The following is a 144179-nucleotide window of genomic DNA, read 5'->3' as shown; positions in this document are numbered from 1 at the left end:
TTTAATTTATTTCTACTCTAATCTTTATTATTTCCTTCTTTCTACTGTTCTTGGGTTTTGTTTGTTCTTTTTTTTCTAACTCCTTTAGGTGTAAGGTTAGGTTATTTATTTGACATTTTTCTTGCTTCTTGGGGTAGGCTTGTATTGTCATAAACTTCCCTCTTAGAGCAGCTTTTGCTGCATCCTTATGATTTTGAAACATTGTGTTTTCATTTTCATTTTTCTCCATGTATTTTTTGATTTTCACTTTGATTTCTTGGCTGACCCATCTATTGTTTAGTAGCATGTTACTTAACCTCCATATATTTGTGTTATTTCCAGATTTTTTCTTGTGGTTGATTTCTAGTTTCATAGTATTGTAGTTAGACATGATAGATGCTATGAATTCAATCTTTTTGAATATGTTGAAACTTTTTTTTTGTGGCCTAACATGTGATGTATCCTGGAGAATATTACATGTGCACTCGAAAGAATGTGTATTCTGCTGTTTTAGGATGGAATGTTCTGAAATACATATTTATTGGATCCAGTGTGTCATTATTAGGTCCAATGTGTCATTCAAAACCACTGTTTCCTTATTGATTTTCTGTTTTGATGATCTATCCACTGATGTAAGTGGGGTGTTAAAGTCCCCTGCTATTATTGTATTACTATCAGTTACTTTCTTTATGTTTGTTATTAGTTGCTTTAAGTATTTTGGTGCTTTCATGTTGGGTGCATAAATATTTATAATTGTTATATATTCTTGTTAGGTTGTTCCCTTTATGATTATAATAGTGTCTTTATTTGTCTCTTTTTATCAGTGTTTGTTTTAAATTTTTTTTTAACGTTTTATTTATTTTTGAGACAGAGAGAGACAGAGCATGAACGGGGGAGGGGCAGAGAGAGAGGGAGACACAGAATCGGAAACAGGCTCCAGGCTCTGAGCCATCAGCCCAGAGCCCGACGCGGGGCTCAAACTCACGGACCGCGAGATCGTGACCTGGCTGAAGTCGGACGCTTAACCGACTGCGCCACCCAGGCACCCCAATCAGTGTTTGTTTTAAATTCTATTTTGTCCAAGGGGTGCCTGGGTCTCTCAGTCGGTTGAGTGTCTGACTCTTGATTTTGACCTAGGTCACGATCCCAGGATTGTGGGATTGAGTCCTGTGTTGGGCTCTGTGCTGAGTGTGGAGCCTGTGTAAGATTCTCTCTTTGCCCCTCTCCCCAACTCACTCTCTCTATTTCTTTGAAATTAAAAAAAAAAATCCTATCTAAATAGAACAAAGTCTATTTTGTCTGATATAAGTATTGTTACCCCATCTTTCTTTTTATTTCCATTTGCATAAATGCCTTTCCATCCCTTCACCTTCAATCTGCATGTGTCTTTAGGTTTGAAATGAGTCTCTTGTAGGCAAAAAATAGATAGGTTTTGTTTTTTATTCATTCCATCCCCCTATGTCTTTTGATTTGAGTGCTTAGTCCATTTACATCCAAAGTAATTACTGACAGGTCTGTACTTATTGCCATTTTGTCATTTGTTTTATGGTTGTTTTTGTAGTTCCTCTATATTCCTATCTTCTCTTGCTCTCTTTTCTCACAGTTTGTTGGCTTTCTTTAATAATATACGTGGATTCCTTTCTCTCTCTGTCTCTCTCTCTCTCTCTCTCTTTTTACATGTCTGTTTTTTTTATTTGTGGTTACCATTAGATTTATATATATCATCTTATGCATATATATCATAACAGTGTATCTTAAGTTGATGGTTACTTAAGTGTGAACCCATTCTGAAAGCACTAAATTTTTACTCCTCCCCCCCCCATGTTTAAGTATATGGTGTCATATTTTATATCTTTCAATTTGTGAATCCCTTGACTGATTTTTATAGATATACTTAATTTTATTGCTTTTGTGCTTCTTACTTTTCTTACTCTTGCTTTTAGTCTTTCCTTTCTGCTCAAAGAATCCCCTTTAACATTTCTTGTAGATCTGATTTAGTGATGATGAATTCCTTTAACTTTAGTTTGTCTGGGAAACTCTTTATCTCTTTTCTATTCTGAGTGTCAGAGTATTCTTGCTGGATAGAGTATTCTTGGTTGCAGGGATTTTTTCTTTCAGCAGTTTGTATATACCATTCCCCTCCCTCTGGCCTGCAAAGTTTCTGCTGAAAAATAAGCTGATGACCTTAAGGGGTTTCCCTTGTATGTAACTTTTATTCTCTCTTAATGCTTTAAAAATTCTCTTTATCACTACTTTTTGTCATTTCAGTTACTATGTGTCTTGGTGTGGACCTCCTTGGATTGATTTTGTTGGGAACTCTCTGTGCTTCCTGGATCTGGATATCTGTTTTCTTCCCCAGATTCAGGAAGCTTTCAGCTACTATTTCTTCAAATAAATTTTCAGCTTCCCTTTCTTTCTCTTCTCCTTCTAGGATCCTTATATGCAAATATTATCACTCTCTTTTTTTAATGTTTATTTATTTATTTTGAGAGAAAGAGAGTGCAGAGTGGAGGAGGGGGCAGAGAAGAGAGAGAGAGAGAGAGAGAGAGAGAGAGAGAGAGAGAGAGAGAGAATCCCAAGCAGGCTTTGCACTGTGAGTGAAGAGCCTGATGTGGGACTCAAACTCACAAACTGTGAGATCATGACTTGAACCAACATCAAGAGTTGGACTCTGAACCAACTAAGCTACCCAGATGCCTCACAAATGTTATTACTCTAGATGGTGTCACTGAGTTTTCTTTGTCTATTTTCATTTTTTATTATTCTTTTTTCTCTCTCTTAGTCAACCTGATTACTTTCCATTAATGTATCCTCCAGGTTGCTGATCCATTCTTCTGCTTCCTCTAGTCTACTATTTATTCCCACTAGTGTACTTTTTTTTTTTTTTTATGGGTAGGGGGAGGAGCGGCAGAGAGAGAGAGAAAGAGAATCCCAAGTAGGCTCCATGCTTAGTGAGGAGCCTGATGTGGGGCTTGATCCCACAAGCCTGGGATCATGGCAAAAACTGAAATCAAGAGTTGGAAGTTCAACCAACTGAGCCACCCAGGTGCACCCTCCCTCTAGTGTATTTTTAATTTCAGTTATTGAGTTCTTCATCTTTGATTGTTTCTTTTTTTATGTTTTCCATCTCTTTGTTCAGAATCTCACTGAGGTCCTCCACTCTTTTCTGAAGTTCCATGACTAAGTTTATGACCATTGGTATCTTACATATCTTCCTTTCCTTTAGCTCTTTTTCTGTGATTTTGCCCTGTTCTTTCATTTGGGACATGTTTCTCCACCTCCTCATTTTGTTTAACTTTCTGTGTCTGTTTCTCTGTTTTAGGAAAGTCAGCTGTGCCTTCTGCTCTTGAATGTAGTTGCCTATGAAGAAGAGGTCTTACAGTGCTCTGCATGTCCCCTGTTAACCAGAACCTGGTGCTTAAGGAGAGTCTTCTATGTGTGTAGTGTGCATCCTATTATTGTGACTGAGCTGCATTTGCCTTCAGTCCAGTCACCTGCAATGGCTCTCTTTGCCTATTGTGGGCAGGGTTTGGTCCCTGTGTTGTTAGTGTGCCAGTCTGGGGCCACCTTGTGCTTGAGTTGGGTCAGATAAGGCTTTTGCCAGAACTGTGGCAGCACTGAACCATAGGGTGCTCTCTCTGTTTTGTCTCCTGAGAAGCTATTATTGGTTGCTGAGGTCTGTGGTCAGACCAGTTGTCTGTCCCCAGCCCGCTGCTGGGACCACAGTCAAACTGGTATGTGTGGTTCTCTTCCTCTCTCCCTGGGTAGGAGGAGTCAATTTGGGGTGATGCTGATCCCTGTTGGGGCTGCTTGCTGACAGCTGTGGTGCAAACTTTGGATGGACTCCTACCAAGGGTGTATTGGAGGGAACAAGTCCACAAGAGAATGCAGAGGCGAGACTGCAGTGTTAGCAAAGTTTGCATGTCTGCTATGGGAGGAGGTTGGCTGGAGGGAGCCAGTCCTCTTCCAGGGGGTGGGGCACACTGTTAGGAAGCTAGGTGGAAAGTGTTGGCACTGTGATCTGTTGATTCTCACAGGTGTCCGTGTATCTAAGCTGGATGTGAGGAGGGAAATGATGCCTGCCAAGTCTTGTGTTCTTGGAGAAGTCTCCCAAAGATCCCTGCCCCTTCCCCACAGGCCTCTAGATTAGGAAATAAATCTCCCTCCCATACACCCGAGGAATCTTTCAAACTGCTGCTTCTGTGCTGTATCTCAGCAGAGCTGTTTGTTGTCCTGTCTCTTTAAGGGTGGGGACTTGGTTTCCTGTTGCCCTCTGGCTGTCCCAGAGCTGAGCCCACTGATTTTTAAATTTCCAAGTGTTAAGCCCCACTGATTGTAAGAATTCATGAAGTTAGGCCTCTCTGGTTTTCAAAGCCAAATGTTATGGCAATTTGTCTTCCCAGTGTGGGTGCCCCCTGCTTGGGATGGGTTCTACTCTCCCCTCTCCATGACCAGTGGATCCCTCCCTCCTGTGGACAGTCCTGTGGGTCTGTTTGGCTCCTGACCATGTCTTCCCCCTTCCTACCCTCTTCAGTGTGACCTTTTCTCTCCATTTAGCTGTGGAGACTGTGTTCTTCCAGTCTGTGAGTCATTTTATGGGTTATTTACATTGATGTGGGTGTTATCTAGGTGAATCCATGGGATGAGGTGAGCCTCGGATCCTCCTACTCTGCCATCTTCCCTGGAAGTTGACCATTGCCACTTTAGATGGGAAAGGTGCACTTGGTTTTCTTGGGGTCTTACCTGTCTTCAGGGCTTTTTTCAAGATGATGCCCTGAGGAGTTTTTAAATGTTGGGGTGATCTGGAAAGTATGTCAAAAACATAGGGAAAAAAAGGCTGTCTATTAGTGAGACTAGTAGATAATTGCTTGAACTCTTTTTAGCAATCCCTGGGCACAATCCACTTCCTGATTCTGTCTGTTGACCTCACCCTGAGCACTAACTGCACATCAGCTTAGCTTGTGGTTTCTACCTTTGCTTTCTTTTTCTTTCTTTCTTTCTTTCCTTCCTTCCTTCCTTCCTTCCTTCCTTCCTTCCTTCCTTAAGTTTATTTGTTCATTTTGGGAGAGATAGAGGCAGCACAGGTAGGGAAGAGGCAGAGAGAGAGGGAAAGAGAGAATCCCAAGCAGGCTCCACATTGTCAGCACAGAACCCAATGTGGGGCTTGAACTCACAAACCATGAGATCATGACCTGCACCCAAATCAAGAGCCAGGTGCTCAACTGACTGAGCCACCCAGGCACCCCCACCATTGCTTTCTTGACTTGTTGCTTTCCAGGTTTCTAAATCTTATAAGGAAAATCTAGTTACGCAGGTTTTTATCCCAATTAAAATAATTCTACAGTAGGAAGACAAGTGACAAGAATTTGTATTATAATCCAATTGCCAAACTCTTTATAGAAGTTGGTCAATTTTAAAAACAAACTAGAAGGTGCTTAGGTAGCACAGTCAGTTAAGTGTCTGATTCCTGATTTTGGCTCAGCTCATGATCTCATGGTTCATGAGTTTGAGCCCCCCATTGGGCTCTGCACTGACAGTGCTGAGCCTGCTTAGGATTCTCTCTCTCTCCCTCTCTCTGCTCCTCCCCTGCTCATGCTTTCTCTCTCTCTCAAAATAAATAAAGTTAAAAAAAAAAAACAGGCTAGAGGGGCATCTGGGTGGCTCAGTTGGTTGAGCTTCCGACTTGGCTCAGGTCATGATCTTGAGGTTTGTGGGTTTGAGCCTCATACTGGGCTCACTGCTGTCAGCACAGAGCCTGTTTTGGATCCTCTGTCCCCTTCTCTCTGCCCCTCCCCTGCTTGCTCTCACTCTTAAAAATAAATAAACATTAAAAAATTTTAAAAATAAAAGAAAAATAAATTTATTTTTTATTTTAAATAAAATAAAAACAGACTAGAGTGGGCGTCCTCTCAACCAGAGATTTATAGCAGCTAATGGCAAGGGTCCTGGCCAAGGGAAAAAGGTAGGAGTTTTAGGGACTTCTGGGGGCCTGGGGTTTGCCTCTGAGCATGATTAGGAGGTGTTGCTCTACAGGAGAGAAAGAAATGGATAGGAAAGAAAAAGCTTTTCCAAAGGAAGAAAGATTAAGGAGAAAAGTTAATGTTTGCCCATCCTATGAAAACAAAAAATGGTATAGGCCAGAGATATGAGGCCTTCTATATTCAGTCACTCCTTCATTGTCTCCTGCATTTATTCATCTATTCAGTGAATGTTTGGTGCATTGTGCAGGCAGTGAACTAAGTCCCAGATGATAGAAGGATGAATGAGTCTTGGTTCTTGACTTTGGATAGGTCAAATTACATGACCAAATGTTATGGTGTTTGTGAAAGTGTCTTGTAAACAGCACAACACTATAATGTGTTGGTTATCCTAGCAGTGCTTAATACAGTGACTGGTATGGAGCAGGTGCTCAAAATGGCTGTTGACTGAAGGAATAAGGTGAGGGGCTGAAACAACAAGCTGTGATATGTGAGAACCGGAGACTGTTGTGGTTGGAACCTAAAACGGGAATTGCGTGATTCAATAAAACACGAAACAGGTCTTCTTGATTATTCCGGAGACTGGGAACTCTATGTTCTTTTTTTTTTTTAATGTTTATTTATTTTTGAAGGAGAGAGAGACAGAGCATGAGCAGGGGAGGGGCAGATAGAGAGGGAGACACAGAATCCGAAGCAGGCTCCAGGCTTCGAGCTGTCAGCACACAGCCCAATGTGGGGCTCGAACTCACAAGCTGTGAGATCATGACCTGAGCTGAAGTTGGACACTTAACCAACTGAGCCACCCAGGCGCCCCGGGAACTCAATGTTCTAATCCCTCCTCTTCTCATAACTATGTGACCTTGGGTGACTTAATCTTTCTGGGGTTGAGTCAAGGAGTACAATCAAATTTCGGACTACCACCTTTGATGTGCTTTATTTGTGAATTGAGCTCCATCCTTAAGTTTGTTGAAGAAAGTAGCTGGAGTTAGAATAATATGTTACTGATTCTCAGTTGTAAATCCCTTCAAATCCCATGGAAGAAAACAGATAAAACTGTTGAACAAACATTTCCTTTTCTGTGTAGGAATGTGGTCATCTCAAACGGGAGCCACTGGTTAAATTATAACCTTACGCTGGTGCTTACGTTAGCTTCTGTCTTTCACCTGTTGACCTTCAGGAAGCTGCAATGAGGATTTAGTATCTAATTTGGAAATTAATTAGCTGGGCAAGTTTTGAGAGATTTATAATTTGTGCCAAATTAATTCCCTCAATTTTTTATATCATTAAATGACCATTAGCACATATAAATATAATAAATAGAAAGCTTTCAAAGGCTGTTTGACCATCAAAGCCTGTATCATTCTTCATTTGTGCCAGGTTAGAGAAGAATGCCCAGAGTGAAATGTGGCCAGAAACCACAGTGCAGAGAAATTTAACAGTTCTCCGAGTTCCAGAATGAGTCAGAGAGGAGCCAAAATTTAATCTTACAATCTCGTAAGTGCTTTATGACTACAATTATTACTTGAAGCTATCAGGTGGCATAGACACGCACTAACTATTATTGTGGAAATTGAGTAGTACTTCTAAGTTTTCCAACAGAGATCATTTTGACAGTAGGTTTATCATAAGTGGTAAGGATCTATTTTCTATTAAAACATTACGATGTATTTCATTATATGATTAATAAATGTTCACTACTGAAAAGTTAGAAAGTGTGGATAAACAAAACAGGGGGGAAAACCTCAAATTCCTATCCTGAAGGGAAAAACACACACATACTTTTTAAAAAAAAATGTTTATTTATTTTTAAGAGAGAGGGAGGGAGAGGGAGAGCTCAAGGGGGGAGGGGCAAAGAGAAGGGGAGACAGAGAATCCCAACCAAGCTACCTGCTGTCAGCGCAGAGCATGATGTGGGGCTCAAACCCATGAACTGTGAGATCATGACCTGAGCGGAAACCAAGAGGCAGACGCTCAACCTACTGAGCCAGCCAGGCGCCCTCACACATACTTCTTGAAATAAAAAAAATGGGATTATACTATTTGTAACTGGAAAAATACTCAGAACCTAAGATCAAAAGTCTACACTCATATTTCTGTACTAGGAGAAGCAGCACCTGGAAAGGAGTGAAGGTGGAGGCTGACTTAAAAAAAATAAATTGTAGATACAAAGGAAAATGAAAACTTTGGGGAAAAAACACTAATCTTGAGGCATGTTTAATATATTGCTTCATATTATATTTGTATGGTATTACTTGAGGTCAGAGAACTTGAGTTCCTGATTTCCTGTGCTTTGTCCTAATAAGTGTTTTTTGAATTGTTTGCTGAGTAGTAATGTTCAAGTGTTCCACTTACTCTATTAGGTTATAGTAGTCATTATTATAATCAAGAACCAAGTTTGTTGGGAGTCAGCCTGGCACAGTGCTTTGCAGTACTCAGCGTGCTCAATGAATATTTGTGGGTTTTTTTTTAATGTTTTTTATTTATTTCTGAGACAGAGACAGAGCATGAGTGGGGGAGGGGCAGAGAGAGAGGGAGACACAGAATTCGAAGCAGGCTCCAGGCTCTGAGCTGTCAGCACAGAGTCCGATGCGGGGCTCAAACTCACGAACTGCGAGATCATGACCTGAGCCGAAGTCGGATGCTCAACTGACTCAGCCGCCCAGGAGCCCCTCAATGAATATTTGTTAAAGTGAATGTATGTGTTTAAATAATAGTTTCAATCGCTGTTTGAGAGGACAAGTCTAGGATGCTGAACACACATGGAATTCATAGGTTTCACCTTTTTCTTTTTTAAAACATTTTTTAATGTTTATTTATTTTTGAGAGACAGAGCGCGAGAAGGGGAAGGGCAGAGAGAAAGGGAGACACAGAATCCGAAGCAGGCTCCAGGCTTTCAGCTGTCAGCACAGAGCCCAACATGGGGCTCGAACCCATGAACTGGGAGATCATGACCTGAGCTGAAGTTGGACGCTTAACAACTGAGCCACCCAGGTGTCCCTCACAGGTCTTATCTTAACAAACTTCAGAATATTGATTTCTTAAGAGACTTAATTGACACACACAATGTACAGATTGACACTATGGCAGAGACTAAGTGCCACGCTTCATAAAGTGTGCTAGAGTTTGTGTAGAATCCCAGACCATTTGGTTACTAAGAGAAAAATTTGCTTTATGGCGACAATGAATGAACTGATAACTTTTAGGAAAGATTTATGTCCTTTTACACAATGAAGAAAAAAAAATAGGCCAAGAATACTAATTTGACAATTCCCCAGAAGAGAATGATAGTTTATTTCATAGGCAAGGGGAATTCCAGAGAAAAGGGAGTGACTTTTCATAGAGTCATTGAGCTAGCTAATGGTAGAGGTAGGACTAGAACCTGGGACCCCTGAATCCTGATTCATTGCATTTTCCACTACCATGCTCCCTAATAGCATATGTCCTACAAATACTGGATCAGTGACCTTAATTTGGAATACTTTCATATAATATTTTTTTTTAATTTTTTTTTCAACGTTTTTTATTTATTTTTGGGACAGAGAGAGACAGAGCATGAATGGGGGAGGGGCAGAGAGAGAGGGAGACACAGAATCGGAAACAGGCTCCAGGCTCGAGCCATCAGCCCAGAGCCTGACGCGGGGCTCGAACTCACGGACCGCGAGATCGTGACCTGGCTGAAGTCGGACGCTTAACCGACTGCGCCACCCAGGCGCCCCCTCATATAATATTTTTAACTAAGAAATGCAAATGCTTACCACCCTTATGGTAGACGGAATAATGGCCTTCCACGGAGTCCACATCCTGATCTTAAGAACCTTGGGGATATGTTACCTTACATGGTAGAAAGGCTTTTTTGCAAATGTGATTAAGTATTTTGAGATGGGAGATTAGATTATCCTAAATTATCTGGAAGATCCAAAGTAATCACAAGAGTCCTTACAAGAGGAGTCAGGAATGTCAGTGTTAGAAAAGGAGATATGATCACAGAAGCCAAGGATTGGAGTGATGTCACCATGAGCCAAGGAATGCAGGCATCTTCTATAAGTTGGAAGAGGAAAGGGACAGATTTTTTCCTGGAGGCTCCAGAAGGAGCCAGCCCTGATATCTTGATTTTAGGTAAGTAAGATTCATTTCAGATTTCTGATCTCCAAAGCTGTGAGAGAATCAATTTGTTTAAATCACTAGTATTTTAAGCCACCAAATTTGTGATAATTTGTTGTAGCAGTAATAGAAAATGAATACAGTCTTCATTTCACAATAGTTGTATTATTATTATTATTTTTTCAATATATGAAGTTTATTGTCAAATTGGTTTCCATACAACACCCAGTGCTCATCCCAAAAGGTACCCTCCTCAATACCCATCACCCACCCTCCCCTCCCTCCCACTCCCCATCAACCCTCAGTTTGTTCTCAGTTTTTAAGAGTCTCTTATGCTTTTTTTTTTTATCATATTCTTGAGGAGCTGGAGGGTGGATAGGTAGCAGTGGAAGAAATCCTTTTGGCTCTGTGGGGTGGTTAAGTATTTTCCACTTCAGGGTTTCAAAAGGTAGTGTTTTGTATTATATTTATCTATTTTTGTCCTTCCCTTTATCATATTTTTTCTACTGCTATCTAAGCAAACTTATTAGGTCACTTACTGAGTCAGGGAGAGTCAAAATTGAAGCTTCTATTTGTGTCTTTTATCACAGACCTCTTACAAATATCTCATTCTTTCACCCCATCCCAATTCTTTCTTTTTCTTTTTCTCACAATCCCCTTTTCCTCATGCACTTTCTTTTCTGTCCCCCTATTCCATTTAATTGAAGTTAAATTGCTTACTCATTCCCCTTCTTCCTCTCGGTTTCTCTGGAGCCTTCTGTCACCGTCATATTCTTTTTTTTTTTTTTAAGCCCAATGTGTGTCTCAAACTCATGACCCTGAGATCAAGAGTTGCATGCTCTATTGACTGAGCCAGCCAGGCACCCCTCACTGTATTATATGCTTGAGTTTCTACCTGATTTTGCTCAAAATAGTCTAGACACTCCCTACTTTACCTGTGCTTTCCAGAATTTCTCACCCATAGGCTGAAAACCAATCAGAGGAGTCAGAGATTCTCAGAGTTTAAGGAGGTTTCAAAGATCATCAATTCCAACTACCCACTTATGTTTGAATTCATACCTTCTCCCTGATGTGCATGACAAATAACTTCCTTTCTTCCATCAGTTTTTTTTTTTTAATATCTGTGTGGCAGGCATATGCTCAACCTTTGCTTGAACACCCCCAGGATGGAGAGCTCACTCCTCTATGAGGCAGTCCATTCTGTCTTTGGGATGGACTGACAGGGAAGCTCTGGCACGGAAGAAGTTTCTCCTTCTGTTGAGCCAGAATCTTTTCTCCTCTAACTCTGACCCATGGGTTTAATTCTATTCCTCAAGTCATGGAACAATATTAATTTTTTTATATGACAGTCCTTCAATATTTAAAGATAATCTTCACATTTACACTGGGTTTTCCTCTTGTCAGACTAAACTTCTCTGTTTCTTCGAATTCCTTGCCAAATGATGTCTTTTAGCTTTGTGGTTATGTTCTGGTTTTTTCTTTTCCCTCTTTGTCTGTGTTTGATTTGAAAAGGAATGCCCAGGACTGACTGAAAGAATCAGAGAGGAACGGTACTATCACCATGCTCATTAGATCAGTGCTGCCCAGCAGAAGTTTCTGTTATGATGGAAAAAAATGTTCTATTTCTGTGCTGTCCAATATGGTAGTCACTAGCCACATGTAGTTATTGGGCATCTGAACTGTGATTAATGAGCATGAGGAACTGAATTTTAAATTTTATTTAGCTTTAATTATTTAAAGTTTAAATGGCTCTTAAAATAGAGGAAATTTGTCTCTATACATAAGACAGGAGAAGTAATAGGAAGTTCTGAGGGAGGGCTGTGATGAGAATCACAAGGGCTGGAGTCTTGTCACTATCATGACTTTGATGTATGTGTGTTCATGGAATAGTCAAAACACAGTCATTTTCCTTTTTCCTAGCATCAGTTTTTCACTTGTAAGGTGAGAGCATTGGATTGGATCAGTGTTTTTCAAACCTCAAATCTGAATTCATTAGTAGGTTTTAAAATCAATTTAGAATTTTCACTGGCAGATTGTGAAAATTAATAAAGGGAAACCTTATTTAAAATGGAATCAGGAGGGGTGCCTGGGTGGCTCAGTTGGTTGAGCGTCTGACTGCGGCTCTGGTCATGATCTCGCAGTTTGTGAGTTCGAGCCCAATGTCGGGCTCTGTGCTGACAGCTTGGAGCCTGGAACCTGCTTCAGATTCTGTGTCTCCCTCTCTCTCTGCTCCCCCTCCATTCATACTGTCTCCTTCTCTCTCTCTCTCTCTCTCAAAAACAAATAAACATTAAAAAAGTTTTTAAATAATAAAAATAAATAAATAAAATGGAGTCAGGAGACCAGCAGGAGAAGTTCTCCCACCCTACCACTCCTCCTCAGCTCCTTGCAGACCCAAGAAGAAGAAACCTATGCTTAACTACCCCAGCAGGTGGGAAGCAGTTTTTCCCTTGCCCAACCAATGAGAGATTGCCTCACCTCAGCCAGTGAAAAGCCACCACACTTCAAAATCCCAGTTTACTCCAATGGACTCTTTGTTTATAATAGCCCCTCCCAACTCCCCCCTTTCCTCTATAAAAGTGTCTCTCTTCTTTGTTCCCTGGACTTGCCAATGGTTTTGCCATAGCTTGTATGTCCCAAATTGCAAATTCTCTCCTATCCCTGAGTAAGGCCATTTGCTGGTAAAATAACTGGATGTTTTGTTTTTAAGATTAGCAAAGCTTTTTAAAAGATGAAATAAAAGAGATCAGAATGTGCTGTTGTACTTTGTAAAGTAAATATTGTTTTGTTAAACTTTTGTTCCAATTTGTGTGTGTGTGTGTGTGTGTGTGTGTGTGTGTGTGTGTACTGGGTTATTACATTAAACGTGTTTCTAACTGGATCACAGTAAAAAATGTTTTAAAAACATAGGAATTCATGACTGCTGAGGTTCCTTTAGCCTGGTATTTTTGGTTTCTCTGTGTCTGCAAAAAGTATTCCTTGGGGCTTTACCTTCATGGTGAGGTCGGAGAATACGTTCCACACCCTCAACCCAAGCAAGCAAGTCTCTGTACTGAGACTGTGACAGACACAGGCAACTCAGAAGGTGAGAAGAGGCTGAGGTATAACTGGGAGCCATATTGTTAAACAATGCTGATTCCATGACATCTTGAGGGTTTTAATATACATGGACAGGATTTCTTGCACATTGTAGCCCCTTTGGTTTCACTATAATGCTTAGAAGAGATTCTTTATTGGGGTGCGTGGATGGTTCAGTTGGTTAAGCTTCCGACTCTTGTTTTTGGCTCAGGTCACGATCTCACAGTTCATGAGTTTGAGCCCCACTTCTGTCAGAGCAGAGCCTGCTTGGGATTCTCTGTCTCCCTCTCTCTCTCTGCCCCTTCTCTGCTTGCTCTCTCTCTCTCTCTCTAAATAAATAAATAAAACATTAAAAAAAAGATATTCTTGCTTTAAGCAGGAAGTTGTACAAAATAATAGGATCCCCTCTCTAGAGGTAATATTGTATGATTCCATGAATACAAAATTTCAATAAATACTCATAACTAAGGACACTCTTCTAATATCAATAATGACATCAGTCCCTCTGCAATGAGGCATAGGTCACAGAGCTTATTATCCCACTCCATCTCAACAGTCCTGGGGTCTTAGGTTGGCAGCTTTTGAGAGGGCAAGCCTGGGCTTGAGTTCAAATCTCTTTCCTCCAAAACTGTCTAGAATTCTACTGTACCACATGCAGAGGGATTATTGTTATCAAATTTACGTGATCAAATATGTTTTTTCTTCTCATGTCAGTAAATGTAATTCTACTGAGTACAATTCAACAAACATTAGCAGGCCTGTGCTAACGGTGGGATGCTGCACTCAAGAGATTTTTGTTGAGCACCCATACTTTGGGGACACTTGGTATAGATGAACTAGGCATGGGGAGAACAGGCCACCACTAGGGCACACTCCTAAATTTAGGAAAGAAGGAAAGAAGAAAAGAAAGAAGGAAAGAAAGAAAGAAAGAGAAAGAAAGAAAAAAGTAAAAGGAAGGAAGGAAGGAAGGAAGGAAGGAAGGAAGGAAAAGGGGGGGAAGAATGGGTTTCCCCAATCATCTTTTATGATACTAAAATATACCTATGATAAGCTGTAGCATGACTGAGGTAATGCTGTCATACTGGAAGAATGGAGTATGTTGGGTGAGTGAATTGGGTTAGATGCTGAGGAATTGTATTTGGGTCTCCAGCACTGACCTGCAGGTAAGCTCTTGAAAGCAAATGACCAGAACAAGGTCATTCAGATGGTGAAGTGACAGAAGCTCATTTTCTAATTCCAAGTGTTCTTGCTATGATAGCCTGTGTGTTCTGTAGTGGAGTTAGGGGGCATAAGGGTAGCATAGGCTTGAACATTTTCTCTGAAGATTATTCAACCTTCTTAACCTGGCATAGGATCTCCTAACAGCCTTTGGGTAGTAATAGGTTTTGTCATGCAGATTTTTCCCTCTGGGAAAACAAGACGCTGTGCAAAACCATTAGAATATCCAAGTTGGGGGCACCTGGGTGGCGCAGTCGGTTAAGCGTCCGACTTCAGCCAGGTCACGATCTCGCGGTCCGTGAGTTTGAGCCCCGCGTCAGGCTCTGGGCTGATGGCTCAGAGCCTGGAGCCTGTTTCTGATTCTGTGTCTCCCTCTCTCTGCCCCTCCCCCGTTCATGCTCTGTCTCTCTCTGTCCCAAAAATAAATAAACGTTGAAAAAAAAAAAAAAAGAATATCGAAGTTGGCCTGAAAGTATTGAAATTACATTTAAAAACTATATCCTAGGTTCTTAACTAGTTTTACTGTGGATTTAGTTAGACTGACTCACTCTCTAAAAGACAAATGACCCCAGTGAGGGGAAATAATTGAATTCTGGAACACAGAGTTGAAGACCAGACTCTGGACCTACATTGCACCCCCAAGGTGCAGGTGTTCAGACTCTAGCCTGAGCAGTGTCCAGTGAACCCCAGGCCAGTCTCTGTCCTGTCCTGTAGAACACCATAGCACAGAGTTTGAGAAGGCTGTTGGAACAGTTAACAGTATAAACATTGATGCAAAATATTTTGCTTTATAAAATATATATAAAAACCAAAACTATCTGGAGACAAATCATGGTGTTAAAAGTTGTTACATTAGGGACACTTGGGTGGCTCAGTCGGTTGAGCAACCTACTCTTGGTTTTGGCTCAGGTTATCATCTCATGGTTTGTGGGATCGAGCCCCTCGTGGGGCTCCACACTTACAGCATGGAGCCTGCTTGGGATTCTCTCTGTCTCCCTCCCTCTCTCTCTCTGCCCCTCCCCCACTCATACTCACTAACTCTCAATAAACAAACAAACAAACAAACAAACAGGAGTGTCTGGGTGGCTCAGTCGGTTAAGCATTCCACTTCAGCTCAGGTCATGATCTCACAATTTGTGGGTTTGAGCCCCGCATTGGGTTCTGTGCTGACAGCTCAGAGCCTGGAGCCTGCTTTGGATTCTGTGACTCCCTTTCTCTCTGCCCCTCCCCAGCTTGCACTCTGTCTCTCTCTTTCAAAAATAAATAAACATTAAAAACATGTTTTTAAATCTTTAATAAATAAACAAAAAAGATGTATTAGAAAAAAAGGAAATGTTAGTTATTTTCAATTAGAAATGTAAAATGGGTAAATGAAAACCACAGTTAAAACTTACCACTTTAAGCAAATGGTTCTCTATCAGAAATAAAAAAAAGAAACTTATCCACTTAAGTTGCAGAATTAGGATCACAAGGGCTGGAGTCTTGTCACTATCATGGCTTTGATGTATGTGTGTTCATGGAATAGTCAAAACACAGTCATTTTCCTTTTTCCTAGCATCAGTTTTTCACTTGTAAGATGAGGGGCCATAGGACGGCAGGCATAGAGCTGTTTATACCTGTTCTTGAAATAAGGAGCAGGTCTTAAGCCTGGAGAGTAGAAATTGGGCAGAGATAGGGTAGAGGATGAATTGGTGGAGGCAGAGATTTTTGGCAACAAGACTAATTAGAAGGTCACTGTGATGGTCCACGTGAAATGAGAAAGAATCATTAGGGAACTAGCAGCTAGATGGAAGGCAGGGGGCCAGTCAGAAGACCTTCTGGAGTTGGAATTGGCTGGATTATATTTGAGGGAACTAGGTGTTCTTCCAGCTGGAGTAAGAATTCAATTTACATGAGATTTATTAATAGGGGGGAAAAAAGCTAAGTTTTATTATGTGCACATGGAGGCCCAGTAATGAAAATGAGACCCAAAGAAATGACCGGGTCAGGTAGTTTTTGTTTTTTGTTTTTGTTTTTTTTTCCCGAGGAATTTACAGGATAAAGAAAACAGGTGTTTGGGATCTTTAATTAGTAAAGAATTCTAAGTGGAATTTGGGCTGAGGCAGTGGATTAGTAACAAGGTTTGCTTCTCTGGCTTGTGAACTTTAAAGTCCCTGTCTCTGGTGACATGGATTTTTTTTGTTGTTTTTTACTTCTTAGTATAGGGAGGGGATTTTTCTTTTTTTAAGTTTTTTTATTAAAAATTTTTTTAATGCTTATTTATTTTTGTGAGAGAGACAGAGCATGAGTGGGGGAGGGACAAAGAGAATAGGAAATGCAGAATCCGAAGAAGGCTCCAGGCTCTGACCTGTCAGCACAGAGCTCGACGCAGGGCTCGTACCCATGAACTGAGAGATCATGACCTGAGCGGAAGACGGACGCTTAACCGACTGAGCCACCCAGGTGCCCCAGGGAGAGTATTTTTCATATGGGAGATTTATTTCCTGCTTTCAGAGAGAGAGAGAGAGAGAGAGAGAGAGAGAGAGAGAGAGAGAGAGAGAAAGGTATAGGAGGGTCTGAGTGTTCTTACTCCGGCTATTTCCCAAATAGTTCCAATTCAAAATAATCAATATGTCAGAGGGGTACATTTGGGGGCAGCCTGCCCTGGGCCCCTACCTAGGGAAAAGGGATATAAAGGAGGAGCCCCAGCTTATTAGCCTGGTTTGGAGAAGATTAGGGGGATTCTAGGGGAAGAGCAGATTGAAGGGATTTTTAAAAGAGGTGAGGAAGTGGAAGTCAGAGAGTTAATCCATTGTCACTTATAAAGTGCAGTTTTAAGCATCAAAATCCTCATTTATCACTTGTGCAAGTCAATATTGAAGAATCTCTATGCATATGTTTTTAATCAAAACATTCACAATAAAATGTCTAGGTTGTGTGTGTGTGTGTGTGTGTGTGTGTGTGTGTGTTTAAATTTGATTTTATTGTAGCAGTTCACTAATACTCCATCTTCTCCCAAATAATCACCATGATAGTACTATTCCTATTTTGTGATTTGGAGAATAGACACTTAGAAAGATTAGGCATTAGAATTTGTCCGTAGCCACAAAAGCAGTAGAAAGCTACTGTTGGCCACTAGATTTAAAACAGTAATTAAAATGGTATCAAAGCAGGTATTATGTACTGGATTACATAGAACATAGCTGGAAATCCATGACTGCATAACTTAGTAATTTAGTATTTAGTATATTCAGTTCAACTCAGATGTTTAAAGAGTATTTATGCTGAACCGGACTAGATGGAGAACATTTCTTGGAGAGTGGAAAGTGTTAATGTTTAGCTAAAAAATGAGACTCTCCTAAATAGGAAAGAATGGCATCTCAGGATACAATGAGGAGTCAAGTAAGGATACTTTAATAAGTAGTTAGTTTATAAATAATAAGTTTGGGTCACCTGGGTGGCTCAGCCAGTTGAGCGTCCGACTTCGGCTCAGGTCATGATCTCGCGGTCTGTGAGTTTGAGCCCCGCGTCGGGCTCTGTGCTGACAACTCAGAGCCTGGAGCCCACTTCGGATTCTGTGTCTCCCTCTCTCTCTGCCCCTCCCCTGCTCATGCTCTGTCTCTCTCTCTGTCTCTGTCAGAAATAAATAAAAATTAAAAAAGTTTTTATAAATAATAGGTTTAATACAAACTACAGGTGAAAAGGCCTTACTGTGAAGTTACTGCTGGCATTTAGAGTTAAAGAACAATCATATTGTTCTTTATATGTTGTTCAAATATATTTTATCGGTTATATATATATATATATATATATATTTTACTGAGAGAGAGAGTGTGAGCAGGGGAGTGAAGCAGGGGGAGAGAGAAAGAATCTTAAGCAGGCTCCACACTCAGCACAGAGCCTGACACGGGGCTCTATGCCATGACTCTGGGATCAAGACATGAGCCAAAATCAACAGTCAGATGTTCAACCAACTGAGCCACCAGGTACCCTGTGTTTTATGTTTTATAAATCCTTCTATCTCATGATCACAAAGTGCTTAATAAATAGGAACCCATTAAGGAATATACCATTATTATGAGGTAGTTATATATAAACAGTTTCCAGTTTCATATTTTCAGATGGAGAAGGTGAGGCAAGAAGTCAACGTATACAATGTAAGTTAGTGGCAGGTTTGGATGTAGAAATAGAACATAGTTTCTCTTCACACCCAAAACTTTGCTTCAGTAGGTGGCTTATTGGCATTTATAAGTTAAAAGCTTTCTTGTAAAAAACATTCAAATAAGAAAATCTGATTTAAGTTTCCCCCTTTGATATAGCAAAACAAAGTGCTAAACACAAACTTGCCTGATTTAATACGATTTCAGCCCAGAATCCAATTTGGGGTCTAGAATATCTTTTCCAAAGAGCATGGAAACCTAAAATAACTCTTGATTTTTAATGTTTAAGGCACCTTATTATTTTTAAAGTGTTTTATTTTTTCATTTCACATCATGACATCTTTTCTTTCACCAACTTAGAAATTTGAGAAAGGCAAAGGAAAGCCGTGAAGGTGAAGGCAAAGCCAACTTGTGGCTTAACTAGAATGGAACTTCTGTTTTTATTGGTAAACTTCAGTATATGCCCTTCACTCAGACCATAGTCTAGAAGAATACTTTGCCCTGAGTAAATGAACCAATTGTTCCAAACAGATCTAGTTAGTAATGGGAGAGAGAGATTTTGTATCAGATTATTATTAAAAAAATTTTTTTCTTAATGTTTATTTTTGAAAGGGAGAGAGACAGAGTGTGAGCAGGGAAGGGGCAGAGAGAGAGGGAGACACAATCTGAAGCAGGCTTCAGACTCTGAGCTGTCAGCACAGAACCTGATGTGGGGCTCGAACTCACGAACCATATCCTGACCTGCGCTGAAGTTGGACACTTACCCAACTGAGTCACCCAGGCACCCCATATCAGATTATTATTATTTTTTTATATTAAAAACATTTTAATATTTTTATTTATTTTTGAGACAGAGATAGAGCATAAGCAGAGAAGGGGCAGAGAGAGAGGGAGACACAGAATCGGAAGCAGGCTCCAGGCTCTGAGCCGTCAGCCCAGAGCCCGACGTGTGGCTTGAACTCACAGACTGCAAGATCATGCCCTGAGCCGAAGTCGGATGCTCAACTGACTGAGCCACCCAGGCGCCCCTTGATTATTTTTTTAATTGAAGTATAATTGACATACTATATCCTATTGGTTCCAGGTGTGCATCATAATGATTCAATATTATTATACATTATGAATGACCTACACCATAAGTCTTGTTACCATCTGTCACCATGCAGTTATTATAACATTACTATCTTCCCTATGCTATACATTACATCATCATGACTTCTTTGTATTATAATTGGAAGTTTGTACCTCTTAATTCCCTTCACCTATTTCTGCCATTCTCCAACCCCCAACTGCTCCCCACCCTGATAATAACAATTTGTTTCTCCCATCTATGAGTGTGTTTCTGTTTTGTTTTGTTTGTTCACTTATTTTTAGGTTTCACATATACGCAAAATAATATAGTATTTTTATTTCTCTGTATGGCTTATTTCACCTAGCATAATACCCTCTAGGTCCATTTATGTTGTTGCAAATGGTAAGATTCATTTTTTTCATGGCTGAGTAATATTCCATTACATCGATATATTACAACTTTTTTACCCATTCAGCTATTGATGGACATTTAGGTTGCTTCCATATCTTGGTTTTGTAAGTAATGCTTCATCACATAGGGATGCATATATCTTTTTGAATCGATGTTTTTGTTTTCTTTGGATAAATATTTAGAAGTGGAGTTGCTAGATTGTATGGTAGTTCTATTTTTAATTTTTTGAGGAATCTCCATACTGTTTTCCATAGTGGCTGTACAAATTTACGTTCTAACCAACAGTGTATGACTGTTCCCTTTTCTCCACATCGTTGCCAACACTTACTGTCTTTTTGATAATAGGCAGTCTGATAGATGTGAGGTGATATCTCATTGTGGTTTTGATTTGCATTTCCTTGATTAGTGATTAGTGATGTTGACCATCTTTTCATGTGTCTGTTGGCCACCTGTGTATCTTCACTGGAAAAATGTATATTCAAGTCCTCTGCCCATTTTTAAATTGGGTTATGTGTTTTTTTGGTATTAACTTGTACAAATTCTTTATATATTTTGGATATTAACTCCTTAGTGGATGTATGATTTACAAATGTCTTGTCCCACTCAGCAGGTTCCCTTTTCATTTTGTTGATGGTTTACTTCATTGTGCAAAAGGTTTTCAGTTTGATGTAACAATTTTATCTTTCTTTTTCTTTTTCATTTGAGAGAGAGAGAGAGAAAGAGTGTGGGAGAGGGGTAGAAGGAGAGAGAGAGAGAGAGAGAGAGAGAGAGAGAGAGAGAGAGAGAGAGAGAGAATCTTAAGCAGGCTCTATGCTCAGTGCAGAGCCCCACATGGGTTTTGATCCTGTGACTCTGGGATCATGACCTGAGCTGAAATCAAGAGTTGGATGCTCAACTGACTGAGCCACACAGTTGCCCCAGTTTGAGGTAATTCTATTTGTTTATTTTAGCTTTCGTTGCCCTGCCTGAGGAGATGGGTCCAAAATATATTGCTAAACTAATGTCAAAGAACTTATTGCCTACATTTTCTTCTAGGACTTTTATGATTTCAGGTCCTATACTTAGATCTTTAATCCACACTGAACTTATTTTTGTATGTGGTGTAAGATAGGGTCCAGTTTTTTTCTTTTGTATGTAACTGTTCAGTTTTCCTAACACCATTTATTGAAGAGACTGTTTTTTCCCTATTGTATATTCTTGCCTCATTTGTCATAGATTAATTGAACTTTATGTGACTTTTCTGGGCTTTCTATTCTATTCTATTAATCTATGTGTCTGTTTTTGTGCCAGTATCCTACTGTTTTGATTACTATAGCTTTGTAGTATAGTTTGAAATGAGAGAGCTTTGTGCTTCTTTCTCATGATTGCTTTGGCTATTCAGCATGTTTTTGGTTCCATACAAATCTTAGGAGTATTTGTTCTAGTTCTATGAAAAATGCCATTGGTATTTTGATGGAGATTGCATTGAATCTGTAGATTGTTTGGGGTAGTATGTACATTTTAACAATATTCTTTCATTCTACGAGCATGGAATATCTTCCCATTTATTTGTGTTGTAGACTTTGTATTGGATTTTGTAAGGGGTGCATTTTGTGAGTTAAGGAAACAGTGAGTGGTGGAAAATAAATTTCTCTTTAAGGAATAGACAACATAATAGTTGAGGACAAGGATGTCTAAGCTCCTAAATTCAAATATTTTCATATTTTAATTTCCTAACCTGATATATTTGTGATTAAATAAAGGTTGTGTTTATAAAAATGTAAACATCCATTTAAATCGCTCGATTCCGAGTCCCTAGACAGAAACAATGATGTCATCAATAGTAATAATAATGGTAGTAACTGCTAACATTTCCTAAGAACTTGCTATGCACCAGTCACCATGCTAAGTGGTCTGTGGGCATTAACTTTTTAATCCCTTAAATCAGAGCTATTCCTAAATCAATCTGCATGAAAAATGTCAAACTTTAATCTGAAAATAAAGTACACTATATAATGCTTAGAAATAATGTTATAAATATGGTATGTGTAACAATTATATATAAAGTAAAACTTAAACTGTATCATATTTAATACATTGCTATGTACTCATGTATGTATTTTTACAAGAATGGGTTCATGATACATAAACTTTTAAAAAACTTTAGGGGTGCCTGGCTGGCTCAGCTGGTATAGCATATGACTCTTTTTTTTTTCTTAATGTTTATTTATTTTTGAGACAGAGAGAGACAGAGCATGAATGGGGGAGGGTCAGAGAGAGAGGGAGACACAGAATCTGAAGCAGACTCCAGGCTCTGAGCTGTCAGCACAGAGCCCGACATGGGGCTCGAACTCACAGACCGTGAGATCATGACCTGAGCCGAAGTCGGACGCTTAACCAACTGAGCCACCCAGGCGCCCCTTTCTTTCTTTTTCTTTCTTTCTTTCTTTCTTTCTTTCTTTCTTTCTTTCTTTCTTTCTTTCTTTCTTTTTTTCTAGCATATGACTCTTGATCTCAGGGTCATGAATTCAAGCTCCACACTGAGCCTAGAGCTTAAAGATTTTTTTTAAAATACATTTTATATTTAGAAGTGTTTTAGATTTATAGAAAAATTGCAAAGGTAGTACAGAGTTCCCATCCCTTTTCACCCTCTTCACCCATTTTCTCCTGTTATTAACATCGTAATTCACATTCCACACTCATTACAAATAATAAGCCAATATTAATAATTAACTGAAGTCTGTATTTTATTCAGATTTCCTTATTTATTTATTTATTTATTTTTAAAAATTTTTTTTTTCAACGTTTATTTATTTTTGGGACAGAGAGAGACAGAGCATGAACGGGGGAGGGGCAGAGAGAGAGAGGGAGACACAGAATCGGAAACAGGCTCCAGGCTCTGAGCCATCAGCCCAGAGCCTGACGCGGGGCTCGAACTCCCGGACCGCGAGATTGTGACCTGGCTGAAGTCGGACGCTTAACCGACTGCGCCACCCAGGTGCCCCTATTCATTTTTGGGACAGAGAGAGACAGAGCATGAACGGGGGAGGGGCAGAGAGAGAGGGAGACACAGAATCGGAAACAGGCTCCAGGCTCTGAGCTGTTAGCCCAGAGCCTGACGCGGGGCTCGAACTCCCGGACCGCGAGATCGTGACCTGGCTGAAGTCGGACGCTTAACCGACTGCGCCACCCAGGCGCCCCAATTTATTTATTTATTTAGAGGGAGAGAGAACAAGGGCGCCTGAGTGGTGTAGGGGCAGAGGGAGAGGGAGAGAGAGAATCCCAAGCAGACTCTATGTGCAGCATGGAGCCAGATGTGGGGTGCAATCTCATGAATTGTGAGATCGTGACCTGAGGTGAAATCAAGAGTCGGACACTCAACCAACTGAGCCATCCTTCCCCTAGATTTCCTTAGTTTTTTCCTAATGTCCTTTTGCTGTTCCAGGATCCCATCTAGGATGCCACATTACATTTAGTTATTCAGCTGCCTTCAGTTCCTCTTGGATGTGACAGTTTCGCAGACTTTCCTTGTTTTTCATGACCTTAACAGTATTGACAAGTACTTGTCAGTTGTTTTATAGAATGTCCCTCAGTTGGGATTTGTTTAGTATTTAAAAAATTTTTTTTAAAGTTTATTTATTTATTTACTTTGAGAGAGACAGAGAGAGTGAGTGGGGGAGGGGCAGAGAGAGAAGGTGGGGCAGAGGATCTGAAGTAGGTTTTGCGCTGACAGCAGAGACCCAGGGTCTCAAATCAGGAATCATGACCTGAGCCACAGTTAGACTCTTCACTGACTGAGCCATCTAGGCACCGCTGTCTGTTTTTTTTTTTTTTTTTTTTTAATGATTAGACTGGGATTATGGGTCTTGAGAGGAAGACTTAATATACTTAATCATTTGCTTATATCGATATTGACTCATGGATATTTACTTTATATTTTGCGTTCTAATCCATGCCTTTTTAAAAATGTACTTTCATGGCTAAGTAAAATGTGGATAGCTTTCGAAGTCAACAGAGGTGAACAACATTTAGAGGTTATGCAGTATGTATTTAATCAACCCGCCACTTTTTCCTTATTTCCAACAATGCTGGAATAATATCGTTGTGCGTTCATTTTTGTGCACTCGTGTGACTATTTTTAGTGTATTATTCTAACCCCATCTCTAAGACACATTCATTATACCTGAGCTATGTTCCCTTTCTTCAACTATACACTGCGTTCTGTAGCTTAGGCAGTTTTCTCTACCGAGAATGCTCTTCTGCTATCTTTGCCCACTCAATTTCCCTATTTGATTCAGGGCTCAGCTCCAAGGCATCTTGCTGTAGAAGCTCTTCTGTAGTGTTTTGAAGAGAATTTTATGGTTCCATCCCACTTCTCTTTGTTGTGTATGTATTATAATACTCACCATCTGAGCCTCCTGTTTTATCCCAGGACTTTTTCCTGGGTAGTTTATTAATGGGCAGAAGAAGAAGTGAGATCAATCACACTCATCTGTGTACTCCATTGCCGTGATGAGCCCATAAAATAACTAGTATATTTTGACTTTGAAGCGAAGAACCTGAGTAACTGACAAATTTAACTGTGCTCAATTTCATGGCTATTCTTCCTTTCTTTCACATATATTGTTGTTGCTACATGCTTCAGGGAGTTGAATATAGGTGCTAGTTTTTGTTTAAAGTGCAAATAACTGTGCTGTAGTTTAAATGTAATGTTTTCCAGCTGTCTGTCAAAAATGTTACTGGAAGGCTTTGGTATTACAGTGTCTTACAAAATGGGCATTTTAATGTGCCAAGTATTTATAGGAAATTGTATATGAAAGGAGAAATGAGACGATTACATAAGGCCCCTTATACTTCTGACTTTCTTTTAAGTAAGCAGGGGGCGTTATGTACCCTAAATATTATGGTTAGTAATAAGAGGTGCATGTCAAAAAGCAAAACAAAAACAAAGCAAAGAGACAATGTTAGTTTGGTTGTGACGCTGTCAGCTGAGGCTAAAGATCTCATACTGCTTTGTGATGACACACCCAGACTGTACTTAGGCAGATTCGCGCCCCTTCCTTTAATACTAGGAGACGAGGTAACCCACACATCCGTGACCCCCCAACTAGGTTGGAGGAGGCCTTGCCGCAGGCGCGCGCGCACAGACTGCCACCCGCGGACACCTGGCTCCGGGCTCAGCCAGGCGGGGGGCCCCGCCTCCGATCTACCGAAGCCCAATCATCTGGAGAGTCTGGGGTACGTCCCGCGCCGGCCACGCCCCCAGCCTGCGGGGCGGGGGGCGTCTTTAAGAGCCGGCCGGCGGGCCCCGACGCAGTAGGGGGTGCGGGGCTGTGGGCAGGAGGCCTGAGTGCGGTGCTCTGGGGTGCCGGCTCGCCTCCGCCTTCCTCCTCGCGGCAGCCTCCGTGCCCTGCGCCGCCGTCCCACCGGGGGCTCCACCGCCCTCTCCTCGGCCTCACCAGCCCGCCGGCCGGGCGCTCGGCGGCTCCTCCGTGAGCCCGCCGGGAACTCGCACCCCTCGAGCTCCCCTGGCTCCCGAGGGGGCCGCCTCGGGCCATGGTGCCCTTCCCCGAGGAGCCCGCCGCCGCGCGGGGGACGAGCGAGGCGCAGCCGCCGGGCCCCGCGCCCACCGGGGCAGCTCCGCTGCCGGGCCCGGGACCCTCGGACGGCCCCGAGGCGGTCGTCGAGAAGGTGGAGGTAGAGCTGGCGGGACCGGCGGGCGCTGAGCCCCCTCAGCCTCCCGAGGGCGGCTGGGGCTGGCTGGTGATGCTGGCGGCCATGTGGTGCAACGGGTCGGTGTTCGGCATCCAGAACGCCTGCGGGGTGCTCTTCGTGTCCATGCTGAAGACCTTTGGGTCCACGGACGATGACAAGATGGTCTTCAAGACAGGTGAGGCGCGGAGCCGGCCGGGGCCAGCCCCGGGTAGGGGGAGAACGGGCATGGGGCCCCTGAGCGCATCCCGCGTGCGGAGTGTGCCCGCGCCGGCTTGTGCGCCTCGGTGGGTCCCTGTGTGTGGGAGAGCGTGAGAGAGGTGGGTCTGTCCCATCGCAAATGCAGCCTATCGCTCCAGGGGCCTCGGTGTGCCTGGCTTTGTAGTGAATACAGATTTGGGCACAGTGTGTTTGGAAACAAGCCGCAGAACTTATTTCCCAATAAGCAAGAGTAGGGTTTAAGAGTCTACGTATACTTTCCTCTTAATTGTCGAGAACAAACAGAACCTTCCAAACCCAACGACACCGCACTGTGATTTTTGCAGTCTCTTATGCGACCGTGACCGTTGGGTTTTCTCGTTCATGTGCCTCCGGGGCTGCAGAGGGGCGTGTGTGCTGAGGGGAGGCACGGTTGGCGAGATTAAAGAGATTTATTCCAAGGTCAAGGGGAGTTCCCCAAGGGAGCTCTGCCAAGAGCCCTGGTTTCGTGGTTTGTTTGTTTGTTTGCTTGTTTTGGGGGGGGGTGCACTGTGTGCTAAATATAGAAAGCATAGGAGGCAGCCAGATCAGGGACTGGGAGGAGGAGGAAGGTGAAGGGTTGCCCTTTCCTGCTGTGTTGTCATATTTAACCATATACTAGACTAGATGAAAAAGTGCAGACTCAACATTTTTTTTCCCCTGTAGAGACTTATAATGTGATCTCTTGACAGGCAAAAAACAAGTCCAAGACCTTTTGTATATAACTCTTTTACATACATTATTGTACTTCAACCTGCAAGGCAGGTGTTAGCAGCCTTATTTAGGAGAGAAAACTGAAGCTTGGTAAAATAGTGTCTTCGTGAGTAGCAGAATGGAGATAGAACACACATCTTATGACTTAAAGGGCTAAGGGATTTCCATGACTAAATAAGGCTCCTCCCTGCCATTTGAGGAACTTTATATGATTAATAGTCTTTTTTTAAACCTTAATTTTCTATTTTTAGAGTGACTGTTCCTTAGGACTTTAGTGTGCATACAAAGAACATGCAAGAGACTGTTCTAACAAATTCTAAGGCAGAGGTAATGTTGGGAGTTTTAAAATCTTTTATAAATACTATTATACTGTATGTATCATTCTGCAGTGTGCTTTTCTTCTACTCTGCAGTGTTTGCAATTTATCCACATAATATCTCAACTTGAACTGGTAGCTTAAATTCTTTATATTTAACTCCAGGTTTTCCATTGTATGAATATATTATAATTTACTAATGCATTCTCCCTTTAATAAATATTTAGATTACTTCCAAACTTAATATAAACAATGCTGCAATGAATATTCTTGTACACTGTCTCTTTGCATATGTGATAATGTACCATATTTAATCTGGAATTTCTGTTCCTTAAACAGTAGCTCTTGAACTACTGTGTTACGCAGGTCACAGGGCTAGTAATAGGCTAATGTAATATCCTATACTTATTTTTATGGAAGGCAACTGTTGAAAGTCTCGCAGGATTGATATGCATGTGCAATATTGAACAAAAAAATTTTTTTTATATGAGCATGGATATCTGGTAGGGAGAAGCTCAAGGAGGCAGATGGAACTGGTAGAGTCAACATTTTAAGACTGGTTCCTTTAGCATTTAGCATATTCTTGACTAGGATTACAGATTTTTAATGCAGTCAAGATAGCAAGACAACAGTCTTTTGTTTACCAGTGTTTCTGCCAACTCAGGTGAGTAGGTCCTTTCTATCTGTGGATTTTTTTCTCCTTCATTTTATGAGAGTGAGAGTGTGTGAGTGAGCAACTATGGGGGAAAAACCATAGGAGGGCCAGAGTTTTACTGTGTCGCAGCCTTGACCTATCTTCCATCCCCAAAGTTCCTGTTGGCTACAATGTTCCAACACAGGCCACCTGAGGGGGGACGGAGGGGACAGGAACCTGCTCTCTTGAGCTTTTTGAAGCTATTTTCAGTTTTGATGAATATCCTTCTCCATTTACTCAGTTGAATCCTTGACGATTTTCAGTCATGTTTGTGTATATGTGGGTGTATATTGTATAAATAGTTATACAAATATGCCAGCTAAATACTGAAAATCTTTTTACTTCTGCACATGACTCCCATGTATGGTTGTGCCCTTGCACAAAGGTGCCCAACTCAGGGTAAGTGGTGCCTGAAAACCAGCCTGTGCTCTGGGTGCCCGCCTATATACTTGTAATGGCCCTGTATGACATAGCAGCTATATTGAATCTTTACTTGGATAGTATGTGATACAGAGCTGATAACTGATAAAATTTAAGGTCTAAGGAAGAACAAAGATTTAACCTCATCTGTGAAAAAATGGTAACAAGATACTCTTTAAGCCAGTTAATACTGAGACCTACCCACCCCCTGCGCCAGCCCAACACACACACACACACACACACACACACACACACACCCCACACACACACACACACACACACACGCGCGCGCGCGCGCAGGTGTTTCATAGTCCATCCTTCACAGCAGGTATTAAAGTATTTGAGAATATCGGGGCGCCTGGGTGGCGCAGTCGGTTAAGCGTCCGACTTCAGCCAGGTCACGATCTCGCAGTCCGTGAGTTCGAGCCCCGCGTCAGGCTCTGGGCTGATGGCTCAGAGCCTGGAGCCTGTTTCCGATTCTGTGTCTCCCTCTCTCTCTGCCCCTCCCCCGTTCATGCTCTGTCTCTCTCTCTGTCCCAAAAATAAATAAACGTTAAAAAAAAAAATAAAGTATTTGAGAATACCTGAAGTTTGACTGTTCAGGCTTCTTTATTTTGATATTCTAATGCTGAGTCATCTGTGATCAAACAGATGCAAGCTTCAAGTACAATACAAAAAATACCTGAATTGTTTAAGGCTTTTATTTTTCAAACTTTTGGTCCATTTTTTATTACTGTTATTCATGATTGATAATCTCAGCATTAGAGACCATTTAATTCTGTCTCCATGTTTTCATTGGTTTCTTCATAGTGATGAGCCCTAGGGCACATAGGGAGGTAGTGATGGAATGCAAATTGAGGTTTCTAAATGATAGTTCACTTTTCTTGAGAACTACCTATGTGCCAGGCCCAGTGCCTGCATTCCTATTTAAACATTATAACAAGTCCAGGATATTGGCTTAATTAAATATCTTTCTTTTCAGATGTGGAAACTCAGGCTTACAGAGTTTAAGTAAGCAGTGGAGCCAGGATTCAGCCTCAGGCTTATGTCTCTAGAAATGGGGTTTTTAATGATTGATCATATTGCATTGAGTAGATAACTTGCTAATTCAGTGTTCTTAAAATTTTTTTAAACATTTATTTATTTATTAAAAAATTTTTTTAAACATTTACTCATTTTTGAGAGTGAGAGAGACAGAGCATGAGGGGGGGGGCAGAGAGAGGGGGGACACAGAATCTGAAGCAGGCTCCAGGCTTTGAGCCATCAGCACAGGGCCCGATGTGGGCTTGAACTCACAGAGTGCGAGATCGTGACCTGAGTCGAAGTTGGATGCTTAACTTACTGAGCCACCCAGGCACCCCAACGTTTATTTATTTTTGAGAGAGAGAGAGAGAGAGAGAATGCAAGCAAGGGAGGGGCAGAGAGAGAGAGAGAGAGAGAGGGAGACACAAGATCTGAATGAAGCAGGCTCTGAGTTGTCAGCACAGAGCCCGATTCAGGGCTCGAACTTGTGAACCATGAGATTATGATCTGAGCAGAAGTCAGACGCTTAACTGACTGAGCCACCCAGGCGCCCCTGCTAATTCAGTATTCTTTATGTTGTATATCAATTCAAGCATTAATTGACTGAGCACTACTCCAGGCATTCTAGGGTTGTAAAAGAAGTCTGAAAGGTCATGATCTCACAGTTTGTGAGTTGGAGCCCCAAGTCGGGCTCCTTGCTGACAGCACAGGGCCTGCTTGGGATTCTGTCTGTCTCTACCCCTCTCCTGTGTGTGCACTGGAGCAATTTCTCACTCTCTGTCTCTTTCAAAATAAAGAAAAGGCTTAAAAAGTCTGAAAGATTAGGGTGCCTGTTTCTTGATCTTACTTTGCTATCAATAAACGATTGCCAATTGTTAATGTCTCATTGAAATAGATTTTTGTAGAGGGACTTCTATGGAGAAACAAGATAATTTCATATGGCATTTAAGCAAAAATCTGGTGTTTCCTTTGAAGAACCATGTTCCTTTAGATTGATCCACGGTAGGATGATGTTTCCAGACAGAACTGAAAAGGAGCCTTTCTCAGGCTTACTTCTTTTCAGGCTATCTTAACTCTTCCTATGCAAAACAAAAACAAAACAAAAAAAACCCAACAACAACAACAACAACAAAAAAAAAACAACCCAAAAACCTCTTCCTATGCAACTGATGATCCACCCAAAATTTCTCAGGAAAGGCCCTGAAGAAATTCACTCACACAAAGATATAGGTTAGTTTATACGTCTTCATGTTACTCCTTATTCATTCTACAACTGCTTACCAAGTTGCTGACACTCTGTGCTGGGCACTAGAGATGGTAATTGAGAGAAACAAGGTCAGCTGTTCCCAAGGATTTTTTGATCTTCTATGGGATACAAATGAGTAAACAGAATACTTCCCTGAGGCATTTGCAATATATCCGTGCTCAATCTTATTTTAAAAAGCTGAAATTCTAAGGAAATTCCAGTGAATGGTGAGGGCTGAGAAAGGCATTTGATGGCCTCTTTCTCTATGGTAATAAATCTTACTTTATTAATTTGAGACTTTGGAAAGGGCAAGCAAGCTGAACTGCAAGTTAGGCAGTAGAACTAATGGAAAGTGTTGAGTGTATCCCAGCCCCGCTGTGTTATCCTGGCTGCTGATGACATGGTAATCAGAGGTCTGCCTCACACCTCCTGCTGTATCACAGGAAACAAGCTGGGCTCGAGTGGTCTCTTTTCAGTTGAACTTTTACCGGTTCACATGTGCACAGGTAAATCTGATGCTTTTGGGAACACGAAAATAATTACTACCACTAACTGCAACATTATTTTCCCTTAGAAATCACTACTTGGCTGGATATTGGAAAACCCATTTTTGGTTCCTTCATGGAATTGATAAAGAGTCAAGGGTACTTTTCATACGCAGTGCTGTGGACACTCTGGGATCTTACGAGGGTATTAATCTAGTTTATTTCCCTGCTTTCTTCCTGGAGAAAGAAATATTTTAATGGCATATTCACTTTTTAAATATATTTATTTAAAACAAGTATGTTTTCAGAATCAGTATTCAGAGTAGTTAATGATATTCTTTTGGAGATAGGATATCTTTGTGGTCCAGAGGCTTGGTTAAGTAAATTCCGAAGGCTTCTTTGGGAATTCCAGAGGCTTCTTTCAGTAATTCCCAAAATGTGTTCTTTAATAACCTTCTTCAAAGTGGAGGTCTGTGGTTAAACAAGTTTGGGAAACACGGCGCATTATCCTCCTTTCTTGGATATTTAAAGTAGAAATCAAGGTATTAAAAATTCAGTAGTTTTAAAGAGAAGTAGATTATTAAAAAGGTTCCAAAAGGGAGGCTCTTTGTCTACAATCTTTAATGCAACTCTGCCTTCTCTGTGTGGAGGTAGATCGCTTTTTAGACAGTTAAAAATCACAAAGCAGGATTTTCAATAGCACTTAAGGAGCAATACATCTTGTTAGATCTTTCAGTATAATCCTACTAGCACCTCTCAAACTTCAAGTCAGTTCATGTTCCTGAAGGTTTAAAAAAAAAAAAAGTTTTCCAGGCACCCGGGTGGCTCAGTCGGTTAAGCGACTGACTTCAACTCAGGTCATGATATCTCAGGGTTTGTGAGTTTGAGCCACCCCCGTCCCCGCCACGCTCACCGCCCCCCCCCCCCAACTTGTGCGCACACTCTCTCTTTCTCTTTCAAAATAAGCAAACTTAAAAAAAAATTAACTGCTCAAAGAACAAAATCAATAAAAAATAAATGGATACCAGAATTATGTCAGGAGGGGTTTTGAGATATCTTTTTGAATAAATTATACTCTGTGCTCCTGATGTGATTTGCTATATCTTTTGGATGGGTTCTTATTGAATCTGTGTTGCAGTTCCTTGAGGCTTCATCCTAGGCCATGTACTTCACTTTTCCTACCTTCCTGTGTGTCTCATACACCCAATGGCTCCAGGCACTGTCTTGGGGTTGTTATTTCCAAATTTCTTTTCTGTGTTCATGACCCGTATTCATTATATTGGGACAGTTCCATGTGGATACACAGGTATATCATACTCAACTAAAATGAACTCATTTTTTAGCCACCCCATAATATATATATATATCTCCACCAAAAAGAATAGCCCACTTGCAAATAGACATATCCTTCCTTCTTAATTCTCCGTGCATGACACCTCTGGTTGCTTGAGTCAGAAACCTGGAATTCATCTTAATTTCTTATTTCTGCCTTTTCCTTTCCTATTTTGTTAAATCAGACACAGTCCTTTTGCATTGACCTCCTTAATGCCTCATAAATCAATCCCCTTCTTTTCCTTTAGTACTGTCTTAATTCATGCCTTCATTAATTTTGGCCTCAATTATTGTCATAATGCTTTAACTGGTCCACCTGTCCTCAGTTATACACTTGAGTGACTTCTCTAAAACTTAGGGCCATAGCATCTTTCTGTTTAAAAGCCTGCAGTGAAACTCATTACTTCTAGGAAAATGTTGAGCTCCATACACCAAAGGACTCCAAGTTCTGGCCCTTGCCTGACCCGTTAGCCTTGTCTCTCACCTCTCTTCCTTCTTGTTCTTTGTGTTTTGGCCAAGCTGAAAGCCTTGTGCTTTTCCAAATTATCCTCCTATCTTTTGCCTCTATGCCTCTATGTGTGCCTCTCCTCTCTTCAATGTAGTTGTTAGTCCTTGTAAGATTCTGATGAAATGGTTAGCCATTTTATTCCTTTTGTCACAACCATGGGAGAAAACAATGATTTTATGCGAGTGTTGTTACATTTTTGATGCAATTGGAATGTTTTGGGAGTAACATGAATTCAAATGAGTTAGGAATTAAATTTAAAGTGGAAGACAGAGCGGGTGCCTGGCTGGCTCAGTCAGTAGAGTATGGGAAGGGAAGGGGAGGGGGAGCAGGAGGGGGAGGAGGATCTCTGGGTGGTGAGTTTGAGCCCCATGTTGAGGATAGAGATTATTCTTAAAAAAGACTTAAAGTGGAAGACAGAGAACGTAATTGCAGTCTATTCTAATCTAGCATTCTGTGAATGGTATTTTAAAGAGAATCCATATTTGAGTGATAATTTGCACAGTCCTTTATCATAAATAAAGAGCTTTCATACACATTAACATTATTTTTTTAGAGTAGCCTTGTAGCGTGCTGTTACCTCCATTCACAGATAAGAAAGTTTTAACTTGCACAGTTTTGGGTTGGGGCACATGATATCAGTGTTTATATTTTTCAAGTTGAATTTAAGAGCATCTTTTCAGCTGTGTAAAAATTTGTGCTTATGTTAAAGTTGTCCTGAAATGTAGAACCTTGCCTGTTTTCTTCCTTGAAACGATTTTCTGCTTATTTCCCTATATATTCTCTAGAACTTTAATAGTGTCTTGTACCCAAGATATCAGAAATCCTGGGAAGTTACTTTTGGAATAGAATTCTATTTAGAGTTATTACAATCCAATTAGAGATCTGATCTCATATTCAGATTAAACAAACAAACCTTGACAAAAACAAACTAAACCCCAAACACTACTTGAAAAGTTGGCTCACCATGGCTCTGAGCATTAGCCTAGCCTGGTGCCACCCATGAACCATGGTGTTTTTATTGGCAGTGATTCAGAATGAGCAACTCCAGCGTTCCTGGGAGCTGTACAAACCCACCACAACATAGCCAGTTCCTCTGAGACTGTAGTGATGGAGGAAAGCAGTGTTTTCAGATGTACATGTACATGTACCAAATGCTAAAGTAATGCTAAGGTATCTTCATTAACAGCAGAAATAATTCCCTACCTTGAATATAGGAACCAGAGCTAAAAGAACTAAGACAATGACATGCCTTATTTCCAAGTTGCAAGTATTTTTTCATTTCAATAATTTTTAATTATGGGGATACATTTGAAATACAGATGTGAAATAATGTATATGGACCAAAGCAGTGTTTCTGCTTAAGTTAATTCCGGAAAGATATATGAGTCTGAGAAGGCAGCACAGATCCACACCCCCCCCCCCCACCACGAGGAGCATATCAGAAGTTCCAGAGAAGCACATTTAATTTACAAAAGGATAGTCAAGATTATAATTCTGTATGCGAAAAACAAAAGAATCTAATTATTTCCATAATACAACCAAAAGTGACAAAATCTTAGCTGGTGGATAAATACAGAAGCATGGCTTTATCTTTTGAATATTATGGCTACTCATTCAAAAGGTAAACTACCCTTAGAGGTGTGCATCAAGGATTATGAGACTTCTGTGTTTATCAAGAGGGAACAAAGTTGGCCAGAAACACTGCTCCCCCATATGGAAGAGAATCACTGACTAGAGTTTATGCATTGGTATGCTGTTCAGCTATTACTTTTTTTTTCCTTTGCTAAAGTAAATTGCATCAGCAGTGTTCTGTGTGTATTCAGAAAGTCAAAATTTATTCTTGTGACAAACTTAGACTGGATTCAAAACCAATTCTCTGATATGCTTTATAAAAGCAGTAAACCACTATTCATTAAATGGAGGTATTTCTTGACTCTTCTGGGTAGATCGGTATTAATGCCAAGTCGAGTGGGTTAGTCTGGTGGCCTTTTAATAGTAAAAACCTTTTCATCTTGCTTAATTATCCTTTTTATTAGTTTTGACTTCATGTTCCATTTTTTCAAATGGCAGCATCTCAAAGGATTCACATTTGTCAATAGTTGTTTAAACGACATTCCACAAAGTTAATTGATGTTTTAGTGCAGTCGGGGGCAAAAAGTTGCCACTGTTGCTCTATACTAATGCAACACTCAAACTTTGGCAGCAATATCCTTAACTTCATACTTCTCCCTCAGTGCCAGGATTTTGGATTTCTTACTTTCTATTAGTTTATCTGTGGCCTCTAAGTTTTCCATGTTGAATAAGTATTACTTTTATAATAATAAAAATATTAATATTAAAAATAATTCACCATTAGCATTAGAAATACTAACTTTCATGACTATAGTAGTAAACTTGCCCTAAGAATAAGATGTTCTATAGGAATAAATGATAGATGTATGAAGGTTTCTTTTTTAATTTTTGATTTTTAAAAATGTTTTTATTTAGTTTTGAGAGAGAGAGAGCATGAGCAGGGGAGGGACAGAGAGAGAGAGGGAGACACAGAATCTGAAGCAGGCTCCAGGATCTGAGCTGTCAGCACAGAGCCTGACGTGGGGCTCAAACCCATGAACCACGAAATCATGGCCTTCACCAAAGCTGGACGCTCAACGACTGAGCTACCCAGGTGTCCCTGTTTTTTTGTTTTTTTTTTTTAAGCTTATTTATTCATTTTGAGAGTGAGCGAGAGAGTAAGCAGGGGAGGGGCAGAGAGAGAGGGAGTAGAGGGAATCCTAAGCAGGCTCTGTACTGCCAGTGAGGAGCCCCACAAGAGGCTTGAACTCACAAACTGTGAGATCATGACCTGAGCCGAAACCAAGAGCCTGCTGCTTAACCAGCCGAGCCACCCAGGCGCCCCTATATGTGTGGAGTTTTAGTTTTAGGTGTTATGTTTTGTCTCCTACTCAAGAGAAAAATGTTAATTATAGAATAGTCTGGAAATGGAAAGCCAGTGAATACTAAACTTTAACTCTTCAAATTTATAATGGATGCATATATACCAGTGTTCTTACATGTGTATAGATGTCATTAGTATGGAGCCACAATCCCTACAGGGGAGTTTGAGGCAGGGCCCCATAGTCAGATACCTTGATAGTTCTGCAGCAAAATCTATGAGTAATTCAGAGCAAATGGGACAAATAAAGGCCATAGTTTCATGTCAGTTCAGTTTTTTTTTTTTAAGTTTTCCTTTAGTGTTTATTTATTTTTGAGACAGAGAGAGACAGAGCATGAACGGCGGAGGGGCAGAGAGAGAGGGAGACAACAGAATCCAAAGCAGGATCCAGGCTCTGAGCTGTCAGCACAGAACCTGATGTGGGGCTTGAACTCACGAACTGAGAGATCATGACCTAGATGAATCGGACGCTTAACCAACTGAGCCACCCAGGCGCCCCCAGATTATATTTTGCTTCCAAGTGAAGTGTTGATATCATCTTATAAAAAACTTTGGGTTTGGGATTTCAGAATTGCTAATACGGAATTGTAGATTTACATGTAAATATTTACTTTTGTTGGGGCACCTGGGTGGCTCAGTCGGTTGGGTGATCGACTTCTGCTTTGGTCATGACCTCACGGTTCGTGAGTTCAAGTCCCCTGTCCAGCTCTGTGCTGACAGCTCAGAGCCTGGAACCTGCTTTGGATTCTGTGTCTGCCTCTCTCTCTGCCTGTCTCTCTTGCTCATGCTCTGTCTCTCTCTCTCTCAAAATTAAATAAACACTAAAAAATATTTACTTCTGTTTTTGGCTTCTCAGTAAACATTCTTTTTAAGGTACATTTTTCTGTATCACATAGTGTACCTACTTAAGGTTTTCAGTAAGCATGTTCTTCTGCTGTACTGGTCTATCCTAGATTACTAACCAGCCCCTTTGGCTGGATGTTTGAATTGTAGGCAGTGTTATGCAGTGTAAGTATCATATCTATATACATCTTGGAACAAATTGTTTTTTCTCCTGTGGATTGCTTCCTTAGGGTATATGTAAAAGTAAGATTCCTGGTTCAAAGGGTATGAACAACTTTATAACACTTGTTACACATTGCCAGGTTGTTCTTTAGAGAACTTGAGCCAGTTTACTGTGTACTAGCAATATATTGGTTACCTGAAAATCCTACCAGTGTTTTATTTTTATTAATATTTGCTAATTTGATAAGTGCCAATGCTATTTTTAAAAAGCAGCTTTAGATTATATTTCATTGCTTTTAGGGCTATGTGTTTTCCCAGTTTTTGAGCTCTTTAGAAGCAGCAACATGGTTTGGCAGCTATATGTAATATCTGGAAATACAAGGGGGCATATAGCAATAAATATCTTAGAGTAAAACTTTGTTACCACGGGTGGGAATGCTAGGAAGGCCTGAGATTATTCTCGTTTTTATTCTCACCTGACACACCTTGGTAGGTGGGGCACACCCTTGTTCCCATTCATCTTTTCTCAGCACAGGTGTTGATCAGGACCTTCTTTGGGATTAGAAGTGGGGATGGAAACTAACCATCTGGAGACTCAGCCAGAAGTACTTCCTGACTCTTCCAGGTGACACCTAATCCTTCAGAGGATCAAGTCTCCATGAGCAGCCCTGTCTCCTTCTCTGTGCTATCGTCTTGCCTCACCTTCTCCAGACCCAGCCAGTTTGGTTAAAAATAGCTTTAGTTAATTAATTTGGGTGTATGTGTGTTACAGTTGTTGTCGTCATTGTTTTGCTTTTAGTTTTAAAAAGATCTAGAAATCCTTTATTGAATACAAACCATGTACTAGGGGTCATGCAAGAAACAAACAAATTTGACTTCTTGAAGCAAAATGCCATGTACATAAATAACTCTAATGCAATATGCTACACTTATTTGAGTGCAGTATACATAAGATCTAGGATTTTAAAGGAAGGCAAAATATTTTCTAACTGAGCTGATCAGGGAAGGCTTCATGGCGATAGCTTTTGAGTTAGGCTTTAAAGTATTGGTAGAGTTTTCCTCAGCAGATCTAGCAGAAAAAGGTATTTCAGGTGGAGTGCAAGGCCTAGGCAAGGGCTAGGAGGCAGCCTAATAAGGGATTTTTTTTGTGCTTTACTCTATATTTTATCTTGTTTTATCTATCCAATAATCATATGATATAACTGCTATTATGATTGTCCTGCTTTAGATGGGCAGCTAAGGCTAGTGAGCAGTGGGGCTGCATTTGAACTTAAGTCTCTTGCATTAGGACCCAGGCTCTTTATACCTGAGTACACACTGGACTTATTAAGTGAATGCACAGTGTTTGGTTTGCCTAGGGCCAGGGTATATATGTAAGGAAAGTCGCAGAAGATAAGGCTGGAAAAGAATGAGGGAGCTGGGGAACAGGATGTTTGAATGCCAGGTTAAGAAGTTTGGATGGGGCGCCTGGGTGGCTCAGTCGGTTAAGCGGCCGACTTTGGCTTGGGTCATGATCTCGCGGTCCGTGAGTTCGAGCCCCGCGTCAGGCTCTGTGCTGACAGCTCAGAGCCTGGAGCCTGTTTCAGATTCTGTGTCTCCCTCTCTCTGACCCTCCCCCGTTCATGCTCTGTCTCTCTCTGTCTCAAAAATAAATAAACGTTAAAAAAAAAAATTAAAGAAAAAAAAGAAGTTTGGATAATAGGCAATGGGGAGATATTGAAGGTGTCTGAAGTGTGCCTTAAAAAGATGTGACTGGGTTGCAGAGGGAAATAGTTAGGAGGAACGCCAATTACAAAATTGTTGGCTGAGAGCTGGGTGAGATTTGAGGCCACAGTTGTTGAAATGGGAAGGAAGGGACCGATGTGAAACATTTTAAAGGATAGACTGAGGGAACTTTAGCAAATGATGGGTGTAGACTGTGACATGGAAGCAGAGATGATGCCTATATCTGGAGTCTATGTCTTAATACTTTACATATATATATATATATATATATATATATAAAATATGAATATGCATATATTTTGACAATATAATTTATTGTCAAATTGGTTTCCATAAAACACCTAGTGCTCATCACAAGTGCCCTCCTCAATGCCCATCACACACTTTCCCCTCTCTCCCACCCCCCATCATCAACTTTCAGTTTGTTCTCAGTATTTAAGAGTATCTGATGGTTTGCCTCCCTCCCTCTCTGTAACTTTTTTCCCCCCTTCCCCTCCCCTGTGGTCTTCTGTTAAGTTTCTCAGGATCCACATATGAGTGAAAATATACAGTATCTTTTTCTGCCTAACTTATTTCACTTAGCATAATACCTTTCAATTCCATCCACGTTGCTGCAAATGGCCAGATTTCATTCTTTCTCATTGCCAAGTAGTACTCCATTGTATATATAAACCACATCTTTATCCATTTGTCAGTTGATGGACATTTAGGCTCTTTCCATAATTTGGCTATTGTTGAAAGTGCTGTTATAAACATTGGGGCACATGAACCCCTAGGCATCAGCACTCCTATATCCCTTGGGTAAATTCCTAGCAGTGCTGTTGCTGGGTAGTTCTATTTTTAATTTATTTTTTTATTTTTTTATTTTTTTAAATTTTTTTTTTTCAACGTTTATTTATTTTTGGGACAGAGAGAGACAGAGCATGAACGGGGGAGGGGCAGAGAGAGAGGGAGACACAGAATCGGAAACAGGCTCCAGGCTCTGAGCCATCAGCCCAGAGCCTGACGCGGGGCTCGAACTCACGCACCGCGAGATCGTGACCTGGCTGAAGTCGGACGCCCAACCGACTGCGCCACCCAGGTGCCCCTATTTTTAATTTTTTGAGGAACCTCCACACTGTTTTCCAGAGCGGCTGCACCAGTTTGCATTCCCACCAACAGTGCAAGAGGGTTCCCGTTTCTCCACATCCTCTCCAGCATCTATAGTCTCCTGATTTGTTCATTTTAGCCACTCTGACCGGCATGAGGTGGTATCTCAGTGTGGTTTTGATTTGTATTTCCCTATGAGGAGTGATGTTGAGCATCTTTTCATGTGTCTGTTGGCCACCTGGATGTCTTCTTTAGAGAAGTGTCTGTTCATGTCTTCTGCCCAATTCTTCACTGGATTGTTTGTTTTTTGGGTGTGGAGTTTGGTGAGTTCTTTATAGATTTTGGATACTATCTGATATGTCATTTGCAAATATCTTTTCCCATTCTGTTGGTTGCCTTTTAGTTTTGTTGATTGTTTCCTTTGCAGTGCAGAAGCTTTTTATCTTGATGAGATCCCAGTAGTTCATTTTTGCTTTTAATTCCCTTGCCCTTGGGGATGTGTCAAGTAAGAAACTGCTGCGACTGAGGTCAGAGAGGTTTTTTCCTGCTTTCTCCTCCAGGGTTTTGATGGTTTCCTGTCTCATATTTGGGTCCTTCATCCATTTTGAGTCTATTTTTGTGAATGGTGTAAGAAAGTGGTCTAGTTTCATTCTTTTGCAGGTTACTGTCCAGTTCTCCCAGCACCATTTGTTAACGAGTATGTCTTAGTACTTTTTAAACTGGGAGCCCCACATTTTCATTCTGTACCAGTGCTACATATTACGTAGACAGTTCTGGATGGTGCCATTGTCAGGACTTGAGGAGGAGTTGACAGGGAAAGATTGACTCAGATGTTAGACATTTGAATGTTAAATGCCAGCAGGACATCAGGGGATGGATATCAGATAACTGGAAATGTAAACCTGGAGCCTCAGAATGAAGCTGAAGCTAGAGGTGGAGCTTTGGAAAGACCATGCGTCTCTAAGAGGAACATGATGTTGATAATAGAAACCCAGAAATTCTGTCTCAAGCAGACCTGGGGGCTTCTCCGAGGTAGTTTAGTTAGTGTCCCTTGAAATCGTCTTATTTAAAATTAACAAAACTTCGTTCCTTAAAGTCTTTCTAGCATTTAGATTTCTCTAATTCAGATCTGCAACTTCCCAAAGGTCAGAATTGTTTTTTTACTATCATTGTCTTAAGTATTTCCAAAACGTAGTCCTGAGAATTATTTTTTCCCTGTAGTTTAGCATAATCTCTAAGGCTATTGACATTTACTCTTTCTTTCAAGCATGATGTAATTAAGCCAGTCTGTAAGCCTTATTTTCAAGATGTTTAGTTTTAATTCATTTATGTATTTCAAATTGAAATGTAAAGTATTGACAGTGGTGGAAAACCCGTTCTACAGGCAAATGTTATCTTGTAGATCAGTTTTCAGGGTGTAGTAACTGAGTCAGCTACTTCATTTACAATTCATAATGAAAATAGCTAACTCTTTAGTGTAGGCTGACTTTTTAAAAAATTATCTAGGAAAACTAGGAAATCAGAATAAATGAATTTAAGTTCTCTGACTAGCACTAGGGTGGAATATTGCACATTTGTTTAAGAAACATGATTGACTTTTCCAAGTTCGTCACACTAGATATCTGAGGTCTGGCAGTGGGAGGAGGAGGTGTCCTCATGTGCTTGCTGACTGGGAATGGAGTTGGTTGTAATTCAGATAATAACTGGACGTCTGGCTATGCTCAGGTATATTTTGCCTTAGTTTCCTGTCACATAGTGTAACAGTGAGACTCAAGCAAGATAGTAGAATGTCAAAGTGCTTTTGGATGCGTAAAACAGCACAGATATGTCAAACAATGTTGTTACTGAGCAGCTTGGCATAGTGCCTATATGCGGGGGGTGTGTGTTGACTCACATGCTGTGCGGTAATCTTTTAGAACTCAGGTCCTGAATTGCTCTCTTGTGATCGAAGCCCGGTTGAAGGTGTTGGAAGTGCAGTGACCCTGGAGGAAGAACCTGTAAAAGCAGGGGGTGGATGAAAGGGAATTGATAGTTGTGTAAAAAGAGGGTATCTGCCCTTTTTTTTTTTTTTTTTTGTAAGATACTCTTACCTTTGCAGTAACTGTTTTATCTTTTCATATCATTTGGCTTCATTTACAAGTTGTGTATTAAAGCACATGTCAGGATTTAAGGCAGTATTTTTTGACCATGCTTGTCTCCTGTTGTGCTTGCTGGGATGAATTGAAGTCCTGGCTTGCTGACAAGTAAATTTGATATCTAACAGTTATGGAGAGAGGAGGAAAAGGGAAGTCCAACTGAAGCATTTTTTCCTCCGAGTTTGATAAACAGAAGCCATGTAATCTTTTAAATCCCATGCCAACATTACAGGCAGAAAAAGACTTGCTAATAGCAAAGGTCAGGAATCACAAAAGAGCACTGTAAGTTTTTGGTATTGACTTCAAAACACACTGTTTTCTATAATTTAATGTTCATTTGTTATATGTATGCTGTTACAGTTTTGTGTGTATGTGGTAGTTGTTTTTTTAACTTTGATTAGGAAACAAATCATGAGCCACTTAAATCAAAAGGCAGACTATTACTCTTTTTGGGAAAAAATCTAGTAAAAGTAATGCTTAATCCAATTAATCTGTCTTCTTCCTCTGATTCATTGTGATGACTTCAGGTGTCTGGGAGCAACTGAGAATGGGTTATGGAAAAATGTCAAGGCAATGTAATCCTCATTATTTATGGTCACTTAAGAGGATAAATTAATCACTGGTCACTAATCTTTGGATAATTACTCTATTTAACTGGAAATATCCTTAGTTTTTTGGAAAGCAAGTCAGTGAGTTAGTAGAACTGTCAAAATCAATCAGCTTTTCTAAGTCTAATAATAAGTGAATAGAAACTAGTTGCCTGCAACCCTTTCTCCCCTGTATTGTAGCGTGATCCTTCTATAACTCCGGACATTGTATATGGACCAACAGGGAGAATATATTAATATACTACCTTGTGGTTTTCAGGTGGGCCTTCAAAGCCTGTTAGTTCAGGGTTAACAAAGTTGCCATAACAGGTAAAGGCTTGTGACCTGTGTATATGGTTTTGGTTTTTAGAATTAGGCAAGTTAATTATGTTATAAAATTGGCTTGACTATAGGTTGTTAAGAAGTAAGTCTTTTGGGGGCGCCTGGGTGGTGCAGTCGGTTAAGCGTCCGACTTCAGCCAGGTCACGATCTCGCGGTCCGTGAGTTCGAGCCCCGCGTCAGGCTCTGGGCTGATGGCTCAGAGCCTGGAGCCTGTTTCTGATTCTGTGTCTCCCTCTCTCTCTGCCCCTCCCCCGTTCATGCTCTGTCTCTCTCTGTCCCCCCCCCCCCCCAAAAAAAAGAAGTAAGTCTTTTGGGGACAGCAATTCCATTTACTTGTGCATTAAATAAATATTTTGAAGGAGTCAACATTGTTTAGGTACTGTACTTATTAGATGCTAGGGATGCGGATAGGAATAAAGAAAGGTATACATTTCAATTCCAAAAGAATAAAAAAGGCGGAAGTCCTAGCCTTGTGTTTTCAGCATGGGTACAGTGTCTCAAATGCAGACTAGTATTCACTTTTGCAGTTTGAGGTCCTCATTCATGAGGTTCCCAGTGAATCTTTATATTTAAGAGTAAATGAGATTGTTATGTAGGTGGAATCAGAGATATATTGCTTATTTATCACAATCAAAGTAATGCCATTTTGATAATAAAATTCACTTGTGTATGTTACAAATTATTGCTTTTCTAAGGTTTCTGGAAACAAAGCAGAATTATGCTAAGTATTGTTTCCAATCAATAGAGAAAGATTTGTGTCATTATGAGAAACCTAATACTGTATATGGGACTGACTTTAGAACTAAATATAAATTTGGACTTTAGAAAACAGTTGAAGGTTTAGAAATCTTAACTAGGACACATTTTAGAAAGCTCAATTTAATTTTTAAAATCCAACTCTATTGAGAGATAATTTCATATAAAATTCACCAATTTTAAGTCTACAATTTGATGAATTCTGACAAATGCACAGTCTTAAACCACCATCACAATCATGATAGAGCCTTTCCATCACCCCAAGATGTTCTTGTGTCTCTTCGCAGTTAATCTTCGCCTAGACCCTGGCCCCTGGCAACCACTGATCAGCATTGTCCCTATAGTTTGGCTTGCTTTAAAACTTTGTATAAATGGAATCATACAGTATTTTTCTCTTGTTTCTAGCTTTCACTCAGCTTGATCATTTTGAAGATTCACCCATGTTTCATATATTAGTAGTTCATTCCTTTTTATTGCTGAATAGTATTCCATTATTGCCTATACTACAATTTTTTATCCATTTACATGTTGATGGACATTTGAGTTGTTTCTAGTTTTTGCCTGTTACGAATTGTGCTGCTTTGAACATTTGTGTGTAGTTACCTATGTTTTCATGTCTCCTGTGCACCTTATTTTAATGTGAATTTTATTCTGTATGCTTATCTATATTTTTAAATTTCATAAGAAGATGATACTATGCATTTTTTTGTTAAGTAGGTTTCATGCCCAGTGTGGAGCCCAGTACAGGGCTTGAACTCACGACCCTGAGATCAAGACCTAAGGTGAGATTAAGAGTCGGATGCTTCACCGACTGAGCCACCCAGGTGCCCCTGTATTTTTTTTTTTTTTAATTAAAAGAAATTGTGACTGAATGAGGAGGTGAAATAGTAAGTGGAGGACTCTGGAAAGATAGATTTTTCACTTGGGTGATTGAATGAATGGTACTCCCGATCAAGAGAGTCAAATATGGCTGAGTCAAATATTTCCTATTTTTAAAAAAGACTGAAGAGGGTCCATTGGAATGAGTCTGTGAGAAGTCACCTCATTGGTGTGGGTGGAGGTAAGTGGGGCCTGATTAGTTTGTGGAGCAGTGAATGGGGAGTAGAGATGGGGGTGTAGGCTGAGAAGTGAAGAAGTGACAAGAGGAGAAATATGGTGGTAGCTAGAGGAGGATCAGCATCAAGGGAGAGTAATCATTAATTTTCTAAAAGATGGGAGTAGCTTGAGGAGAGGGAGCCTGTAGCGAGGAAGAAGGTGAAGTCAGCAAGTGGCTAATTAATAGATAAGGTTCATGAGCAAGTCAGATAAGGAATCCAGAGCACTGCTGGTGGCAGGGGCGGGGTGAGGGGAGTTTGCCAGGGGTGCCATCTATTCAGGATCTGGAGAGAAGAAAGAACAGGAGCAAGGGGAGGTGGGATTGCTGAGGATCAGGAAGCGGAGGGGGCCTTTGTTTTGTCTGGGAAGGTATTTGTTAAGTGTACGTATTGGGGTGGAGTAGTAGATATGAAGAGAGTGGCAGAGGTTTGGGGGCTGAGTAGTGAGCAGGAGAAGGGTTGATAACAGCTCTGAGAACTCCACCAAAATTGGAAAACGTGAATTTGTGGTGAAATCAGTTTCCAAGATTGTGGCTCCCCACCCCCCCCCCCCCCCACCGCCTCCAACTTACCGTCCTCTGCAGCCTGATAAGTGAACAGGGAAGGAGAACTGAACAATTGCTATAAGGTTGGAAGAGAATTGAAGCAAAATGATTTTACATTTTTTGTCTCTTTTCAGCTCTATGCTGTGTGGCTTCCTCTTCTCTTCACCTTTTATACACCTCATCTTTTTGGTAAAGTTGATTAAACATTTGACAACCAAATGCAGTTTTTTACGTTTTTTTAAATTGTGATAAAATCTGTATAATATAAAATTTACCATTTTAACCACTATTAAGTGTACACTTGAGTGGCAGTAAGTACATTTACAATGTTGTGCACCCATCACTACCCTACAATTTTAATTTGAGGCATGACTCTGTCATCTCTTTTCTCCCTTTCTGTTACTCCTGACCTATAAATTCAACATAGTCCTTTACTGGGTACACGATTGGTATTTTTGAAATTGAGATATTAACAACAGTAGGTACTGAGCTTAATTTTGGCAGGTGCTGTGCAAGGCCCAAATTGTGGCATTAACTTTCTTGATATTTAGTTGTAATTATTTGTTAATGTCTATCTGCCTTACTAGGCTTGTAAGGTCTGTGAGTGCAGAGGCTATCTATGTCTGTCTTGTTCACAATGATATCTGTACTGTCTGGCATAGTGCTTGACACACAGTAGGCGTTCAGTGAAGTTTTTTTTGTTTTCACTTTTTCAATGTTTGTTTATTTTTGAGAGACAGAGCATGAGTGGGGGAGGGGCAGAGAGAAAGGAAGACACAGAATCTGAAGCGGGCTCCAGACTCTGAGCTGTCAGCACAGAGCCTGACGTGGGGCTCAAACCCACGAACTGAGAGATCATGACCTGAGCCAAAGTGGGATGCTTAACCGACTGAGCCACCCAGGCGCCCCATCAGTGAAGTTTTTAAACCCTTGGAAGTCCTTTGCTGAAAGAATTTACTTTAGTTTAATAAGTTCTTTCTACATGCTTCCTATAAAGTAAGTAAAACTTGTATTCACATTAATACAGATTATAGGGCATGCCACATTCCAATGTCTAGTTAATTAGTAGAAATCAAAAAGGGTTTATATTTGCAATTTCACCTTGGAAGTATTAGAGTAGATTGTGCATTAAACAAATGGTTGTACAGAATTGGCAGCAATAATCCCAAAGCTTGAAGGCTGTAGGTTAATTAGGATAACTTGACAGAAAGTGAGTTAATCAAATTTGAGAGTTGAAAGAATGTTCCAATAATTTATGTTCACACACACTTCAAATATATCAGCAGGTTACAGGAACTTTAGTGGCAGAATACTCCAAAACGGCAAAATACCAGTGTGGATTTTATGGCTTATAGTAATGTTTTGGAGAAAGAAAAACCAATAAAATTGTTTGGGGCTATTTGGTACTATTACTTGGTATTAAATAAAATACACTAGGGTTTAAAATAATTCCCTTTGTTAAAGATAAAAATATATAGTTAATGTATTAATAAATTAGGAATTGTATTTTTTTACAGTTCCATTTATTAATAGATTCAGTAAAACTTTAAGAAATATGCGCAAATATAGACATTTCTGTGTTAACTGGTATTAAAGTCTTTTTTTCCAACTGGCTTATGTTTAAGTGTATATAAAGGGGCAAAATACACATATAAGAATTAATTAGCAATATAATGACATCCCTATAAGAATAATCACAGTATGTCCTCTGATTCCAAAAGGTAAGGGCTCTCTGTGTGTGTAGAAAAACCCACTGAGGCCCTTTTAAAAAAACAAAATCTGCCTTCAGCAAGATATTTTTTGGATCATAATGAAGGAGAATAGAAAAGCTATTAGGAGCTATAGTTCTAGAATTTTTTTACCCTTTTTAAACTCTCAGTGAGCTAAACTGGAGTTTGGTTTTAGAGACAATAATGGAAATTTTCTTATATATCATCTGCAAAATCTAGTCCTGAGTGATTACTATGGCTTTTATTGTGGTATGTGTGCATGCAGATAGACAAGAGACCTAGGTCTTTGAAATGGATTTCCTCCACTGAAGTAATAGAAAGGGCAGGAGTGAGGGAGGGGTGGGCGGGGAAGGAGGAGCCGAATCAGAGGAAACAAAGACTGAGGCTCCAGGTTTGGTTGTGTAAATGTCTTCGTCACTGAGGCCTGCCCCATCCTATTCTGGTGTTCTGCCCGCTTTGTGGGAGTGAGAGAAGTCTGCTGTGTGAAGGCGGGATCTGGGGTCTTAGTGCCTGCTAGGCTGACATAAGCAGGTTGCATCTCCAGCTGGGCTCTGGGGTAGCAACGGCACAAATTTCCAGGAAACAAACTTTCCTGTCATCATTTTTATTTCTGAATCATCATGTTTAGTTATTCAGATGTCTAGTATTGCCAGTTACTTAGGAATGAAGCAGGCAGCTTCTTCTGTTGCTCGCCTTTCCTTCCTTTTTTCTTATTTCTATCTTGTCTGCTACTCCTTTAATTTAGTTAAGCACAGGCATTTAAACATAGCGCTTCCCATTTCCACTAGCAAGCATAGGACTTCCTCCTTACCCGATTGACTCCTACTCCTGTGGTGTGCAATGGTGACCTAAGACATTTAAAGATGTTGCATACATGTAGTAACATTGGGAAATCTCCAGAAGATAGTATTGAGTGAAAATATGAAGTTGTAGAGTGTTTAATGTGATACTGTTTACATTTCATTTGAAAACATGTAAAACAATACATTTCCTAGAATCTAAAACGCTATTGATGCTAAGATGCACCATTATTTTACATACACTGAATTTATTGTAAGATGCATCCCAGTCTATAGATGTAAAAAAAATTTTTTTTTACATTTATTTATTTTTTGAGAGAACATAGAGTGTGGGCCGGCGGGGGGGGAGTGCAAAGAGAGAAAGAGACACAGAATCCGAAGCAGACTCCAGGCTCCAAGCCGTCAGCACAGAGCCCGATGCGGGGCTCAAACTCACAAACCACGATATCATGACCTGAGCCAAAGTCGGATGCTTAACTGACTGAGCCACCCAGGTGCCCCCAGTTTATAGATGGTTTCTTTTAAAAAAAATTTTTTTTAATGTTTATTCATTTCTGAATGACAGAAAGAGACAGAGCGCAAGCAGGAGTGGGGCAGAGAGAGAGGGGAGACACAGAATCTGAAGCAGGCTCCAGGCTCCAGGCTGTCAGCACAGAGCCCGACGAGGGGCTCAAACTAATGAACCACAAGATCATGACCTGAGCCGAAATCGGACGCTTAACTGACTGAGCCACCCAGGTGCCCCTTTATAGATGTTTTAATATGAAAAAAAAGCATCTTAGAATTGAAGAAGTAAGATAGATACACCTTATTGAAATGTATTTATATAATAAAAATATAAAAACATGCATAGAAATGATATATATAGCCAATTCAGGATCTCTAGTTTATCTCTATGAAGGGAGGGAGGAATGTAGAGGACAGGGCCACATAAGGGGCTTCAATGCTATAATTTCTTAAAAAATTTTTTAAAAATATTTATTTATTTTTGAGAGAGAGAGACACACACACAAAAGACAGAGCGCGAGTGGGGGAGGGGCAGAAAGAGAGGGAGACACAGAATCTGAAGCAGGCTCCAGGCTCTGAGCTGTCAGCACAGAGCCCAACGTGGGGCTCAGACTCACAAACCATGAGTATCATGACCTGAGCTGAAGTTGGATGCAACCAACTGAGCCACCCAGGTGTCCCAATAATTTATTTTTAAAAATCCAAATCGAATATTGCAAAAAGTTAAGATTAGACAAAGCTGGTTGGTGAATTTCTGTAATTTTCTGTATGCTATAGATATTTCATAATGAAAAATATGTACTTAAAAGCTACAAAAAAGCAAGTTGCAAAATTCTACATATAGTGGATCCTATTTTACCTTCTAGCAGTATTTGATTTTGTGTTTTTTCAGACTTTTTCCTACGTCTGTCACACCATAGCAGGTTTTGTTGTTGTTGCTGCTGTTGTGGTAAGGCTGGGCCTTTCTGCATTTTCATTTTTGTGTATGAATTAAAAGACATACCGTGTATTGCCTTAATAATGATAAAAAGGGCAAAATCTTAAAGATGTCACAGAATGAATAGGCTTGGCTGGCATTATTTCTTGGTTTTAATAAGGAGCAAGAAAATGTTTACATTTTTCATTTCTTTGAAACCATTTTTCTGGTTGCTCCCTTGTTCTTTCTTTGCGGTAAGGTGTCTGTCGAGGTCAGGTCCTAAGAATGAGAATTGTACAAGTTGAACAAAAGTTAGTACTCTCAGGGCATTTGGCTGAGTCAGTCTGTGGAGTGTGCCACTCTTGATCTTGGGGTTGTGAGTTCCAGCCCCACGTTGGATGTAGAGCTTACTTAACAAAAAAATACTATCACGCCTAGAAATCTGATAAAGAGACTTCTAAAACAGGGCCTTGAAGCTCATGAACTCTTTATAATCCTTTTACTGAAACCTAAGAAGTATTTCGGTTTTGCCCTGCTGCCACCAGCTGAAAGGGCTGCAGTAGGGTGTTTGTTTATTTCCCCCAGTGGTGAGGAGAGTAGGGCCGAAAGGGGCATTGTGTTATCACACTACCCTTCGGGGTCCTTAACCTTCTACCTCCGTGAAGGACTGTTTTTCATATCCCATAATATTATTTTACTATCACACTTGGGTATTTAGTAGTCCTTACTGTTTGATTAAAATAAAATTTGGCAAAATCTATAAAAAAGTGCCAGATACCCAGAATCTCATTCCCTAAAATCTTGCCTAATGACTCACAAGATAGAAAAAACTACATGCAGAAGCTTTCCACTATACCATGAGTGTAAAAAAGTGAAACTTCAGAGTCCATTTAAATGTCCCCAATTCTAGAAATGGTAAATAAATGATGACAATCTTGTTTGATGGATTATATTGCAACCGTAAATGATAATGAGTGCTATGTAGCAACATAGAAAATGTTCGATGGTGAAAAGAGCAGATGTACCATGATGTGACTCTAGAAACGTATGTGAATGTGAACAAAGATGAAGGGAATATGGAAAAAGCAACAACGACAAAATAGTTGTATTAAAATGGTAGAATTTTGAGTGGATTTCTTCTCTCACCATTTGTAAAAATATTTGTACTTCTTTTTTGTGTGTGTGTGGGTCAGATCCTTTAAAGAAAAATTTAAATTTCTCTTTAAGAAAACGGCAGATGGTAGGTTTGAGGATACTAGGAAACTAAAAGTAGCAGCCCTTTTGAAGATAAAACTAAAACATTTTAAACCAGGTTTGCCTTCGCAAATATTGATTATTTAATTTTGTCTTTTCGAAGTAAGTTGGCCTAGTACAATTGTGTGGAAATCAGAATATTGCAGAAGATTGGCAAAAAGAAGTGGGAGGATCAAAGCCAATGTGACTGGCTTATTCTTTTGCACTACCAAATAAATTTTTGGACTGTGTCTGCTTTAGTCAATGTTTGGTTATTTGCTTTGAAGCTATTTGTTTGCAATAATGTCGTTAGCATCCTCACAAGAGCCATAGTCTGACCCTGAGATGGTAGAATTTTTTTTTTTTTAACGTTTATTTATTTTTGAGACAGAGAGAGACAGAGCATGAACGGGGGAGGGGCAGAGAGAGAGGGAGACACAGAATCGGAAGCAGGCTCCAGGCTCTGAGCCATCAGCCCAGAGCCCGACGCGGGGCTCGAACTCACGGACCGCGAGATCGTGACCTGAGCTAAAGTCGGACGCTTAACCGACTGAGCCACCCAGGCACCCCTGAGATGGTAGAATCTTAACTAATTTTATCATTTATATAGAAACTGAATCTTTTGAGGACACGATGGATCATTTCTTTTCTTTGTACTTCTTGTTTTTGATTTTTACATAACCACAGATTTAGAGTTACCAAAAAAAGTCCCATGATTAATGCATGGTTAAACCATCTTGCCATCATAGGTTGATTGGGGCTGTGGGACTGATGAGAGGATAGAATAGTACTAATAGACTGAAACAGTTTTAGACCTTTAGTGCCTTTTTAAGCAATTAATCCAGCATCCTCATTTACAGTTAAGTGAGTACCAGGGAATTGTCAATGAACCTATAGGTCTTAGGACTTCATATCTATCTAGTACCCTTTCTATTATCCAAGGAGGGAAAGGGAGAGCAGAGCCAAATTATTGACATTTTAGGGGCTACTTTTTCAGGAAGGAAAGAACATTGGACCTGATGTCATTATCATTTTAGTTATAGTTTTTACAAAAACACCCCAAAACAAAAATGGGTAAAAGACATGACTAGACAATTCATCAAAGAAGGAGTATAATAAAAATGAAAAAACACGCAGCCATAATTAAAAAGTGCAAATGATAAATGCATATTGCTACCTCAAGGTAAAACATTTACATACAAAAGTTATTATTAAGATCATTGGCAGGGTGCCTGGATGGCTCAGCGGGTTAAGCATCTGACTCTTGATTTCAGCTTGGGTCATGTCTCACAGTCTTGAGATTGAGCCCTGCATCACATGGACTCTGCATTGAGCATGGAGCTGGCTTGGGATTCTCTCTCTCTCTCCCTCTCCCTCTGCCCCTGCCCCACTTGCACTCTTGTGCTTTCTCTCTCTCAAATGAGAAAAAAAGACCATTGGCCTTACAGGGCTTTTTGTTGACAGTCTACTCTAATTTGAGGAAATAAATGGAAGAAAATGCAGTGCAAGTGGTAAAAGATGAAGACAACCTGGTCAATGAATTTCATGAAAAGTTGTGGTAGCTTTAAATTTCTTTTTACTCATTCATTCGATCCTATCTGGCATCTGTAGATGAATTACTCAGGTGGTGTTTGCAGACCATGAACCACTAGGAAGAAAGCTGTGAAGGGCTCAAAACAGTTGAGACTAGGTATCCGTACCTAATTTTCCTTTCCTTCCGTGCCCTATACAAATAGAGAAGCTGGCGCATATCTGACTAAATGGATGTCCTCATTCCTCTTCAGAAAATTACTGCAGAGCCCCAGGAAGACAAAGCCAAGGAAAGAGAATCATCAAAATAGGAAAGGGACCAAAGTCTAGTTATTGGAGGATGTCATACTGAAGACAGGGGTTGGACTGTGTTGTAACTGTGAAGCTGAGTGTGGTTTTCTGAAGCCAAGTAAGGGGGCTGAGTGGGTTATCTGTCCTTGGCAACCATGTGCCACATCTCTGAACAGACCTTATCATCTGGGCTAAACCAGCCCAGGAGTTCTGATAAGAGGATTGAACTTAATATTTTAATATTACTGACACAAAAATAGCTCCCCTCAAATCCCATTTGGAAGTGAGCAGGGTAAAAGTAACATTCAATGTTGCTTTTTAACTAAATTATATATTTTAGAGGTGGGTCCAATCAGACCATATAGAAATGCCTCATCCTTTTTCATTCTGTAGCAAGAGTGGGCAAATGATCTCTGTAAAGGACCGTATGATACATGTTTTAGTGTAGGCCAAACAGTCTCTTTCACAGCTACTCAGCTGTGCTCCTGTTGTCGCACAAAAGCAGCTATACACAGCATGTAAATGAATGGGTATGACTGTGTTTCGGTAAAGCATTGTTGGATACTGACGTTTGAGTTTTATATAATAATTTGTTATGACATAGTCTTCTTTTCACTTTTTTCAACCATTTGAATATGTGAAAACCATTTTTAGCTTTGGGGCTGTGTAAAAACAGGCAGTTGGCCAAATCTGGCCCGCAGGCAGTAGTTTGTTTACCGCTGCTCTGTAGCAGCCCTGCCAGTGGAAATAGAACACAAGCCATATATGTAAATCAAGATCTTCTAGTAGCCATATTTTAAAAGGTAGAAACAGGGAAAATTAATATTATATTTTAACATAGCTCAATGCTATTATTTTAATATGTAATCAATGTTAAAATTAGTGAGATATTTAGCATTCTTTTTTTCCATAATAAGCCTTTGAAATCCTTTGTGTTCTTTACATTTATAGCACGTTCCAATTTGGATGCTTGATACTGATTTTGTATTTAGGTTTCTTAAAATGTACAGTTGGGAGAAACAGATTCGCATACATAATTTGTTCCAAACATACTTAAAAGTTTTCCAGTAACTGAATTGAATATTAGGTTTAAGGGCTCAGTGGCTCCTTCTGTATGCTTCTCTGCAACGTTCCATTGTATGGATGTCCCATAATTAACTGATTCCCACTGATGGACCATAGGTGGTTTTCAGTCTTTTGCTTTTACAAACAATGTTATAATTAATATTTTTATACATACAAAGTATTAACCTATGTTAGTACATTTGTAGATACATTCCTAAAAGTGAAAGCTCTGGGTCAAAGTATGTGTGCAGTTTTTCACTTTTAAAAACTTTTTATTTAGCAATAAAGTTACAAGAATAAGAATAGTATCAAAATCCCTGTAAACCCTTTATCACCTCCTAATATTTTATTCCATTTGCTTTATCATTTGTGTATACCTGTACACTTTCTCTTTCTGGTGTTGTGTTTGTGTATATGTACACACATACATCCACATATATTTGAGAAAAAATTTTTTTTCTGAACCATTTAAGAATTAGCTGAAAAAATAAGTCGAATATCTTATGGCCTTTTCCTTCTAAATGCGTAAGTGTATATTTCCTCAAAATAAGGATACTCTCTTATATAACTACAATAAGTTATCAACTGCAGTAAGTTGAACATAGATACAATACATTTCTTCAGAATATATAACCCATATTCCAATTTTGTCATTTGACCCAATAATGTCCTTTTTGGTCTGTACTTCTAATTTTATTTTATTTTTTAATATTTTTTTTTTCAACGTTTATTTATTTTTGGGACAGAGAGAGACAGAGCATGAACGGGGGAGGGGCAGAGAGAGAGGGAGACACAGAATCGGAAACAGGCTCCAGGCTCCGAGCCATCAGCCCAGAGCCTGACGCGGGGCTCGAACTCCCGGACCGCGAGATCGTGACCTGGCTGAAGTCGGCCACTTAACCGACTGCGCCACCCAGGCGCCCCTGTACTTCTAATTTTAATAACAATTACCAGATTGTCTCCATATTGCCACTTTTTTCCCTAAAGTAGTACATGAGAATGTGCCATGTACCCTCAACTTCACCAACACAATTATTTTAATGCATTTTGACTGTCTGTTAGGGAAAGAATGGTACTACGTCACAACTTGCATTTCTCTTATATAATGAGTAAAGTTGAGGATCTTCTCTTGTGTAAAAAGTGTGACTTATTTGTATTTCTTTTTTGTGAACTGTTACATCCTTTGTTTATTTTTCTACTGGGATGTTGGCTTTCTTTTATAGATTAGTAGGAATTCCTGATTTGTTCAGAACCTCAGCCATTTGTCGGTGATATGAGTTGCAAGTACTCTTGCCAGTTTGTCATTTGTTTTTTGTTTTTGTTTATGGTATTCGTTATTGTTCCTGATTGTTTGTATTTGGGGTATTTTGAAAGCATGATGTACTGGTGGGATGAACTGTGACTATTTTGTATTATATTTAGATTTCATAATCAAATACACAAGTGTGTTTAGGGTATTGGGAAAGCAGTATAAGAAAGGAAGAGGCAGGTTTTCACCTCAGGATAAGGGGTGAGTAAACCAAATAAAATGGGACACATTTATTTCATACTGAAATAATTGTTACTAACCTCACTGTGCCATGGCTGTTAACTCTGGCTCTCACAAAAAACAAAAAACAAAAAAACAAAAAAAAACCAGAACACAAAAGTCAGTAATGGTGAATATATTTAATGTTGTCTGGAGCTTCATCATATCCAGGCCCTACCTAGGACTTGGAATTTTGGAAACGAACATTGCAGAGGAACACTATAACCCTACTGGTTTCGAAGCTGTGGTATTGGAAGGATTTCTATTCTTTACTTTTATCATTTTGGACGTTTCTTTCAAATATTTTATGTATCCAAATACATAATTTCTATGATAAAGGAATTTCTTTTAAAGCTGGTCAGGTGCAATCTTTAGATATGGAGTTGGTTTAAACAAACATTAAGTAGTAGTAATGGGGACATCCAACACAGATAATAATTTAGGATATTTAGAAATAGGAAAAATGTGGTCATAACTGTAAGGCCTGAATCTATTTTCATAAAACCTGATATGTCTTCACCTTGCAGAATCACATTGGTATTCAGACTGACATGCTGACATTGTTCTTCCAGCATCCCTAGTTTGGGTTCCGTGAAGCATTTTTTCCATTTCTCTTTTTTCCTGTGTGTAATACTTTCTCAGATTCTTGGATAAATAATCAAGACATTTTTTTCTGGATCTACTTATAAATCACAGGCATATGCCCAGTGTGAAAAGTGCTCATCCAATACTGTTTAAAAATAAACATAAACACACAAAAATGGGCCCCTAAATCAGAGGTTGAAGTTGATAAATGCCAGTTTTCCTATATGACATTGTTTTAGAGACTTACCTTAGTTTATAGACTAATATAGGGCCAGATAAACCTGGAAGCCTTTGCTTTTTCTAAATATCTTTTTCTATAGTTTGTACACAATATAAATTTCACGCTTTAAATAGAAGTAAAATGCCAGTTGGAATCTGTTATTGTATGCATATCTCCAGTCTAGAATTATTTATAAAGAAAAAGACAATGATTTTGGATTTGTATTTTATATTAGATTTATTAGACATAAAATAACCCTTTCTAATTGCTGTAGACATTTTTATTTTTTATTAAAAAAACTTTTTAAATGTTTATTTATTTTTGAGAGAGAGAGAGAGACAGAGGGCAAACGGGGGAGGGGCCGAGAGAGGGGGAGACACAGAATCTGAAGCAGGCTCCAGGCTTCAAGCTGTCAGCACAACCCAATGTGGGGCTTGAACCCACAAACTGTGAGATCACGACCTGAGCCAAAGTTAGACGCTTAACCGACTGAGCCACCCAGGTGCCCCAAATTGCTGTAAACATTTTAAAACACTTTGTTACTTTAGTTGTCTTGTTGTGAACTGGTGACTAGTTTATGGACTGGCACCCATCCATGGGCCACTTAAGCATCAGTTTCAGTGACTTATGCTGTGTACTAATAGGTAGTATAGATTATTTGACAGCCTTTGACAAAGAGGATGAACATCATGTTATAGTGCTGATTTTTAGTATTTGAACAAGAGATTAGGTTTGTCTCAGTCACTGCAGAGTGGTTAATGTGATTTTTTTAAAGAATTTATTTGATAGATGTCTGACAGGTGTCAGAGTTATTTTTACTCTTTAGAACTTCTGGTGTAAACTGAACTACTCTGAAATAAAGCTTGTTTTGTGGGGAATAATTTTTAAAATGTGGTGTGTGGATATGAGGGAGGTAGGAATTTTATTTCTCTGATGAAAAAATATAAAGTGTTCTGTGAAATATTTCTGTTCATCTGTTTTTTTAACTCATACATTCAAAGTATATTTGGAATGTTTATTGCCAAGCGATTTTGGAATATACAATGCAGTCAGCTTCTTACATGGTTTAAATGAGTCATGGGTCAAAAAATGACATGTAAAGGGCGCCTTGGGTGGCTCAGTCAGTTAAGCGTCCGACTTCACCTCAGGTCATGATCTCACAGTTTGTGAGTTCGAGCCCCGCGTCGAGCTCTGTGCGGACAGCTCAGAGACTGCAGCCTGCTTCTGATTCTGTGTCTCCCTCACTCTCTGCCCCTCTCCTGCTCGGGTGCTGTCTCTCTCTCTCTCTCTCTCTCTCTCTCTACCTCTACCTCTACCTCTACCTCTACCTCTACCTCTATCTCTCTGTCTCAAAAATGAATAAAAACATTAAAAAAATTTTTTTAATAAAAACAAAAAAAATAACATATAATATGGCACACATGCTTCCCACCCCCTGTTGGAGGATTTGAGGCAGCATGGTTACCCCATAGATCTGGATTAGTTTAGTTCTTTGACACCAGCATTATCAAGATTTCGTCGTATTTGGAAGAACATAGTTTTTAGAGAAATTCCATGTTATTCTATTTCCATTTAAAGCATAATTTCAAGAAGCTTTCCATTTGTAGAAAGCTACAGACTAACCTCCTTTACCTTTGATTTTCATGTTATAGTAGAGAACCAGGCAAGCAAGCCTCAGCTTCCTGGGCATGTAGCGTATGCAGTTGTACAGGGCTTTGTGCTCAGAAGGATCCCATGTTTGGTTTAACGCTTTGCTGTCAGCATCTTGTTGTATTTGATCTTGTTTGGTACATGAAGTCCAATGGGACAATGGAGCCTGTGCTGGGGGTTTGGGACCTTGGCTCTACAGTTTTGCCTTTCTACCTCCCCAGACCCTGTTATGCTTCCCCTTCCCAGCCACTGCCCCATGTCTGCCTCCACTCTTCATCTGGGGTGGTAAGTGGGTCGTGTTAGGGAGGAGGAGGCTGATGTTCTGCTGTTACTCTCCGGCTTCTGTTTGGCCTGGGTGCAGGCTTAGGGATGGTTGGGGTTGGTTACCTATATCTCATAGTGTTGTGGGGAGTGGTGGTGGCCAGCCCTGCCCCTGGCTGGCAGCACACTGGCGCGTTTAGCGGGTCAGTGTTTAGCTTACCCCCGGTCTAGGTATCGAGTATGTCCGGGTGCAGAGGTTTAAAAACCCGTGGGCATCACTTGCCATGGATTCTGGTGGCTGGCCAATAGGGGAGATGCCTGGCTCTCCTTCCCCTCAGTCTAGTGGGTGGTCAGAAGAGAAAACCCAACAGCCATCAGGCCTAAGCATATACTTGCAGTCCCCCTCCCCCCTTAAAGGTCTGTACTTTTCCCTTGAATATTTTTATGCTAGAAGGAGTGCTCCTTTGGGTAGCCTGAGGCACCCTTTCTTCCTCCTTCCAACCTTCTTGAGTCTGGCTTGAATTTGTCTCTTCTGCCTGGCTTGAGGTACCCTCTGGGAACAAGCCATGAAATATGAATTTTGGAATTTCAGTGATTCTGCATATGAGCTAAATGCTCTTGTATTTATATTTAAGACTAGCACTGCACGGTATAAAAATGATGAAATTCATGCTAATAATGGCACATTTTTTTTTCTTTACTGTGACTGCACAGCATCAGTGGCCTCTCTTAAAATGTTTCAGATAGAAAGATAAGCTCTCTTCAAGTTGGATTATACAAACATACATGAAATCTGATGTGTGATAAACTGGACCCGTGAGGCTTTTTGGTCAGAAGAGTAATCCTACTCAATTTACTGTATTTTTACTATATATGGTATGTTCTGACAGAACACATCTTTCATTAAGCATGTGGTTTTTATGTGAGCATGTAATGCCAAGGATCATTTCTGCTCTGAACTGAGTTTCTTTCCTGTCCCTGTGTCTGTCAGCTTCCTAGCCCGTGGGTTTTTTGACTATGGCTTGGCCTTATTTTTGCCTGTGAGTCCCCTGGCCTTGAAGATATGGCCCTTCATTCATTCCTTCCCCTCACTGACAGCCTCCTGTGCCTTGCTCTTTTGTGTCCTGAACTTGGACCTGACTCTGCCCTTTGGCTTTAGTCTAGTTTGCTTCTCAGCATGCCCTAGAAACTCGCTTTGGCTGCATAGACAAGGAGATGCTTTGGGATTTTATTTTATTTATTTTTTATTTTATTTATTTATTTATTTTAACGTTTATTTATTTTTGAGACAGGGAGAGACAGAGCATGAACTGGGGAAGGTCAGAGAGAGGGAGACACAGAATCCGAAACAGGCTCCAGGCTCTGAGCTGTCAGCACAGAGCCCGACGCAGGGCTCGAACTCATGGACCGTGAGATCATGACCTGGGCCGAAGTCGGACGTTTAACCGACTGAGCCACCCAGGTGCCCCGAGATTTTAAACATGGAACCCAATATGCTATCACAAAGGAGTTCAGATTCTGGCAGCACTGGGTCACTGATTTTCCAGGCAAGAGAAGCTTTAATTCTTGAACTGCCTACCATCGAGAACTTCTTCCTCCACAGGGGGCTGGCTAGGGAGGAAGTCCGGCATTTTTCTCACTGTTTTCTTTAAAGTGTCCAGGGCACAATTGAGATCAGTCATTTAGGCGCAGCTTTTCCATGCAGACTTAGCACCTGGTTTAGGCAAGGGCTCTTGTTACCCAGCTTTTATCAAGGTTCTTAGCACACTCAGTACGGCTCCTGCTTCCTGCTTCCCCGGAGAGAACTGGTGGGTTCTGTTTCAGGCTGTTCTGTGTGGCTGGAGTTCACCCTCAGTTGCCGGCTGTCACCCATCTCCTGGGAGAGGGGCACTGAGTGTGATCACTAGATACTGCTGTTGGTATTTTATTTACTGCCAGTTCATCATTACTGACAGTCATTCCATTTGGAAGATAAACGTTGCCTCACCTGTTCATGGCATAATATTTTTACACTTGCTTTTCACTCACATGTTGCATATTAACTTTCCTTCTGAGAAGATCAGCGTGATCTTGGAGACTGGTGTGATCTGGATCTTATTACTCCTCGTGTATGTTTTTATCATCAGGTGCTTCTTTGGACTCTAGCCCATACCTCTTACTTGTCATCATCCTGTCAGGCTGATTCTGCCTGGTTCCTTAGTAACTTTGCTTTTGGGGTTTTATCTCTTCATCCTACCTACTCTTACCTTCCCTGTCAAATACAATTCTCTCATGAGCAACTGTGCCTGATAATCCTGGTGTAAAGGCCACAGCCCAGGATGTTTTAATGCTTGCAAGGAAGTCTCTTCAGATTACTACAGCGTAAAAGAATCCTTTCCATTTCAGCCTCTCATAGCTTACTGGATCAATTATTTATTTACTTGTGTAATTCATGTCCATGCTCAGGTATGTGTTAGTGTAGCTCCGAGACTGTGACTCCCTCTGGAGAAGGATCGTGCCTGATATTAGCCTCCTCCTCAGTGTCTAATTTAGTGCCTAAAATAGGGAGACCTGCTGGCTGAGATGCACAGCTCCCTCAGTTAAATAGTGTTCCCTGTCTGAGCCCTAGAGCCAGGGAGTAATCGTTGTCTGATTCTGTTGTGTTCCAGTAGACTAATAACTGGTAAAAGATCCAGAATATTCTGATATAGGTCTAAGGGGCAAATACAAGTCTGAATTGGAGCCCCTCATCAGAGATAGTTTCCCAGAGGGCCTGGATTTGAGTCTTTGTCCTTCATACTAACTTTCGTGACCCTCACTCAGCTCAAGGGGCCTTTTCTTACCTAAATGCCCTCCTGAAGTAGCACTGATATTCCTCAGTCAAAGGGCAGTAGGGTTTACGTAATGTTACCATTAGGGAGACGCTGTCTTAAATCCCACCTTCTCCCCGTTTTTTCCCTTTCAAATCTCCAGGAAGTCCCAGAACTGGGGGGTCAGGACTGGATCAGAAGAAGCAGGAAAGTAGGCCACTCAGAGGTGGGAAGAGGCCACAGGCTCCAGTATCTACTCCAGGGTGTGTTCAGAGGCTACATTAAGAGCAAACCAAACACTCTGAGGTCCTAAGAGGAAATTGCCCTGAATCCAAGATAATTTCATTCTAAGACATAAGATGGAGGGGTTCTTTTCTTTTTCTTTTTTTATGTTTATTTTTTAGAGAGAGGGAGAGAGAGAGACAGAGCGTGAGGGGGGGAGGGGCAGAGAGAGAGAGGGAGACGCAGAATCTAAAGCAGGCTCCGGGCTCTGAGCTGTCAGCACAGAGCCCGACGGGGGGCTCGAACTCACCAACCTGAGATCATGACCTGAGCTGAAGTCAGATGCTTAACCGACTGAGCCACCTAGGGGCCCCAAGATGAAGGGGTTCTTGATTAGCAGTGGGCTTTTTAGTTGCCACAAAGTAAGTAAACTCTGGGTGATGAGATTGGCTATAGAATACAAACGACCCTATGCTTTCAACTCTTCTTAAGTTAGGGCCTTTTATCTGCTCATTCTGAACCTAATTATTTGGGTTTGGTTGATGGCTAAGAAGTGGACTTTTATTTTGTACTTACAGTTTGAAAAATATATTTTTTAAGTTTATTTATTTATTTTGAGACAGAGACAGAGAGAGTGAGCATGGGTAGGGGAGGGACAGAGAGAGGGAGAGAGAGAATCCCAGGCAGGCTCTGCACTGTCAGCACAGAGGCTGGCGCGGGACTCGATCTCACAGACCATGAGATCATGACCTGAGCCAAAATCAAGAGGCAGATGCTTAACTGATGGAGCCACCTAGCTGCCCCTGAAAAGATATTTTTAAGTGTTTTGTTTTCTCCAACAGAGTGCTTTTCCTTCACTGAATCCCTAAAATTTAATTCTGGCTTAGGTTATTGAGTGGGAATGCAAGAGTATAATAATTTTTAGTGTGATCTTTAGTATGATGTAAAAATAAATCTCTGGAAACATGAAGTAGAAAATGTTCTTTATAGACTCTCTGTGGGAAAAACAAATGTTTATAAACTCTGCTTATCAACTGTTTGTTTTTCCTACCTCTGTAATTTTATCCAGTAATGACTGTCAGAGTTCAAATTCAGTTCATTGCACAGTATATGGAAATTTTCCTCACTGTTAATTAGTAAGACTTTGAATCCTAAGTCCTGATGGCTAAATGGCACAATTCATTAAAGGTAGTCATCCTTTAACCTTAGTACTGTTATACTGGAAGGATAAATACAATTAGAAAAATATTTTATGAAAGTATCTTAAGTTTTGTTAGTAAATCTAATTTTACCCTTGGTTTCATTTGTGTTTCTAAATTCCTCAAGTAGATCGTGAAATCTGCAGACTTATTTTAGTTCAAAGATCTTTTTGCTTCTATAATTAACCACACTAAAGATCACATTATTGGCATTAAAAACAGTGCTATTAAATTAGAGATAATTTATTAGATCATCTTCAGGGCTAATGGGAGCAGTTTGGGGCAAATCTTTCTAGAAATGGTAGTATGTTTTGATAAATATATATGGGCATGGAGTGGTTATCACTTACCTCCCAAGAAATTTCTGGGAAACTGGGACACATTTACAGTAAGATGTTACGATTAAGACTTACTGAAAAACCATCTGACTTGAGTTCTCCAAAAACTACTCTTTCCGTATCTCATCAAACTGTCCTTGAAATCCCTTTGCCTCTGTTAAGTTTTTCTAGACAGTCTGAATAAGAGAATGTAATTTCTTGAATATTTCTGTGGTCAAATTAATATTTCCTACAACTCTCTCTAACCTGAATATCAGTACAACTTTATATGTATACTGCATATATTTGCTATTAGAATTGCAGTCAATTGCCGTATAACAAATGTCAATCTGTTTACTGCTTTACACTTTCTAATATATTTTTACAAAAATAACATCCTTTATCCTAACACGACCAACATGTAGGATGGTGGTATTATTATTATCCTCATGGTTACAGATGAGGAAACAGAGGCTCAGATTAACTGGATCAAACAGGAGGTGTCTGAAACCTGGATCTCTGGACTCCAAACTCCGTGTTCCTTCTACTGTTCTATACTGGATACCGTTGTACACTGATTTACATTATAAATTCTTAGTGAAGACAGTCACGGAAATTAGTAACTTAAATCAATAGTGGCTTTGTTCAGACACAGGCACATGCATATTTTATGGTAGGTGTTTATATGTATGTAATATTTGTCATAAATGTCAGAATTATAATTAATAGTGCCTTATTTTTAGATTTATAGTTGAGAACCACTTACTATTTTAGTGGGAATTATGTGAAATCCTTAGAATAAAAGGTATTAAGATTTTGGAGACTGTTCAAAGCAGTGTTCCAAATTGGGTGTTATCTCTTTTTTTTTTTTTTTTTTTTTTCGTGTGATGAATGAGGAGCTGGTGTGTTGGTGTTTGGTTATAAACATAAGTATTTTCTTGGTATTTGTATGTCCTCTTTCTGATGCCAGTCTTTTGGTTAGCTTCTTCCCGTATTTCATATTTATGCAGTTGCAGCTGAAGGATAAGTAGACAGAACATGAATCGACTTATATTAAAATATATCTAGGGGCACCTGGTGGCTCCGTCTGTTAAGCGTCTGACTCTTAATTTTGGCTCAGGTCATGATCTCAAGGTGTCTCCCTCTCTGTCTGCCCCTCCCCCGCTTGTGTGTACTTTCTCTCTCTCTCTCTCTCTCTCTCTCTCTCTCTCTCTCTCTCAATAAATAAATAAATAAATAAACCTTTAAAAAAAGGTTAAAAAATATATCTAGAAGTGTCAGATTCACGCTACTACTGCCAGCTGCACCAGAGATGAAGTGTGAGATTAAAGAATTTTATTGCTTACTCATTTTTTTTTGACCTAGTTAGATTCATGTTAGGCAGTCTGTGATTATTTTAAGATGCTGTAATACATTGCATAGCACTTTATATACTTTTTAACCTGTTTTTATATATTTACTCCTCACAATAAATTTGAGTCAAGTGAGATGACATGGTTATTATCATATTACAAATGAAGAAATAGGACTTAAAGATAGTATAGCACCATGGTTAGGAGTATATATTTTTTATATATTCTTTTATGAATCAGACCAGAACCCTGGCTCTGCCAGTTACTACCTGCATGACCTTGTAGCACGTGACTCTTTCTAAGCCTTGGTTTTCTAATGTGTAAAATGGAGGACCTTGTGAGCTTGCTGGAGGGTTTAAAAGAGATAATGGGTAGACACTATTTAGAATCAATAAATATTAGGTAGCATTATCATCTTCAGAGGTTATTATTTATTTAACTCAACAAAAATTGAGAGTCCCTTTTCTGTGCCAATCGCTGGGCTAGGCATCAGGTACATTATGGTGAACTAGACAAATATAGTCCTTACTCCAGTAGAATTTATGTTTAGTAGTAGAAACGGTAAATGAGTCCATGAGAACTTCATGATGTGACACAAACTTTGAGGAAAGTAAAATGGACAATGCTTGAGAGGGCATTCTTAGTTGGACGGTCTTGTTGGAGAAAGTGGCATTTGATCTGAGACCCAAGTGGCCATAGCTGTGTGCAGATCCAGGGAAATAGCTTTCTAGGAGGAGAAAAACAGTGCAAACAGAGGCAGGGTAAGGGCATTACAGAACAGAGAGACATTGTCCAGCGTGGAGAGGTGGAGGGCTGGATTGTATAGGGTTTGTATGCCAGGGAAAAGAGCTTGGGTTTCTTCCAAGTGTTGGGTTTTTGAGCAGGGGAGGGATATGTTCAATTTTGAGCAAGCAGTAGGGAGGTGCCAAGAAATAGAGGTATAGATGAAACACTGCTATTGTCCTTTAGAGTCTTCTGTGTCATAAAACTAGCACGTGGCAGATTAGCAGTTAGAGCAGCACACACCCAGTATTCCTGCTGGTGTACTCCTAATCTGATAATGGATGCTATTTATTATCATGTGTTCTCACAGCAGTCACCTCTCAGGTGACATTATGGTTTGTGTTATCTGTCGGTGAATCTGTTTCTCTAAGTCTGAAGGGCATGGGGGGGTTGCGACAAAGTGGGGGGAAACGATAAAAAGACTATTTCTGAACAGTGGATATGAAATAGAGATTAGGAAGTAGGGGAGTGAAGGAAAAAGCATGGAGGTGAGGGATGCTGTTTAACCTGTGGCTTCCTGAGGTAGCATGTGTGAGTCTGTACGGGCTGGGCCGTGTCTCTCCCAGGTTCATCGTGAATCCAGGCAGTGCAGCCCAGATGCTGCTGCTTTGATTCTCTAGCCTGAGATTGTTAGTAGTTTTCCTCATCTCCACTGAGGCCAAAAGGGGCAGTGATACCCTTGTGTTTTCTTCTTACAACAAGGTACTCTTCCCTTGGGAGTTTATTTCTTTGAGTCATTCCATCAGTTTAGCTATGATAATCGATCACTTAACATAATGGTCATATGTAATTATTATATTGGCTAACATTTAGCCACTATACTTACTAAAAGTTAGTTATAGGCTCTTTGACCTACATTATTCTGCTAATCCTGAAACCCTCTGAGGTAGGTGCTACTAACCTTCCATTGTTACTGATGAGGAAAATGAAGCACAGAGAGGTTAATTATCTACGTGTGGTCCCAGAGCAGGTCATTGAAGCCCAGGGTTCAAACCTATGCTTAATTTTAGAGTAGACATGATACTCTTAGTTGCTTCTGCACACTGTTACATATTTAATAGTTACTTATTGATTATTAATGGTCTGAAAAGGGGGGGGTGATGTTCTTCTACTGGAAAATGTAGTCTACTTAATGAAGACAATACCAGTTGGTTTTAAGAAATATGGAAGTTAGTTCCATAGCACCATACTATAAGCCTTTCTATTCTGAAGAATTTCACCTGTATACCACCCACATGAAATGACATGCATTTAGGAAGGCTGTTTATTGAGGAGAGAACTGGTACCTCTGTTTCTTCAAAAGAGGATGTATTGTCCCTTAAAGAAGGGGCTTACCAGTGACAGATTGTGATTATTACCTCTTTAGTGGCTTTTAATTACACAAACAATATAATAAAAAATAATTTGTAAATGAAGAAAAATCTTTACCTCAACAGATTAACTGTTTTTATCTTTTCACATGCACTTCTAGTTCTTGTTTATTTGTATATAATTTGTACACAGTTCTACAATACTTTTCATTTAATTTTATATTATAATGTGTTGTTAAGTTAGGCCCTAAGTCTCTCCAGTAAAAAGGAAAAGATTGGAACCGGAAAGGCTGCAAGTCATTAATGATTGATTGGGGTCATGCCTACCAAGCCAGCAACGTCAGTTTTGGAGCTGGCCTTGGAAGGAGCAACTGTGTGTTGGACCTTGGAAAGTCTTCATCTTTCCATGTAGTCTGTCAGGCTTCCAAGAAAGCCAGTCGGGGGGGATGGAAAAATACAGTGATTTGGAGCCCATGTGAAACTTACAAGCTGATTGAGTTCCGTGTTGGGAAAGAGGAAAAACAGTCCCTACCTGATACAGTACTTTAAATGACAGCCAAACCTTAGTGGATAGGGAATGCGTCATGGTTTGTCAAAATTATCAATATTTTGCTCTTTGCAGGGGCTTTAATAGTTACTTATTGGTCACAAATCTAGTTTCATCAGAGTGGAAGAACAGAGTTCTTGATAAATGCTATTTTAGTGATAAAGCTGTTATTCTGTAAATTCAGTTTAATTCAAAGTGGTTTTCAACTTTCAAATTTGTGTTAACTGTAGACCAGCTACATGCATTCAGAAGCCTCCATGTTCAAGCTCCAGATGTCCTGAAGGATGAAATCCCATATTCAGGATCTTTCCTGAAAGTTCCCCTATCCAAATTGGCCTTTTTCTCTTGTGCCTCCTGGATGTGACAAGAGGTAACTTGAGTGAAAGGCAATGGGACAAAGTAGAAATCCTGTTAAACCTGTTTGGACAAGGCCTGAGACAATTGGTAGAGATACTTGTTTCCACTTTTCTCCTTTATAAAACAAGTAAAATTCGAAGTATCATCATGATTTTTGGGCTTTGGCACATTTCGTTTGATCTGATTGAAGTCACCTCACACAGCAAATCCCTGGGAAAAAAATTTATACAAACGAGAATTCCAAAGTCAGGTTTTATGTTAAATTCATGCCCTTACAACGTAAGGATGCCTGTATTTGAGTTTTGAACTGGAATATTTAATTATGGGACACATCATTATATCAGAATATATAGTTTGCTTTGAGACACTTCTTTGTATATTCTCTAAGACATCTCTCCCTTTCTGTCATAACAAGAATTTGAGGGAAGTATGGGCACTGGAGCACTATATAGGTTGTCGGGGGGTGGGGGGGGCGCGGTGAGGAATGCGTTCTAAATAAATGCCACTACAGTGGAGTCAGCACAGTTTAATTTCTGGGGGAGCGGGTCTTTCTGTTAAATTCACATAAAGGCTTTCTTCTCTACTACAGAAACTTATTTATGCGACAGTCTTCAGTGAACCTGTTCACTGGCATATGGCCATTTCCTTTGTGTTTACATTTAAACGGTGTCTAGAAAAAAAGCATCTTTTCATGAGCTGTTCTTTTTTTTGTTGTCTCTACCTGTTTTTGAGTGCTCTAGTTGAATGACCACTATTGTACTCTCAGCACCGGACATCCTGTTGTGTGGTTGTGTGTAGAGCTGCATTTTGGCTTGGTAAACATTACATCTGCCCTCAGGGAGGCTGCAGCCTTCACGGGCAGAAAGGCCTCTCACGTTTTGCTGTTGCTGTTTGCCAGGTACCTCTGTGTCTGTGAGTGCACACACTACCCGCTCCCTCCCTGGGCCCCAGACTTGGGTTCCATTTGGCCATCATCCATGCTCCCACCTGCCCATCTCTGCTCTGATGGAATTCATTAAGATAATAAAATAGCTTTTTCCTATACGAATAACCTGGGGTTTTTTTAATAGGCAGAAATGTGTAGTAGTTAAGAGCACGATCCAAACTGTATTTGAATCCTGTCTGGGTTACTTACTAGCTATGTAATCTCAAATAAGTTACTTGGTTTCCTTAGGTAAAAAGGGTATACTAATAATGCTCTGCTCATGGGGTTGTTATGAGGATTAAATGAGTTAATATTTATTTTAAAAAAAAAATTTTTTTTTTCAACGTTTATTTATTTTTGGGACAGAGAGAGACAGAGCATGAACGGGCGAGGGGCAGAGAGAGAGGGAGACACAGAATCGGAAACAGGCTCCAGGCTCTGAGCCATCAGCCCAGAGCCTGACGCGGGGCTTGAACTCCCGGACCGCGAGATCGTGACCTGGCTGAAGTCGGACGCTTAACCGACTGCGCCACCCAGGCGCCCCTAAATGAGTTAATATTTATAAAACAAGACTGTGTCTAGCATATGGTAAACATTATATGAACATAAAGTAAAAGAAATACTTTTTTTTTTTAATGTTTATTCTTGAGAGAGAGGGAGACAGAGCAAGCGGGGGAGTGTCAGAGAGAAGGAGACACAGAATTCGAAGCAGGCTCCAGGTTCTGAGCTGCCAGCACAGAGCCTGACAAAGGGCTCAAACTCATGAACTGTGAGATCATGACCTGAGCTAAAGTCAGACGCTTAACTGACTGAGCCATCCAGGTGCCCCAATACTTTTTTTTTTTTTAAGTTTATTTGAGAGAGAGCACATGAGTGTGCAAGGGTTTGGGGAGAGGCGGAGAGAGAGAATCCCAAGCAGCTCAGAGCTGGACTCGGGGCCTGATCTCATGAACTGTGCGATCATGACACGAGCTGAAGTCAAGAGTTGGGAGCCTAACTGACTGAACCACCCAGGCACCCCTATACTTTGTTTTCTAATTATAAAACTTGGAGAATTTTTTTATTACTTAGTAAGAGTGGGAATAATAAATAAATGGGATAGTCAGGATGGCAGGAGTGTATATCAGGCAGGGAAGTGTAGATCTGGTCTTTGAACTCCTAGACCGGTTGTCTTATTATCATGATGGTGTTCTTGTTTCTCTCATTTCTAGATCTTTCTTCCACCTTTGATGAATTAATAAATTTGGTATATTTGATGAATGAGTTTTCAGCAAAATGGCCTTGAGCCCATGCCTTACTAACTAGTTATATGACCTTTGGAGACTTACTTAATCTTTGTAAGCCTTAACTTTCCTATCAGTGAAATGGAGTCAGTACTCCCTGTCTGGCAGAGTTACTGCAAGGATTAAATAACATGAGTATGTAAAGCCCTTGGCCCTATGCCTGGCCTACCAGAGTACCATTTGGATGTTCTTTTCTCTTGATTCCTTCCCAGTTCTTCTGACCATATTGGAGGTGATGCATATCGAAAGTCCCTAGTTGCCTGAGGGAGCAAGGGTCCTGGAGAGTTCTATGGCTTGACTCAGATCCTCCAAAAGCTGAATTCATATAAGAACAAAGTGAGCGAACTGACTCCACTTCACCCATACTTTATACCAAGTTGGTTGGAAGATTCATAGCATCTATCAGAGTCACATATAGTGACCTTCTGGGATGCTTTTTCCTGTTCGTTTTTCTCTTCCTTTCACTGTGAAATATAACCTATATATAGAATGGTGTAAAACATACCTATAAACGATAATTATGAACACCCTTATAAAGAAACAGAACATTACCAGCCCAGCCTGCTTCTAAAGTGCAAATGGAATCCTATATACCTTATGTCTAAAAACTGTTAAAATATTCTCTGTATCTTGAAAAATAAACCTTCCTAGTAAAAGATTTAAGAGATATTTTAAGTTATGGTTTTTTAAAGTTTATTTTTGAGAGAGAGAAAGTGCGCACGTGAGCGGGGGAGACGCGGGGGTGGTGGGCAGGGGCTCTGAGGCGGGCTCTGCACTGAACTCAAAAACCGTGAGATCATGACCTGAGCCGAAATTGGTTGCTTAACCAGCAGAACCACCCAGGTGCTCCTGTAAAGTTATGGTTTTAATTGAATGTTAGCAAAATACCAAAGATGGCTGAATTCCATTATTATTTCATATATTTTGTATACTTTGCTAGGCCTGTAATGTTTGGTTCAGTAATAAAACTAATACAGTAAAATATATTCACAAATTACTATAATTCTATAAAATAACTTACCTTTTATTTCAGCAAAATTGCATGCTAATATAATCAAGATATTTTGGTGTATTGGCAACAAGATGTAGTCACAGTGATGATTTAAGGATTAAAAAATAAGGTGATTGTATTTGAACCACAATATTTGAATACTTTTCAACAAAGGTGTAAATTAAAGCAAATGTAAAAGTAAGAAACAAAACATATTGTATTATTCCATTTATGGAAAAGTCTAGAAAATGCAAACTAACCTATAGTGACAGAAAATGAATCAGCAGTTGTTTGGGAAGGGTCAGGACTGAGGAATTACACTGGGGAATGAGGAAACTTTTGAAGGAATAGAAATATTCATTGTCTTAATTGTAGCAGTCGTGGGTACAGCTGCCAAAGCTTCCCATTGAGCACTTTATGTGCAGTATATTGCATAACAATTCATCTGTAAAATTATAAAAAAATGAAAATTTTGTTTTGAAAATGTTATTTGTCTTCTCCTGCATAGTAAAAACTATTGAGATAAAAAAGCAAGCCAAAATAGTCTTTTTGACTAAAGATGTTGGGACAACTAGATAACTACATGAGGAAGAATGAAGTTGCATCTTTATCTCACATCCTATACAAAAATTAATTAAAAATGGATCAAAGACCTAAATGTAAGAGCTAAAATTGTAAAACTGTCAGAAAAAAGCATAGGCATACATCTTCATGACCTCAGATTAGGTAGTGGTTTTTTAGATATGACATCAGAAACACAAGCAACAAAAAGAAAAAATAGATACATTGAGTTTCATCAGAATTAAAAACTTCTGTTTTGAAGGACACCATCAAGACAGTAAAAGAAAGAACCCACAGAATGGGAGGAAGTGTTCTGCAAATCATATGTTAAAGGACTAGTGTCCAGAATATATCAAGAACTCTTACAAGTCAACGATGAAAAGGCAAGGAACACAATTTAATTTTTTTTTTAATGTTTACTATTTTTGAGCGCGCGTGAGAGAGCAAGCAGGGAAGGGGCAGAGAGAGAGGGAGACACAGAATCGGAAGCAGGCTCCAGGCTCTGAGCTGTCAGCACAGAGCCCGATGCGGGGCTCGAACTCACAGACCACGAGATCATCACCTGAGCCTTAGTTGGCCGCCCAACTGACTGAGCCACCCAGGCACCCTTGAGGAACACAATTTAAAAATGGGCAATGGGGGCACCTGGATAGTTCAGCTGGTTAAATGTCTGACTCTTGATTTTGGCTCAGGTCATGATCTCACGGTTCGTGGGACTGAGCCCTGCATTGGGCTCTGTGCTGACAGTGTGGAGCCTGCTTGGGATTCTCTCTCTCTCTGTCTGTCTTTCTGCCCCTCCCCTGCTCATGTGCGCTCTCTCTCTCTCTTTCTGTCTCTGTCTCTCTTTGTCAAAATCAATAAATAAACATTAAAAAAAATAATAAAAGTGAGCAACAGATTTGAATGGGCATTTCTCCAGAGAAGATCTATAGATGGCCAATGAGCATATGAAAAGACACTCAACATCACTAATAATTAGGGACATGCAAATAGAAATCACAGTGAAATACTATTTCATTCCCATTAGGCTAACTATCATAAAAAAAGATGAATAATAACAAATGTTGGGAAGGATGTGGAAAAATTAGAACCTTCATTTATTACTGGTAAGAATGTAAAATGGTGCAGCCACCTAGGAAAACAGTCTGGCAGTTCCTTAAAAAGTTACTATATGACACAGCCATTCTACCCAGGAGAATTGAAAAGCTATGTGAATGCAGAACTTTGTGTAGAAACATTCAGCATAGCTTTATTCATAATAAGCAAAAAGTGGAAACGACCCAAATGTCCATCAGTGAATGAATGGGTAAACAAAATGTGGTTTATCCATAAGTGGAATATTACTTAAACGCAAAAAGGAACAAAGTACTCATGCATGCTACAAGGATGAGCTTTGAAAACATTATACTAAATGAAAGAAGCTGGACACAAAATGGAAGTGTATTTTGTACTTCCATTATACAAAATATCCAGAATAGGCAATTCCATGAAGATGGGCTGAGTAGAGGAAAGAATAGAAGTGACTGCTAATGGCTACAGAGTTTCTTTTTAGGGTGAGGAAAATGTTCTGTAATAAGATAATGATGACTGCACAACTTTTTGAACATACTAAACACCACTGAGTTGTATATTTTAAAAGGTCAAGTTTTATGGTATGTGAATTATATCTCATTAAAATAGTTACATGAGAAAAATCAAGACAAAATACAGAATATAAATCAAGTTTTAATTTTCTTTTCATGTTTGTTTATTTTTGAGAGAGAGCATGAGTGGGAGAGGTGGCAGAGAGAGAGGAAACAGAGGATCCAAAATGGGCTCTGTGCTGACAGCAGAGAGCCTGACATGGGGCTTGAACTCATGAGCTGTGAGATCACGACCTGAGCTGAAGTCAGACACGCAACCAACTGTGAGCCACCTTGGCACCCCACGAGTTTTAATTTTAAATACAAAGTATTTATAGTTGAATTTGATTTATTTTTGAAATTTAATAAAGCCTTACTAAATAGTTTTGTAAAATCAAAATTGTTCTAACATTTAGTGTCTATTAATTCCCAATATAAATAATCAGGGTCATGTTTCACTCATATTAGATCCACTAACATATGTATGTATTTAGGAATAATAGGAATTGTTTAATGCTGCAAAATGTTTTTCTCCACGTGTAATAGCTGTGAATTTAGTGCTAATTAGTGAGTACTACCAGAACCATGAATTGGAATAGGAAGAAAAGCAAGAAAATGAACAGCTAGCTCTACTTGGAAGTGAAACTTTATTATGCAAGAATTCATTGCATTCATGTCCTCTTAGAAGATTTGATAAGTTAATTTGTTTTTCTCTTATCTAAGTGCTTTTGCAGTGGCACAGCTTCAACTTCATGGCATTTAGATGAGGTCCCCTTTGTTATGTGGGCATAGGACAACAGATATAGAGATGTGCTTCTCTGAGGCCCGGACAAGAGCACATGTTTAGAGTTACAAGTCTCACTGTGTCAGGATTGAGCATCTGTATTCTTTAATGAGATTTGTATGCACACAGGAGTGTGTGATCTGCAGGGGTCTAGGGCAGGGGTCCCTCTTGTGGGGCTCTAAGGGACTGCTTCTGATCTTATCATACCCCTCTTTAGGCCTTACTTGATCATGAGTCTGCTTTTTCACTGTTAATACTTTCAGCAGATGCTTATTATTTAAATTTGATTTTAAGATTAAACAGAATGGCAGAGATAATTTAGACTTGGCTAGGACTAATCTTTCCTTTTATGTTATGGCAAGATCAAGATTTCTAAACATAGTAGAACAGAGCAAAGGCTGAATGGTTTTGGTATCCTTCTAAGCTATTTTTTTTCTCAATCATTTATCAATTCAACGTGTCTTTATAAATCCTTTATGTAAAAGACGATCTAAGTCCTAAATCCAGTCAGGGAGGAATGTGAGAGTCTTGGCTTGCAACCCAGCGTCTATATGCAGTTTGTGGTTTATCTTGGCGGTTTAAATTCTCTCTTAATTTCCTGCTCTTCAGTAGTAAATAACTCCCTGGCAGGATTACTTGTGGCTAGGAAGGCTCTTATCAGAGCATCTTTGTTTAGTTGGTACTTAGGGCAGGGCAAGGAGGCATTTGATTCACCAAGACAGAAATCTATCTATTAGGTACAAACTTACTCGTGTGGGTTGATGCTTTCTTAGAATATCAAGGCTTGTTTGTACATGACAGTTGTAGGAGGTGCTTCCCTGTGTTTTCAAAAGGTTTGTTATAGCTGTTTTTGGATTCTTAGTGTGTACTGTGGGGTGGCTAAGAACATGGCATCCAGACTGTCTGGGTTCCCTTCCTCCACTCTCTGTCTTTGTGGCCTTGGGCAAGTTTTTTAACCATTCTTTGCCTCAGTTTCCTCCATTATACAGGGATAGTATGACCTCAGTCAGTGTTGTTGTAAGGATAAAGCATGTACAAGTTCTTGGCACAGAGTAAGCACTTAATAAATGTTACTTAGTGCCAAACTCCATAGGAAATGTATACAAAGTTCTGGGCCACTGAAGTGGTGATGATGTGACATTAACTGGAAATTTTATCTTGGAGTTTGTCCCAGACTTACCTAAACTACTTGTACTCAGATAAACCCCTTTGAAAGGAGTAAACAGGTCTTTCTTCCCTCTTGCAGGGAATGGAGATACTGTAGCTGTCTAGAATGACCTTTGTTACTCAGCTCTGTGCGGTATAATATTCCTTTTTACCTTTAAAACAACACATGCTGCTATTAAGTATTAAATAGCAAAATAAAGCTTTATGATTTCAAATTCTCCCAAATCTCACAAGGGACTTTTTTTTCTTTTTTTAAATAATTGTCTCTACTATTACCTTCCTTTGAAGAATTGACGTTTCTGGGCAAGGCAGCCTATTCATAGTCAGGACTCTTCTCTGGTTTGCTTTGTGGCAATCATTTTCACCCTCCATTTCCCTTTCACATGACAAATATTCTTGTTGTTAAAGGAAGGATGGTTGACTTTATGCTTTCCAGGATTAGATGTTTTAGCAAGTTAGTGACTGAACTGGGTTTTTAGCTCAGATAAAACTAGTTACAAGCATAAGACAATTTCTTGTTACCCCTTCAACCTCCAATCAGGACAAGCTGTGTTTTGACTGGGCTTAGAGAATCTACCTTTATCTTTGTTATCTGACCCACAGATTTCATCTCTCCTTTGGAATTTGTCTTAGAGTTCTCAAATCGTGAGCCAGGCCACACCGCCATTATGACCCTCCTATTCCCAGTGGTATCTTCTCAGCTTAGGTTGTTTGCGGGGTAGTTTTGTGAAGTTATTCCATCATAATGGGGTCATACGATTTTTTTTTTTTAATTTTTTTCAACGTTTATTTATTTTTGGGACAGAGAGAGACAGAGCATGAACGGGGGAGGGGCAGAGAGAGAGGGAGACACAGAATCGGAAACAGGCTCCAGGCTCTGAGCCATCAGCCCAGAGCCTGACGCGGGGCTCGAACTCACGGACCGCGAGATCGTGACCTGGCTGAAGTCGGATGCTTAACCGACTGCGCCACCCAGGCGCCCCATGGGGTCATACGATTTTTAAAAGCAGGCTAGATATATGCCCTGATTAATTCTAACAAAGTTTGGTATCAGTTTTCTAAAATTAATTTTTATGATCAGGCATATATGTATATAGTATAAAAGACTTCTGTGAGTCTTATAATAGAAGGTAGCATTCCCCTGTCCCACTCCCCCTTATCCTGAGTACCCTGTTCCAAAGGCATTGCTTTAAAAAAATTTTTTTAAATGTTTATTTTTGAGAGAGAGAGAGAGAGAGAGAGACAGAGTGTGAGCTGGGGAGGGGCAGAGAGAGAGAGGGAGACACAGGATCTGAAGCAGGCTCCAGGCTCTGAGCTGTCAGCACAGAGCCCGACGCGGGGCTCGGACCCACAAACTGTGAGATCATGACCTGAGCAGAAGTTGGACACTTAACCGACTGAGCCACCCAGGCGCCCCCAAAGGCATTGCTTTTAACTTGCTTAGCAGTGTCTTATGGTTATCTTCATATTTCTAAACAAAATGCCTACATGGCTATGTTTTGAATTTTCTTTTTTTTTTTTTTTTTTTAACATTTTTTTTTTATTTTTTTTATTTTTTATTTTTATTTTTGGGACAGAGAGAGACAGAGCATGAACGGGGGAGGGGCAGAGAGAGAGGGAGACACAGAATCGGAAACAGGCTCCAGGCTCTGAGCCATCAGCCCAGAGCCTGACGCGGGGCTCGAACTCACGGACTGCGAGATCGTGACCTGGCTGAAGTCGGACGCTTAACCGACTGCGCCACCCAGGCGCCCCTGTTTTGAATTTTCAAACTTACCTGCAGACTTCTTTCTGTGGAGGCTGAAGATACGACTCTTTTATACTACCCCTTTTTCTTATCCTCTTAATATTATGAATTTTGGTTAAATCATTTCAGAGGCAATATAGCACAGTGACTAAGAGTGAGGGCTTTGGGCTCAAATTCTAGCCTTTCCACCTACTAGATTTATGTGATTTTTAACAAGTTTTTAAATCTCGGTGTCTCAGCTTTCTCAGGAATAACTTACCTCATGGGTTTGCTGTGGATATTAAATGACTTAATATATGTGAAGCATGTAGAGTGTCTGGCACATGGTGAATTTGAAGTAAATTCTAGTTGTCATCTTCATCAGTATTATTATGATCTATGGCCACCTAATATCTCCCCCTGCATTTAAAGAATAGGGCTGGCATTGTAGTTACAGGTCAGCTGTAAATCTTTCCTACAGGATTTGCCCTGTAAGCTCCGATCATGGATGATCAGAGAATTTGGACCTCTTGAGGACAGGCCAGGACTGAGGACTGAACCCCAGAAGGGGCTGACTGAGCATGCTCAGTTCCTCCCACTAAAGGCACCAAGCAAACAGTCCTCTTCCTCAGGAGAAGTTGCCGAGGAGGTGGAGACAGGCCTTGAGTTGTCTCCACTGGGAAGTCCCTGAATGGAAACAAGAGGCCAGGGAATGCGGAAGGTTTCCTGTGGCAAGTCTCTACTGGAGCTTTATTAGGACAGATGTTTTGTCCTGTGGGTGCGTATTTGTGATCTCTACAACATAACTGCTTACTCACTATGTTGCTTTTGGAAATTTGTAACTTCCAAACATGCAAGTGTGAAGTATGCTCCCAGGAAAATATATAAATGTGTGTGAATTTTTTTTATTCCTTTTTTTTTTTTTTAAAGAGAGAGAATGTGAGTGGGGGAGAGGGGCAGAGGAAGAGAGAAAGAGAGAGAGAGAGAGAGAGAGAGAGAGAGAGAGAGAAGAGAGAGAATCTCAAGCAGGCTCCATGCTTAGTGTGGAGCTCAGTTCAGATCCCACGACCTTGGGATCATGACCTGAGCTGAAATCAAGAGTCAGACGCTCAGCTGAGCCACCCAGGTACCCCTTTTTTATTTTTTAACCAGTTCTATCGCTTCTCGGCCTTTTGGCTAAGATCAAGTGTATTTTTTAACCAGTTCTGTCCATCAGGTGACCCGTAGTAGTATCTAAAACCAACAACAGTAGGTAGTTGAGGTAGTTTGAGGCTTATTTGTAATTTCCCTAACAATAATTTGTTCAAAATAGAAATTGAGAAAGTGCCCCATGATACGGAAACTCCTGAAAGAATTTAGTATAAAGCAATTATTGCTTTAACGTAAGGCGATTATTTCAGTTATTTCCAAGGAACAATTTTGGAAGAAGAAACTTGCATATTGAGTTAGTTGCTGGCATTTTCAAACAAACTGCTCTTCTCCGTTCCCTGCTCCCCAAACCCGTTCATTTTCCTTATTCTTAGACTCTGCCTCTGTTTCCCCTTCATTTTGTCGCCTAGCCAGATCTCTTAAGAGTAGACCTTACTGCTACTCCCTTCATTTCTTTATAACTAATGAATCATAAGTTCTGTTGATTCTACCACTCACATCTCTGACCTGTCCCTGTGGCTACCTTGCCACTTCTGAGTTCAGACCATTGTCATTTGCTACGTGTAGCAGTGTTCAGCTGCCTCCCTCCCAATCTCCCCCATCAATAGTCCACTCTGTTCACAGAGTGGAGTTTCTAAAATATCATCTGATCATGTAATTCCCAGGTTAAAACCTAACAATGACTCCTTAACATCTAATGGATGGAGTCTGCATTTCTTAGAAGGGCAGACAAGGCCGTACACTGATTCTGGCTGTACCTTTAGACAACCACTTATAGATACTAATTTTGTATATGCCGTTCCTTCTGCATGGAGTGTTCCTGCCTCTTTTCCCCAATCCTTGTCTGGTTAAGACCTGTTCATCCTGTAAGACACTTTGGGTGTTACCCTGAGGAAAGAGTGCCTGACAGCTCCTTCCCTTCTGGTGTGGGTACCTCTCTTACGTGGTCCCATAATAAATGGTTCATACCTTGATCAGTTATCACACTGCACACTGCTCAATCCTTGTCTGTCTGTCTCTCCTGATTATGAGCTTCTGGAGATTGGGACTTGAGGTCTTCAGGGCCTAGTATAAAGCTGTATATCCTCTTCCCATTCATATTTGTCCATTTAATTTCCTGGACTCTACATGTAAAGTACTATATATTTTTTCTCTATTAAACTTGATTTTGTTGCTTTTGGTCTTCTCTTTATATTGATTTCAAGTCCTCGTTTTGCCAACCAGTATATCAACTATTCTCCCTAGCTTTTTGTCCCCCCAGTGGAAGAGCAGCTCTGAGGACAGGGGTTTGTTTTGATCATTGCTCTATCTCCTCAGCACCTAAAACAGCAGCAATATATATATGTTATAGGCATTCAATAAATATTGAATGAATGAATGTGTCACTTACAAATCTGATTAATGGAACTTATGTTTCCTTTCAGGTCTTGGCCCTTACCTCGATTATGTTCTTTTTAACGTTTTTATTAGAGATAACTCAAAAAAAATTCTTTCACTATTATGTAGGACTTAGTTTTGTGAATCTTACAGCAGAACAGACTTTTTCAAGAAAAGTGTTAATGAATCAGGACTGTTTCATCGTGGGAGAAGTAAAGTAGTATAGAAATTGTTGATACTAGGCTGTAAGTAGTTTCAGCTATACTTGTAAGAACTCTTTTCTGACTTCTCAGCATTCTGCTGCAGTAAGGGAGGAACATCTTAACTCTGGACAAAGGAGGTAGATTTGGATCCAGCCCTCTTTGAGATAACTAACATTGCATATCTAGCAATAACTTCCTTCTCAACGATTGAATGTTCCCATTCACTTATTTGATAACTATTTGATTGCCTACTATAATATGGAGAATGGAAGGGGAAAGCATATGCAAGGCATGGTGGTGGCTTTTTTTTAATGTTTATTTTCATTTTTGAGAGAGAGACAGAGGGCAAGCGGGGCAGGGGCAGAAAGAGAGGGAGACACAGAATCCGAAGCAAGCTCCAGGCTCTGCGCTGTCAGCACAGAGCCTGATGTGGGGCTCAAACCCATGAACCATGAGATCATGACCTGAGCTGAAGTTGGATGCTTAACTGACTAAGCCACCCAGCACCTCTGGTGGTGGCATTTAAGGAATTGAGACTTGGAGAGACGTGTATGTGTGTGTGTGTGTGTGTGTGTGTGTGTGTGTGTGTGTGTGTAGACAATGCACAGACAAGGTAAATAATCTTGGGTCAGTGACAGTGAGTGGCACCAACTAGAAGCTGCTGCAGAAGAGCAGAGGAGGGAAAGAACACCAAAGGCCAATTGAAAGAGCTAGGTTCTGACCTATTCCTCCACAGAAGCATGCTAAGTAGCTTTTTTGGGTCCTTATCATCCTGTTGAAGGTTTCTAACTTGTTCTGCCACCTTAAAAATGTTCCCTGGCTTAGGTGCACTGACAAGAGTTTATAAAAGCAGTGTGGTTGTTTATAAGGGGTGAAAGAATGGACAGAGCAGAGCTTTAAACCAGGCAGTATGGGGTATAAATCTAGAGGCTTCCACTTAAAGAGCTGAGCACCCTTAGGCAAATCACTTAATCTCTGTGCTTTGGGCTATTTCAGACACTGTAATACAGGGATATTGTCCAAATCGTGGGGTTGCCTCAAAGATTGAATAAAGTGGTGTATATAAAGTGCCCCACATATTGTCTGCCACATGGTAGTGCTCACTGAATGTTAGTTTTCCTTTCTCCTTACAAAGATAAGATGCTTGTCGAGTAATTTTTTAGTGTTCCTACTGACAGTTATTAGGTATGATTATGATTTAATAGCTATGATCTATATGGTTCTTGCAGCTAAAAAAAGAGAAAAGTTCGCCATGGTGGAGAAGAGGAACACAGAAGTGGGTATAGAAAGAATGGATGTTTGAAGGGGATCTAATTAGAAAATTATTTTTCTTGATGGCCTAGAATTTAAAATTACATCATAGAGTCTTATAAGAAAATGATATTCAGGGAAAGAATAGTTGTTTGTTTTCTTTTGGAGAATATTTTTCAATATCTTCTATAAGAATGTTGTAAAAAATTCTCTTTAACTAAGTTGCCCACTATAGTAATCCTGTCATTACTGTAGAGTTTAAACAACCATAGTAACAATAGGATTAAATGTGTATTAACTTATGTTACCTCATTCCACAAAGGATTTGAGGTGGTTTTCAGAAGCATGGAATACTACACAAATAAAATGGTAAGATAGGAGCAGAAAATAAGAAATTAGAACATTGAAGAAATATGGTATGTGGTTAATAGTATGGGAAAATAGTACCTAATTAATACATAAACCATTAAGGGTCTGTATTGTTATAATACAATAACATAAATGACTCTAAGCTTCCTGGAAACCAAAGTGAAAAGGGAGGCATGATGGAGGTGGTTAAAGAGGAAATTTACTTATTACTCTAGGAAGTAAAGTGTAAAGTAAAGTGTTTCCTAACCCTTAGCTTCTTGTAGGGAGCACTGAGGAATGAATGAATGAACGAATGAATGTTAGCATTACCCTTATGGTAGATGTAATAATAGATTTCATTAGACAGTTTCTGTAAGTGTCTCTTGATGACAGTTGAGTTTATGACATCAAGAGACAACTCTGAAAGCAGTTCTATCAGGGGCCAGTGTGATCTGACCAAATTTACAGGTTCCAAGTCTAGCCTAATCCAAGGGTAATGTGGAGACTATAATACACAATTTCCCCATCTTTAGATATCATTGCTTTCAACAGGGTGTTTGATAAGGGCTGCCCAGGAGTTTAGGACTTGTATTGTGGGTATTTTATTGTAGAATTACACTGGATTTATCTCCCTTAGAGATCAAACTAGCAGACTGTCAGGTTGGCATCCTCTCATGGAAATTGAGAGGCCTAAGCAGACTCACATTTAGTGTATGAGTAGCACACTGCATTATGGATGTGGGCTGGGGGATTTTATCTTCTACTTTGAACAATGGCAAGATTAGAAAATGTTCATTACTCTTAGTGTGAGTTTCAATAAATTGGGGTGAGGACCTTTGTATTAGAGACTGGTACTGTGAATCTATGTTTAGGAGTAAAAAAAAAAAAAAATCACACAAACTCAGAACTACCTATATGCTACTTTGGATTTCTGAGAGCTATAAATTAAAGATGAACCCTGAAGACCCCAGCAATTGGTATGGGTATGATGTATTGTGAATTTTTAAACCTTGGACTTTGTTAATTTTCATATTTTTGGAATAGTATGTGATACATGATTCCAGAAATCTCTGTAGCTGTTACTTCACTTTAGTGCTTCCCAAGTGAGGTGAATGGTTACAGGTGAGCATAAGTGTTGATCACCTCCTGAGTCCCAAGTTTCTGAGCCATTGTCTGCAGCCGTGAGCAACCTTGTCCATTTTACTTTAGTGAGCTGTACAAGTGTTAATATTTTCTATGTATGCCAGGACCTGGAGATACCGGGAAGTGAAGCTTTAGTTCACTTTACATTTGCATGAACTTAGTGTTGCTTTAAAGTTCTTTGTTTACATGGGTGCCTGGGTGGTTTGGTCAGTTAAGCATCTAACTTCAGCTCAGGTCATGATCTTGTGGTTCATAGGTTCAAGCCCCATGTTGGGCTCTGTGCAGATAGCTCAGAGGCTGGAGCCTGCTTCAGATTCTGTGTCTCCTCTCTTTCTCTCTCTGCCCCTCCCCTGCTCACGCTCTGTCTTTCTCCCAAAAATAAGATAACAAATGCATGGTTTATATAACTACCATATAAGTTACTACTATAACTACTATATATATGTTACTGTATAACTACTACTCAGTACTCAGATTCTAAGATTTTCTTTCTAAAACACGGAATATTAGAGAATGTAGAGAAAGGGGAAGAACTCTTTTGCACTGCTGGTAGGAATGTAAACTGGTGCAGCCACACTAGAAAGCAGCATGAGGTTCCTCAAAAAATTAAAAATAGAACCACCCTATGATCCAGCAATTGCATTACTAGATATTTATCCAAAGGATACAGGAATGCTGATTCGAAGGGGCACATGCACCCCAATGTTTATAGCAACACTATCAACAATAGCCGAAATGTGGAAAGAGCTCAAATGTCCATCAACTAATGAATGGGTAAAGAAGATGTGGCATATATATATATAATGGAATGTTACTCAGCCATGAAAAAGAATGAAATCTTGCCATTTGCAACACTGTGGATGCAACTAGAGTATATTATGTTAAGCAAAATAAGTTAGAGAAAGACATATCATATGACTTCACTCATATGTGGAATTTAAGATACAAAACAGATGATCATAAGGGAATGGAAGCAAAAATAATATAAAAACAGGGAGAAAAACTGTAAGAGACTCTGAAATACAGAGAACAAAATGAGGATTGCTGGTGGGGTGTTGGGTGGGTGAGGGGCGTTAAGGAGTGCACTTGTTGGGATGAGCATGGGGTGTTATATGTAATTGATGAATCACTAAATTATATTCCTGAAATTATTATTACACTATATGTTAGCTAACTTGAATTTGAATTAAAAATAAATAAATAAATAAATAAATGAAATGCAAAACATTAGACTCAGTTGTAGTCACCTGTGTCCCCTTCTTCATCCATGCCTTCCTAGAGGTAATAACTATGCCTTACTGGCTTTTGTTATTCCCATCATGTTTTATTTTATTTTATTATTTTTTATATATAATTTATTGTATGATTGGTTTCCATACAACACCCAGTGTTCATCCCAACAGGTGCCCTCCTCAATGCCCATCACCCTCTTTCCTCTTTCCACCACCCCCATCAACCCTCAGTTTGTTCTCAGTATTTAAGAGTCTCCAATGGTTTGCCTCCCTCCCTCTCTGTAACTTTTTCCCCCCTTCGCCTCCCCCATCGTCTCCTGTTAAGTTTCTCAGGATCCACATATGAGTCCCATCATGTTTTATACTATTACTACATATGTGTGAATCCATATTCCATTGGATGTTAATACCAACATTTCTTTTCAAATGCTGATGGATATTTAGGTTGTTGCTTTTTTTTTTTTTTAACCACTATTACAAACAATGCGTCAGTAAACATTCTTATTCATGTGTTCTTTTGCATAAAATTTCTCTGGAGTACATAACTGGGAGTGGAATTGCAAGAATACGGAGTATGCATATCCTTGGCTTTCCTAGATGTTGCCAAATGGCTACTCACAATGGTTATTTCTATTTATGCTGGTATGCGTAGGAATTCCCATTTTCCCATTGTCTCACTAAAACTCAGACTTCTTATTTGTTGCCAAATTATGGTCATTTATTATTCTTTTAATTTGCATTTTTCTACTAATGAGCATCTGAGCCAAATGTCACTTGGCCATTGGGTTTTCTTTTCTGTGTATTTCCTCTGAACTCTTTTGTCCATTTTTCGGTTGGGTTGTCTTCTTTGTCCTGCTGATTTATAGCCTATCTTTACAAATGCAAGATGATAATAATTTACTGTTTATATGCCCTGCAGTGATCTCCCATTCTGTGGCTTGTCTCTTTTTGCTTTGGTTCTAGTGTCTTTTTTTGCCTAGGATTGTAAATTTTATCCATATTTTTCTTCATGGTTTGTGCTTATGTCTGGAAATAATTTTCTATCATGAGTTCAAGATATTCTTTTTTTAAGATGTGTAATTTTTTTTTTATATTTTAGGTTTGTATTCTGGGGATAAAAAGTTTTCTCTATTGAATTTTTTTTATCTCAGTGACAATTTTTAATATCCAGGATTTCTAATTAATACTCTTTTTTAAACACACTTGCCCTTGTTTTATTTTTGCTTGTTTCATAGTTTTTTTTTTTAAATGAAAATATTCTTTCATTTTATTTCTTTGAAAGTTCTAAATATATTCATTTTGGAGTGGTAGTTACACTGGTCTACAGAATTAATTTTATCTGGAGTGACTATATTTGCTAATTGGTGATTTGTTAGCTGTCTTTGTTAGCATTGGACTGACTTCAATTTTTTGGAATTTGAGTTTACAGAATCATTCTTAGTGGGAGGTATATTGTTTTGTTTTCTCCTTCTTCACCTTCCCTCCCTAACGGGTCTTCTGTTAGGCTCCCTGAATTCCCAGTTTCAGAATAAGGTCTTTTAAGCTTCTTGTTCCACAGTAGCACTAAAAATCTCACAGTCCAGCCAGAGAGCCAGTGAGGACCTTATTTCAGGCCTAGTCATGAGGCTGAGTCTGTATTCTCCTTCCCCTAGAAGTTTGTAGAGTTCTAAATCTTTAATCTGGATAGAAATCACTAAAATACCTTAATAACTAGAATTTAAATAAAAACTTAAAAAGGAAACATTACTAAAATCCCATCTAGCTCACTCTTGCCTTCTCCAGTCTCCTTTTGCAGGTGTATGGGGGGAGTTCCAGCTCTGGGCTCAGTCAGTGAGCTTGGCTTTTTTCTGTTTCACAGGGAGTACTTTTAGTCCTCTTAACAATGCCTAGTATCTGCTTACAGACCTGGACTCCATTAGACAGGCCCAACTTAGTCCGTTCCTTTTTGCAGGTAGTCTGTAGCCCATGACCAGGTTTTTTTAGTATCTTTTGAAAAATCTATATGTATATTCTAATTCTACCATTATTTTGTGTTTGGAACAGAGGATGATACATGGAACTTGAATTCACTGTGCACCTTGATTGGGATTTGGATTTTGTCTTAATTTACCTAGATTGTGAGCTTCTCCAGGAAGGGATAACTTTTTAAATTATGTTTTTTTTTTCTTTTTCTTTTCTTTTCTTTTCTTTTCTTTTCTTTTTCTTTTTCTTTTTCTTTTTCTTTTTCTTTTTCCTTTTCTTTTTCTTTTTTCTTTTCTTTTCTTTTTTTTTTTTTAGAGAGAGAGAGTGTGCGAATGCCCAAGCTGGGGAGGGACAGAGGAGGAGAGAGAGAATCCTAAGCAGGCTTCAAGCCCAGTGCAGAGCCCCACGTGGAGCCCAGTCTCACAACTGTGAGATCATGACCTAAGTTGAAATCATGATGACATCCGACTGACTGAGCCACCCAGGCACCCCAGGAAGGGCAAATTTTTTATCAACAACATCAAACATGGCACCTAGCTGTGGGTGCCCAGTGTCTGTTTTTTAATGAAGGACTCTTGGACATGTCTTCTTATTCCTGTTTCCACCCTGGATATTTAGTTCGAATCCCACCAATGTTGCATAACCTTGGCAAGTTACCTAGGACCTCTAATCTCTTCTTCCCCATCTTTAAAATGAAGATAATTCCTCACAAGATTGCCTGAGGAGCTAATGACAATTCTGTGCAGGTCCTTTCCAAGGATTAGGAGACATTCCAGAAATGTTCTCTTTTCCGTCTGTCCCCACCCCACCCTCACCAGTGAGTAACATTTTTCCTGGCAGAGCAGACAATTCTTTGCAGTCATTGTTGGATATAGTGTTCTGTAATGTCATTAGGTTAAGATGGTTTATAGTGTCATCCAAATTTTTATATTTTAATGCTTTTTTTGGTCTTTTCATTTCTATTAATTACTAAGACAGATGTGCTAAATATACAGCTATGATTGTGGATTTGTCTAGTTTTGTTAGTTTTGTGTATTTGTTTTTTATGACCTCTATTTTTTTTGTTGTTGTTGAAATCTTCCATATAAGTTCATTTCTTAATCAGTGTTATTGAGGTGTAATTGACATGTAATAAGCTGCATGTTTAAAGTATGTAATTTGATGAGGTTTGTCAGATGTATATGCCAAGGAAGCCACTACTACAGTCAAACTAATGAACATAACCATCACCCTCAAAGGTTTCTTTGTCCCTTGGTAATCCCTCTTTCCAGCTCCTTCCCACCTTCTAGGTAAATACTGATGTGCCTCCTGTCACTATAGATTAATTTGTATTTTTTTTTTAATTTTAAAGTGAGAGTGTGTGACTGGGGTGGCGGCGGGGGGAGAGAAAAAGAGAAAGAGAATATCTTAAGCAGCCTCCACATCAGAACAGAGTCCAATGTGGGGCTCGATCCCTTGACACTGGAATCATGACCTGAGCCAAAATCAAGAGTCTGATGTTCAACTGACTGAGCCACCCAGGTGCCCCTAATTTGTATTTTTCATAAATGGAATCATGCTTTATGCGCTCTGTTGATCTTCTTTCACTGAGTATAATTATTTTGCTATTCATCCATGATATATTTATCAGGAGTTCACTCCTGTATATATGACTGGGTTGTATTCCATTATATAAATACACCTTAATTTGTTTATATAGTCACTTATTTCTGGACACTTGGATTCTTTTTAGTTTTTGACTATTAGAAATAAAGCAGCTATAAGTGGCTGTTTACAAGTTTTTGTATGGACATATACTTGTTTCTCTTAGGTAAATACCTAGGAGTGGAATGGCTAGGTCATATGGTAGGGGTATGTTTAACTTAAAAAAAAAAAAAATTCCTAAAGTGTTTTCCAAAGTGGTTGAACAATTTTATATTCCCTGTAGCAGCGTGTGATGGTTCCAATTGCTCTATGACCTCATTAGCACTTATATGATTAGTCCTTTTCCTTTTAGCCTTTCTAATAGATGTGTGGTTTTTTAATTATTATTTTAATTTACATTTCCCTTATGACTAATGATGTTGAGCATCTTTTCATATGCATATTTTCCATTTGCGTATCTTTTTTTGTGAAGTGATTTTTCAAATATTTTGACTGGTTTCTAATTGGGTTGCATGGTTTTCGTGGAGTTTTAAGAATTCTTTATATAATCTGGGTACAGGTTTTTTATTAGATACATCATTTGCAAATCTTTCTGCCTAGTGTGTGACTTTCTTTTTATCCTCTTAACAGTGTCTTTTATTTTTTGTTGTTGTTGTTGCTTTTTAAGTGGGCTCCATACTGGACTTGAACTCATCCCCCTGAGAACAAGACCTGAGCTGAGATCAAGAGTCGGATGCTTATGGGTGGATTTGAAATGTTTGGGTGGGTTAAGTGGGCATTTTAACAACATGGCTTCTCCTTTGGCGTGTTTAATTGTGATGTTTAATGGACATTCTTGAAGATGACACTTTTAAAATGAAATTCCCTCCTAATGATGACTACTTCCCTGCCACTCTATGGGACAATCAGCAGAATCTGTAGGTTCTTATTTAGAATGGACATTCTCTTGTAATTTTGTTCCTGTTTATTTTAAAATTTTCCTTTTGTTTCACTAGAAAGGAAAGATGATGCTTAGTTTCAAATGTTAAAAGTGTACAAGTTGCTTTGTTACAATAAAACTAAATGTGTAAAAAAAAAAACAAAAAACAAAAAACTTGGATGCTTAACTCCCTGAGACACCCAGGTGCCCCTTAACAGTGTCTTTCAAGGAGAAATTCTTAGTTTTGTGAGGTTTACTTTATAGATTGCTTTTAGTATTGTATTTGAGAAATCTTTGCCTAATTTAAGGTTGCAAAGATTTCTCCAGTGTTCTCTTCCAGAAGTTTTAAAAGTTTTCAGTTTCACATTTAAGTTTTAGGATCCTTTTTGAGGTAATTTTTAAAGATGGTGTAAGTAGGGATCAAATTTTAATGTTTCCTGTATCTGTGAACCTCTGTTATGAAATGTGTATAAAGTTATCATTGTTATATCTTCCTGATGCCATTGATACTTTTATCATTATAAAATATCCCTCTGTGTTTCTAGTAATACTTTTTGTCTTCAGCCTGTTTTGTCTAAACTGAGTAGAGCCACTCCATTCTTCTTAGGGTTATTTATGTGGCATATCTTTTTCCATCTTTTTATTTTCAACTTGTGTATTTGTATTTAAAGTGCATCTTTTTAAACAGGATATAATTGGTTCTTGATTTTTTTAATCTAGTCAGAAAATCTTTCTCATTTGATTAGAGTCTTTAGTCTACTTTTATTTAATGTAATTACTGATATGGTCATATTCAGGTCTGACATTTTGCTATTTGTTTTCTATTTGTCTCATCCATTTTTTGTTCTTCTGTTCCTCTCTTCTGCCTTCCTTTGCACTAGTCAAAGAATTTTAGTAATCAATTCTAGTTTCTCTGTTGACTTTTAATCTATATCTCTTTGCATTATTTTTTAATGCTTTCTCTAGGGTTTATAATATGCATCTTTAAGTTGTCCAAATGCATCTTAAATTAATATAGGATTGCTGCAGGTGAAATATAGGAAACTTGCAATAGTATGTAACATCTATCTCCATTTTTAGTTTTTTTGTTATTATATACTAACTGTTATAATTTGCTTTAAATGGTCATATAAGTTCTTGTAAAGAAATTATAAAGAAAAAGCATGTGTATGTGTATTTCAGTCCTTCCTTTGCACCCATGTTGCCAGCTGGTATCATTTCCCTTTAGCCTGAAACACTTTCTTTAATATTTCTTGTAGTGGAAATCTCCCAGTGACAAATTCTCTGTTTTTATTATCTAAAAATGTTTTTATTTTGCCTTCATTTTTTGAAGGGTAGTTTAGCTGGATATAGAATCCACGGTAGACAGTTTTTTCCTCTTTCAGCCCATTAAATAACACTGGTCCAGTGTTTTCTATCCTTCATTATTTCTTATGAGCAGCCAACTGATAATGATATCATTGTTTTCCTTGTATGTAATAGGTTCTCTTTTTCTTTACTTTCAAATTTTTCTCTTTATCTTTGACATTCTGAAGTTTATGGTGTGTTTAGGAGTGGTTTGCTTAGGGAGGTTCTTTGAGCTTCTTAGATCTGTAAGTTAGTTTTTCACATAATATGTGACTTTGGTGTTTCATTATTTCTTCATATATATTTTCTGCCCCTGTTTTTCCTTTCTAGGACTTTAGTCATACACATGTTGGTCCTTTGGATTTTTGTCTCACAGACCTTTAACACTTTGTACCTTTTTAAAAAATATTTTTCTCTCTGTTCTTGAGGTTGGGTATTTCCTGTCTTCAAATTTCCATATACTTTTTTATCTTTTGTTATCAGTCTAGTGAGCCTATGAATGCATTCTTCAGTTATTGTACTTTTCATCACTATAGAGTTTCCATTTTTTTGTAGTTTGCATTTCACTGTTGAGATTCCCTATCTGCACACTGAATAAGATTATATTTACATTTAATTATTTCAAATGGTATCCTCTAATACTTCTTACATTTATAACAGGTTTTTGAAATCTTTGCTAAATGCAATATCTGAGCACATTCAGAGTCCATTAATATTATTATTTCTTTGAATGTCTGATAATCTTAGGTTGAAACATGGATATTATAGATACTATTTTGAAGTAACTCTGATTCTATTGTATTCTTCCAAGGTTATTGAGTTTTTGTTCCTAGTAGGCAGTTAGCTTGCCTGGACTCCTGCAAACTGTCACTCTGTGATGTGCAGCAGCTGATAATCTCTGCTCAGTTCTTACAGCCTTCAGCTGCTGCTTTTCTTTTTTCTCTAGCTGTTACTTGTCTTTAGTCTGGCCCCTAACTAGTCTATCCAGCACTTGTATTGTGTCTTGATCCTCAAAAAAGCCCAGAGACTTACAGTTTTTAGTTTCAGTTTCAGCTTTTCAAGGGTAAACTCTCCTCCACCTTCTATCTGCTTTAGACATTTTCCAGTGTTTTTAAATACTTTTTTTTTTCCAGTGCACACATGCCATAATTGTTCTCTGCAGGAGGGTTTGCTTGACCATTTCACTCTGATGCTATTAACAGAAGTTGATAGCAAGTAATTAAAAAAAAAAAAACCCTCGTTAGTGGAAGTATAACTCCCAAATAACATTTCGGGTGGCAAGGAAATGGTCAAGTACAGTCTACTCATTCTTGAATTTTTGTGTAGTTGCCAGATAGCTCTATGCCCCAAGAGTCATGGGAACTTTGTTGAATGATATTTTGCATTCTAATCTCAGTTTTGTATTATTTCATTTTATTTGAAGCTATTAAAACAATGTTGAGATACTAGAAAGCAAAGATGTCTTGAAAAGAGGCCAAGATCAAGTGAAAATGAGGGTTGGAACTACCAAAAAAGGGTAAAAGAATATCAACCTTAAACTAACCACAGTAGTTCTCTCTTTGAGTATTTTCATTTGTAAACACTTTGCCCTTGCAATCATTTATGTCTGCATTATTATAACACCTTTATTATATTTAATATGCAGGAAAATCTTATATATTAAACCTAAACACTTCCTTTCAGTGATTTGCATTCTCCTTTGGCCATATACTGAAAGCTGAGGATTTGTTCTCCATATGGAGGAGGAAACAAAGGATCTGGATGGGGAAATTGGAAAGCTAGTTAGTATTTTTTGACAAAGATTCCCCAGCATGGCCTTTCTTGGATGTTTCCTTCTATAATATCACATACACATACATATATTCAAATAAGAGTATACAAACACATTTTAAAGAGTTTCTTTATTATACATTTAAAAAAAATGCTTATTTTTGACAGAGAGAGAGAGAGACAGAGACAGAGACAGAGCATGAGCGGGGGAGGAGCAGAGAGAGGGAGACACAGAATCAGAAACAGGCTCCAGGCTCTGAGCTGTCAGCACAGAGCCTGATGTGGGGCTCGAACTCACAGACCGCGAGATCATGACCTGAGCCGAAGTTGGATGCTCAACCAACTGAGCCACCAAGGCGTCCCTATTATGCATTTTTTGACATCTATATCTCTTAAGGCATTTATCACCTTCTATGTGGTGGTCTTGTTGGACCTCTATTTGCATATATGTTACTAGACTGAAAATTATTGAAAGGTAGAGAAATCTCTTAGTTGTTTTTGTATTCTCAGTAGCCTAGGATAGTGCCTAGAACATATAGGCACTTTTAAGCGGAAGGGAGAAAAATCTCCTTACCTTCCTTGTCCCAGCTTCCCTCTTTCCCATGCCTACTTTAGAGAATATGGCAGCTAGGGAAGTGGAGAAGAGGTCATGGAAAAGAGACAAAGCTGGAGCTGGAGAAAAAGATTTGGTAACCAAGTGAAGATTGGTTTGTTACCAAAAGCGAACTTAGGCCTTTCTGTTATTTAACATTGGCTAGAAGAATTATATGGACCTGCTGAAGTGGTCATCCAGTTGCAAGGTAACATTTTTCCCCCACATAAGTTTTAAGAGGATAGTTGGGACAAAAATAAAGTTGTATTTGATTATATCCTGCAGTTAGTGCTTGTTCAACGGACATCAAAATCTGTAAAATTTTTCATGTTTGGTATAGCATCCAAATCTAAACAATGATGCATTTTTTTTAAATGAGTAAAGACTTGTATTTTTTTTAAGTTTATTTATTTATTTTAAATGAGAGAGTATGAGCAGGGGAGGGGCAGAGAGAGGGGGAGAGAGAATCTCAAGCAGGATCCATGCTGTTGGTGTGGAGCCACAGTGGAGCTCAATCTCATGAACTATGAGATCATGACCTAAGCCGAAATCAAGACACTTAACTGACTGAGCTACCCAGGTGCTCTAAGACTTGTTTTTATTCTTAAAAACACTTTGATTTATATGAACATTACACACAATGTAAGTGTATGCTTTTGGATTTTTTAATGTGGGATCCTATTTAGTGTTGATTTCTTAATGTGGGATCCTATTTAGTGTTGACATTTTACTTTGTGGTAAAAGTGCCTTTATCCAAAAATAAATGTCAGGATGTTATTCTTCTATTTTGCCTAGATTGTTTAGATTATTTCATGAAAAAAACACGATAGATGACTGAACTTTTTAAGTTAGATTGAATTATTATTAATCAGTGACATTTTTTTTTAATTTTTTTTTTCAACGTTTTTTATTTATTTTTGGGACAGAGAGAGACAGAGCATGAACGGGGGAGGGGCAGAGAGAGAGGGAGACACAGAATTGGAAACAGGCTCCAGGCTCCGAGCCATCAGCCCAGAGCCTGACACGGGGCTCGAACTCACGGACCGCGAGATCGTGACCTGGCTGAAGTCGGACGCTTTTACCGACTGCGCCACCCAGGCGCCCCTATCAGTGACATTTTTATATAAGATAGTAGATTAAAAAATTCTTAGTTCTCCTGAAGTAGACCCATACTGAACAGCTCTGCCCACCTGGGCTGGGGTTGCACTAACTCTTTTTCCATAATTTTATCTTCTAATTCACCTATTATCTTCTAATCCACCTAGAGACCTAACCTGGCCAGTCTCTTCCTTGTACTCTCCACTTCTGAATCCCCCACTACCAACATCTAAGTCAAGATTGCATTATTTGAGATGGAAGCAACCCCAGTGTCCATCCATAGATGAATGGATAGAGAAGATGTAGGTTATATGTGTAAACATATATACACATACATGTATACATACATATACAACATGTATACACACACAATGGAATATTAGCCCTAAAAAAGAATAAGATCTTGCCATTTGCAACAACACAAATGGAACTAGAGGGTATTATGCTAAGTGAAATAAGTCTGATAGAGAAAGACAAATACCATATGATTTTACTAATGTGTGGAATTTAAGAAAAAAAAAACAACAACAAATGAACAGATAGACGAAAACCCAGACTCTTAATACAGAAAACAGAATGGTAGTTGCCAGAAAGGAGGTGGGTGGAGGGATAGGTGAAATAAAGGGCATTAAGAATACACTTATCATCTTTCTGGAGGAAGATGGCAGCGTAGGAGGATGCTGGGCTCACCGTGTCCTGCTGACCACTTAGATTCCACCCACATCTGCCTAAATAACCCAGAAAACCACCAGAAGACTAGCAGAATGGACACTCCGGAGCCAAGCATAGATGAGGGACCCATGGAAGAGGGTAGGAAAGGCAGAGAGGTGGTGCGTGCTACACGGATTGGCGGGAGGGAGCTAGGGTGGTGGAGGGGCAGCCTGCCCATCAAGGCAGAGCCCCCAAGTCTGGCTTGCAAAAGTAGAGGGGCCAGACGGAGTGTGTTCTGACAGTCAGCGGGACTTAACATCTGGAATGTTAGAAGTCAACAGCTCTGCTCTGAGAGCGGGAGGGCTAGAGGACAACGGGAGGGAGAATTGTTGAGCCCTGGAGGACAGAGTTCAGCTTGGTGGGGAACAAAGGCGCTCGCCAGCGCCATCTCCCTCGCCCATCTCCCTCGCCCATCCCCAGCCCAAATCCCAAAGGGAACCAGTTCCCATCAGAGAACTTGCTTGCACTGCACAAACACCCAATGCTATGCTTCTGTGTATCCATCCCTCCGATGGGTCTGCCTCCCTCCCAGTGCCACAGGGCCCCTCCCGAAGTGGACCACCAAAGACAAAGCGAGCTGAGTCTGCCCCTCCCGCCCCTGTCCACCTTGCAGATCCACCCCGGCTAACACACCAGACCCCATCGAAGTAGCACCGCAAGCCTGGCAGTGTGCAAGTAGCCCAGACAGGGCCCACACCACTCCACAGTGAGTCCTGTCCCTGGGAGAGGGGACGATAAGGTACACACCAGTCTGACTGTAGCCCCAGAGGTGGGCTGGGGGTAGACATCAGGTCTGACTGCGCCCCGCCCACCAATGCAAGTTACTCCAGACAGCACAGGGGAAGTGCCCTGCAGTTCCGCGCCACTTCAGGGACTATCCAAAATGATGAAATGGAAGAATTCTCCTCAAAAGAAACTCCAGGAAGTAGCGACAGCTAACGAACTGATCAAAAACGATTTAAGCAATGTAACAGAAAATGAATTTAAAATTTTTTTTTTTTTAACATTTATTTATTTTTGGGACAGAGAGAGACAGAGCATGAACGGGGGAGGGGCAGAGAGAGAGGGAGACACAGAATCGGAAACAGGCTCCAGGCTCTGAGCCATCAGCCCAGAGCCTGACGCGGGGCTCGAACTCACGGACCGCAAGATCGTGACCTGGCTGAAGTCGGACGCTTAACCGACTGCGCCACCCAGGCGCCCCCAGAAAATGAATTTAAAATAATAGTCATAAAATTAATCATTGGGCTTGAAAAAAGTATAGAGGACAGCAGAGAATCTATTACTACAGAGATCAAGGGACTAAGAAACAGTCAGGAGGAGCTAAAAAATGCTATAAATGAGCTGCAAAATAAAATGGAGGTGACCACAGCTCGGATTGAAGAGGCAGAGGAGAAAATAGGTGAATTAGGAGATAAAATTATGGAAAAAGAGGAAGCTGAGAAAAAGATAAAAAAAATCCAGGAGTATGAGGGGAGAATTAGAGAACTAAGTGACACAATTAAACGTAATAACATATGCATAATTGGGATCCAGAGGAGGAAGAGAGAGGGAAAGGTGCTGAAGGTGTACTTGAAGAAATCATAGCTGAGAACTTCCCTGATCTGGGGAAGGAAAAAGGCATTGCCTTCAGATGTTACTTGAATCGATCTTCTGGACGACATGCCATAGTTAAACTGGCAAAATACAAGGATAAAGAGAAAATTCTGGAAGCAGCTAGGGATGAACACACTCTAACATATAAAGGGAGACTGATAAGACTAGTGACGGATCTACTGAGACTTGGCAGGCTAGAAAGGAATGGCAGGATATTGTCAATGTGGTAAACAGAAAAAATATGCAGCTGAGAATCCTTTATCTAGCAAGTCTGTCATTTAGAATAGAAGAAGAGATAAAGGTCTTCCCAAACAAACAAAAACTGAAGGAATTCATCACCACTAAACCAGCCCTACAAGAGATCCTGTGAGACAAGGTACCAGAGACATCACTACAAGCGTGAAACCTACAAACATCACAATGACTCTAAACCCATATCTTTCTATAATAACACTGAACATAAATGGACTAAATGCTCCAACCAAAAGACATAGGGTATCAGAATGGATAAAAAAACAGGACCCATCTATTTGCTGTCTACAAGAGACTCATTTTAGACCTGAGGACACCTTCAGATTGAAAGTGAGGGGATGGAGAACTATCCATCATGCTGCTAGAAGTCAAAAGAAAGCTGGAGTAGCCATACTTAGATCAGACAAACTAGACTTAAAATTAAAATCTGTAACGAGATGAAGAAGGACATTATATAATAATTACAGGGTCTATCCATCAGGAAGAGCTAACAATTATAAATGTCTATGTGCCAAATACGGGAGCCCCCAAATATATAAAACAATTACAAACATAAGCAACCTTATTGATAAGAATGTGGTAATTGCAGGGGAGTTTAATACTCCACTTACAACAATGGATAGATCATCTAGACACAGATCAATAAAGAAACAAGGGCCCTGAATGATACACTGGATCAGATGGACTTGACAGATATATTTAGAACTCTGCATACCAAAGCAACAGAATATACTTTCTTCTCCAGTGCACATGGAACATTCTCCAAGATAGGTCACATACTGGGTCACAAAACAGCCCTTCATAAGTATATAAGAATTGAGATCATACCATGCATACTTTCAGACCACAATGCTATGAAGCTTGAAATCAACCACAGGAAAAAGTCTGGAAAACCTCCAAAAGCATGGAGGTTAAAGAACACCCCACTAAAGAATGAATGGGTCAACCAGGCAATTAGAGAAGAAATTAAGAAATATATGGAAACAAACGAAAATGAAAATACAACAATCCAAACACTTTGGGATGCAGCGAAGGCAGTCCTGAGAGGAAAATACATTGCAATCCAGGCCTATCTCAAGAAACAAGAAAAATCCCAAATACAAAATCTAACAGCACACCTAAAGGAAATAGAAGCAGAACAGCAAAGACACCCCAAGCCCAGCAGAAGAGAAATAATAAAGATCAGAGCAGAAATAAACAATATAGAATCTAAAAAAAACTGTAGAGCAGATCAATGAAACCAAGAGTTGGTTTTTTGAAAAATTAAACAAAATTGATAAACCTCAGGCTTCTCAATAAGAAAAGGGAGATGACCCAAATAGATAAAATCATGAATGAAAATGGAATTATTACAATGAATCCTTCAGAAATACAAGCAATTATCAGGGAATACTATGAAAAATTATATGCCAACAAATTGGACAACCTGGAAGAAATGGACAAATTCCTAAACACCCACACACTCCCAAAACTCAAACAGGAAGAAATAGAAAGCTTGAACAGACCCATAACCAGCTAAGAAATTGAATCAGTTATCAAAAATCTCCCAACAAATAAGAGTCCAGGACCAGATGGCTTCCCAGGAGAATTCTACCAGACATTTAAAGAAGAAATAATCCCTATCCTTCTCAAGCTATTCCAAAAATTAGAAAGGGAAGGAAAACCTCCAGACTCATTCTATGAAGTCAGCATTACTTTGATTCCTAAACCAGACAGAGACCCAGTAAAAAAAGAGAACTACAGGCCAATATCCCTGATGAATATGGATGCAAAAATTCTCAATAAGATACTAGCTAATCAAATTCAACAGCATATAAAAAGAATTATTCACCATGATCAAGTGGGATTCATTCCTGGGCTGCAGGGCTGGTTCAACATTCGCAAATCAATGTGATACATCACATTAATAAAATAAAATAAAAGAGCCACATGATCCTGTCAATCGATGCAGAAAAAGCATTTGACAAAATTCAGCATCCTTTCTTTTTTTTTTTTTTTTTATGAAGTTTATTGACAAATTGGTTTCCGTACAACACCCAGTGCTCATCCCAAAAGGTGCCCTCCTCAATACCCATCACCCACCCGCCCCTCCCTCCCACCCCCCATCAACCCTCAGTTTGTTCTCAGTTTTTTTTTTTTTTTCAGTATAATTCTTTTTTTTTTTTTTTTTTTTTTTTTTTTTGAAGTTTATTGCCAAATTGGTTTCCATACAACACCCAGTGCTCATCCCAAAAGGTGCCCTCCTCAATACCCATCACCCACCCGCCCCTCCCTCCCACCCCCCATCAACCCTCAGTTTGTTCTCAGTTTTTAACAGTCTCTTATGCTTTGGCTCTCTCCCACTCTAACGTCCTTTTTTTTTTTTTTTCCTTCCCCTCCCCCATGGGTTCCTGTTAAGTCAGCATCCTTTCTTAATAAAAACCCTCGAGAAAGTCGGGATAGAAGGAACATACTTAACATCATAAAAGCCATTTATGAAAAGCCCACAGCTAATATCATCCTCAATGGGGAAAAACTGAGAGCTTTCTCCCTGAGATCAGGAACACAACAGGGATGTCCACTCTCACCGCTGTTGTTTAACATAGTGTTGGAAGTTCTAGCGTCAGCAATCAGACAACAAAAGGAAATCAAAGGCATCAAAATTGGCAAAGATGAAGTCAAGCTTTCACTTTTTGCAGATGACATGATATTATACATGGAAAATCTGATAGACTCCACCAAAAGTCTGCTAGGACTGATAGATGAATTCAGCAAAGTTGCAGGCTACAGAAATCAGTTGCATTCTTATACACTAATAATGAAGCAACAGAAAGACAAATAAAGAAACTGATCCCATTCACAATTGCACCAAGAAGCATAAAATACCTAGGAATAAACCTAACCAAAGATGTAAAATATCTGTATGCTGAAAACTATAGAAATCTTATGAAGGAAATTGAAGAAGATATAAAGAAATGGAAAAACATTCCGTGCTCATGGATTGGAAGAATAAATGTTGTAAAAATGTCAATACTACCCAAAGCTATCTGCACATTCAATGCAATCCCAATCAAAATTGCACCAGCATTCTTCTCGAAGCTAGAACAAACAATCCTAAAATTCATATGGAATCCAAAATTCATATGAATCCTAAAATTCATATGGAATCCTAAAATTCATATGGAATAGCCAAAGTAATTTTGAAGAAGACCAAAGCAGGAGGCATCACAATCCCAGACTTTAGCCTCTACTACAAAGCTGTAATCATCAAGACAGCATGGTATTGGCACAAAAACAGACACATAGACTAATGGAATAGAATAGAAACCCCAGAACTAGACCCACAAAAGTATGGCCAACTAATCTTTGACAAAACAGGAAAGAATATCCAGTGGAAAAAAGACAGTCTCTTTAACAAATGGTGTTGGGAGAACTGGACAGCAACATGCAGAAGAATGAAAGTAGACCACTTGGTTATACCATTCACAAAAACAAACTCAAAATGGGTGAAGGACCTTAATGTGAGACAGGAAACCATCAAAACCCTAGAGGAGAAAGCAGGAAAAAACCTCTCTGACCTCAGTAGCAGCAGTTTCTTACTTGACACATCCCCAAGGGCAAGGGAATTAAAAGCAAAAATGAACTATTGGGACCTCATGAAGATAAAAAGCTTCTGCAAAGCAAAGGAAACAATCAGCAAAACTAAAAGGCAACCAATGGAATGGGAAAAGATATTTGCAAATGACATATCAGACAAAGGGCTAGTATCCAAAATCTATAAAGAACTCACCAAACTCCACACCCAAAAAACAAATAATCCAGTGAAGAAATGGGCAGAAAACATGAATAGACACTTCTCTAAAGAAGACATCCAGATGGCCAACAGGCACATGAAAAGATGCTCAATGTTGCTCCTCATCAGGGAAATACAAATCAAAACCACACTCAGATATGACCTCATGACAGTCAGAGTGGCTAAAATGAACAATTCAGGAGACTATAGATGCTGGAGAGGATGTGGAGAAACGGGAACCCTCTTGCACTGTTGGTGGGAATGCAAACTGGTGCAGCCGCTCTGGAAAACAGTGTGGAGGTTCCTCAAAAAATTAAAAATAGATCTACCCTATGACCCAGCAATAGCACTGCTAGGAATTTACCCAAGGGATACAGGAGTACTGATGCATAGGGGCACTTGTACCCCAATGTTTATAGCAGCACTCTCAACAATAGCCAAATTATGGAAAGAGCCTAAATGTCCATCAACTGACAAATGGATAAAGAAATTGTGGTTTATATACACATGGAATACTACGTGGCAATGAGAAAGAATGAAATATGGCCCTTTGTAGCAATGTGGATGGAACTGGAGAGTGTTAAGTGAAATAATTCAGGCAGAAAAAGGCAGATACCATACGTTTTCACTCTTATGTGGATCCTGAGAAACTTTTTTTTTTTTTCAACGTTTATTTATTTTTGGGACAGAGAGAGACAGAGCATGAATGAGGGAGGGGCAGAGAGAGAGAGGGAGACACAGAATCGGAAACAGGCTCCAGGCTCCGAGCCATCAGCCCAGAGCCCGACGCGGGGCTCGAACTCACGGACCGCGAGATCGTGACCTGGCTGAAGTCGGATGCTTAACCGACTGCGCCACCCAGGCGCCCCTGGATCCTGAGAAACTTAACAGAAGTCTATGGGGGAGGGGAATTAAAAAAAAAAAAAGAGGTTAGAGAGGGAGAGAGCCAAAGCATAAGAGACTCTTAAAATCTGAGAACAAACTGAGGGTTGATGGGGGGTGGGAGCAAGGGGGGGGTGGGTGATAGGTATTGAGGAGGGCACCTTTTGGGATGAGCACTGGGTGTTGTATGGAAACCAATTTGACAATAAATTTCATATTAAAAAAAAAAGAATACACTTATCAAAAAAAAAGAATACACTTATCATGATGAATCCTGAGTAATGTATAAAATTATTGAATCATTATGTTGTGCACCTGAAATTAATAGAACACTGTATGTTAATTATTCTTAAATTAAAAAAAATATTGCTTTGTTTGTACAGTCTCTTCATTGTGTTTTAAGAACATAGTCTCCTTTCTGGTAAGGTTAGGAAGATCAAAATATGGCTGATTAAAATATGCATAATTTAAAATGTAAGAAGGCAAAGCATTAAATTGTTAGCCTGATAAAGTCTTCTTTTTGTACTCCATTATTAAGAAGTGATCATTTGCATAGGGTCTGGACTTACTTCCTTTGCTGAGGAAATATACTAACTAGTAAGCTTTCAGTTTAGAGGAGGGAGCTTTACAGATCATCTGTTCCAATGTATAAGACAGACAGTTTGTTGTTAAAACTCTAAATCATTAAGGTCTTCTGTGCTAGATATTGAGGTTTAGATACATTTTCCCTAATTCTTAATAATTCTGGAAAGGTATGTGTTAGATCCCCTTTCGAGATAAGAAAACAGACTAAGCAGAAGTGACTTGCCTAAGGATGTATTGTAGTTATAGGGCCAAGGGATTTGGACCCAAATCTGTCTGTTTTTTAGCCCATGCACTTAGGTCCCATTAGTTTATTATACTTTTTAATTAGAATTTATAGACTTAGTATCTTGTGAGATCACTTGTTTCTTTGGCACAAAATTATAATTTATATTCAGTATTTCTCTGTTATTGGTTCCCTTTTGTTTTGGCTTTTACAGAATCAGAACAGGAAATTATGACTTTTGATTCAAAATGTTTTATGTTTATTTATTTTGAGAGAGTGTGCACATGCAAGTGGGAGAAGGACAGAGGGAGAGAGAATCACAAGCAGGTTGCACACCATCAATGCAGAGCCCTATGCAGGGCTCAAACCCACAAACCGCGAGATCACGACCTGAGCCAAAATCAAAAGTCAGACGCCTAACTGACCGAGCCATTCAGGTGCCCCATGACTTCTGATTCTTAAGTTTTGTTTTTATTTTTAATTGTGAAAGATAACATACTTTCGGAAAAGAAGATAAAATGTGTGTGTGGTTTCATCAATAAAGGGTTACCCAGTAACTATTATCCAGGTCAACAGATAGTCTACTTGTGTATGACTTGATTGTCTTAGCACAAGAACTAAGCCCAGACTCCAGGCAGATGTTCAGTTCTTAACTATTGGTTCCAAATGATTATAATTCTGTTTCCTCCCCCTAAGCGTTAACCACTATCCTGACTTCCAGTGGTCATCATTTCTTCGCAGTTTGACCACCTAAGCATGCATTTAGTAAATGTATCTAAAATTTTTTTAATGACTTTCTTTCCATAGACTAGAAGTTGCTTAAAACCATAGATACCAGGTTAGAGATTAATAGAGTTTGGGTCATAGAAGAGTGTTTGCTTTGATTACGGAAACAAACTAAGAATTCAGTTAAACACAAATAATTGCTGTGCTAGTTATAATTAGTATTGGCCAGTCCTTTGGGCTGTGATTCAGATCTGTTTCTAATTTATTCCAATTTCTTCCCATTCCAAAAAAGTAGTAGCTTTTTTGCACTAATGTTATTCTAAATATGTATTATATCCTATGGGATAACTGCAGATGCAGTTTGCCATAACATAATGTCCCTTTTGTCCCTCTTTTACAGCGTGGGTAAGTTCTCTGTCCATGGGGATGATTTTCTTTTGCTGCCCAATAGCCAGCGTCTTCACAGACATGTTTGGTTGTCAGAAGACAGCTGTCGTGGGTGCTGCTGTTGGATTCATTGGACTCCTGTCCAGTTCTTTTGTAAGGTAAGGACTTGGTTCTTCATGCTGCTTTTCAAGAACTGTTAGATACCATAAAGTTGTGCTTTCAGAAACTTTGCTGTTTACAAGGAAAAAATCCTCTTTTCATTGTGTAAGCTTTAAGCACTATGACTTACACAGTGTTATCCATGGCAGCAAGTCAGAGCTTCATAATTTGAGTGCTTTTGTTTGCATCTCTCTCATATTTTTTATTCAGTTGCATTTTTTTAACCCACTGATCAAAAGCTATCAAGCTTTAAGGGGAGCAAGGGGTCACGTGGTATAAATTCCAGGTGTCGAACAGTGGACTCACTTTCCTATAGTTCAAGTTCAGCTTTCTTAGGAAAGCCTTCTCTAACAACTCCAGGTCACATCACATCCCTTCTCGGGATCCTCTTTACACACATGGTTGATATTTACTGATGTACACTGCACTTTTCCAGTTGTCAAACTTCAACGATTTGAACCAGCTGTTACTGAGGTGAAAATTGAGAAGTGAAAGATGCTGAGCAGCATTGAAAATGCCATCATTTGTGCTTATGTGCTTTACTCTGTAGGAGACATACAAAGCTTAATATCACGCAGCACTTAGTATTTAAAATAGTGCCCAAGAGAATGTTTCCAGTTTATATCCATGGCTCTCAGGTTTTCCAACTGACAGATTTACAGTACTGTGACATATTGTATAGATACAGGTGTCCATGATTGTACCGTGTTGTCAATACTGTTTTTTTTTTTTTTTAATTTTTTTTTTCAACGTTTTTTTATTTATTGTTGGGACAGAGAGAGACAGAGCATGAACGGTGGAGGGGCAGAGAGAGAGGGAGACACAGAATCGGAAACAGGCTCCAGGCTCCGAGCCATCAGCCCAGAGCCTGACGCGGGGCTCGAACTCACGGACCGCGAGATCGTGACCTGGCTGAAGTCGGACGCTTAACCGACTGCGCCACCCAGGCGCCCCGTCAATACTGTTTTTAATATATGCTTTGAAAAAGGCAGAGAAATGTACAGTGGATTTAGATTTTTCCTTTAAAATTGTTAAATAAAAATAGCACCTTAAGTAGTAAGTTGCAGTTATCTTGAAAACTACTTATGTGGAAAAACTGAGGCACTGAGGCAGAATGAATGAAGTATTTTGTTCTATATTGTTTGGGTAGATGTCTTGTTTCACAAAGATTATGAGTAGGGTGCTTTTTACATGTTTAATATTTTTTTCGTCAAGTACCTGGAACCTATGGCTGCTGAATATATGTTTATGGAATAGAGTGGAGATTGAGTAGAGGGTGATCAGAGTGAAGTAAAATTAACCTGGGAAAACCTAGGAGTGACTCTTGAGCCTCATTTGGAGATTGTGCTCGCTGTGGACTAATAATGGGGGAAGGGCATCTCAGAGAAGATTGCCAACATGCCTTGATTTTATCAGATTCTAGAGTTCCTTATGATTACCTTAGCATATTGCTAGACTAGTGTTATTGTTCAAATTTTAATTATTAACCAACTTTATCTGTCTTAGTTTCTAATAAATAATTTGCCTTTGCTACTGAGATACAGCCTTTTGAATTGGGCTTTTCAAAAAGAAAAAAAATTAGTATTCTTTTACTCCTTACCTTAATTGTTTCAAAGAATGTAATAATATCCTTGATGTTCCTGAGAGATATGTAATTAAGTTATTTGGTTAAACTATACAATTCTTAATCCTTTATTATTGTTTTGAGGCATACATGGCCTTCAAACTTACAAGGTGGGATCACTAATAACACACTTCCCTTTGTCTTCCGGCAGTCAGAACATGGTCTTTTGCTGTCTTGCACAATGCTGAGAGCCGTGCAGTATAGGGGCGAAGGTTGGTCCACAGCCGTTAGGCCAGCAGAAATGAGACACAACTGCTTCTCTGTGCAAATGTTTCTGAAATAACCTTGGGGAGAAAATATCAAATGCAGCTTTTCCCTTGAATAGATTGCTTAGTAAGTGTCTGGGAAGTCTCAATAAAATAATGAGTTTTTGTACTAAAATTATAATTTTCAAAAGCTTTTAAATTTTTTTTTTCAACGTTTATTTATTTTTGGGACAGAGAGAGACAGAGCATGAACGGGGGAGGGGCAGAGAGAGAGGGAGACACAGAATCGGAAACAGGCTCCAGGCTCCGAGCCATCAGCCCAGAGCCTGACGCGGGGCTCGAACTCACGGACCGCGAGATCGTGACCTGGCTGAAGTCGGACGCTTAACCGACTGCTCCACCCAGGCGCCCCAAATTTTCAAAAGCTTTTATTGAGACTAGGTTTTTTTGTTCGTTAGTTTAATCACTGTCATTTTTACTGAAGCCCTTCCTGGCACTGTCCTTTCTGAGTTGTGGAGAGCACAACAGTTCTGACTGAGTGCTGCACGGTTCACCTGAAATCCATGAAAAGAGGAAGAGGAACAAAATCACTGATGGCCTTAATGGTCATTTTCACATAGTTGAGGCATTTTATTATCCATTGAGATGACGTGAAAATATTTTTAGTGTCATATTCTTAGCTTATTGGGTTTTCACCTCTTTCTGTTAAATTTTTATTTGTGTGGGGCGCCTGGGTGGCTCAGTCGGTTAAGCGTCCAACTTCGGCTCAGGTCGTGATCTCGCAGTCTGTGAGTTCGAGCCTCGCATCGGACTCTGTGCTTACAGCTCAGAGACTGGAGCCTGTTTCAGATTCTGTGTCTCCCTCTCTCTGATCCTCCCCCGTTCATGCTCTGTCTCTCTCTGTCTCAAAAATTAATAAACGTTAAAAAAAATAAAAATAAAAAAAAATTTATTTGTGTAAAATCGGTTGAAGGTTTTATTCTACCAAGCACTTGATAAAAATAATGAAAGCTGCTTTCTCTCTGTTTCATCTCCCCACAGCTCCATCGAGCCTCTGTACCTTACCTATGGAATCATATTTGCTTGTGGCTGCTCCTTTGCATACCAGCCTTCGCTGGTCATTTTGGGACACTATTTCAAGAAGCGCCTTGGACTGGTGAATGGCATTGTCACCGCGGGCAGCAGCATCTTCACAATTTTGCTGCCTTTCCTTTTAAGGGTTCTGACCGACACCGTGGGCCTCTTTCACACACTGAGGGTCCTCTGCATCTTCATGTTTGTTCTCTTTCTGGCTAGCTTTACGTACCGACCTCTTGCTCCAAGTGCCAAAGATAAAGAGGGTGGAACCAAAGGAGGCAACAACAGATTCTCCCTCTTTTCCAGGAGGAAGTTTAGTCCTCCAAAAAAATTTTTCAATTTTGCCCTCTTCAAGGTGACAGCTTATGCGGTTTGGGCAGTTGGAATACCGCTTGCACTTTTCGGATACTTTGTGCCTTATGTTCACTTGGTGAGTATGCTTCTCCGGCTTTGCTGGTAACGGGTATTGTTATTTCATACAGGAAAATTTCTTAGAAGAGCAAGATAGATCACGTGGAGGTTGGTCTTAAACATTATCCTGGTTGTATTCAGGGACTCTTGAAATTCAAGGTCCCTTAAGACAAGGTCAACACATCCATCAGATCATTAAATAGAGGATAGGTTTCGTGGTGTGCTTTTGGAATTTAAAAAATTGCCAAACCGTAAAAAATGGAAAAAAAGACTTTAAAAAAAAAAAAAGGAAGGCTAAAATACAGGAACAAATGTCATCAATACAAAAAACTTAGTTGGTCACTTTTTCTTTAAGTAGCTTGCAAATCATAATCAGGGACAAAGATGGGGCAATGATTTTGCCCACATCAATAAATTATTTTTTGACAGAATGGTACAGAAATTAGGTAGGCTGTAAAAGCCAAATGGTCTTGACACGAAGAAGCATTACACCTACTTGTGGGATACTTCTGGGAAAGTGGGGATTTTATTCAGAGGATTACTTGAGAAATGTTAGTTAGCAATTTCAAATGAGGGGAGAGCAAGGATTTCACAGGAGATTTAGAATTCAAGTACTCAAGCAATTTATTTTGTTTATTTCTATCACAAAGGCAAATTTAAGCCTCTTTATACTGAAACAAGAATAGGCAGTGTCTAAAGTATCTGCCCCTGGCAAAATTTGCTCTAAAGTGCTTATTACGTCCCTTCCTTTTTTCTTGCTATTGTGGCTAAAAATATATTTATAGTTCAACATAGTTGATAAGTGACAAGCAAAATGATGCAAAGGTACATTCTTCTGTGGTATGCATACTGTGTAAGAACTTGGATCTTTTCTAGCTCTTAGTCTTCTTTTGGATATTTGTGTAACTTTTCATTAAAGTTTCGGCGGAAGTTGGTAACACAGTTCAAGGATTTTTGGGCTCAAGCGGTCAGCTTGTAAACTATGACGTCAGTCCTTTGTGGGTTCCTATGCTTAGTCCAGAAAAGAATTAAGTCAAGGAAACAGGAAGAGAAATGGTAAGCAGTCCTGGATCTAGAACTAATTTTGATTTCTCTATTCTCCTAATTCCTGTTTTGCCAGAGGTGTTGAAGAAGCACTGGGGTAACCAATGGGAGGCAGGGAAAAGGACTGGTTTTTAGTACTCTGAGTCACTCTGCATTTTGCAGAAACTGAGGTAGTAGATAAAATGACCTCATATGTGACACCTGTCACATATGTAGTGTGTGACTACTTTTTTTTTTTTTTTTTTAGTATGTGGCTACATTCTGACTTCACAGTCCATTTTTACCCTTTTAGGAAGGCATATCTGAACCATCTGAAGCTTTTTTGTTGTTGTTGGAATATACATCTGTTGTGAGAGGATCTACTTTACCAACTATCTCTTCTATAGCTTCTAGAGTTAAAACATTTGTGGTGTCCTTTTCAAAGATGAATAGATTTTTTTAAAGAAATTCTCTTAGGGGGGTGCCTGGGTGGCTCAGTCAGTTAAGCATCCGACTTCAGCTCAGGTCATGACCTCATGGTTCATGAGTTCGAGCCCTGTGTCGGGCTCTGTGCTGACTTCTCAGAGCCTGGAGCCTGCTTTGGATTCTGTGGCTCCTTCTCTCTCTGCCTCTCCCCTGCTCACGCTCTTTCTCTCTCTCTCAAATAAATAAACATTAAAAAAACTTAAAAATTTTCTTAGGTACTACAAAGTGAGCGCACACAGAGAAATCACTATCTCAGTTTTTTTTTTAAATAAAGGTTTTCTGCAACTTATGACTGATTTTTTTTTTTAATGTTTATTTTTGAGAGAGAGAGGCAGAGCGTGGGCAGGCAAGGGGCAGAGAAAGAGGGAGACACAGAATCTGAAGCAGGTTCCAGGCTCTGAGCTGTCAGCACAGAGCCTGATGCAGGGCTCCAACCCATGAGCTGTGAGATCATGACCTGAGCTGAAGTCAGATGTTTAACCAACTGAGCCACCCAGGCGGCCCTGTTTTGTTAATACCAGACATTTACCAAAGGACAAGTGGTGGGTGACTGTCTAGTTATTCTTGTAACATTTATAATTTGTAAATTAATTTTACATATGTTATTTCATCTGACCTTTACAAAAAACCTGTGACATAGGCAAAATAATATTAGTCCTTACTGTGTAGGTTGGAAAACAGATCCATCATTAGCAAAGATGTTAAGTGACTTCTTCTTCATATTCAAAGATGTTAAGTGAAGTGAGTATGCCTAAGGAAATTTAATAAATATATTATTGGTCTTTTTCTCTTTTTTTTATATGAAATTTATTGTCAAATTGGTTTCCATACAACACCCAGTGCTCATCCCAACAGGTGCCCTCCTCAGAACCCATCACCTACCCTCCTTGCCCTCCCACCCCCCCATCAACCCTCAGTTTGTTCTCAGTTTTTAAGAGTCTCTTATGTTTTAGCTCCCTCCCTCTCTAACCTTAAAGTAAATCAAATTTCATAGTGAGTGATGAGTTAGATGGTATTCTAGATATTATTGTCATCAGGAGGCTGTAAATTAGATAGTACACAAAACAATAGGGTCTCTGTTAACTCCAATAACAAACCAGGTCTTTTTTCTGCTCTCCTTCCTTCCAGGCATGTTTTCTTAGAAAATGTATTGATATTTTTCATTTGTGATTTTTCGCATTGTCGAACAGTTATAACACTAAAAGCTATGTTGGAGAGGAAACACCAGACAGTTGCGGGCTGTTGCCATGCAGGCTGTTGAAGTCTCGCGTTTAATGGGTGCACCAAGTTGCTTGCTCGTGTTGTAAATTAAGGTTTGGATTGTGGACACTTGCTTAATCCAGGCTTCATGGATCCAGCCTTCCCCTTAGAGGAGGAAAAGGTGTCTTACATCTTTCCAAATACAAGTAGATGATATTCAATTCACATTAAACCCTTTGTTGTGTATTGAAGGGAATACACAGGAGGTATAAGAACCTGTCGAAGGAGGATAAAATCTAGTAAATATAATAATAAGAGCTGTTATATAGTTCACAACTTTTACATACATTATCTTATTTCATCTTCACAACAGGGAGTACTTGTGATGCAACATCTTCATTTCACTGATAAAAAGACTGAGGCACCAAGAGATTTAAAAACTTGTCTAGGGTCACAGAAATAGTTACTGGTAATTACTGGTGTGGCATTTCTATTCCAGAGGCAGTAGTGTGTATTGGGTCAAGGTAAGGGCTCTGCAGTAAGACAGATCTGGGTTTTGTCCCTAACTAGTTGCATGACCTTGAGGAATTCCTGTGAGCATCAGTTTCTTCATCTATAAAATAGGGATAAACCCAATTGTGTAGAGTTGTAAGGATTAGAAAAAAATGTATGTAAAGCATCTATCCAGTCCTGGTATAAAAATGAGAATTAATTTAAAGACAATGCGATTGCTGATTGAGTGGCTTTAAGTGAGGGCTATAGAAGAGTCAAAGGAGAGAGATGATACCCATTTGGAAAAGGGCTTAGTAAAAGCTTCCCAGGATTGGAGTTGGGCCTTGAGCTTGAGGTTGGTGTTAAATTCAGATCCCTAATCAAGCAGGGAATTAATTTATCTAGGTCTTCTTTGAAGACCCAGAAGTACAATGAAGTGGTTAGGTTAAAAACTCTAAGATTTTTACCTGCTAGGCTGTACATGAGACTTGAGAGAAAATATGCATGCTCTGTGTCAGTCTTGCTCTTGAAGCAGGGTTGGAGGTTTTCTCTTTTAGTAGTTGACTTTTATTTCTTTATTTTTTTAATGTTTATTTTTGACAGAGACAGAGCACAAGCGGGGGAGGGGCAGAGAGAGAGGGAGACACAGAATCTGAAACAGGCTCCAGGCTCCCAGCTGTCAGCACAGAGCCCGATGCAGGGCTTGAACTCACAGACAGCGAGATCATGACCTGAGCTGAAGTCAGACGCCCAACCGACTGAGCCACCCAGGTGCCCCAGTAGTTGACTTTTAAAGATGAAGAATCCTATTGTTTCCTGAAAGCTGTCAAATGATGTCTCTTTTAGGCCTACCCACTTACAGTCTCCACTGTGAGGGTACAAATCTTCTAGATCAGTTTAAGTGAGGCCTAACTTTCTAAATAAACATTCCTATTGGCAGCTGCTTCAGTTTTTATTATTTGCCCCTTTTGCCTGAGAGTTGTTTTAGGTTATTTTCTGGGCTACATATTTATGGTTTCTCCTTATCCAGTTCTTCGTTAGCTTCCAAAAGTATAACACTCTTAGTTTTCGTCCTACTTCTCCATCACTCTTTAGTTTCTTTGCTGGTTCCTTTTCCACCCTGACTCTTCATATCAGTGTGTTCCAGGGCCTGTCCCTGATCTTTTTATCTACTCATTCCATTGGTGGTTTCTTCCAGTCTCCAGAGTTCAAACATCTTATCTATGCCGGGGACTCTAAATTTGTATTTCTCACCCAGACCTCTTTCCTGAATACTCTGCCAGGCTTTGAGAACCAACTGCCTACTTAGTATCTCCACCTGAATGACTGCTACCTGTTTGAGATTTAATATGTCCAACCCTAAAGTCCTGATCTTACCCCCTCACAAAACTTCTCTGCCCCCCAGCGGTCTCCATCTCAGGAGATGGCAATTTCATCTTTCTAAGTGATTGGGCCCCAAACCTTGGAGTCATCCTTGGCTCTTCTTTCTTTCCTATTACACTCCTGATCCGGTCTGGAAATGCTGGTGGTTCTCCTTTCAAAATATATCCAGGATCTGGCCACCTTTCATTATTCTCACTACTACACCTTAGACCAGGCCATCATCCCCAGCCTGGATCACTGCGGTTGCCTCACAACTGGTTTCCCTGCTACCTTCCCTGCCTGTTGTAGTCTGTTCTCTACACAGAAGCCACCAGGGTTCCTTCAATACATAATTCACTCTGCTCAAAATCCTTCAATGGCTCTCCATTTCTTTGAGAGTGAAAACTAATGTCCTTATAGTGGCCTACAAGGTACTCCATGATCTGGCCCCTCCTGCCTCTCTGATCTCATCTTGTATCTTTGCCCCGCTTGCTCACTCTGCTCCTGCCACACTGTCCTTTTCGTTATTTACCCTTTTTTTTTTAAGATTTTATTTTTAAATAATTTCTATACCCATCATGGGGCTTGAACCCACAACCCTGAGATCAAGAGCCGCACGTTCCTCCAACTGAGCCAGCCAGCGTCCCACTCTTCACCTTTTAATGAGATATACCCTGACCACCTGGTTACAACTCCCTCCTTCCTTCTTCCCTCCACAGCATTTCCAAACACGCTCACACTGCTTTTCCTTTTTTCATAGCACCCAATACCTTCTAACATATTACATAATTTAATTATTATGATTATTTTTGGCTATCTGTATATATGTATCTGCTAGAATATAAACCTCATGAAGCCAAGGGTCTTTTTTTGTTTCGTTCAGCAATAGATCCTAGACACCTAGCACAAAGCACATTGGGTGCTTAAGTATTTGTCCAGTGACTGAATATATAAGTCTAAAGCGACATTATATAGGCAATTCATTTTCTCACCGTTTTGATCTTTAAAATTCCCTATTTGATGCCATAATGATTTTCCACATACGTTTATATATTTTTCTCATTTTATAGGACATGATAGTATTCATATTCATTAAACAGTTAATAACTCAAACTCAGCAAACTTCAGAATAATTAACACTCATGCCATCTTTTTTTAAAGTTTATTTATTTGAGAAAGAAAAAGAGAGAGAAAACAAGTGGGGGGAGGGGCAGAGAGAAGGGGAGAGACAGAATCCCAAGGAGGCTCCGCACTGTCAGCGCAGAGCCGAAAGCGGGGCTTGAACTTACAAACCATGAGATCATGACCTGAGCCAAAATCAAGATTTGGACGCTCAACTGACTGAGCCACTCAGGTACCCCAGTGCCATCTTTTATTTGGTTAAAAAAATTTTTTTTTGTAATGTTTTTTATTTATTTTTGAGAGAGAGACAGAATGCTAGAGGGGGAGGAGCAGAGAGAGAGGGAAGGAGACCCAGAATCGGAGGCAGGCTCCAGGCTCTGAGCTGTCAACACAGGGCCCGACACGGGGCTCGAACTCACGAACCGCGAGATCATGACCTGAGCCGAAATTGGACGCCCAACCAACTGAGCCACCCAGGCACCACTCCAAGTGCCATATTTTAATGGAGAAAGTAATTTATGTGTTTTGCCCTGACCCACATCTTTATATGCATTATGTTGAAATTATAACTTGATAAATAGGAGAAATTTCTGTGTCTTTGTCACTACTGTAAGTATGTGGAAGGAGAGAATAGGAACGCTTGGTAGCCATCCCCATTAACTAGGAAAGCTAGACAGTTGGTGTCTGCCCTACTGTGTAGCGACCGAAAATCTTAAAGAGCCTTGGGTGGTGCATGTTGGAACAGGGTTGGATGCAGGAGCCATAGTCTGACCACAGGTCTACGTAGCTTTGGCAAGACACAGGGCCACGTCAGTCAGATGACTGATAAATGCCTAAGAATGACAATGATAATGTAACTTTTCTAGGTAACATGAAGTGCTCCATCCTCAATACGAGGATCATGATTTAGTTTTAATTACTTTCACATCTCTCCACCACTACTCATCTTGAAAAGCAGCTATTTAGTACCTGTGTTCTTTGACTCTAGAACATGGTAGTGGGGTTGAGTTTTAGTGTTTAAGCTTTCGACCCACATAGTTCTCTATCAGGGAGAAGATGACTGACTCGTGTCGTAATCTGCAATATATGTGTTGATTAGCCTGTTTTCAAAACTTCATGATAAGATAGGAATGTGTCAGTTTTGTGTCAGGCAGTAATTGTTCTCAAAAGAAACTTTGATCTGTAGAAAGACCCGTGTATCTGATACTGTGATCAAAGACACGGTCATTTGCATGCTGACAGGACAGTTAAGTGGACACCAAGTCCAGTGGTAATTGGGGACAAACAATTTATACTTTTAAACTAGGAGTGAAATTTTAAGACCAATATGCCAATAAACAGGGCATATAGTACCTCAAGAGACATTTTATAGCTTTGATTAATGCCAGATGTTCTCATGGGCCAATACAGAAATGTCACTGTTAGACCTCACTGGCCAGGGCCCTTCTCTTCATATTGTGAAAGCAGGAATTCTGTAAACCAGACCTCAGGGTGCTGAGCCATGCAAACAAGAACAGCATACATGCTTTCATCAGTTTGAGGCTTCCTCAGAGGGAGATTCAGGGAGAATCCATAATGTATCAGGCATTTTCACAAAATCTCACATAACCATCACAAGGATGAGTGTATCAAGTGTATCAAAGTTAGGGCTAAGGAAATGACTGTGCTGAGTTCAACGTCACTCACTGAGTTATGCTCAGAGCTGGGATTTGAACACAAGTGTTGGAGTCTAAGTCTCATGTTCTTTTTATGAAAGAGTCTGCTGTCCCTTCATCAAGTCACCCCACAGATGGAGTGCTGCCTGTTATCAGGCCAAGTTTCCTTTGCCTTGGAAGTTTCCCTTCCATTCTCAGAACTAAGAACAGAGGCGTTGCTGGGCCAGTGCAGCTCTCAGAGCCTGCTGTGCAGCCATGGACAGGACTGTGGAGGAAATAGGCTTCTGTTCTGATGTGATGTAAAGGAGAGGGTGTCATGTAACCGTATTTCCAGCCGTACGTCAACTCTTCTCATCTCTACTACATTGTCAATATGAGAAAACTGAATCGCTTTTCACAACCTGTGACAAGCAGAATAGGGAATATACACAGTTTTGCATTAGGTTTTGAGTTCTACAATAAACATTAAGCATAGCAGAAGAAAAAAATGGACAAATGTAAAAATTTACAAGATCCGGCCTCTTTTGGTTAACATAAGTACTATTACAGGAAAATGGAAAAAAAGTAAATTGCTTATATTTTAGACTTATAAAGTATCCATCCATCACTGATCATTAGTGTCCTGAGAAGGCCCTAAAGAGTCCTGGTGTTGGAAAGCTGTTCCCTCTCTCTTGTTAATGTCTAGTGTCACCAGGGTTTTTGTTTTGTTTTTAAGTATCTCAGGTTTTATTTGTTAAAATATACTTTTGAATAATTTCAAAATTTAACCATTATGTGGATATTTGCTTATCCCTCAATTGCTTGGATTAGTATCAAATTAAAGTTTGTTGAAGTTTGAAGGACCTAAATTAGCTGGTGAGGGTCCTATTGTGGTTTTTATATCAATTAGAAGATGAATAGAAATAAAAATCTTATTTGAAGAATCTTCCCTTTGTGAGGCTATACTTGGACATTGGCTTTACCCCGTATTTACTGGGTGATTCTGGCAGGTGGACAGAGTTGTCTGATCCATTGAGAGTACATTTCTGCTAATTTATCCTTATCTCCAAATTCTGGAGCATCTCTTTTGGAGAAACCATTGTAGACACTAACTCCAGGATTACAGAGCAGAATAGGCCTTAGTTATATATTTGTCCTGAAGGGAAGAGTCTTTAGTGCCCAAAGCAAGTTTGAGGGATGCACATCCCTTATGTATTAGCCCCCAGACTGCCCATGCCACTGTCCATTTCCCCTTTGCTTTTCCTGCTTTCTGTCCCCGTTATCTGTATCTAGTTTTTTACAGCTCACTCATAATCAGGAAGTTTATATTCCTTTGTAACAAACTGGAGAAAAGCCCATTTACTGGTAGGCAGTGCCTGCCATGTGGAGGCAGAACTGCAAACATGGACAGCTGGTGTGCAGGTCCGCAGGCCAGCTGCGTCTGCACCCATGTCTAGTTGAACGGATTCATTCTTGGAGTAACACGGCAGGAACAGCTGCCGCGTCCAGAGCTCCGGAGCATGTGGTTTAGGATTCAGCGTGTCCAGTCCTCACAGCCATGGAAGGATTTGCTTAAAACCACCAGTTTCTTAAACAAATGCAACATTTACTGATTTCCCACCTTTTTATTGACGTTTGACGTACAAGAAGTTCCCACAAACATTATCTTTCACTGGAGTCTCAGGGCCACACTGTGAGATAGGCAATCATGCAAGGCTGGTAGCTGGTATGGCCAGGACTTGAGCCTGGCTCCTCTGAAGAGTGTGACTTTTAAATAAGATATTTATGTACCTGCAAAGATATAACAGTCATTTACGAGTTGAATGGCATCGTATGGGTGATTTAGTTGCACTTTTTTAATGAGTAAAAAAGGAAACTAAAAGGAAAAGGAACTAAAGCACAGAAAGGTTAAGTTGCTTGCCAAAAGTCACATTGTTATAAAGCTGCAGAACCACTGTAATAACATCCAGGAGTATCCATAGAAAATAAGTGGATGCCTATTATAGCCTAAAATATAAATGTGTATATAGTAGAAATAGAATTTTTATTTATTTATTTTTATTTATTAAAAAATTTTTTTAGTTTTTTTTTTTTTAATGTTTATTTATTTTTGAGAGAGGGAGACAGAGTGTAAGCGGCGGGAGAGAGAGAGAGGGAGACACAGAATCTGAAGCAGGCTCCAGGCTCTGAGCTGTCAGCACAGAGCCCGACGCGGGGCTCGAACTCACGGACCGTGAGATCATGACCTGAGCCGAAGTCGGATGCTTAACCGACTGAGCCACCCAGGCGCCCCAGAAACAGAATTTTTAGAGGAATGACGTAGTTTTCTCACGAAATGTAACCCTAGTCAACTCATAGGATTCATTTCCTAGTCTAGGGTTCCTTTGCCATTTTGACACATTTCAGTTCTTCAAAGTTGCCAATGGCAGTTATCCTGGTTTTGTTTTATTTTTTCTTTTGCTGATCTATTTGGAGCTCAGGGTCGAGGTTGTTGAGCCCAGAGAGTGTAGAGAATGCAGACTTCACAGTAGGATCCTTATAAACCAAAGGTTATTGTGCTTTGGGCCAGGACTGGGCTGCTGAGCTGATCTCTCCTGCTGCATTGATCACTGATCACGGTAAGGTTCTGACAGGAGAAAAGCCTTGGGGCTCATTACAGCCATGTGGGTGACGGTTGCTGTGCTTTGGAAACATTTTAAAACTGATTTATGATGGAATTGTATAATCTGAAGAGTTTCCCTGTCAGTCTTGCTTGCACTATAATCAGATTGCTGATATGGAGTTAATATTTGAATTCTGTTTTTAGTCTAGAGGCTAAAACAATAGAGACTAAATACTAGGGGCTAACATTTTAATTTTCTTCCTTCTTTTATTCTTGGTTTTGGTTTATTCTAATTATCTTTATGTTGATTGTTACTTTGACATTTATTAGCTATGCAGAATGTTTTGGTACTTTGCAGAATAAAAAGTAATCACATTGTTTTTCCACCAAATTTTCCTTTAAAAAATTTTTTTTAATGTTTATTTTTTGTGAGAGAGAGTACACGCATGAGCGTGGGGGTTGGGTGGGGGGAGGTGGCAGACAGAGAGGGAGACACAGAATCAGAAGCAGGCTGCAGGCTCTGAGCTGTCGGCACAGAGCCCGATGTGGGGCTCGAACTCACTGACCACAAGATAATGACCTGAGCCGAAGTTGGACACTTAACTGACTGAGCCACCCAGGCAACCCCAAGTTTTCTAATTTAAGTACAGCTGACACTTGACCAATGCAGGGGTTAGGGGTACTGGACCCCCATGCGGTCAGAAATCTGCCGATAACTTTTGGCTTCTTCAAAACTTTACTACTAATAGCGCACCATTGACAGGAAGCTTTACTGATAATAAGCAGCCAGTTAAGACATATTATATGTTACATGTGTTATATAATGTATTCTTACAATAAAATAAGCTAGAGTAAATATTAAGAAAATTGTAAGAGAAGGGCCACATAACAGACCACATAACAAAAAAACTCACAAGAATGTAAAGAGATATTCTTGTGTCAAATTTATAAGCCTGTTTTAAAATGAAAAATAAAATAAAAATTACATTTGACCCTTGAACAACATGGGTTTGAACTGTGTGGGTCCATTTATACACAGATGTTTTTCAATAAATACAGTATAGTACTGTAAATGTATTTTCACTTAAGAGGCTTTTTTAAAATTTCCATTTATTAAGCAATCTCTACAACCCAACGTGGGGCTTGAACTCATGACCCTGAGATCAAGAGTCATAAGCTCTACCAACTGAGCCAGCCAGGTGCCCCACAAACATACGCTTTTTGATTCATTTCTCACAGCAACCTTTTGGGAGGAAAGCAGTACTGATGTTGAATAGATTGAGAACCTTGAGGATCAGAGGTTTTATTTGCTCAAGGTAGCACAGTAGTGGAAGGGGTGTTACTAGAATTAGAATGGGTTATTCCCATTATTCTGCCAGTTTTTTTTTTTTTCCCTTGCATGTGTGTGGCTTCCTCTAATTACAGCTCAGTTGAACAGATTCAAGCATTCATTAATTTGACAAATACTGGGTACCTGCTGGGTGTGGGGATGCAGTGGTGAGAACAGCTTGATAGATAAGTACACACATAAACACATAAACAAGGTAGTTTTCAAATAGTGATGTTTTCTTTGAGGAAAATAAAAAGAGATGAAAGGTAATGGTGGAAGGTCACTTCAGCGACAACTTTGAGGTGACAGTAAATGCCTTCTATGGATGAGGGACGGTATTAGCTATGTAGAGAATATAAAAGCAAGATTGCTTCCTATTGCCCTTGGGAAGCCTAGGACATAGAATCCCTCTAGTTTCTATCTTTAAGGCCAGCCAATGATTGATGATTTTTTTAGCCAACTTTTTATCTGGTGTATTATATTGAAATCTGCATGTTGAAAATTTTAAAATCTTGCATAGGGCCCAAGGATTGCTTTTTCTTCGGATACTTTACCCACTATGTATATTTTCTAAAAATACACTACTCTTCCTCAGTCCTTGTGGTTATTACATTAATGATGAGACATCTTCTCTCCTTCACTTTATCTCCTCTTCTTCCAGATTTTTTCCAATGGTGTCTCTGCTTTTCTTGCCCTTCTAACCTTGCACTTATTTCCCTGCAGATCTCAACATCTGCTGCAATTTGACCACTCAGGTTAGTGAAAATTTGCTCACTTATCAGTTTTGTGCCTTAGGCAGTATTCACCAGTATTCTCCTACTGAAGATGAATAAGGATCTTTACTTCGGGTGCTTCTACTTCATTAATGGCAGAAGTTAAAGAACTACAGAACACTCTCATCAAAACAAGCTAGTTGGGTTTGGTTTGTTTGTCTGCTTTTTAGTTTTTTTTTTTGTTTGTTTTGTGTGTGTGTTTTTTTCTCTTCCAAACTGTAATATACTAACATAGGAACTTGACAGGACAGAATACTGATCATTTACAAAGAAGTAAACTAAGGCAGAGCTGCTGCTTTTAGTAAGACAATAAGTTATCATGTATTCCAAATTATATTTAGACAAAGACAAGTGTGTACAGGTAATTCAATTAGTTTTTAGGAGTGATGCATAATTTATATTCAGTACGAAAATTATCCTTAGAATGTAGGTTCCAAACTGCTAAGAGCTTTTGAAATTGTGGGGGAGAAAAAAAAATCCACAGACATTTTTAAATACCTAACTAAATAACTTTAACTGAAAACTAGCAATAGTGTATTTTTGTCAAGCCCTTATACTATACAACATATTTGATTTTATTGATGAAAACTGAATTTTTCTACAAAATACACTGGGGAGTTCTGTGTGGGAATTGTCTTGATACCTCAGGAAATGGCAAAGAATAAACGGGTAAAGTAGACTGTATACTTCAAAGGGTAGGGACAGAGCCCCCTCTTTGCCGCTCCATCCCCAGCACCTAGCCTGTGCCTGGCACTCAAAATATTTTTTGACCATTTCCACCCTGAGCTTATAGATTGGTTGAATTGCTAAAGTATGAGTTCTCCTAATTTCTCTACTTATGCTTACTTCTTATTCTAATAGCACTTTATGTTCTTTAAGTTCTCTCTTTCTTTTGGTCTTCACTATATAAACCTTGAAGGTGACAACAGTTTTATCTCCATCTTACATGGAAAGGCATTAGCTGGTTTAGAGACTTTCTCTGATCATGCACATATAGTGACAGGGTGAGGTTTATAGAATAGAAAAGTATCCTTATCTAGTTTCAATGTGGAGTAATGGGAACATCTGGAAATGGGTGGTAAGAAGTACATAGTTAACCGTGTTGAGGCAAGACGTTACCTCCTATGCCTTGTAGCTTCTCCTAGCTGCTTCCAGAAGATTGGGATCACTGAGGGTAACCACAGCCCAGAAAGTAGGCTAACAGATGGCCGTGCCACTCTTGACCCCCACATACATCTGTGGAGTTTAAAATATCACCATATATTGATTATTGAATTTATGAGGCATTTTAATAGCCTCAACATAAATCAGGTGTTCCTGTCCCTACTTAACTGTATCTCTACTTACGTGAACACGTGGTTTTTTCTTTTATGTTTCTTAACTCAGGAGCTGCCGCAGGGATTTTTCACAGTTCTTGCCACATGTCTCTTGCTCATGCTCTTCAGCTTGCAGGACATTCTCAATCCTGGGATCAGGATTACTCTGTCCCTGTCCCACCTCTTCCTCCTGAGGTGCTTTCTAAGCTCGATATCACGTTTACCTTCACAACAACCCTGTCACATATCTAGAGTAATATGTCAGACCCAGGACCTCCTTTTGTCTTCTGAAATAAAATATCTAGTTCATAAAAACTACCCATACACATAATTTAAAAAAATAATACCTTACTTTTAACATAAAAAAAAATAAAGGAAGTAATTTTTTAAAAAAAATCATATGTATTTTAAAAGTTAATGTGGGTGCTCCAATTGGATGGGGGCGCACCAAATGTGGGGCATCCCAATTGGGTGGGGGGTCAGTGGCGCAGGCAGTGAAAGAATTTATCCAAGGCAGAACAAAAAAGATAGGAGTTTACTGAATACCCCACAAGGGAGCAGCAGGCAGGGCAGCAAAGGGAGAGACTGTCCGTGATGAGGTGGTGGTGAGGGGCCACAGTTCTAGGGCAGAGTGAGGAAGTATGGGGACTTCTGGATTTTTCCCTTTTTTGGTAATCTTAGGAGCTGTGCCTGGTTATTATTGGTCAGTTAGGGCCTATGGCTATTTCAGGGTTGGTTGCTTAATGAACCTGTTTGCATTCAGCTTGGTGGTCGCTGTGGGTCTTTTTGCCTTGCTCAATTTCCATTGCTCAAGCCTATTGCCTACTAGGAGCCTCTATTGTTAATGCTTGGGACACATGCTACAACATGGATGAAACCTGAAGACATTATGCTAAGTGAAATAAGCCATAGAAGGTCAAACACTGTATGATTCCACCTAGATGAGGACCTAAAGTAGTCACATCCATAGAAATAAAGTAGAATGGTGGTTGCCAGAGCTTTAGCAAAATGGGGAATTAGTGTTTAATGGGTATAGTGTGTCAGCCTGGGAAAATGAGGAAGTTCTGGAAATGGATGGTGGTGATGGCTGCAGAGAGAGTGAATGTATTTAATGCCACTCAAGTGTATACTTAAAAAATAGTAAAAATGGTACTGTTTTTCAACACAGTCCTGGAAGTCCTAGCCTTAGCAATCAGACAACATAAAGAAATAAAAGGCATACAAATTGGCAAGGAAGAAGTCGAATTTCACATGACATGATGTTCTACGTAGAAAACTCAAAAGACTCCACCAAAAAACTGCTAGAACTGATCCATGAATTCAGCAAAGTCACAGGATATAAAATCAATGTATAGAAATTGGTTGCATTTCTATACACCAATAATGAAGCAACAGAAAGAGAAATCAAGGAATCAGTCCCATTTACAACTGCACCAAAAACCATAAGATACTATGAATAAACCTAACCAAAGAGGTAAAAGATCTGTACGCTGAAAACTATAGAAAGCTTATGAAAGAAATTGAAGAAGACACAAAGAAAAATGGAAAAGCATTCCATGCTTACGGATTGGAAGAACAAATATTGTTAAAATGTCTATACTACCCAAAGCAATCTACATATTCAGTGCAATCCCTACCAAAGTAACACTAGCATTCTTCACAGAGCTACAATAAGCAATTCTAAAATTTGTATGGAACCAGAAAAGACCCCGAGTAGCCAAAGCAATCCTGAAAAAGAAAACCAAAGCTGGAGGCATCACAATTGGACTTCGAGCTGTATTACAAAGCTGTAATCATCATGGCAGGATGGTACTGGCACAAAAACAGACACATAGATCAATGGAACAGACTAGAGAACGCAGAAATGGACCTATAAATGAATGGCCAACTAATCTTTGACAAAGCAGGAAAAAATACCCAATGGAAAAAAAGTCTCTTCAGCAAATGGTGTTGGGAAAACTGGACAGTGACATGCAGTGGAATGAACCTGGGCCACTTTCTTACACCATACACAAAAAATAAACTCAAAATGAATGCAAGACCTAAATGTGAGACAGGAATCCATCAAAATCCTACAGGAGAAAACAGGCAGCAACCTCTTTGACCTCAGCCTCAGCAACTTCTTACTAAACATGTCTCTGGAGGCAAGGGAAACAAATGCAAAAATGAACTATTGGGACCTCATCAAGATAAAAAGCCTCTGCACAGCAAAGGAAACAATCAGCAAAACTAAAAGGCAACCGACGGAATGGGAGAAGATATTTGTAAATGACATATCAGATAAAGGGTTAGTATCCAAAATCTGTAAAGAACTTATCAAACTCAACACCCAAAAAACAAATAATCCAGTGAAGAAATGGGCAGAAGACATGAACAGACAGTTTTCCAAAGAAGACATCCAGATGGCTAACAGACACATGAAAAGATGCTGTGAGCCAATGTGCAGTATTTGTTTCAGATCAGGAAACTGATGCCAAGATCTTAAAATCAGTAAGGAGTAGTGCTCATAATTCAACTCAGCCTTCCAATTCTCAGTCACACAAGTTTTCTCACTGCTATGCTGGCATCCTTAATCCAGACCACTCAGGGCCTCCATTTTCTTACCTATCCTCCTAAAGGGGTGTGCTTTTTTTCTTCCTGAAACCTTTAAAATCACAAGACAGAGCTGAACATGTTTAAAATACTGTTAATCACACACCCCCTCCACCTACCCCAAAACTCTGAAATAGGCTTATTTCTTTTTTTTTTAAATTTTTTTTTTTTCAACGTTTATTTATTTTTGGGACAGAGAGAGACAGAGCATGAACGGGGGAGGGGCAGAGAGAGAGGGAGACACAGAATCGGAAACAGGCTCCAGGCTCCGAGCCATCAGCCCAGAGCCTGACGCGGGGCTCGAACTCACGGACCGCGAGATCGTGACCTGGCTGAAGTCGGGCGCTTAACCGACTGCGCCACCCAGGCGCCCCTGAAATAGGCTTATTTCTTAAGAAAATTGAAAAAAAAAAAATGGGGGTAGACAATCTCAGAAATATGTATATGGAAATGACAACAGCGGGAAGAAAATTGACCTAGGCTCAATCCTAACAATTCAGATACTTTTTTTTTTTTTACTTTGATGTGATACTAGGGAGAAGGCTAGCAATTAGATAACTCTTAGAATTGACAGAAGACTCATCCCTGTATGCCTTACAAAGACTGAAGGAGAGGAGACGTATCCCCTTTTCTAAAGAAATACAAACATGGAAACATGATGCCCCAAAAAAGAGCATTCATCACAAACAGGATCCACATCTGCAAAGCTTTTGTGGCCACAATGTATTTTCAGAGTGCTCTTTCAAGTATTGGTTATGCATGCAGACTGTGGACAGTGGCTAAGCCCTCTGGAACCATCTTACCAGAAGGGAGGGAGGTGGTAGTCTAACTCCTTCAAAGACAGATACTGTCTAAATTCACAGTTCATGGTGTTCATCCAAACTAGCCAGGAACCAAGGATCTGAGAGAGTGCTGAATCTATGCCAAGAATGAGACTCCAAGAAGGAAACTGTTCAGAATCAAATTTGGATTTAGGTAGAATGAATAAAAATTAAAATAAACCAACAGATTAAACATCTTTCATTGTTCAGGAAAGACTAGAACAATTTTTGGTAATTTGTGAAATATCTGGCATAGAAATTGTCAGGGTCACTAAATTTCAAGTTACCTCAAAATCCTAGAGATTTTTTTAAACAATTTTTTTTAAGTTTACTTATTTTTGAGAGAGAGACAGAGACACAGCATGAGTGGGAGAGGGACAGAGGGAGCAGGAGACACAGAATCTGAAGCAGGCTCCAGGGTCTGGGCTGTCAGCATGGAGCCCAACGTGGGGCTTGAACCCATGAACCACAAGATCATGACCTGAGTTGAAGTCCAATGCTTGACTGACTGAGCCATCCAAGTGCCCTTATTTTCTTTTTTTTTTTTTTTAATTTTTTAATGTTTTTATTTATTTTTCAGACAGAGAGAGACAGAGCATGAACGGGGGAGGGGCAGAGAGAGAGGGAGACACAGAATCAGAAGCAGGCTCCAGGCTCTGAGCCATCAGCCCAGAGCCCGACGCGGGGCTCGAACTCACGGACCGTGAGATCGTGACCTGAGCTGAAGTCGGACGCTTAACGAACTGAGCCACCCAGGTGCCCTGTGCCCTTATTTTCTATTTTAAGTTGAAGTCCATCTTCTAAAATGCAGGATTATTTGAACTGTCATCTAAATCCAAATTGGTTTTGATAATTCCAATAGAACATGTTGCCAAATCTAGATCTGATCTAAATAATGCTATGTCAAGGGCGCCTGGGTGGCTCAGTTGGTTAAGCATCCAACTCTTTTAAAAAAAATTTTATGTTTAGTTTTGAGAGAGACACACGAGTGCGAACAGGGAAGGGGCAAAGAGAGAGGGAGACACAGAATCAGAAACAGGCTCTAGGATCTGAGCTATTAGCACAGAGCCCAACACGGGGCTCAAACCCATGAACTGTGAGATCATGACCTGAGCTGAAGTTCAATGCCTAACCGACTGAGCCACCCAGGCTCCCCAAGCATTCAACTCTTAATTTCAGCTCAGGTCGTGGTCTCACAGTTCGTGAGATGGAGCCCCGTGTTGAGCTCTGTACCGATAGCTCAGAGCCTGCTTGGGATTCACTCTCTCCCTCTCTCGCTGCCCCTTCCCTGTCTCAAAATAAATAAAATTAAAAAAAAATTGTTTTTAATTAAAAAAAAATGCTATGTCAAGAATGGACTTTTGCCTTTTTTTTTTTAACCTAAGGGGAAAAATTTTTTTTTAATGTTTATTTTTGAGAGAGAGACAGAGTATGAGCAGGAGAGGGGCAGGGAGAGGAGACACAGAATCCTAAGCAGGCTCCAGGCTCTGAGCTGTCAGCACAGAGCCCAACACTGGGCTCAAGAACTATGAGATCTCAAGAACTATGAGATCATGACCTGAGCCAAAATTGGACGCTCACCTGACTGAACCACCCGGGCACCCCTAATGGAAATTTTTGAAAAAATGTTTATTTTTAAGGGAGAGAGAGAGAGAGAGAGCGCACATGCACACATCGGGGAGGGGCAGAGGGAGAGGAAACAGAATTCAAAGCAGGCTCCAGGCTTTGAGCTGACAGCAGTGAGCCAGATGTAGAGGCTTGAACTTATCAACTGTGGGATCATGCCCTGAGTCAAAATCAAGAGCCAGAGGATGCTCAACGAACTGAGCCACCCAGGTGCCCCAAGGGAAATCATTAAAAACAAACAAACAAACAAAAAAAAAACCAGAAAAATAACAAATTTTTTAAAGAAATCTTAGAAAATGTTTTTAAAATTAGACCAGGGTTTTTTGAGCCATCAGCCATCTTTCATCCTTCTGAACTTTTCTTTTTCTGTCCCTTAGTGGCCTTTAAGTAATCTTTACTCTGGAAACCCTTCCCTCTTTTTTCTGAGTCCCCACCTTTACGTGTCTTAACAGTGCCATGTGTGATTACCGACAACGTGGAAGCCCATCTTCATGAAATGGAAAGACTGGCCATTTAAGAAACCACGCAGAGTCAGCTCCTTGTACCTCTAATGGCCCTGTTAGGTCAAAGGTCTGCTCTGCTCTCTACCTGGTCAGCTGCTGGAGGCAGGGGGGCACCTGCTCCACAAGTTTAGTCATGATGGAGACATCTTATTAGTAGGTAGACACTGGGCTGCCTTAAGATGTTCTTAAAAATGTTAGTGGGCAAAGAATTTTATGTTTTCATTTCAAGCACATCTTAGAGCTTTATTCTGAAAGCACAGTTGATCAGATTTAACAAACTAAAATGGCATTTGAGGCTGACCTAATCAAGGAATATCTATCTTAATAGCCATAAAGTCCTATTTCAATATTATATGGTGTAAAGGGCTTAATTTTTATGTACCCAAATCTAGGAGTTTAGTTTTCTTCCACATTTGATCGCCTCACTGGGTTTGCTGGTGTACAATGTACTTGTGAAAAAACTTTCTAAGTGAATGCCCCACTTGTTTTACTTTTTTTTTCTTAGCAAAAACAGAGGTAGAGAAAACATACTTGTTTAAAAAAGACAGGAAAAAAAAAAGGACCCAGACCAAACCCTCATTCCATTCAGAGTTCTGTTCATCTTACTTTGAAGTCAAAGGGTAGTGTAAAGTTTTGATTTGCAACAAATTCTAAGATTATCCATTAACTACTCTAGCAAGCTTTCTACTTCCTTTCAAATGTACATCTAATTTTTAAAGGGTCCAGGCTCTTTTCTTTGAGTTTATCTTTTAAAAAATGTATTTTAAGCAGAATGATCTTTTAGAGTTGATGGAATAGCTTTTCAAATGTTGAATGGATGTATCAGAAACCTACTCTAACCTGCAGGTGAATCAGAGGCAACAGGTTGAAGCTGCTAATGATCTTTGGAGTGAATAGCAAGTGAGTGAAACTGCTCTGAACTCCATATCCCTGCTGGGAAGTAGGGAGCTGCAGAAATCATTCTTTATTACAAAACCACTGAAAATACCGTGTCGCATTTGTTACTCCGTTTTTGGATATAGCAGGTAAACGTAGAAGTTACAGGTCCCCTGACCTGCCCAGCAGAGTTTATTCTTCTAGCGACAAAATGGGTGCTGATGTTTACCTGGTGTCGAGCTTGACGATGTGTATCTGAAGAGGAAGGGCAGGAGATCAGGAAATCAAAATCTTCACAGGCAAGGACAGTTGATGACTGCATTACGGGAATCTGTTTATCTCTCAGAGGGCACAGTAACTGCAACAGCCGTGGATGATAACTGTTGTTGATTTTTTCCTGCTCAGTTCTGCAAAGGTAGTTGAAATTCTACCAGTTCCAGAGCCTGCAATGCTCTGGTGAAGCTGTTTTTGTCTTGCTTTCCTGGCCTCCCGAAGTTACTGCCTTTTTTTTTTTTTTTTAAGCACTCCATAGTGGAGTCAGCAGCTATTACTTCAAGTCCACATCTTTAAGTAGCCTGTAGTCCCTCTTGTTTAATTAATTATTCCCCAAAGATATATAGTTTAACTTCTATGTACAAAAGTTTTATCATATTCTTTTTTTTTTTTTAATGTTTATTTATTTTTGAGACAGAGAGAGACAGAGCATGAACGGGGGAGGGGCAGAGAGAGAGAGACACACACACACAGAATCGGAAGCAGGCTCCAGGCTCTGGGCCATCAGCCCAGAGCCTGACGCGGGGCTCGAACTCACGGAATGTGAGATCGTGACCTGAGCTGAAGTCGGACGCTTAACCGACTGAGCCACCCAGGCGCCCCTATCATATTCTTTATGTAATAAATTATATACATGTTACATAAAAGACACTAAGCTAAAACCACCCATCCCCTTAAAACGCTGGAGGCAAGGGCAGTTGAGGCTGAAGACCATCATAGTAATGGCTAATACCACAATTTTATAAAATACTGTGATCATTATTGGACCTCTTTTGGCCAGTGACCTCCTTGTTTTGCTGGTGTGTGCCACCACTGGGTTTTAAGGGTTTCTGTAAGTAAAGTGATGTAGGGTTCCCTTCTGTTGGGTATTCTATCGTGCAACTATTTGTCAAGGAGAAACTTGAGTTTCTGCTGCACTTACATCAGTTTTATAGGAGCTGTTTTTATTCTGTGGTCACCCATTTAATTTTCTTCATGGTTGACTAAAAGCCAGAGGACTTGGGCTGGGTTCTCCATGGAAAAACACTGTCTGATGTCTCCCTGTGTCTGGCACTGTCACTCCTCTGAAGAGGAAGAGGTAGAGAGGGAAGAAGCCAACCCAGCAAGATGACTTTTTCTCTTTTTTAATGTTTGTTTTTGAGAGAGAGAGAGAGCGAGAGAGCGAGAGAGCAGGGAAAGGGCAGAGAGAGAGGGAAAAAGAAAGAATCCCAAGTGGGCTCTGTGCTGTCAGCACAGAGTCCAATGTGAGTCTTGAACCCATGAACCATAAGGTCATGACCTGAGCTGGAACCAAGAGTCGGATGCTTAGGACGCTTAACTGACTGAGCCACCCAGGCGTCCCACAAGATGACTTTGTCAGGCTCCTACCTCAACCTCTCAAAAGGGAATCCGCATCTAGGCTCTAGTGAGGGGAGAGGAACCTCTCCCTTTGGCTGGTCAGAAACATGTCATCCATAGATGAATGAACTGTTGAACCGCCATTTACTTGGAAGTGGGGATGGTTGGGAGGAAGGGGAAACTGTGAACTGTTCTTTTTTTTTTTCTTTCATGCATGATGTAGAATGAACAGATATTTTTGGATATGAGTTCTTGGATGACAAAACAATAAAAGGGTTTCACACAACCCACAAATGGCTTCTATGGGTAGCAAATGTTGCTTGAATGATAAAAAATGTTTTAGGAGCAGGCAGCATTCAAGTTGTCAGCAAGGTTTTGGTAATCCCTGACAGGCGTGCAGCCCTGGAGTAAACCAATGTTTGAGGACCTAAATAAAGGACTAATTCCTACCCTGAAAATACATTCAGATAAAGTCAACTTGAAACAACTGCTCTACAAAATGATGTTATTTTTTATGTAGATAGTGGCCTCTGTTGTAAGTTCTGTGTTCGTTTATAAAGTTAGGTTAAATAGGGAAACATCTACCCAACATTTTTACGTCCTTATCCATGTAACGCTTTTTGAGAGATACGAATTTGGCCTAATAGTCATGCTTTCCGCTAAATTAAAGTGCATGGCAGTCTCCAGAGGGTGAGACATTGGCAGAGATTCATCAAATAGCCTGCAGCAATCATGGGAGACCAGGCTGAAGTAGAACGCACCAGATCTCCAGGGAACTGCTACCTCAATTAAGGAAGGATCTCTAGGACCCAGAGATCTAGCATCCCTAGACTCTGTTCTCCGACCCCCCACACCCACCCCCTAGATTCCCATACTTACCCACTGTTTTTGAGCTTGCAGATTTGGGCCAAGAGTGAGGAGATGTATTGGAAGCTGAAGTTCTTGTTTTATTTCAACAGCAACAACAGCAACAGATTTCAATGAAATAACACCCCTTATAGTTGAAGAACTAAGTTTCCACTTAAGCATAATTTGGACTTAACAAACTCAGCCACTTTCAAAAGGCCGAAAACAATTCACCTTATTATCCATTTTAAGGATCTTAAAGTAGAGCAGGGGGAAAACTAAACTAAACCACTAATGAAAATAGCAGTTTGGCAGGCAAGTGTTCTTAGTTTCATCAAAAGAATGACTGGTAAGTTTAGTTTAGTTTTTTTTTTTTTTTTTTTGGTTTTTCGGTTTTTTTTGTTTTTAATACTGAACAATATCTTTTAAAAAGTTAGATCCTTTGGGTACTTACTGAAGTAGATTAATACATTAAGTCTGGATTCAAATTCTAAATAAGTTGATGAATACACATAATTATATTCTACGTGCCTTAAATCAGGTTATTCATTTTCTTCGGAATTGAGCTGGAATCCATCTTTCCACTTTGTCTAATTTCACTTACCGAGAGTGATAAAGGCCTGGAGGAATAAGCCAGTTTGAGGTCACCTTTATCAACGGCTACCTTATCTTTGCAGCCACAAGTGGATTTCTTTTTTTTTTTTTTCTTTTTTTTTTTCAACGTTTATTTATTTTTGGGACAGAGAGAGACAGAGCATGAACGGGGGAGGGGCAGAGAGAGAGGGAGACACAGAATCGGAAACAGGCTCCAGGCTCCGAGCCATCAGCCCAGAGCCCGACACGGGGCTCGAACTCCCGGACTGCGAGATCGTGACCTGGCTGAAGTCGGACGCTTAACCGACTGCGCCACCCAGGCGCCCCACACAAGTGGATTTCTTAGACCAGCACTGTTCAATAGAAATGTAATGTAAGCCATATAATTTATAATGTTCTACTTTCCATAGTTAAAAAAAATTTTTTTTATGTCCATTTATTTTTGAGAGAGACAGAGTGTGAGTGGGGAGAGGGGCAGAGAGAGAGGGAGACACAGTATCTGAAGCAGGGCTTCCAGGCTCCGAGCTGTCAGCACAGAGCCCGATGCGGGCCTCAAACCCACCAACCGCGAGGTCATGACCTGAGCCGAAGTTGGACACCCAACCTACTGAGCCACGCAGGCGTCCCTCTACTTCCCATATTTAAAAGAATTAAAAACCGGGGCGTCCGGGCAGCTCATTCGGTTAAGCATTGACTTCAGCTCAGGTCATGATCTCACAGCTCATGAGCTCAAGCCCTACGTCGGGCTCTATGCTGACAGCTCAGAGCCTGGAGCCTGCTTCAAATTCTGGGTCTCTGCCTCTCTCTGCCCCTACCCTGCTCATGCTGTTTCTCTCTCTCTCTCTCTCTCTCAAAACTAAATAAACATTAAGAAAATTAACAACAAATGAAACTAGTTTCATGATATATACAATATATTTTATTTAATGTAGCCAAAATATTATTTCAACATGGAATCAATTTTTAAATTATTGAGATATTTTGCATGTTTTTCCACTAAGTCTTCTAAATTTCTGTATTTTGCACTTCGAGCACATCTCAGTTTGAATTAGCTACTTTTTAAGTGCTCAGTAGCCTCTGTGTGGCTAGTAGCTACCACATTGAACAGCACAGTGTTAACAGCATGTGTGTAAGGAGGCAGCTGGAAGTGAGGCTGCAGTAGCAAAGCTTTTATCTATTAAAGCAGGAGCGGGAGCTTTATCCTGAAGGCTGTGGGAACCTCAAAGGATCTCAGAGAAGTGTTTTTCGTTTTGAACTTAATCTGGTGGTCTCAGAGAATTTAAAGATGCAGGAGTGGGGGGCTCAAGCCAGAAGTATGCTAGGAGGCTGTCGTTGTCTAAGTGAGTGATGGGAGCCCGAACTGAAACACAGGGAACACAGACCAAAGGAAGTGTGTCTGAGAGGGGGAGGAGGTAAAATCATCAGAATTTGGCGGTGACTCCTGGATCTGCAATCTAGGATGCTTTTCAGGTTTCTCCCTTGGAGAGTTGGGCCAAAAGTAGTAGTGGAGGGAAGGCAGGTTGTGAGGGGGAGAGGAGTTCAGCATGAGTCATGTTCGCTTTGAGGTGTCTTTGGAACAGACGGGTAGATAGGCCTAGGGTGACGTGCAAGAGTTTATACAACAGAATGTGTAGCCTTAGAAGCTAGAAAGGCTGGGTAGGAACATTCAATACTTAAGGTGCCAATGAAAACTTTAGGCAATAACAAGAATGGGATATAAGGCAGAGGTCATCAAGGACAGCTTTATAGAAAAGGTGGGATTTGAGCAGAGTCTTAAAGAATGGGTAGGATTCAGAAAGTCAAAGAAGAGACAGCAGAAATGTAGAGAGGTAAGAAAGTATGAGATGTGTTTAAGCAACACTATTTGAATAAACCTGTCCTGCTGGGCCAGATGGGATTAGGGCTGAGATCAAAGCCAGCCTAATGCAGTTTGCAGACTGGCATGGGGTTGGATCCTGCTGTGTTGTAAATTTAAGGTAGGTGCCAACATTTCCACAAAAAATTTCTGACTTCCCTTTAAAATAAAAGGGGGCTTGGAGTATGTGTTCCCTCTCTCCAGGAAGTCTCTTTCACTCCTTTTTGCTACTTGCCTGAGTCCTGTAGATATTTGAGTTTTCTGCTTTTGAGTCAAGGATCAATAGGTAATAAAGGCACAAAGACGACTGGTGACAGGTTATGAAGGGCTTTTAATACCAAACCGAATATAAATGTCAGTGGTGGGTAACTAATGGATGAGGGATTGATCAGATTAAAGTCCTATTTAGAAGAATTATTCCGGAGCAGTGTGGAAATAGAGAAGTTAGGGAGGACAGTTACCAGTTTGGGAAGGGAAGAGACAGAGTGATGGTGTTGGCATATCCAAGTAGGCCTAAAAATGTGAAATGGAAGTCTCTTAAGAAGACGTCATCCCTACAGGCTACTAGGAACACTTGGGAATCAATGGGCCATTGAGTTTGCTGGGTAATTTGCTTTGCAGGCTTCTAGAATTCAGGCCAAAGTTTGGTATAGGGAACGGCAAGTCTGATTGTTTGAAACAACTGTTGGGGTTAGTTAAAACATCTCTGCGATTGCAGAGAAAACAGCGGGAGTAGAGACATGCTTTTTTTCCTTGTGAGCACAGATAAATGATCATTGAGAAAAGGGATAAGATAAGATAAGATCCCTAAGATAGGGATGAAACTTGGGGGCTGTGGGAGCAAAGCTTATGTTAGTGGGTGCTGAGTTGCTGTGTATTTTTCTTTCACCCAGTATAACAACTGCCTGGCCACACTTCCTTTTAAAACATAGTCAGGTTGTTGTTTTACAGTCATTAAGTACACTGCAAATAGAGGGAAAAGGTCCTTGAAAAAAGATAGGCTAAAATTGGGTGCCTGGTGCCTGGGTGGCTCAGTCATTTAACCAACTGATTCTTTTTTTTTTTTTTTTTAATGTTTATTTATTTTTGAGAGAGACAGAGACAGAAAGAGGGAGACACAGAATCCAAAGCAGGCTCCAGGCTCTGAGCTGACAGCACAGAGCCTGACGCGGGGCTTGCACTCATGAACCGTGAGATCATGACCTGAGCTGAAGTCGGACACTTAACTGAGCCACCCAGGTCAGGTGCCCCAACCAACTGATTCTTGATTTCAGCCCAGGTCATGATCACATGGTCGGTTGGTTGGTCATGACATCAAGCCCTGCGTCGAGTTCTGCATTGAGCGTGGAGCCTGCCTGGAATTGTCTCTCTCCCTCCCTCACTGCCCCTCCCCTGCTCGCACATACACTCTCTCAAAATAAATAAACTTTAAAAGAAGGCTAAAATTAAAATTTGCAGTTATAAATAAGGTCTGAGGATCTAATTATATTGTTGATTATAGTTGGCAACAGTGTATTGTATAACTGAAATTTGCAAGAGAATAGAAAGTGTTCTCACCCCCTTCCCCCAAAAAAGGTAAATGTGTTAGGTGATAGATGTATTAACTAATTTGATGGGGGGGGGATCTTTTTACAATGGATATGTGTATCAGTGATAGGTTGTATATTTTAAATACTTGAGGTACTATTGCTATCTCCATTTTACAGACAAGGCAACTGAGGACCTAGAGGTTAAGAAATTACTCAAGGTCACAAGGCTGATAAGGGATGGAACCAAGACTTGAACCCATGCAGTCTAAGAGGCTTTTCTCTTAACCGCTGTGTTAAACTGTGTATCTGTCTGTTCTGATGTCGCACAGATAGGCAAATTCACAGGTAGGGAACCTTACTTCTGCTTTATCCTGGAAGCTCCACTCCAGCTGTTTCAGGAGTGTCAGTTTGGTTCACGTCCTCCTACAAGAGATAAAACTGTCTTAAATAGCCTGTAAGGAGAACAGATAATTGGGTCCTGGGGTGACCTTGAGAGGAGAAGGCCATATGGTGTGTTCAAAGTATGTTCTCTTCCTTTAGCTAATGGCTCAAGGTTAACTTATAAAATGTACATTCGTCATTTTTTTGAAAATAGGACCTCTCCTAACAATTCTTCTTTTGTGCAAGCTAAATCATGTTAGCTTTGTCTTCGTATGTTCTGACGAACAATTATCACAGAAGAAATTGTATAAATATTTGGAATTGGAAGGGGGTGAGAATCCATAACATTGTGGAGACACAAAGGCATTTTGTGTCAAAACTTGTCAGTTTTTCCTACCGTATTTAGTGTTGCTTCTTTCTTGATGGTCCACAGATGAAATATGTGAATGAAAGATTTCAAGATGGAAAAAATAAAGAGGTGGTTCTCATGTGCATTGGCATCACTTCAGGAGTCGGACGGCTGCTCTTTGGCCGGATCGCAGATTATATGCCTGGTGTGAAGAAGGTTTATCTTCAGGTACTTTCTTAAGCTGCTTTTCCCCCAGCAGAATTATCTTTGTCACCTCATGTCTCATTATACATATGTATGTGTTTGCTTAAATTCTTCCGTAAAAATTACAAATGTTTTCTAGAACCTAACTTCTACCAGCAGTTTTTCAAGGCCAAACTCAGTTATGAATTTTGGGTTTTCAACATGAGAAATTGGCGATCACACAACAAGCTTACTTGTTTTGTCACGGCACTCCACCAAATCAAGATGGTTTTTGCCCACTGCTTTTTCTAAGAAGAATGTTTTATTTCTGGCACAGTTCTCATAGTCATGTGCCTTTTGCACCACCTTGTGAAATTCAGGGGCCTGTTTCTTTTGAACTTTTTTACTGCAGATTGCCTCCTGGGTGTTGAGGGCTGTGCACTACGCAAATGCTAATTCCAAGCTCACACGGACACTCACTTGACAAGCACTTAAATGACTCCTCCGTGCCAGACACTGTGCTAAATGCTGCGGATGAAGCATGAAACATGGTCTGTGCCCTCAGTTAGTCGCTAATGGTCTCATGGGGAGACAGTGTTGCAGCAAAGTGGAATAATGGCTATGCTAGACGGGTGATAGAAACATAGGCACCAACTATCTGAATCACTAGTGAGCAGGCTTCCTGGGCTGGTGTGGTATTAAGAGGTGAGTGGTGGTCAGAAAGAGAAGGAAGATAGAGAAGTGTATTCCAAGCAGAGGAAACCACATGGGCAAAGAGGTGGAGGTGTGACATAGTATATTATGTCTGCGAAACTGAGTGTTTGAATGGAATAAAGGGAGAGCGATAAACTGGCTGGGGGGGGGGGGAGGAGGGGGAGGAGAGGCAGGAGCCGGGTTAGGAGAAGGATGACACTATCCTGAAATCTACCAGGAGCCACTAGAGGGTTTTAACCGAGGGAGTGACATGACGGGAGTTGTATTTTATTAAGCTTAATGCAGTGGCTGTGAAGGGTGGATGACGTGGGAGGGCAGGAGCTCAGGCAGTCACAAAAGGCTACGTGTTGTGCAGCTCTGTTTTGGTGGAGTGGCCAGAATAGGCAGTGCCACAGAGACAGAGTGGATTCCTGGTGGCCCGGGGCTGGCGGGGGCGGGCTGTGGGGAGTAACTGCTACAGGCTATGGGGGTTCTTCCTGGGGTGATATATTCCAAGGTTAGGCAGTAGTGATAGTTGTACAACTTTGTAAATTCAGTAAAACGTACTGAATTATTTACTTTAAATGGGTGAATTTTATGGTATGTGAATTTATCTCTATCAAGCTGTTATTAAAAACAACAACAACAACAGAGTGGAAGCAGGGGTACTAGCTGGAGACCATTGAAGCAGTCTAGGCAGGAGGAACCAAGGCAGAAACACTGGAATCAAACAGCAGTAAAACAGGGATATGGGAGTAAGAGTTTGATGGAGCCACCAAAGCTGGGTCTGAGATTTGTGGCTCCGGTAACAGAATGGATGGTTGTGCTATTGCGTTTAAGATGAGTCATTTCAGTAAATCGGAGTAAGACGTGGAGTTCACTTTTGCCATGTTAAGTTTTTGGTGCTCATGGGAGAGCCATGTTGCGTCTGGAGCTCCTGAGAGAGCCCGAGGGACCTGTGGGACTTTGGCATTTGTGGGCTGTATGGGTAAGCGGAGGACGAGGGATGTGCATGAAGACTGAAGGGAGTGGCCAGCTTACTGGGAAAGAAGCAGGGCACAGAGTGTTTCAGGGACAGCAGTGGTCAGCAGTGTCGGTAGCTAGTGACAGGGCAAGCACATTAAAGGCTAAAAGGTTTTCACTGCATTTAGCAACAGAGTTTCAGTGGCATGGCAGGTGCTAAAGACTGATCATGATTAGCTGAAAAAATGGAAATGTAGACTACTTTGCCCAACAGCTTGGCTGTGGGAGGAGAGTGTAGGGGAGCCCGGGGAAGGGGGCAATTTGGGATTGGGGAATTGAGCGTGCCAGCTCACTGTATAGATGGGAGGCAGTATTTGAGCTGGGCTTTGAAGTAGAGCTGGGATTTAGGTGCAGGAAAATGATTGGAAAAGGCATTCATTACAGATAAAGAAGCTTCCATTAGATGATTTGAAATCACCCAGCCGCCATTTATTGAGTACTTCCATGTGCCAGACAATGAACTAAGTGCCCCACATGCAATCTCCCTTGTTCCTTGCACCAGCCCTAAGAGGAAAGTATCGTTGTTATTTCCACTCAGAGGTACAAACCCTAAGGAACAGAGGCTGACTCACTGTGGGTGTCTGTGTGGAGGTCCCGGCAGCCAGCTGCAGAAAGGAGTCTGGTCACATAGCAGAAGGGAGAGTAGACAGCTGGTAGAGTGCTACTTTTACAAGTATTTACTGTATTATGATCGTTCCCCCCTTTTTTAGGACCTAACTGTGGGTATTCTTGTGGAACATTTGGTTTTGTTCTCAAGTGTCAAGAGAACCCTCTAATGGACATTCGATGCATTACAGACTTAAAAATACTTATTTTGAGAAAGAGAGCACACAAGCAGGGAGGGGAGGGGCAAAGAGAGAGAGGGAGAGAGAGAGAATCCTAAGTAGGCTCTACGCTGTCAGTGCAGCCACCCAGGCGCCCCTGTATTACAGACTTTCAGCTTCCTTTCATTCATGCAAAGGATTGTGTCTACTGTGCTCCAGCCTAGACCTTGGTGGGGTGATACAAACAAGACACACGTGGTCCCTGAGTTCCTGGAGCAATACTGGAGGCAGGAAAAATGAAGAACTCAGGAAGACGGGGAGAGTGACAAGGGAAGAGGTTGGAAAGCTAGGAGGGGCCAGATTATACAGGGCCTTGAAAGTCAAACTGAAGAGATTTTGCTTTAAGTGTTGTGGGTCTTTGTTGGAGAATGAAGTGGTCTGATTTCACATTTTAAGTCACTGTGGTTGTTCTGTCTCTGGAGGATAGATTACTGGGGTGGAAGCAGTAATCCATTCTCCACAGCAGCATATGCTGAGTCACGAGTGACATGACTGCATTTCAGAGAGCCTGTGAAGGAGAAAAAAGGCCTTCAGTGTGTCTTGTGTGTCCTGTGGCTGCTGGGAGTGCGCTCCTCCTGTGAACACAGTGGCACAGGAACCAACACAGGCCTTGCCCGTGTGGCTACTGGACTCACTCCTTTGTATCACTCCCCTCCTCTGTCTCTCCTTTTTCCTGGCTTCCCTGCCCACCTGCCAACCATTCGGTGTGGCTTTTGATTCTTGGCTGTTCTCTGCTGTTGCCAGCTCCAGCTCTGCCTGTTTGCTTCCTCCTCTTTCTCTTTCCCTCAATGGCTGGCTGCCTTTTGGCCTAGCCTTTAAAAGTTGGAATGCTCCCACTCCTTACCTTGCTGTCGTTGGTGGTGCAGACATGCCCACTGCCTGCTTTTGTCTGTTATAGCCCAACTCCTCCCTGTCTCCTAGCAGCTGGGCACAGATCACACCTCACAGCCTCCCACACGGTCTAATTTCTGGTCACAGGCATCTTGGGTTTGGGAGGCTGCGCAGCAGAAAAGCACACAGGCTCTGGAGACATGAGTTCAGCCCAGTCCTTGCACCAGCCGTGTTCAGAACTGGCAGAGGGCTGTGGTAAGGATTCATGGTGACAGCTTATGTAAAGTGCCAGCCCAGAGTGGAGGATTAATGCATCCTTCCTTTTATTGTGTGGTTGGCGAGGGGCAGACAGGGGGAGAATCCCAAGCAGGCTCCAAGCTGCCAGCACAGAGCCCAACGCAGGGCTTGAACTCACGAAACCGTGAGATCATGACCTGAGCCAAGATCAAGAGTCAGATGCTTAACCAACTAAGCAACCCAGGCGTCCCCTTTTTATTTCATCAAATACTGAAGCAAAACCTGATTTGGAACAGATCTTAAGAAAGGAGACTTTGGTTATCCTGAACTAGAGATCTTTGCTTATAGATCACTTAGCTTATAGATCACTCACATTTTGCTTAAGAGTTCTGAATTTAAACTCTGTCAAGGTCCTGGTTTCCAGGTATTTTCAGCTAACATTTTGTTTTTTAAGTTTATCATTTCTTTTGAGAGAGAGAGGGACAGAGAGAGAGCACAAGGCAGGGGGGAGGAACAGAGAGAGAGGGAGAGAGAGAGAATCCGCACTGTCAGCACAGAGCCCAATGTGGGGCTCAGACTGATGAACTGTGAGATCATGACCTGAGCCGAAATCAAGAGTCAGACACTTAACTGAGCCACCCAGGCGCCCCCAGCCTAACAGTTTTAAATGCTGAAGAGATGACTGAATTGCATTATATGGAATTATAATGGTGAAAGGCTTTCTGCTCTGGGTTCCTAGCCAGAGGCCCTGAAAGTCTGGAAACTTTATATTGAATAAATTTGTAGGAGCAACACTTGAACCTAACTCTGGCCAGCTTTATGTCTGCCTCTGAAAATGCCTCCTGCTTATTCAGGTGCAGCTCATTTTTCCTCTTGAGCTATACTTAGATTCCTGAGCAGAACTTAAACTGACATTTCTCCAAGAATGTTCTCTTTGTGATAGAAATAGGGAAGGGTAATATAAAAAAAACAATTTTTTTTTGTTCTTAAAGTATGTAAACTAACTCAAGCAAGGGGTTATTCTTCTAAAGCCTATAATATTGTGACAGAAGATATTTCCTTGGATGGTTTTAAGAAAACAAAAGCAAGAAATACATCTCAACTGTCAATGCCTTATTAAATTAAATGTCATTGCCAGAGATTAGAAGAGAATTAGGAGCCTCTGAATACCTTATTTAAATCTAACCAGAGTTGCTGTGTTTGAGGAGAGGAAAACAGACTGTAGTAATACTAAATTTATTCATCTTTCAAAATGGCGCATCTACAAATCAATATTTGATGTATGGATCAATGTGTTTTTTAATAGGTTTAATTTATTTAGCAATCTCTACACCTAACATGGGGCTCAAACTCACGACCCTGAGATCAAGAGTTGCACGCTCTTCTGACTGGTCCAGGCAGGTACCCCGGGATCAGTACTTATTTGGGGGAAGTGATGAAGTATGGAACCTCTCATATGAACAGTTTGCAAGCTATTTTCCGAGAAATGCTAAAGAATAAATGTGTAAATTCCTGTGAACTCCATTCTTAAAGAAAAACCAAGAAATTTTACTTTTAAATAAAAATTTCTATTTAAGTTATTAAAATTTAACAGTTTCAAATAATAACTAACAATTACTGCCAAGTAATTAAAAAAGAAGATAATATAGTTTGGATTGAGGAGAACTTGTAGTCAGGTAAAGTATTAAGAAATGATATGGTTCAAATATATAGTAATAAATTCAAAACTCTTAAGTGAATGATTTTTTACAAAACTAACCAAAGAACAAAAATTGCAAGGGGCCAATGATGTATAGAAAAATCAGGATAACCACCAAAAGTAAAGCACCTGGGTCTCATGTTACATAAGTTTGTCCAAGAAAAACATTCATTTATTGAGCACAGTTGACTTTGTGCCAAGTAGTATGCTAGGATTTCACTAATTCACTCTGGTTCTCTTACCTTGGAAGAGATTTGTACTAAACAAAATAGTAAAAGAATAGGAAACATTCAAAGAAAAGAATATTCTTGAAAGCTAACACATAGCATAGTTACAGTGGCATGGTTGTGAATGTTTGGTCTGTGGTAATGTGGCCCCACAGTGTCCTGAAGTTTTATTGTAGATCCTCTGGAGTTTGTGATAATAGAGATAAGTTTCTAAGATTCAAATGACTTTCCATGTTTATCTCCTTTTGTTTTGCAGGTAGAGTTAAAAAATGTATATAAAATTAAGACTACTTAAAGTATGGTTATTTTATCAATAACTCCTGAAATCTTTACCTACTTATGAATTTCAACCCACTTTCTACATTTTGATTTATTTTTAGATATGTTTGTATAGATGGGAAGCATCAGGAAGCCTTTTTACTGGCTCAAGGTCACAGAATGCTGGAACCTGGTCTTGTTCCTCTGGGCCTTTAGTTCTTTCCAACCTATCAGGCTGCAAGCCCAATAATATCCATGCAAGAAATTCTGTATGTGGTTTCATTGAAGTTGGGGTAGAGACGAGGATGTTTAAGTAGAAAATAAAAAATCAGGAGAATGGGAGATTGTGTTCTTTGGAAAATGTGAGTGCCAGGCTTATTTTTCAACAACCAACTCGGAGTCTTATACTAATCATTATACCATAAAGCCATGTTTTAACCATGAAGAAAAATTTTCAGTTGCATGGTGTGATGGTGTCGAAAAGAGATCTAACCTGGAGTTTGAAACTTTTTTCAAGAGCATGTTTCTTATTGTGGGGTCAGTGGACCACTTGTATTAAAGTCATCTGGAGAGCTTGGCCAGACTGCTATTCCTGTATCCCTTCACTCAGTCTGCAGCTTCAGGAACTCCTCAGGTGATCCTGATGTGTACTAGGTTGTGAGGGGCTGCCCTGAGGTGAGCTACCGAGCTTGGTACGCTGTAGGTGTGCCTAGTGGGTCCTAGGAAAAACAGAATAGGCAAAGATGGTGATCCAGATGGCTGCTTCATGGTATTTCCCTTCCCCCCACCCCCCTGTCATTGAAGGGTATCCTCTAGGAACAGTAGTTCCTTCTGCTCTCTACTACTACCTGTGTAGACCAAGGGTTCCAGGATGGGCACGTTTGGGCGCATTACTACCCCTCTTCCAGAATCACTATCTGCATCTGTAAAATGGGCACAATATTAGTATCCACTTCATAAAGTTGTTAGGAGATTATTAAAGTGCCTAGAACAGTGCCTGGCATTTAATAAACAATAAATGATAGCTGCTATTATATGCATATTTTTCAAAAGCTTGATGCATTTTGAAACATTTCTTCTGCTGCCTAGTGAATTGTCGAGTTTTAATTCATTCTTTGCCTAAAGAAAGTTATTGAATTGTTTGCTTCTTTTTTTGTATTCACCATACTTGGAGTATACAACTATGGCAACATCTAGAACACTTGATGTGCACTTGTTTCACGTGTTCATCTCCCCACAGCCCAAGGGTAGGGACCAGGTATTATTCACATAGCACACAGCACAGAGCTACCAAATGGCAGGCAAAATTAAATGTTCGGTTCTATTAACTACTCTAACGTTAAAATGAAAGTATTCCATGGCTCAAAGTATTTCCAAACCTTAACTCTGGAGGCTTAAATAGGATATACCTATGCTGTATCACCAGAAAACAGTGTTTGAAAGTATCATTTGTTAATCTTATTGATTTACACTATCAAGTAAAATAGGATTAGAAAATTTAGTTCTTCAATGTTATAGCAGAATAATTTGTTTTTCATTGCATATTATACATATTTCCTATGACCGTCAGAATTTAATTAGAATTTGAATAATCAAAATTCAGTACATATTTGTATAATACCTATCAAATCATAGTTACTTATTTTAATCTCTCACTTGGTCTGAATATCTGGAATATGTCTGGAATATTGGCAGGCAATGTATTCTAAATTATTTAAATATCTAAACCTTACATCATTGCATTCCCCGAACTGGAAGCTTTGTGATCTGATCTGATCTTGCTGGCATATTTTCCTTTTGCAAAGGACTAACACCAGTAGAGTATATATAATTTCAAAATCAGATGTTTGATGAATGCATTTGAGCCAATACTCAAAGAACAGATATTTATTGAGCGCTGACCAGGTGCAAGATTCTTAAACCTTAGAATATCTAGTCCAAAGAGGACTTGTACAGATTCTGACCTCAAAGAACTTACAGGCTGGAGGGGAACGTAAATACGTAAAAATACTTACTTTATTCTTAATGGAAATTTTAAGAAAGTGCTAGGGGAACTTAGGGGAGATGATTATGGGGATTGATTACATAAAATCAAGGTGAATTGGGCCAGGGAGGCAACTCTTCCAGGGAGGAGTCAGTTAATATTCCTAGGCATGCATGTTGCTCAGTAATTGCAACATCTACTTTTCCTGAGAGCAGAGTTGACATTGTGGTGGTGTCTTGTTCTAGGTACTCTCCTTTTTCTTCATTGGTCTGATGTCCATGATGATTCCCCTGTGTGGTGTCTTTGGGGCCCTCATTGCTGTCTGTCTCATCATGGGTCTCTTCGATGGATGCTTCATTTCCATTATGGCTCCCATTGCCTTTGAGTTAGTTGGTGCCCAGGATGTTTCTCAAGCAATTGGATTTCTACTTGGATTCATGTCTATACCCATGACTGTGGGCCCACCTATTGCAGGTAAATGTAATGGTTCTCCAGTAATTATATGTAAAATATATTATGATCTATTGGTTGGTGGTCTTTTGCTTTTGTATGTGCCTTATTGATAACATTTTTAATAAGACCAGCTGTAGATGGCATGTTGAAAAAGTTTGCTGAGGAGTCTCTCTTATCCTTATTGATAATCTGACACAGTAAAGTGTGTAATTGCAATCTTCTGGGCTTTAAGCTTTTACAATTCCTGTATTTCACTTAGTATGTGTTTTGGAGAAATGGGAACATAGTTTCTTTAAAAAAAGAGGTGAAGATTCTAAAAGATTTCTAAATATGTATGCTTTGGGCAAGAGATCGTATCCCCCCTAGAAATAATTAATGAAAAATACCATTTAGTGGAAACAACTCAAATGTCCATCAGTGGATGAATGGACAAACAAAATGTGGTGCAGCCATAAGGGGATATTATTCGGCCATAAAAAGGAATGAAGTATTGTACCAATACATGCTACCAGGTGATGAACCTTGAGAACATTATGCTAAGTGAAAGAAGCACAAATACAAAAGGTCACATAGTGTATGATTTTATTGATATGAAATATCCAGAGTAGGTAAATCCACAGAGGCAGAGAGCAGATTGGTGGTTTCCAGGGGCTGGAGGGAAGGGGGAGTAGGGAATAACTGCTTAACGGGTATGGCATTTCCTTCTGGTGTGATAAAAATATCTGGGGACTAGATAGAGGTGGCGGTTATACAACACTGTGAATGTGGTAAGTGCCACAGAAATGGTTAATTTATGTTATGATGCATTTCACCTTTAGAAATCGTCTCAATAGCATAAAATTGTCTCATGTTCAATATCCCTGGGGTGCCAGTAAATTATTAGATTAGAATCTGATAAAATTAGGATAAAATTCAAATGTATTTATTATCGTTGGTGTTTGGCATGTAAGGGGCTCAGAGAAAGTTCATTCTCGTGTCCAGAATCGCACATATCTAGCAACTTTTCCCGCTGGGAACCTAGTCACGAATCAAGCACACAGAGTCACTAAAGGTCACAGTCTCCCTGTAGGAGGAGAACCCTCCAGCCTTTCTTCCCCTGCCTGCAGGTAATAGACTATTCACACTATTTTTACACCTTACAAACGTAGATTTCTAGGGTTTCCAAGTCAAAAGCAGATAATAAGTAGCACTTTGGTAGGAATGATGTTTGCAACTAGAAATGACTGATAACAGACCAAGAATAAGGAGATAACTGGAAACTTCCTAAGTTGGCAGAACAGCACCCAGCAACTGGCAGCAGAAAGCTCTTGACTCCTCAGGAGCTTCTGACGGATCATAGTATTACAGTCCAAACATGATGACTGGTGTTCATAAGGAAGGAAAGGGTCAGTATATACAGAATATTCTGACTCAGAAGATAAGAAAATTGTAGATTTAGATATATTGTATATTTTATGTTTCTATCTAGAATAAATGCACACTTCATGTGTCGGTACTTGACAGATTCTCAGCTGTTTATTTAGAAAAGTCAGATACTCCATACGGTTTGTTCCCTGGACATTTCTGATAACTTAGGTCTTATGGTAAAAGTTACAAAAGTTTAAAAACACTAAGATAGGGGCACCTGGGTGACTCATTTGCTTAAGTGTCCGACTCTTGGTTTTGGCTTGGGTCATGGTCTCGCGGTTTGTGGGTTCAAGCCCCACTGGGTTCTGCACTGACACTGAGGAGCCTGCTTGGGATTCTCCCTCTCTGCCCCTCCCCTGCGCGCGCGTGCACGCTCTCTCTCGAAAATAAATAAATAAACGTTAAAAAAAAAAAAAACCACTAGGATAACTTTTAAAATCTGGATTTTGTGGGGTGTCTGGCTGGCTCAGTTGGTAGAGTATGTGACTCTTGATCTTGGGGTTATAAGTTCGAGCCCCATGTTGGGTGTAAAGGTTACTTAAAAAATAAAATCTTAAAAAAAATTTTTTTTAATGTATTTATATATTTTTGACAGAGAGAGACAGAGCACATGTGGGAGAGGAGTAGAGAGAGAGGGAGGCAGAATCTGAAGCAGGCTCCAGGCTCTAAGCTGTCAGCACAGAGCCCGACGGGGGGCTGGAACTAATGAACTACGAGATCATGACCCGAGCTGAAGTCAGACATTTTACCAACTAAGCCACCCAGGCACCCCAAGAATAAAATCTTTTTAAAAAAACCTGGATTTTGTTAGAGAAATTAGAAATAAGGAGTATTCAAAAGAACCGTTTTTAGAAGCAGAGCCCAAGGATCTATTAAAGTGCAAACATATATTCTTATGTTTTACTCCCACGTGCTGATAAATATATGTAACAGTCTAACTTTTTCATCCTCTTAGATCTATAATTTTTGTTACGATTTCGGATCATAATTTTAAATATAGTTTCATGTTATTTCATAAACAAATAGGCCTAAGAAAGATGTGAAATGTAGACGTTGTAAGGACCATTACACCAAAGGTCAGAATATCCCCAAATGGCCTTTGAATGGTTTTGAGAAAGCCAAAGCTTGGTTGCAAATATTTTTTTCCATGTAATAACTTGGTATGAAAACCCATAGGCTTGTAGTCTGTGACGAGATTAAAGATCTAAGATCTTTTCCTTCCTCCTATCAGGAAAGGTTTTTACCTCAGACCCATTTCCTAGGCAATGTCTGATATTTGAGATGGTTGAACTAGTCCTGCTGAGATGAAGTTGTTAGCTTAGGAGGAGGCCATCAGTGTGATTGATCTGAGACCCCTAAAAGCCACACTTGGTTCTCTCTTGGTGACAGTTTTTTCCCTTCCCAGGGTTACTTCGTGACAAGCTGGGCTCCTACGATGTGGCATTCTACCTCGCTGGAATCCCTCCCCTTATTGGAGGTGCTGTCCTTTGTTTTATCCCATGGATCCACAGTAAGAAGCAAAGAGAGATTGGTAAAACCACTGGAGGAGAAAAGATGGAGAAAATGTTGGAGAACCAGAACTCTCTGCTGTCAAGCTCACCTGGAATCTTTAAGAAAGAATCTGACTCTGTTATTTAATGTCTTATATACCTCCACCAGACTGGACTTGCTTTAGGAAGTTTAAGCAAGTTTCCCTTTTATATGAATTGCAAATTTCCTATTTTTTTAATTACATCTTAAGAATAGCACAATAATTGGGAAATAGAACCCTTATTACTACAAGAACCATTTCTGCCACAGAATAGCTAGCTGTTTGATATTTCCATGAGTTTGGGGGCAGAGACTATGGTATATGAAAACATGTCTGAAAGTCAAATATTAAGAGAATTGAAGCTATTCCAAAGCAACTTTGGAAACTGTGAATGCTAATAAGCTTATACAAATATTTAAAAATACCTCGGGGCGCCTGGGTGGCTCAGTTGGTTGAGCGTCCGACTTCGTTCGGCTCAGGTCGTGTTCTTGCTGTTCGTGGGTTCAAGCCCCGCATCAGGCTCTGTGCTGACAGCTCGGAGCCTGGAGCCTGCTTCGGATTCTGTGTCTCCCTCTCTCTGCCCCTCCCCTGCTTGCACTCTATCTCTCTCTGTAGAATAAATAAATGTTTTTAAAAAATTAAAAAAAAATACCTCACGCTATACTGAAAGGGTTGCAATTTGGTTAGGACTGGAAATAACATTTATCGTCTCACATGGTGTTTTTAGTTCTGGTATCTCCGTTTTAATTTCTTCTGCTATTTGGAAACTTTTTACCTTTAAGCCTGGATTCTAGATAATGTCAGACCTACCTAAACCTCAAGTCTATGTTAAAGTTGCTTGCCTGCTGTTAAGTAAGATATGAAATTAAGTTATCCTGACTTGCTTCAGTGTCAAGGGAACTTCTTGGTGCTGATGGTAGTAACACTGTGTTCAGATTCAGTATATGTGAGATGAAAAGGATCCTGTTCATTAGGGCAGAGCAATTTGGAAATCAGGCGCTTCTTCCACTTACTTTTTGTTCTCTTTTGGTTTGCAGTATGTTTTACTCAGGTAGCCAGAAACACCCCAAATTTCTGAAATTGTTTAAATTTTAACAATAAAGTAAAATAGAATGAATGAAAGAGATTCTGGCAGTTTTAACATAGAATTTTTCTGGCTTCTGACTTTGTTGGCACTAGACTTGACATTTCAGCAGAGTCTTACTGAGCATGTTATCAAGTTGCAGTTTCAGGTGCAAATGGCGAAAAAAATCTTTTAATCATGCAGAAGGTATTTTTGATGGAAATAATTGCTCAAATTGGTTTATAAAATTAATGGGTCTTGGAAGGTTAAAAGCACTTATAAAGAGAAATAACTTCTGTATTTCTCAAACTTTCTGGCAAAAATTTGCACTCATCAGTATTTATCCTAGCATGCTCCCCATTAACATTCCCAATATTTTTTCTATTTATACAAAAACACTTGTATGAAAGCTATTAAAGTTTTAAGGACCTAAAAATTAAAACCGAAGTCATGCCATGACTTATACTCGTCTATAAAAAACTAAGAACAATTTCCTCATCCTGAAACTATACTTTAGTACTACATGTTTCTTATTTATGTCTTTGAAAATTAATAATATGCAAAGTATATTTAATTCCTAAGTATAAATGTGTATTAGAGCTTCCTCAAACGTAGCTTGTTCACTTGGGAAGAATGCTGTCTTTTTCTAAAGCACCTTCAGGATCCATAGGTTTCTAACTTCTCTGGATGGACAGAAACTTAATCTATTATCTCCCTGCTTTTCTTTTCAGCTTCTATTGTTTCTTTGCCTCTAGCTGAGGATATAGGTACCTGAAGAGCATATGAATTTGTAGTTGTTGACGGGGGTGGGGCAGGGCACACAGGGGGCTGGAGGGAAGCGAGGCAGTTAATTAAACAGCTAGAAAAACCCAAAAGTTCAAAGTAGGAATGCTGAATGCGGAATTTATTTTTAATAGGATTTTAAGTGGTTTTTTTATTGTGAAGACATCACTTAGCCATTTACTACATACACATGGTTGCAACTTCCAGTACTTCTATATTTCATATTTAGGAAACTTGGGTAGTTTGTTTTTTTGGAAGGTTCTGTTGCTTAAAAGAACAACTATATTTTGACCATACTGCCCTTTCATATT

At 40.0% G+C, this 144179-nt stretch overlaps 1 protein-coding gene across 1 annotated transcript; it reads left to right on the top strand.

Annotated features, from left to right (window-relative positions):
• Window positions 1-25511: 25511 nt before the first annotated feature.
• SLC16A10 (solute carrier family 16 member 10) lies at window positions 25512-142129 on the top strand. Its single transcript, XM_047101268.1, has 6 exons — window positions 25512-25845; window positions 100286-100430; window positions 103303-103768; window positions 130757-130900; window positions 138877-139105; window positions 141897-142129. Exons 1-6 carry the CDS (start codon window positions 25512-25514, stop codon window positions 142127-142129), a joined length of 1551 nt encoding a protein of 516 aa, XP_046957224.1.
• Window positions 142130-144179: the final 2050 nt, after the last annotated feature.

The sequence above is a fragment of the Lynx rufus genome, unplaced genomic scaffold, assembly GCF_022079265.1.
Source record: "Lynx rufus isolate CCGP_SWC_20201006 ecotype Redwood Valley unplaced genomic scaffold, mLynRuf1.p SCAF_6, whole genome shotgun sequence".
NCBI lineage: Eukaryota > Metazoa > Chordata > Mammalia > Carnivora > Felidae > Lynx > Lynx rufus.
Note: the sequence above shows the minus strand (reverse complement) of the source record. Positions and strands in the feature narration are given on the sequence as shown.

Bases quoted from the DNA above. Each gene is read 5' to 3' on its own strand.
- SLC16A10 (XM_047101268.1), top strand. From the start codon at position 25,512: ATGGTGCCCTTCCCCGAGGAGCCCGCCGCCGCGCGGGGGACGAGCGAG. The intron at 103,769-130,756 runs GTGAGTATGCTT...GATGGTCCACAG, and splicing joins TTGTGCCTTATGTTCACTTG to ATGAAATATGTGAATGAAAG. The intron at 139,106-141,896 runs GTAAATGTAATG...TTCCCTTCCCAG, and splicing joins TGTGGGCCCACCTATTGCAG to GGTTACTTCGTGACAAGCTG.